Source organism: Melozone crissalis, unplaced genomic scaffold (assembly GCF_028551555.1).
Source record: "Melozone crissalis strain CALT ecotype California unplaced genomic scaffold, PUWL_Pcris_2 ptg000106l_1, whole genome shotgun sequence".
Taxonomy (NCBI): domain Eukaryota; kingdom Metazoa; phylum Chordata; class Aves; order Passeriformes; family Passerellidae; genus Melozone; species Melozone crissalis.
The window spans coordinates 5,109,726-5,231,621 of record NW_026535883.1 but is presented as its reverse complement, the minus strand read 5'-3'; the positions used below and the strand labels follow the sequence as shown (position 1 = coordinate 5,231,621).

Here is a 121,896-nt window from a genome sequence, read left to right as displayed (position 1 = left end):
TCCCTCTGAAGATGTGTCTATGAGATTCATTGTAGCACTATGATAAATGGGCAAGAAGAAGCTAAAAATGAGACGGTATAACCTGAATTGTCTGAAGGGCTTAAGAGAAACCTTCCAGTAAGCTCCTCATACCTTCCTCTTGAGCACCTTTAAACTGAGCTCAGTGCACATGTGGCTCCCAGCAAAGTTACTGGGAAACACAGCAGGAACAGCATCCCACAGTCCCCTTTACTGCTGGGATCATTCCTGCCTCTCCCTGCACGTTCACGGCACCTGCAGCATCCCTAGAGCAGCCCCTGAGGGAAGGGAAGGGAAGGGAAGGGAAGGGAAGGGAAGGGAAGGGAAGGGAAGGGAAGGGAAGGGAAGGGAAGGGAAGGGAAGGGCTCAGCTGCCCTGGGGACGCTGGTGGCTCCTGCCCCTCTCCTGCTGTGCCACTGTGGGCCAGGCTTTGCTTCCTGAACAATGGAAACGACGAAGGAGGCTGAAACCCACAATTTCTCACTACTGTTTCAGACTTGCCCTCGAGGATCAGGGTTTTCCCTGCTGCCTCTGTCTGAGACTGTCAGAAAAAGAGAAACCAAAGCACACAGAAAGGGGAAAAAAAGCCCATTCACTGGGCAGAAGCATTTATAGATGAGACTTAAAACACGGCAAAATCTTGCTCCCAAATAGGGATTTAGGAATACTAGAATGTAACTGCTACAAATCCAACTGAGGACACATGGGGAAGTCTCTCCATCCAGCAGAACTGTCACTGCAGTTAAAGTAATGAGCAAGAGGTCATTGATTTTGGATCAAGGCTGAGAAATAATCCCCCAAGTGCTGTTTAGAACTGGCAAGGATTTGGCAGGAGGCACTGATTAATGCTATTGTACTCTAGCTCCTGTTGAGAGCTTACATGTTTTCAGCAACAATCTGGCAGGAAAAACCAGAGGAGCAGCAGCAGATCCATTCTTTGAAGAAACCTTATAAAAATAAGGGTGGAGCCACACTAAAAATCTCTCCCAGGCATATAACTGCTTTGGAGTAATGTAGGATTATTTACAGCATGAAGGACAGTGAACAACAATATGCTCAAACAGGGCTCCATAATTTAGGACCACACAGTGATGTGTTCATGACACATTCAGTGGAGTGTTGGAAAAGAGTCTCACAAAATGTGGGTAAAATCAAGTAATTTCATTTTCTAATTTCCTCCCTTTTGTAATAGATGTGCTTTTTTGCCTTTTTCTTTCTTCCTGGACAAATGACAATTTTTCTGGAATTAAATAAGAATTTTAGGACATGTGTTTCAGTGAGAAAAAAAACCAAATAGCAAGACATTGAACCCATTTTATGTGAGTTTGACCAGAAAACTGAAAGGGACATTTGCACAAATAGCAGAGGTGGAAAATGGAAGTGAAAAGGCAGAGACTGCTGGCATCAATATCAGTATCTACAGCAGAGTCAGTTAAGTTAGAAGAGAGAAGAAAAAAGAATGAAAGGATCTCAGCTTAATTGCCAGTTGTCAAGCCAGCTTGAAATTGTGTGAGTAGAGCAAAGGATGTGTAGGTATTTAAAGGCATTTCTAGTAACAAGCTGGCACAAGAAGTTTGGTTTTGTTTTCATTAGGAAGCAAAGAGCTCAGGAAACTCCTTGATAGCCCTTGCATGACTCCAAGTAGTAAGGGAGTAGTAGTAATGAGCAGGTACACACATATTCCTTTGCATAAAACCACCTCTGAGCATTTTACCTGTGTCTCTCTTTCAAACACTGCTGCTCAACCTTCCCATGGGCAGCAAAGTCCCCTCAGATCATCAAGGGGATGAAGACACAAGGCCTGAGCACAGAAGGGCATTCCCTTGGCTGAAAAATCCCAGCAGTGGTAGGGTGTCACATTCAGAGAACATGTGAACTTAGTCTTTATAATCTTATTCATTTTTAAATCTTAAATGGCTTCAGACTGCAAGAGCTGGAAAGAGTTTAAGAATGAAGGGAAATATTTCCTTTTTGCAACCATTTCCTCACTTGTCTCCCACCATCTTTCTAGTGTGAACAATCCTCAGGATGTGTCATGGAGACCTGAGAACCATGATGTTTGGAGGCTATTTTCCCTTTGATTTAAACAGTAAATTGTACGTAAAAGTGATTTGCTCCAGTTCAGAGAGGATTGTCCACACCTTTGTGGTAAGGCTCAGACTTCCCAGGACTGGAAGTGAGCAGGTGCAGCAGGGTCTCAGGCTGCCACCTCTCTGCTGCTCTCAGACGCTGTCAGGGATGCCTGCAGGGCGCCCTGGGGGGGGCTGCTGGCTTGGAGCCAGGCGGGGCCTTCCTGGGGATGGGGCACAGCAGCTCCCTGGCCTCGTCCCTTTGCCACATCCCTGTGTTCTCACCCGCCCTGTCACTGAGCGTGGCTCTGATAATGAATGACCTGCAGCTCCCACACTGCTCAAGCACTCAGTTAAATATAGGCACAAAATTAGCAGTGGCAGAACTACCCAAGTGAGGTATACTGAAATATCTCAACAGGTGTTTGAGGGCTCTTTCGTACCATCTATGCTGCAACTTCACAATTACACCAGTGTGAAAATTTCCCTGCTGTTTTTGGATCTGATCTGAAAGTTCATTGCCAAAATGGGAAGATTCACACGGATTGTTGTGCTTTGGATGAGGACTGCCTTCTGCTGCCAGTCATTTTTCAGTTGTGTTGGGGGGGATGGTGTTTCACTCTGAGGAATCCCCAGACTCCTCCGTTCTGTTGGATTTTGTTTGATTTAGATCTTGCTGGCTGTGTTTTCCTGAAATGAGAATAGGGATATGCCAGACATACTATTTGTGTGCCTGCAGGAGATGCTGAAATGAAAACAGCATGAAATTTGCAGGAGGAGAAGCCCACATTGGGGGCCCTGTGTCTCTGAGACAATTACTGGGACAAGTGACTGCTGTAGAGGTGAAATCACCATCAGGGCTGAAAACTCTGCAAACTTCCCATCTTCCAGTGTGGAAAGCATGCACAGGCAGCATCTTTTCATTAGCAATTTCAAGGAATGAGATGGAGGAGATGCACAAGAGGTGGCAGCAGTCTGTGGGGACAGCTTGCCCTGGAGAAAAAATGAGAGAAAGGAAAAAACAACAGAAGCTAAACCACAGCTAGTTCCAGCTAGAACAGCTGATTAAACAGACCAGGAGGAAGTTCAGAGCAGCAGAATGTCTTGGGCATTACTTGTTTGTTAAGTAAGGACATCAAATTATCACAGAAGCAACTGGAGAGAAGGTTTTTTCAGAGCCACAACTTGTGTTCCAAAAGCGTTTCTTTAAAAATCAACAGCTGGAGTTTGCAACAGATGGTCAAAGCACAGTGAAAGCAGGGATTACAACCAGAGGGCAAAATGGGAATTTTAATGCTAGCACCAAACATTCCTGATGGGGGAGATTCAGTGGTCTGTGGATAATAAGCATGCTGTCACAATCCCAGAACTGCCATTTGAGTGAAACAGTCCTTAGGAGGGCCACGTTTGTGGCAACCATATGTCACCCAAGGAGAACAGCTAGTCCTCAGAAACTGGCCCAAGGGATTTCTGAATTTCTAAAAAGCATCTGGGACAGAAAGAAGAGAGAAAATGAAGCAAAACCCCAAGGAAAGGTCTCTCTCTGTGTATGTGTGTGTGTTAGCCTGCAGCTTGTTTGTTTTGCCATAAGCTTTGTAGACATTCTCAGATGCTGAAGCTCTGGGTAATTCAGAGTCGACAAAGTTAAAAAGCAAGAAGGTGGAAAAATGAAAAATTATCAGGTGTAATGTGATTAGAAAATATGAGAACACCTTTTGGAGCTCAAAGGTAAAGAAAATTAGGTATTTTCATGCAAAAGAGTGTAGAGAGAATGGGATGGGAGAATGAGAAGGACAAAGCTGCTGCTGTAAGATATGGGCTCAGAGTCAACAGGAGGATCTGTGTCAGATAGGCTTTAGGTTTTTAAGTCTAAAGCTGTCATTCAGAAAACCCTGTCAGTTCATTGCTTCCCTCCAAAAATATCTCTCCTGCAGGCCAGAAATCTCTCTTGGTAGCCAGAGATCTCTGCTCTGGCAAAGGCCTGACCTGAGCAGGACTTCTTCCCTGCACTCAATGACAGGCCAGGCTGTTTCCTGCCAGCCTCAGGCTTTACAGGCCAGCAGGACACTGAAACAAATGAGCCGGTGGCAGAATTTTGGTAATTCTGTAGAAACTGGGGCTCCCCACCTTTCCTTGCCTTGGCTGCTCTTGCTGGTCCAAGGGGTCTCCTTGCTAGGGGCATCTCCCTTATTTACAGGTCTGTGTGGTCCTGGGCTGGCAAGGCAGGGAGATGAGCTCCATGCTTCTCTTGCAGGGAGGAAAACCCCTGGGAAGCTGGCTTCTAAGCTAAACTGGTATTTGCATCAAAATCTGTGCAGGAGGTAAAGATGACATGTTCTCCCAAAAGGCTTGTGCAGCCTTTGAGGGCTTGACAGAAGAGTAATTAGCTTCCCTAGATGTCTGCTGTCATCCTGAACAGTGGAGAAAACCCACAAATGAGATGAGCAGGCTAAAAATCTTGGGAAAAAATAGCTTTGAGTGCAGATGTTTAAAGGAGGAGAAAGGTAGCCTCTGTAATTTGGCAGCATTCAGGCCCTCTGCTGAGGCAGGGCAGGTGGTCCTGGACACCTCAAATTCCAAATTTATTTCCAGGGTTCCTATGTAAGCCCATTTTTCTCCACAGACAAGACCCAGGTCACAGAACCAAGCATCCAGAATCACTAAGGTTGGAAAAGACCTCAAACCTTTGACTGTTCACTACCTTGTCAACTACACCATAGCACTGAGTCCAGCTGTTTCCTGAACACCTCCAGGGATGGTGACTCCAGCACTCCCCTGGGCAGTCCATTCCAATGCTTAACAACCCTTTCTGTGAAAAAATTATTTCCCATGTCCAATTTGAACCTCCCCTGGCACAGACTGAGGTAACAACCTCTGAGTTTTACCATGGCCCCCATGGTAAAATGATTAAGACTTCTTTCTTGAACCTTAATTCAGGAGAGGAGTCTCCCACTAATCAGAACCTAACAGGGAACAAGTATCAAAAATAAATGAAAACAATCCAAATTTTCTAATGAAATATTCTAAATAACTGTCTAACTCATTAGCTGGAAGCAATTCTGTAAATTTGGTACCCTTCCCCCTCATTTGACTTCCTCTGGCAATCACAGTGCCTGGAAGGCTCCACCAGGCAGGAGGATTGGGCAGCAGGCCCATGGCAGCAAATGCTTTAATGACTGGGTTGTTGTGTGAGTGACTGTCATCTGTGAGAGGAGGATGTTTTCCAGTTTGTCCTTGGCAGCTGAAGCTTTGCTGAAGGATTACCACATTACAAAGATGGGGAATTTAAAGAATTGCTTTTGCTTTTTGGCATTTTGAGTGATGTGTGCTCTTATGAAGTTCAGATTTGGAGCCAGACTTCCTTGAAGCTCAAGGAGAGCTGAGCATCTCTAATTAGGAAAAGTAATCCCTTTAATTTCAAATAACAGCTGGAGGCTTGTTTACATACAGTCAACCACAGAGGTTTCTCAAGATCTTCAGTCTACAGGCAGTGATCATCTACTTTCACTCATTTCACTGTTTTACTGTTATGTGAAGTTTTTCTAGTTCAGTCTGGAAAAAAGCAGCTTTGGGCTGACCTAACTGTGGCTTTCAGTACAGGTAGGAAGCCTACAAGAAAGATGGAGAGAGACTTTTTACAAGGGCATGTAGTGAGAGGACAAGGGGGGATGGCTTCAAACCAAAAGAGGGTAGGTTTAGATTAGATATGAGGAATAAACTCTTCATATGAGGGTGGTGAGGAACTGGAACAGGTCATCCAGAGAAGCTGTGAATGCCTCTTTCTTTAAGTGTTCAAGACCATGTTGGATGGGATCCTGAGCACCCTGGTCTAGAGTGGAAAGTGTCCCTGCCCAGAGCACGGTAGCTGGACCTGGATGATCCTTAAGGTCCCTTCCAAACAAAACCGTTTTATGATTCTACCTGTGCCTACTCAGTGAAACACAAAATGAAAGGTAACCCATTCAGGAGCTGAAGCTTGGGTCCCCTATCAGTGGTCTTAGGTCTACAGCTTTATGCCACTTATGATGAAAACATGGTTTTAATGCTGAGAAACTGTTGGAGAATTTTGCTCAGAAATGGCTTATAGAGTTTTGTTCAGACATGCCATAATCATATACAGCTGATGGAAAAGTAAAAGGCAGCTGTGAGGAGCAAATTATCAAAGCCTGTTTCTGTAAACAACTAAGTTCTCAGGCACATTTCTATAAACAGCAGAGTTCTCAGGCTGTTTTTTCATAACAGGTAAGCATTCTGTCCTTGGCTGTTTTGGGAAAGTAAAAGTGACAGACATGGAGGCCTTGAGAACCATTCATATCAGGGTGAGAAAACAAATCTTGGTTTCAATAACAAACCACAGGTATTGAAAACAAAAGGAGGGATTGATGTGTAATCTGCAGCCTATGATGAGCTCGGGTTTTGCAATATGTATGAGCTTAATTAACACTGTTATAAAATGTGCCTGCTGGATCAATAAATCGGAGTTCGATGCTGATCAAAGGATGGGTCATCTCCCTTCGCCTCCACAAGACACTTAAAACTAAACCAAAGTTTCAGCAGCAAAATGTTAATTATGGACACTAAATATATGAAGTAGGAAGTATTTAACAACCTGGCCCAGTATTTATTTTTACTGAAAGAAATATCTGCACACACCTAGATCACAAAGCTTGTTCTACAGCAGAGCTTCCTCTGAAACAGCAGTACCACCAGAAAACAACACATTTTGTTGTTTTGAAATGACACTGTTTCATTTGAAACAATCAGAAGACAATAAGTATTGTTTATCTGCTTCTGTTACTGTTCCAAAGGATTCTGAAGAGTCAAATGCCCAAGCTCTTTATTCAGTTTCTTCCTCAGGAAGGAAACAACAGTCCAAGTCACAGCATTTTGTCACTTGGTGCCACAATGACATGCTCTTGTTGCACACTAGAAATGGCCTAAAATAATAAATCAGCATGGGTAACAGTTTTTCACCAGCTAAGCACTCCCCAAACTTGTAAAAAATTGCCTTAACTGGTGTAAAACTAACTAATGAATAAACTCCTCTGTTATTTAGTATGTTCATGGTAGTTAGCACTATAAATACCTACCTAGGACACATCTTGCTTAAAACAGCATGTGTTCTCCCACCTTAGGGGCTTCAAGAATCGTAGCTCCTTCCTTTTTGCACACAGAAGGCCTGGGAGGCATTGAAAGCAGTGCACAAACACAAATAAGAGTTTTCTGAGCAGCATGTGGCCAGCTGGAAATGTTTAGTGAAGTCACCACACTCTGACTCTTGCTATTCAGACTTTCAGCATTAAACTTCCACTGCAATGGGTAAGAGCATGAGCACCAAGTTTGTTCCTTGCCTCCCTTACTCCTGGTAACAAGGCAGAGGGATGTCAACAGAAAAGAGATTCTCACTAATACACTGTTGCTTAGCTTTGGCTTTAAATGTTGAGTTTTCAGTATTCTTATTGAAAATTAGGAGAAACAGTCAAACCACAGTCCTCCTAGTCCAGAATTTCATTAAATTTCTGTGCCAGTAGCTAGTCCAGCTTGCACTGAGGGACTCTGTCACTAGGATTGCCCTCCTGTGAATAAACTGAAGACATGAGCCTATTCAGAATTTTCTATTCATGGATAATGCTATCTTGAGGACACACTATAGTTATCTTCAGGGACATGAGAACTGGAAGGCTACCCCACATCACTCTTCTGCAAGGGCAAGCTAAAAAAAGCCTGAGCAATGCCTTTTTTTTTTTCCTTCTCTCCTGGCATATCTGAAGGCAGAAGTAATTAACACAAGGAAAAATGAACAAAGATGCCAAACCTGGCTGTTCAAACCTATCCAAATTCTGAGAGGTCTGTACAAAGAGACAATTGCCCAAAAGTGGTCTACTAAAGATTTTCGAAGTAGAAGAGCTTGGCAGAAAATTGTCTGGTTGTTTATTAGGCTGGAGTCCAAGTCCTTCCCTTGGCCTTCCCCCTAAATCCTACTCAGTTTGGAAAACCCCTTTCACAGGAGAGACTGTCAGGAAGTCTATAAGCAGATCTTTAGGCAATCCTGAGGGGCAACCTCCGGCTAAAAATAAATAAATGACCTGGCAACACTGATCACTGAAAGCTGCTGCTGGCTGTGCTGAGTCCAGAAGTGCTGCTGCTCATCTTTCTGCCTCCCTACAGACAGATGGCAAAGCAGAGCCAAGTCAGGAAAATCCTGCTCCAGAAGCTCTAGGTGCCAGGGACAGGTATCTATCTCCAAACTCCCTCTTGAGCACCCTCTATTCTTACATACCCACTGCCAGCTGCCCTCTTCCATCCCTAGATTAGAGAGTGCAGCTCCCAGCTGAAATCAGTGCATACATACTCATAAATATATCTATACATACACATCTATCTTTTTTTCCAGCTACCAAAATGTAAATCAATTCCAATGCAAAGGAATTAAAATCTCTCTCTCTGTAAAGAATATGAAGACTCTCAGCTTTTAAAAAGACTTCTGACCTTTTTCACATAAATCGACTCTAATGCAAATGTACATTCATGGGAGGAAAGACAACTAAGATATCTTTACATCAGTTGTGAAGACTATTAAGATAATTATGTAAAAAGTTCATTTATTTCTACATAAAGCCAGATTTTTTTCATGCAACATAAGCCTCTTACAGGGCTTTTTTTGGGAGGTTGGATCTTGGTGCAAAACATCAGTATTTCTTTTTCTAAGGTGGTTTTGAAAAAGCAGATATCTGGGAGGTTACCTTGCCCAGCTTGTGAATTTTGCTTCACATACTGGAAATATTGACCATAAAACAAGATAAAAGAGTGTCTTCATAAAACAGAGTTTCCACTATAGAGAAAATAACCTTGAAACTAGATTAATAGAAATTTCATTATGTTTTATACAGCAGGAATGGTTTGACTCCAGGTCTATTTAATCAAAACCCCAAAGGTTTAAATCCCACTATATTACAAGAGCATTACTCTCTCAGAGTTAATTACAGATTCCAGTTGGAGTATGACCCTGTCTGCCTCAAATCAGCAACTCAGGTAACAGGACAGCTTTGCAACATCACTTTTTGGGCACCTGAATCCTGAATGTGGCACAGCTGATTAAGATCAAATAAATGTTGACGTGGTGACCCTGTTAGAAAAACACAATGCCTTTCCAGTGCTCTGGAACATTTACTTTGTGAGTGGTGTCTCCAGCAAGCAGCTCCACCTTCAGTACTTCTGACTGCCACTCAGAAATGTTTGTTTCCAAAGTGCCCAGATTATGGGTCATCTGTCATGACACTGAGTCATTCAGGGAACTCAGCCTAAACAGAAAGCTTCACAAGGAAAAGGAGTTACTTTTAACCTGTGCCAGAAGTTTTGTGCTTGAGCAACTGAAAAACAAGGAAAAGCATTTTTAGGAACAGGCCTAGAGATGACTGAGCTGGCTGTACTCAGGTATTTGCAATTCAATGCATGGACACAGTTCAGCTCTATTTCTTGAATGTCTGAGGACCATGTTTCCACACACCTATCCTGCAAAGGTGAACTGGGTACTGCCCTCTTGACAGAAACCACACATTCAATAGAAGGCTACATGCCACAGCTATGAATATTTCAAATGGAGATGGCACAGCTTTATGTGCTTTGTTTCTGCCACGTGGGAAAGCTGTTGAAAATTTCTAGATGATCAAAGAAAGCAATTCATACACCTCTGGGAAAAGAGGGATGCTGAATCTGTACCCTGTTTTCACAGCCTGGAAGGAAAAAAAAAATCAACCCTCCCTCAACTCTCTACTCTGACTGTTTAATTCAATGCTGTGATCAGAGTGCAAAAGTTTACAGAGTATCTTGTAAACAACTCTAATGCCCATGGATCCCAAATAAACCCCAGATCACATACAGATATTAGGTGTGGTATTTCATTTGAAAACAGAAATAAATTTTTATTTTCTCCTAAAATCAAATTAGCCATACCTAATAAGGCCTGGAGAGGATAATCTTTCCTGGACTCCAGAGAGAATCAAAAGAAGTCCAGATCATGAGGGAAACACAGAGTGACTCTGGTACAAATTTATTTTAATTTTGCTGCTCTTTAGAGCATTGCCCTCTCTTTAAATACCACTCCTTCCTCTTCCTGCATCAAGACACTGTTTGTTTAGAGATAAAACTCCTGAGCCCAGAGTAAAAATATTATCCTTAGGGTCTAAAAATATGAATGCAATGACAAGCATGACTCTGGAAGATTACATCAGTTCATCCAAAAATGAGAAACACTGATGTTTTGTGGAGGAGCAGCAAGACTAATAATAGTTGATAGAATATTTTTTTCTGTGCAAAATCAAACTGTAATTCCTGCAGTGCATCAGAGATTAAACAGGAAGCAAATGCTCACATCTACTTTACAGCTCTACACCTAGATGGGAAAAATGACAGTTCAAATAATGTCCCTGTGTCAAGTCATAGGGGAGTCTGACTATGAGCTCTTGCTGTTTTGCAGCCAAAACTAGGTTATATAGGCATGTTCAGATTCTGCCTTGTTAGAGAATGTCCTGTGAGAAGCATCAGCAAAAAACGGAACCTGAATAATCTGGACAAAGCTGTGGCTTTGGGTTGGAGTGGGGTTTTTTATTTTGTTTTGTGTTAGCTTATATTTTGTTCATTTATTTAAATCAGTGCCTGTTCTACTCTTCAGAAACAGTTAAAGAAATAATTTCATATGGGTTGTTGGAGAGTATCTGTATAGCTTGACTGAGATTACAGTGAGAATCTAAGATTTCATCAAGTTTTTCAGCCTCCACTCTTCTGTGCAGAAATAAATGGCAGAAGAGAAGACTGGTGACATTTTGAAGTCTCTTTGGAAAGAAAGAACAATTTAGCAAAATCATTATTATAGACTGTAACACGTTTATGAACAGAATGTAATATAAGCTTTTTAATAATATTTGACTTAACTGGATTACCATCTCTTCAGTTTTTCATGGTTATCACTGAACACCTTCAATTTACATTCTTAAATAAATTACTGTGTAAATAAAATATGCTCAGAGATCTTGTATGTGAACAGTACTTACATTTAATTACAAATGATCTGGATATGTTTATAGGTGAAATACATTAAAACTGTTTACAGGAAATAAGCTCAAATAGCACTAATTTTGAAATCTAAATTTTCACAACAGTACTGAGAGTAGCTCAGCTATTTTTTTGAACATGCTTTTCAAAATGGAATTTGGAATGCAGTAGAAAAAAAATCAAAGAAATGCCAAAAAGAAGGAAGCACAGAAGATGAAAACTCCATAGCAGGTTGGATCAATAAAATATTAAACTGTAGTTCTTAAATGTAAGTACTACACCATGTTGTAGTGTGGCTGTTCTTTAATGTTAAAGCCCTTGTTTTCTAAAGGAGACAGCAATAAGCACTTTTCCTATTCAATCCACTCAAGATTTAGACATCGTGCTACAAAAGCAAACATATCTGACACTTCTTCTATAACTTTAGCAGTTGGCTTTCCTGCTCCATGGCCAGCCTTGGTGTCAACGTGGATGAGAAGGGGATTGGTTTGTTTGCTGCTCCGGCCCACAATGTACTGCAGGGTGGCGATGAACTTGAGAGAGTGCAGAGGGACCACGCGGTCGTCGTGGTCTGCTGTGAGCAGCAGCGTGGAGGGATACTGGATGCCATCTTCTTCTGGCAGCTTGACATTGTGAAGTGGAGAGTACCTGAGAAAAACACACAGATGTTTTCATATCTCTTTTCTCAAGACCCAACAAGAAGGTCCTTTCCTACTGAAACCATCACAGTGGTGTTTGTTAGCACTCAGAATAGAAAAGTTCTCAGTTACATTAATCAGAATTGTGCTAATGGCAACAGATATGCAATAGGGGCCACAGATCTCTGCTCTGAAATGTAACGCAAGTACATTTCTTTATTTCTAAGAGAGACGTATGTGTACATCTCACAGGAATGCCCAAAATATCAGGAGAAGCCAGCAGGGAAACTGCAGGGAAACCTGTCAAGTCCATAACAGGATCCATCCTGCTGGAAACAGGGAAATTGAGACTCTCAACAGAAGCTGAGAAATTAATTAAGATCCTATTATGGTTTAGTACAAATAAATCCAACCCACATTGTATATACAATTCACAATGGTGACTGTCTCTCCCTCATGGTAAAAAATACAATTGATGTAGTGGTCCACTTGAGAATATTCTGTTGTAATAGCCTAAAAGAGTCATTATTCAGAAAGAAAACCTTACGAGCTGTTAAAAGCTGCTAGGAGCACAAGGTCTTTGAAAACAGGACCACTTGATTCAACAGGACTTTGGTTCAAAACTGACTTGTAAGGGAATGCTGAACTCCCCAAATTCAGTGTGGGAATGGATGAAGGAATCACTAGAACAGATACTGATCATGACAACTGGAAAGGTTTGAGCAGACTGTGTGTTTTAACAGCCACAGACAAGATGTGAAGGCACTCACTTGCGCAGCCATTCGAACTGCTCCTTGCAGTCAGAGCAGCCATAGTCAGTGGTCCAGGCATGGCCGATGGTGTACTTGTGGAATTTCAGCATGTCCATCACTCCCACTTGGGCAATGGCACAGCCAAACAGGTCAGGGCGCTGGTTGGCACAGGCAGCTTCAGCAGGAGAACAATGCCATTAGTATTCAGGTCTTAAAGAATTAAGTTCAACAGTAAAAAGTTCACTACAAGGTCGTACTGGGTGTAGGCTGTCAGTGAATATGAAGTCAAATAGAGTTTCAAGCAAAACTGTAAGCAAATACACAAATGGATAAAAAACATAACTCTGAAAAATGGTACATTCTAAAGAACTTAAGAGCCATTTCTGTGCTCTTCAGACACCAAACATGTCGTTCTGCGAACACTGCCTTTCAAACCACCAAATTAGGACTAAAGGAGAAATCAACTTTTAAAGCACGTGAGATTTTGAACTACTGAACTGAAGGTACCTAAACCATTCGCTGTTTAAACTTTTAATATTAGTTTCAAGAAAGAAAAGGGCATTAAGGATCAAAAGCCCTCCATTTACTGATGAAAGTTGTCTTCCATAATTACTATGTAAACCCATAAGAAAAGTTTTGTTAAAAGCAGACTGTTACAAAAAGGTGGAATAACCTCAAATTAACAAAGTGAATTGCTGCTGTATTTTCTTGTTTTACGATTTTTATCTTCCTACAACTGGAAGGGACAATTTCTTTAAGAATAATGCTTGCCTCTTATGTTTTAAAAACAACTGCAATAGCTCCATCAAGCTGAGTATTCAAGGTATAAAAGTGGCAAGTGGGAGATCTCTCCTGTAAATTATTATCTGATGAACTAGTTATTTCAGTTTTCTCCGAGCTGGAGGTAAGCCATCCTATAAAAAAAGCCATCAAAACACACATCCCCTGTAAATACAACTGTTTCCTCTCTTACTGTTTATTCATTCAGTGTTTATCATAGCCTGTAAGTAAGTTCTTCAATTCCAATTCCTGTTTCTTGATTTAAACCTTTTCCCTGCTGATTTTACAAATTCCTCTGCCTTTTTTGAATTTTAAGAAACAAGATCACTGAAATTTTCACTACTACAGTGGATCCCAGAATTCCTTAATTAATTCAGAACTATTCACTGTGCATCCACATGTAGGTATGATCTTTCCCAGATTATTCTTATTTCGTTTTTGTCCATTGTGAAAATGGATTGATTATCACCACTCTTTGCCTCCTGCTAACCATGACATTGCTATGACACGACTTTGCTTCCAGCTTAGCAAGGACTTTCTTTCACAGCTTTTGAAAATCCAAGAATAGCTCCTCACCTAGATCACTGTTACAAGGCCCATATCCAGCCTGACTCCTTCAGATAGCTCCAATACGTTTGAAAGCTGCAACTTCAGCCTGCAGAATTTTTTCTTTTAGGTCTTATTTATTGGCATTCATTTATTAGCTTGCCCACTAGAGAAATCAGATTTACTCATCTGCAGCTTGTGGATCACCATGAACCATTTAAAACTTGGCATTACACCTGCCCCCTTCTGTTCCTCAGATATTCAGGCTTAGTAGCCTGCAATTTCGTACCAGAGTTCACTTAGGATCCTGCATGTGCACCATCTGGTCCTGGCAACACACTGCTTTTCATGGATTGATGCATTCCAAAGCCTTTCCTGCTGATGCTTCAACTGGAGTCAGCTCCCCAGAATATTCCCCATGAAGACAGATCCGTGCAGGGAACCCCCCACCCTCTCCTCAGGAGGGAACATCAAAACAAACAGACCATTTAGTTGTTCTGCTTTGCAATTAATTTCCTTTAATGCTCCTTTTACATCTCACTAACCTGCAAGTCCCACAGATCATCTGGCCAGCTTCCTGCCTCTGATGAGCACAGAAAAATGTCACTGCTAATCTTAAAATTGGAACCAATTTTCTCATCAGTCTCCTGTGGTCTGTCTGTCTCTGCCAAGAGTTTACACTACACCCTATTTCCTTCATTTAAACTTTCTGAAAAATGAAATTTTACTTCTGGTCATCTCTGATATGTAACTATGCTAGAATTATGAGTAATTTCCATAGGTACATATAGTGCCTTAAAGAGATGCTATGTAAAAGATCTTCAGGTTTTAACCTAAAGATCAGATCCCTCCTCTTCAAGCTATTTTCTTTTATGAACATAAATTGTATTGTGGTAGGAACAAAAGCCAAAACAACTAGCATAACATTTTACTTTAATACTCTTTATTTCAGAGTGTGTCTTGAAGCACTGTCTGTTGCTCAGGATTTTGGAAGAAATTGCTCCTTGCTATTTCCTTACATAGTAACTTCAGTGAGAAATCTGAAGTACGGAGACACTCATCCATGCACATGACACCTTTTCAATTAGCCATAATAATTATATGCATTAATAAAGTGGAATCTGGAACAACAATTAATTTGTGTATTTTATGCCCCTGTACATAACTTTGGGTTTTAAAATTCAGTATGAAAATAAGCCCTCAAAATGTCAGAACTGGTTTTGTCCAGGCAAACATCAGAGGTCCAACACTGCATTTGCAGGGAGGTTTTCAGCTCACAGCTGTGCTGCTCTGCTCAGCTTGGGGATCACACTGCAGGACAGGGAAGTCTTGTTTTGCAGTTGAATGAGGCAAGATGAGCTCAGGGCTCTGCAGTCCTCAGTCACCTCCTGTTAGTCTGACTGAAAGGAAACAGTATTTTGGAAGAGTGACAATACTCCTCCTTGTCAGCTCTTTCTTAACAGGAACAAAGAAAATGTGGCAGTGGGTCTTTGAACCTACAGGATGAGTTATGATCTCTAATGTTGCATCAGTAACTATTGCAAAATTTATTTGTGCTTTGATAAAAAAGATCTTATAAGAATTTCCTGAATTCACCTAATTCTACTCAGTCAAGGAAAATCCCTCCGTGGCTCATCAAGAGCATGGAAATCCTGCTTGACTGTAATCTACCAGTCAATTCAAGGGAAGGATCCTAACAAGATTTTTTAGAGCAGGGAGGTCTAGATTCCTAACACCTGTCTCCTACCAGAATTATGTATTTCCTGTAGTTGTCTCTTACTTCCCCTTACTGACACAGGAGCCCAGCTGAACAGTTCAGCCACTAACCCAGGGAGTTTTATTACTGAAGCTGGGTAGGATGAATCTCATCCTGACTGAAGCTGAAGCCCATATAACAATAAAGAAGTATTTTCAGAAGCTATGCAATATATTCAAAGTTTAACTGCAGTTCTAACTATATATTTAGGCCCAACATAAAACTGACTTGTGCACTGCTTGCATTCCCAAATGGAGTACAAAACCTTTAATCCTTTATCATATTCACCCATTTCTATTTTAAATACACAAATACCTTCTGCCACTTGTTATTGAGAAGCATTTAAGCAAAAACCAAAATACAGCTTTACAAGTACTGGTTAATCAATCTTTAAAACAACTGCTTTTTAAAAATAATAATGCAGGTCTAGCCAAGATGGCTTAGACCAAAGATCCATATAATTCCAAATTCTGTTTCTCATGCTGGATGCTAATTCACTGAAAAATAGAATAAAATCAATAGAGTCAGTATTCAGCAGCTAATAAATACAAAAGAAGAGTAGGCCTAGGAAAACTGCTCATCTTCTATAATTCAGTGGTTTATGAACTTGAGGTGCCTTTTTTACCCCTTTCTCACATAAGTAGCTCAAATCTATCATACTGTCACCTCTCATACTGCTTAAAAAAAGGTAAACAGACCCTGCTACTATTACTGTGTGTCTCATTTTCCTTTCAAAATTGCACAAAAAAATCACCTTCCTTTTTCTTCTGTTACTTTCAGACAAGGATCTTATTAGAAATATAGATTTTGTAGCTCCTAGACTGCTCAGAATATGAGATCTTTCTGTGACAAGACTTCTGTTTAAGAGGAGGCTATTAATTTTCTTGAATTTAAGAACACAGCAGTGAATTTTAAGTGAACAAGATGCATTTGTAACAGACCACACACAGTTTCCCAATGCTACATAAATTAATAGGTCAGTGGTTATTTTGTAATGGTTAACCTGAAGAAAGAAAGATAAAAAACCTCCATGTTTTTACAACCATTCTTACTTTCTGTCTGTGATTCTACCACAGGGTTAGCTCTTACCACACATGTGGGGCTTTTCCAGAGAATTGCAGAATTCCAATGTCCTATGCAAACAGCAAATGAAGTACTACTGTACATATTTAACACCTGGTATACATTAATGCATTGACATTCTGACAACTTTTGGCAGGCAGATCTCATAAATTTTTGTCTGATTACTTTAATAAGCCCAGCACCAAATCTGGGAAATAGACAAGCAGTTCTTACCAACTAAGAGGCCCCCATTTGAGCCTCCATTAATAGTCAGCTTCTCTGGGGATGTGTAGCCTTCCTTGATGAGGTATTTGGCAGCACACTGAAAGTCATCAAAGCAATTTTGTTTGTTGGCCAAGATACCACCTAGCAAGGAAACAAAACAAATCAGTTGATACCATCAAATCCTTTTGATACCATCTCTTCAGAAAAACATGTGTCCAAAAATACCTGGGAACAATTCCAGCTTCATGAACATTTTAATAATTGATGCTGCTCAGAAAAACAGCAAAAATGAAAGATTCTGTCAACACAGAGAGGCTATAAGATTCTGTCAATACCTCTGATGCTTTCAGAAACTCTGAATAATACATACCTATACTGCAGAGTGAGTGCCAGGTAATGTTCCTAACCAGTGAAAGGAAAGCTAAAAGCTTTGCACAGCAAAATATATACAAAATGACCACAATACAACACACTTGAGGTTTAAGCTAATGGGACTTCAACATCATTAAACTCAGTGACAGTTTCTTAGGGGAATAAAGATTCAGCTTATAAAATAGGCTATATAAAATAAGCACTTCTAATTTCCTGGATATATAATATGTGGCTGGTAATTTACTTTTTTTTCCTATTAGTTGTTTTCAAACCAGATGATATAAGGCTATGATCAAAAAGAGACTTCAGAGTTCTATCTTGCTTTGAAAATTTATTAATTAATTTTCAATATGGAAATGCTTAAGATACTGGCATCATGTTGAATGAAATTCCAAATACCATCATATGTATAAGGGAACAATTAATGACAGAAATTGTTGGTTCTGATGACATCATTGATAAGACTTCTAGGTGTGAAAAAAATTTTTGCAGGGTGGAATAGGGAAGGAAAAGGATAGTTTTTCTTTGTATTTTCCAATACAATCTTTGAATTATTTTAATAGAAGAGTATCAGCTTAGAGAATGCACAGTTGTCCAAATCTTGCTTGTTTGGCAAGAGACAAAAACTAGATCCTCCTCAAACATTATCATACCTAAAGCCCATGGTAATCTCAGCCAATTAAAGGCTAGTAAGAAATGGGAACTAGGAAGAAAATCCTTGCATTCCTGTAGCAAAGGCAGTGGCCCTGCCATGCAAGTGGGGCTTATAGGATGCAGAAATGGAAGTCCAGTTTCTTCTACTTTCTTTAAAAGTTGGATGTTTATTCCAAGCTGATTGCCTAAGGTTCCCCCTAAGGTCCAGGAACCTCCAGGACAATTAATTTAACCCTAAATTAACTTAGATGAGCTACAGTCTTAAGATGTCTCTTTATCTCCATTCTCCATCAAGTGATCCTGAAACAACCAGTTTACAATGGTTTTGTAAAACCATTTAAAAAACCAATAGTTTTGTAAAAACTTTGTTTCTGTGTCACAGAAGTTCAGCAATGTAAGTCTGACATTTAGTCATAAAGATCTGGTAGAACTGGAACCAGTACATTTGTAAGTTTTGTTGGGTTTTTTTTTTAACAAATACACATCATTCTTGTATTAACAAGACCATTGAAAACAGACATACTGGGACAACAAAAAAGTCTTTAAGTATGTGGCAATAAAGGAGAAATAAATCTTACTCCTTGCTCAAAACACCAGGCTGGTGTAAGGTCAGAATCCTATTTATAAAATTGAACCTAAGCAAAAAAACCTTCTGTAATTGCTTCTGGAATTAAAAAAGAACAGATACATATTTTATTTCAAACTGCAATAAAAGACTTAGGTCAAAATCAAGCAGGAAATAGGTGCATCAAAGAAGCATTATCATATTAAATTTTATTAAAATCTACTACAAATCAATCTCCAAATTAAAATTAATGAAGGATACTTCATCTTTAGCAATAATATCCTGTATCTGCAAGCACATACAGCTTCTATTTATGAAACTATTACATAATTAACTCAATTGTGAGGAAATGACCCAGACAAATAGTTACCACAGATGAAATAGTAAAATCAAGATGCAATGATCTGGAAATACCATTTTGTCTGATAAAAAGATATTATGGCTTACTGCCATGGCAAATTGCTAGATCATAAGCACATTGTTTTGGTACATTTGCCTTGCTGACAACATTCCCAGCAACTTATGCACCAGATTCTTGGAATATGAGTAAAGTGTCACCTTTAAATAAGGATAGGTATGTTCCTGAAATAAGAAGGACTTTTCCAAGCTTTTTCCCCTGGTAGGAGGAATGTGGACAGTTGTCAACAATAAGGCAAGTGGACAAAGACAATTAAATGATTAAGACGAGATGGGAAAAACATGGACTGAAATACATCAAAAGTGTTCAGAAAAGGGGAAAAGAGATTGACAGCTTTTCAGTGTTTGACTGAGTTTCCCTGTGGCATGACAGTCAGATTTCAGAAAACCCTAAAAGGTCAAATGATTGCCTACAAGTTGGATCCCCCAAGAGTTTGGAGGGGATGATCTGAATGTGCTTCTGGAGCTGACAGTTTTCATATGAAATTCAATCACAGAATCACAGAACCATTTAGGTTGGAAAAGACCTTTAAGATCATCAAGTTCAACTGTTAACTCAGCACTGCCATGTCCCTAAGACACATCTATGTGTCTTTTAAATACCTCCAGGGATGGTGACTCAACCACTTCCATGGGCAGCCTGTTCTGCTTCTTGAAAATCCTTTTGGTGAAGACATTTTTCCAGTCATATTCATCAAATATTTAAAAAAAAAAGGTCTATTCATAAATTATGCAAAAACAATACAGAAGAGTTTATACTCTAAACTCAAGAGTTCACACCTTCCACAAAGTTCTGCAAATTTTTTTGTGTGTGCATGTTTGATAACAAGAGAGTCTAAATAGTCAGTGTTGTTGTTTTGGGGATTTAGAATTGGGAACCTGCAATAATGAAAGGGGTATGTGAAAGCAAACCAGGTCTTTTGCAAAATGCAGACATTTGTTGTAAGATCAGTTCAATATAAATAGCTGCATTTTCCTGTGTTTAACTCCAGGGAACTTGATACTGCTTAAAAAACCCCAATCATTTTGCTGGAAAATATTGTCTTTGTACAAAATTGTTTTTAAGTAGGGTGCAAAAACGAAAATAATCTAATGAAAACCATCAAATTAACACTGGACAATGTACAGATCTAACATGTAAGTATGGAAAAAGATCTACTTTTTAGCAGAATAAGTAAAATGCAAAAGGAGATGTGAGCATGGGAGAAGGAGTGAACAGAAAATGTTGCAATTTGCATTGCTAAGCCTGCAGTTTTGTTCCTGTGCTTTGACTGACTCACCTTTGTGCCAGGTCTCTCCATATTCGCCCCCGCCCCTGATGTTTGCCACTGCCAGAACCCCTCCCAGGTGTTGCACAAAAATAAGTCTTGACACGCTGAAAAAGCAAACACATAAGAGGACTCTTTTTATTTTCCAATTTTTATACACCGACCACTTCTGCAAAAATACTTTGAGGGAAAGATCTCTCCCAAAGTCAATGATGAAATTGTGAATTAAGTCCCTCTTGATGGCGAACCTGAGTAGTCAGGCATTTTTGATGGTTATCCATGGAGATGAAACTCCCAGCAGCTTTAGGAGAGGAAGGAACAGCGCTGCTCTGTTCCTCCTCCCTCAGTTCTGCTCTTCAGAGGAGAGTGGCCAGTGGTCTGGCCTAGTAGATGACCACTCAGAATGTGTCACCATTTACAAAAATTATCTTCAAAGCCTGCAGTCTAGTCCAGTCTAGTCTGCAGACTAGAGTTATGCAGTACCACTGGACCTCCATAGCTTTCTGAATTGTTCCTCCATCATGGGACCTCCACTTCTACAGAGAGGAAAGGAAGATTTAGCCCAAAGGAAGAAATCAAAGAATTCAGACTTAAGATCAGCACTTGGTTTTTTTTATGAGCATGAATTTTCAACCTAACTTCTGCTTAATTTACTTCTTTTGGACCTTTGCAATATTGTGTTTGCAAGGAAAAATTCTGTATCTACCATTCTTTTGTGCCATGGTCAGCAGTCAAGTCAGCAGCTGGCCAATCCCATTCTTACTCATTTTCTTCTTACATTGCTAAATACAAAACAAATAGTATAAACATAAAGTTACAGGTTCTGCCTCCCCACTATCTCCTGAAACTGTCTGAAAGCTAAAATAGCATATTTTTTCAAAATGTCAAGTTGCAAAAGTATCAAATATATTACTATCTTTTTTTTAATGGACTGAAGTAATCAAATTATATTTAACAATTAAAAAATGTTAATTGTTGATTTGTTGAGGCAGTAGCTTAACATAGCCGAAGCTGCAGAAGGCCAACCACACATATGCAAAGGACACAAGTAAAATATTAACATTTAACCTCAACAAGTCTTTTTTTTCCCCTCTAGTAGGTTTAAATTTCTTATTTACTTGAATTCTTTGCTCACCCAGAAACCACTGTCTGCAGAAAATAAATTTGTGCAACCACAAGGGCAAGGGCTGTGTCTTTTTACCTTTAAGTCCCACTGCTGTTTATCAGAAATGGTTTGAAAAATGGCAGTCTTACAGTGTGTCTCCTGTGGATGTAGTATCACAACAGGTGAAGTTTTCACACCTCCCAAAGCAATTACCTGTGTACTGGCACATGTTCTTGAGAGTATATATCAAGGAGTAAGGAAATGAAAAGGAAAGCACAAGGATAACTGGTAAGAGATTTCTGCATTTGCATAACCATCAAAGGAAAAGCTTCCACCTAGGCTGGTTATACAGCCCATCAGACAACTCAGGAGCCATGAACTATCTCAGCTTCTGTAAAATGAATTCTTAAGACCATCACTGTGAATTGCATTTTCCTTAGATTGCTGTGACATGCTGATCAAATGGAAGATTGATATTCTAGAAGCACATTGTGCAAAGGTCAGAGAGTATTACTCTGTCAAACTCCAGGACTCTTAATTTCAGCAGGTTGCTGCACAGCTAATGTGGAGTAACCTGACAGGAGGTTGCCTCATCAGACTGTTGCTTCTTAATTTTTGGTATGTAGAGTCACTAAACCTCCCAAAATATTCTGCACTTCTTTTCCCTGTCTACCTCAAACTTTGGACCTCTTGGTCCAAAGTTATTTGATTCCCTAATAACCAGAAGTAGCAAGTAACAATTAAAGGTAAGATAAGAGCTTGCTTCACAAACATACTGCCTGAAAATACTTTAAAAAAGAAAATATTCCACAATAGAGTCCATCCTCTTCCATCTGCTGAAAGAAACTGTGCCCATCTGAAGGATCATGGTGAGTCAGGATCCTAACTTGACCAATATTTTGAGTATTTGTAACAAATTTTCTCAAAGTTTTTCTCTTGACCTTTACTTTTAAGTTCAGGAATCAGGTTTTACAAATATATAGTCCAAACTCATTAGTTGTTTAAAAAGTGAAAATTCCAAGTAATCAGCACAAAGCTGAAGTTTCACACACAACCGTATTACTGCCTGCTGTGTTTTTCTGGGTGGATTCTTGCTTCCAGATTTGATTTCAAGTCAGCTTGGTGTCTGAGTCACAGCAAACTGCCCAGTCAACCTGCATGGCTATGAAATGTCTCATTCTGCAAAGCAAAGTCTGGCTCCCTGCCCTTCCCAACAGTCTCTGAAGCCTTTTGCTCATTATCCCTGCTCTTCCTTCTTTCCTGGAAGCAGGGTAAAGGAAAGGGCAACAGGGCCAAGATGGAGTCAGTGGAGGGATCAGAAGGCAGTTCCCACCATGGAGAGCTCCTTCCAGACCTTCTAATCGCTCTTAAAGAGCATAAAACAAGAATTAATAAATCAGATATTGTTTTTTACAGTAGAGAACAATGTGAGGAGCAGTGCTTCACAGAACAAGAACACCTCCCCAGAATTACTATCTGCTGTGAGGTATTAGAGCTGACAGAAAGATGCAGGCTAGTGCACAGGTGATGGGGAAGAAGTCCTGAGCCACTGGACTTGGTTGCTTTTTAAGCTTTTGTGGAGCTGAAGAGAGCAGTAACAGAATAAGCAAAAGGAGTAATCCTCCACTCTGCACTGAGGGCTGACCTTTCTCCAGGCTCACAGTCTCTCTTCCCTGCACCACCTCTTTGCTTAAAGGCTGGGAACATCCTGGCAGTGACAAGCAATTTCACAGTCTGCTGCACCACCAGCTGTATTCCAGGATGACTTAGAAATTGCTTCTCCTGTACCCACGCAGGCACACACACAACAGTGAAGGGAAACATGTTGGTTCCTACAATGCAGTTAGCCAAATCTGAGGCATCAGTGGTGGGTTTGTGATGCCATTTCCCCAGCAGCTCTGCCAAGCCACTGGTATCAGCTCCATCAGCCTTCACTTGCACTTCCTCTGTGGGCTGTATAATTAATGACAGTGCTCTAGCAAGCACCATCTCAAAATGCCACCAAATGAAGCTCCCCAGTCCAGAAAAGTCATATGAAAAATGCATGCTTGCATTCAAAAATAAACCACTACTGTAACCGACTTAATGACTTTGGCCTATCATTCCTGCAGTTATTTCTGGATCCTGTAACCTGTTGGTTTGTTTCTATTGCTTTCAGTGAAAAATATTTTTTTCATTTTTGATGTGAAAAGGAACATCAGTTTGTGAATTAAACAGAAATAAGTTCTCCAAACCAGAGAGCTGGCTCATGCTAATGGGTGTGAAATACCAGTAAGAAAATACTGTACAGCCTGGAAGACATACAGGACAGGATTGAACCACTGGAAAGGAGATGATGGAATGCTTTGTGGAAAGTTTTAAGTAAAAATGCTTAGGAGTCTGTAGACAGGAATTTTTTCTTTGTTTTTCTTAAAGGTAAGCTGATTCCTACTGGTTACATTTCCATGGCTACATCTCAGCTCAGAATCAGGTGAGTGATGTAGCCTCAGCCTTGGCCATCCTGTGGCTGCTTTCTAGCACTCAAGCCTGTGGTCATAAAATAAAACAAAAACCAACCAACCAAAAAAAAAAAAAAAAAAAAAAACCAAAAAACCAACAAACCAACCAATTAACCAACCAACCAAAAAAAAAAAAAAAACCCACAAAAAAAAAAAAAACCAAAAAAAAAAACAAAACCAAAACCAACCAAAAAAAACACCAAAAAACCCCACCACCAAATCATGGTGTTGGGCTGTGGATAGAATAGCACTTGGATTTGGGAACTCCTTGTGGAGTACTGAAGAATGTAGTAACAGAGATGGAGTAACACATTATTGGAATCTGCCAGGTAAAGGGTGAACTGGACATCCTGCCTTTCTGACATAAATTCCCTGCCAGAATTTCCTTTCCCTGATTTTGCCTCCCTACTTTTGGAACACATTCCCTCACCAAGTACTCCACTCTCAGGTTATTAGTCATAAACATGTATTTGAAGCCTTTGGCTTTTCTTTTTTTTTTTTTATTTTAGAAAGAGAAAGCTGAGAAATCATATCTTGATATTACAGGGAGAGAGTAAGGAGGGAGGTGTGGCCAATCATGTTTTATTTACATTGGCAGTGGGACAATATATTTTGATCTGGAGGTCACTGATAGTTCTCTGTGCATTTGCTTTTAAGGGACTGCTACAGATTCATATTCTTAATTTATGAACTGTATAATGAAGGTTCCACAGGGTTCAGGAAAATATAGGTCACTGCTCCTACCTCCCATTTTCCTCTCTTCTAAATGTCAGCTGCACCCTTTTGCTGCTGTTTGCTGGACTCCTACGAGAATCAATTTTTAGCTTGCCAAAATGGCAGAAACCCACCCACTCCGTTTTGCTGGGATAGTTTTCTGTCATTCTTGTGAGGTAAATCAGCTTAGCAAAGGCTCCAGCAAGCACCAGGGCCAATGGATGGGAGGTGGAAGTAGGGACTGTGAAATACCTTCTCCTTCTGCCAGCAACCAGCTCTCCAGTATGTGAAATTTTACCTTAAATCAATAGATATGTAATATTCATTTTACATTCTTTAAAAATGAAAACATGGTAAGTTTTATAACAGTTCTCAGCATCTACAATCAACTGTAATAAATCAGTGGTTAAACCTAAGTAAAAAAGAATTTTGAAACTATGCTAGTTATATAATTGTGTCTCTCAAGAACCACAAGAAATTAGAAGTGTAGCTTTATGAGGCAGATAAAAGCTTACAACTAATCACAGAGTACAAGATGGGAGATCCATTGTTAGACAAGGTATTTGCTAAAAAGGACAGGAAACTGTAAATGCTATTCAGAAATACAATCACAGCAAATAAGAAAGGCAAGCACTATAAAGGATTTCTTGAAATGTGCTAACTCTAAAGCAAGACTGGTAGCACCTAAACTTAATAGGATTGTTTTATAATAGATTATTTTTCGGTAGTGAGCTGCTCTTCTGCTTCCTGAAAAGCTGTTCTCTATTCAGCCCTTTCCACTTCTGCTTTCCTCTGCCTCACCTAGGAGCATTTCTTAAGTATTCAAGCACTGCCTCTTGGCAAGTCTATTCAAATTGCCTTGCTTAAGAAATAAGCCTTTTCTTTAAAGAGATCATCTATGCAATAAAGCTTATGGCTTTTGAGAGCTACAAAGCCTGATCTGAACACAGCATTTTTGGTTTACAATGAGTTGCTTTGCATTTGTGAGGACAGTATCATTCGTGTCTCAAGACACAATCCTCTTTCCTGATCATATGGGCCACAGACGGATTTTGTTTCCAATGTAATCTCAAAAGTATAATATGAAAATGCAGCCAAATTTTAATTATTTACATTAAGTTAGTCAAACACTTGATTTTGCATAATATTTAGACATATGTAATTGTTTCACTTGGAATAAAGAAAATTTCCTATGGTATTAATTCAGCAATGGGCTCAAATATTTCCTTTATATATTTGTCCATGTTTTTCTGTGGAGCTCAGTGACAGAGCAAGAAGAGGTTAAAGTGTAATCCTAAGGGCAGGGTGACTGCTGTAAACCTCAGGAGAGCAGAGCACTTCTCTGCTCTGACATAACTTCTTCTGTGAGCCTGGGTAAAACCCTCTAATTCAGAACTAACAAAGCAGACAAATGATGCCTGGGCAGCCCTTATGGCCCTCATCTTGCTTCTTAGGAACCTGAAATGCACCCTGTCAGATTCATGGTGACAGCTGCTAATAGCAGATACTTCAGAAGAAGGTGTGAATCACCCTGCTTACCTGTAGCTTGGTGTAATTGATATGTTGAAGCCTCCATATCCATACAAGAAGGCAGGGTGAGAACCATCTAATTTAATTCCTTTCTTGTGAATAATAAACATTGGGATCTTAGTGCCATCTTTGCTAGGGTAGAAAACCTAAGACAAGAGAAAAAGAAATACAAAATGCTCTTAGTGCTGTAACTCCACAAGTGCTGTTAACAAGAATCAGAGGTGACCATTTCTACGGGGTCTGAGGGTAAAACCCTCAGAGCAACTTGCACCAATTGCCCAGGTCAGGTTCAGTACTGGGCACCACCTGCTTGGTTGCTTAGCAGCTCTGGAAAATGTATCAAAATGAGACAATACCAAGGGTATGATGGTATCACCTTTAGGCATCTTATCCTTCAGTTCTACACACAAGAGGGTTTAAGAAAATGTTGCAAAAAGAATACAGTTCTCTTCAAGGGAAGACTCTCAAAACACAAGGGCTGCATGGTCCATCACGTGTGAAAGGAGCAAAGACTGAGCTGGCACAGAGAACAAACAGAACTAAAACCAGATTTCCTGCACAGATAATTTCACTAAAGCAAGTCTGTATCCAGCAAAGGTGGACTAAGCATTGTCCAGTCTATCAGGTTGTCTCAGGGACACCAACCTCATCAGGGTGGTAACACAAGCCATGACAGAAACTTTTGTAGCACTTTGGTGCATTTTCGGACATTACTTGACAACTAGAACCAGGAGACCCAACCTTGCAGAATCCCCAGTCCATCAAGTAAAATACTGAACTGCTCACTGGCTTTCTTCCTGAAAGGAAACCAGCTCCCAAAACACAAAGTCTCCACATAGCACATGCTTCCATACATCTTTCTGTTGCTGCCACAACACTGTGTGAGGTTGAAAGCTGAACTCCATGTACACAAACATAGACTGTAATTGTTTAACACAGTTCCCACATCTTCTTGTTTTGATGCATATCTCTGCCTGCATACTCTAATTTGGGATCCACTGTGTTATATTTTGCCAATCAAGAAAAACACGTGGCTGTGAATGCAGTTTATTGCTTGTCCTAAAATTCTGGCTGATTCCTTTTCACTACCTTGCTTTAACATCATTGCAGCTTCAACTCTAATTAGAACAAAAATGCAGTAAATGAAGAATGACACATTCTTATAATTTAGTTGCATGTTTACAATCTCTGCTTTTAAAGGAAATAGTCCTACAGTGATTTGTAAAGCACATGATCAACAGGTTCTATTTTTACAGCACATGAACCTCATCAGTAATATGAACCTATGCAATGCATTTATTCTGAGCATTGCCTGTAATGTGAAACATGTAAATCCACATGGCGGAAAACAAAGTAATCACATTTAATTTTAGTTTAATCATTGCTAAGGAAATGTGAGAAATTGCAAATGAAATCACATCTACCTCCAAAGGCTTTACCAAAACCTCTAGACATATTACAGATAAAAATTCAGAATTTCACAGCACCCACAGTGGATGAAAAAAACCCAACAAAACAAAACTAAAAGCCTAAGGGTGTTTCTACACAGATAAAATCACTGTTTCCAACTGCCGTAACTGTATCTCAACTGACAAAGTGCTTGTCAGAACAGTAGAGTATAATGGATTTTTACTTTAAATAGTTACTTGAACACTATAAACAAATAAAATAACTGATGAACAGGAGAACTACTGAGGCTGATGATGAGGATTTCCAGAGACTCTTCCCTAAAACATCATCTGTCAACTCCAGCTGTTGCTGGAAATTCTCAGGAAGCAAGAACCCAGCTTTTCTACATTTCCAGAAACTTAGTGCAGTTGGCCAGTCCTGCCCTGATGATTAAAGTATGCCACTAACCGTACTGCTGGTTTCTGAATGAGGACTTTATCTTTTATATAACAGCTCCCTGAAAACTGACTTCTGTAGGGCTTTTATTGTCATCAGTTAAGATAAAATAACATACCATTAAATAAAATCTCAGCAGAAAAAAAAAGATGCATGTCAAGCTGCATGGCATTGCTTAAATTTGCAATTTAAGGGTTTTCAGTCCTATCTTTGCTAAAATAATTATTACCTCTCCCTCAAAGAACACAAGAGAGAGAGGGTAGAAATCAATTCAGTGAGACACTAAGATATGTGAAGCCATTTAAACTTCTCCAAATAGACTATTTTCAACAACTGATTCAATCTCACCTTTACAATAGCTGTTATCTCTGCAGCAAGTCCAATGGTTTACTCATGTAACCAATAAAGGGATGTGCTTCTATCTCACAGATTAAGGTAAACTGCAAAGGGCAAGCCCTAAAAAGGATTTCCCAAGGTGGTGTTTCATGCCTAACTTTAGATGCTGTCAGCTTTCACAGTGTTAAATGCTCATAAAGGGGGACTACCTTTTCCTGTGTTATCACAGATAGGAGAGATCCACTTGTGCCAGTCACATTATATTACTCATTGTTCATAAAATTTCCAATAAGGTCTTATGTCACTAATGTCAGCATTTATAAGAAGAGGACAAGTTAGGAAAATTAATTTGAAGGGAAAAGGATGGAGAAAAACACTTCAGAAATATTATTATGAATGCTAAAACTCACCATTCAAAGAGGGACATGCTAAAAATAAACACCTTCAGCCTTTAGGAATGCAAGAGCAATGCTGTGCGGCTGACAGGGCACTCTGCTGCGTGCAGCCCTTGGTGCTATTCTAGGAGCACAGTGCTGGAGCAGCGAGCAGCCCTGGGATAGCTATAACTATCAGCCTCACACTAATGTCCCTGTGCCACATGGCAGTGGGGTCTCACTGCCAGAAACACCTTCAAATTCAGATGGCAGAGCCTGAAGTATACATTTATAGCTTCTAGTCTACTTATTGTGCGGGAAGGAGAAAGCAACACTGTTTGCACAGTTACTCATTGCTACAAGTTACATTAAAATTTAGCTATATAAGCGAAATAGAGCCCAATCTTAATAATTCTTCTTTACTGCATACATATGGATTTATAGTGTGTTACTTTTTTTTGATTTTTAAACTTAGCATTTGAAATCAATTTAGACTTCATTTCCACCAGAAAAAGACACTGCATGTTTAGTCAAAGACAGTTTACAGAGTAAGTTTTACAAGCCAACGCAGTTAATAGCTTTGCCCTCTGGCTTGTAAATTTACTTAGGGGTTAAGCAGGATAAAAAAGTTCAATACATTCATTCCTGGGAAGGTCTTTGTCCTCCTAATTATCATCTGCTTTAAATTTGCAATATTTATATTAGGTGAATCTTCACTCAGGGAAGAGGGGAACTACCATCAGGCATTGTAGACACAGACCTGAATTCAGAAAGGCTCTGTATTTATCCACCTCTGCCTGTGCAATGACAAGAAGCATCCTCTCCATCTCAAGTCACCAGGAGGCAAAACAAAGTAATTTAGAAAACCAAAAGGTCTGAAAAACAGATGCTGCAGATGAAGTTTTTCTTTCATTTATCTACAGAGATTACATAGCCAGACATTGATACACACAGAAGCAAAAACAATTTTGGCAATCATCCAATATGCACTTCTCTTGTAAATATGAAATTAGTACCTTAGAATATTAAAGAAATTGACACAACCATCCCAATAAATAAATAAAACTAATCTGCTGCACACTCACATTGTGCCACATAAATAAAAATACCTACAATTACTGACATTGAATAGAAACTTCAATTTTTAAAAATTAAAAACCTCAGCAACTTCTGAGTATTTAGTTTTACTTTTTCTCGCTTTCAGAACTATTTTATCTATTTACATAATGGAGAGATTAAAAGATGTATGTAATTATAATTGTTTGGGTAAGAAAAGTGCACCTGAAATCATCTTGCTTTTACAAAATCTAAAATCCTTCAACACAAAAACCAACCCCAAACCTTCACACATTTAAAATTAACCTTCTAAGGTAAGATTCAACACAGTTTTTGAAATGCAGCTGTAAAACACAAATCCAGAATACTCTTGTCCATTTGGGTCTAATGTATATATTTTTTGAACTGTGAACAGTATCTGAATGTTCACAAATCTTTTATCATTTGCCTGACTTGCTCATTAATGGCAAAGAATTAAAATCCAGTTAAAAAGTGATTAATTTGTCTTGTCAAGAAAGAGCTATGTCCTGTAGATAAAACATGAATTTTATACACGAGTAGAAACTTTAATTTCTGAGACTTGAAAACACCCCCTAAGTCACAGCAGGCTAATTATTCATAGGAAGCCAGTAGTTATTTAAATAATATCTTTCCCAAATTCTCTTTCAAGATCAGGTACTACATACCAGAAACAGCAATTGTTCCCATGTCTGTGTGTGCTTGATTAAGAACAGGTAAGAATCACACTTGTCATTAACTGACATCCATTGTGTGAAATGCCAAAAAATTTTACAAAAAGCAACTAAAATTGCATATAAATCAAGCTGGAGTGCTCCTTATTAAAAATTCATGTTCAGTAATTTAGGTTGATTAACGCCACAACAATGCCTTTAAAATAATTTTTTCCAATAAGTCCTATACAGTTTTTCTGAGATAATTCCTTTTCATTTGAAACAAACACGGGATTTAACAGTTTTGTGGGATTTAGCAATTTTTTTCTACTTCTAGGTAAGAACAACTGCCCTCACACACTGCTGCAGCCACCGCAAAGTTACAGACAGCACTGGGGAGGCAAAACACACTGCTCAGTCCCAGCAACCCCTGCACAGGGGCTACAGGGAATGACTACTTGGGACTGAGTTTCACATAAAGTATTCCCCTTGTTAAGTAAAGGTTTCTCATCACACACACCAACATTTGTGTTTTGAGACTTGGGGAAGAAAAGTGTAAGGAATTCACAGTAAATCATGTAACATTGCTCACATTTTGTCAAATGTCACAAGTGCTTTGTTAAATGTTCACTGTTTTAAAAATCCCACACCAGCATCTTTGAAAGGTGACTGGAACAGTAAACTTAAAGGAACAGTTCCTAGAGAAAGTCTTCCTTCACAGATGGTGGCATCAAAGTTTTCAAACCTATGTTTAGGTACGGAGATAACAGTGCCAGAACAATGCCACAAAGCAACATCTCTCCCTGACAAGTCCTAGCACTGGGTGCTTCAGGAGGGCAAGTCACAAAGACCCTGCCCTCACACAAGTCATGAAGTGCTGGCAGGCAGGGAGAAATCCTCTCTTGAGATGCCAGGGCAGAAAACTCACTGATTCAAGCAGAATCATGTGCTGCCTTCCCCACCACCTGTCCATAGCTGATTCCATCCCTCATCACCTCTGATCTTACAAAACAGACACCAGTCTGGGGTTAAAGATCATAGTACATCACAAGCAAAACTCCCCATTTATTGCACCAGTGGCATGGACCCAAGTGTGAGATCTGCAGTGGCCCCATGGGCAGCTCTGGCAGCCAGCCCATGGCCACACGTAAGAGCAGCTCTTACTAAACACCAGTTTTTGTATTCTTATATAGAACATGAGTCAGAAGTCAGGAAAAATAACAGAGAACTGTTACCACTACAGAGCAAATCTACAGGATCTGAGGTTTCCTTTCTTCAGAGGGGAATCCTCATCAATCTTCTTTAAGCCTCTTAAATTAGCTTCAAAGCAATTCTGTGTGGGTTGCAAAGCTTGCTTAACACTGAGCTGGAGAGGGGCCAAAGTAACTCAGTACAGTGAAAATTCATGCAGGTAAATCCCAGAAAGAAGGACACCCACCACAGACATTTGCAAAAGCACTATGAAAATAATCAAGAAACTGCTCAGAAGGAATTGTTTCACCACCTACCCACCCACTGGCACAAAAAGCAGACTCATGCTGACAGAGGCAAAGTGCCAGGAGATGGTCTTTTAGAGGAAAGGTCTCCTTGCTACTAGGTTCAGCTGCCTAACTAACTGCAGGGAGGTATCTCACAGGGTGGTAAGAGGATGCAGGGGATGACAAGAGAAAAATACAACAGGTGAAAGATGAGAAATCCTGCAAGACTGGCATGGCAGAAACTGCTTTTAAATCACTCCCTTCTATATAAGTTAAAAGGTATCATCCCCCTTACATAAAGCATTAGAGGTAAATGGGATCCAAAGAGATCCCCACACACCCTCTACCTCTGTAGAGAGGCTTCTTGCCTTTTCTGTTTATCCTTTGTCCCTTTCAGTGCAGTCTCAGAGCTTCCTGCAGCAGAATAATTTAAATCTGCCAAGTACAGTTATTCCTCTTCTTTCATCAATTTGTCTTGAAGATGACTTAGTGTACAGTGAAGAGACAGATATGAGACAGATAAATTTACCTTTTCATTTAAATATACACTGCAGTCATGTTAAACAGAAAAATGTCCCAGGGGCCTTCGTAAGTTACAGTCTCTTTTCTGAATTTCCTCTGTGTTTATGCATTCAGGAAATGTACTACTGTGAAGCAGTATAGCATGAGACAAACAAAGGGGTGTCTTGATGGAAGTAGCACACCATTATGAATAAAATCATAAATAACAGCTGCTGGCTAGTGCATTTTCTTTCATTAAATCAAGCTTTACTTCACTCAGTAAACTGCTCTGACAAGAGACAACTCACTGCAGTAGTGTGTAGGCATAAGAAAATAAACACTATTCATTTTTACCATGCTGGAAATCAGTTCAAATTGTAATGAGAAACACTCCAAGAACAAAAACGTAAAGGCAACTTACCATGGGGTGAGCAAGAGGAAGAATTTACTTTTTGCAAGCTGCATCACAATAACTTATTATTTATGGTTTTATGACGTGGTGACACACCTAACCTAACACACTGAGATGAGAGAGATGCATTCACTTAAACTAGCCAGTAACTAGCTAACTAACTAACATTCACTAGTAACTAGTAACTAGAATTGGCAACTAATTCACCTTCCCTGGTTTTGACTCCATCTTGCTTCAAACTTTCTTGGCCATCCCAACATGCCTCACTGCTGAGTGTTTACAAGCTTCAGGAAAACAACACAACTACTGTTGGACTTTCTCCCTAATGTTGGGCATCTACATAGTTCAGGGTGCTTGAATTTCACCTGCAAGCTCATACCCAAAAAATTTTTGCACAGAGAAAATTCAATCTTGACAATGGGGATGTCAAGTGTCAGCTTGTGTCAAAGCCTCGAGAGGACCCATGCATTTGCTTACATGGCCAAGAAGCTTTGTTCAGTACTTTCAATGGCCAGGTAACTTCAGAGGACTCTGCTCTCTCTTCCTTAGAGAACCATACCATGTTTACAGATGTCAACCCAAAATCAGAAGCACTATAAATCACTAAACATCTACAAAAATTCTGCATGTGGCTAGTAGAATATTAAAAAAATCATTAATGCTTTTTGGTTTGAAAGAAAAGAGAGATCTTCTACACCAGACAGTGCATGTTTCAAAATCAGTTCTGAATCACTTTCCTGTGAATACTTATTCTGAAGTACTTATTGAAATAAATAGGTCATTAAAAGTATTGTGAAGCAGTTCCATATCCATTTTCTCACTCAAATTATAGCTACATATAATTTACTTTCTGAGATAAACTTGAATTTAAAGTTACTCATTTTCACCCCTACATGATTAAAAAAAAAACCAAACAAAATGGTAGGAGAAGGGGAAAAAAATCCCTTGAGAATGGTCAAGGAAAAACTAAAGTCCTGTAAAATACCTGGGGTGCTAACTTCGAAAAAATAATTCTAAGGTTCAGATGGTATTGATTTCAAGCTTCCTGTGGAGACAGTACTATTGTTTTCAGATTTGTAGCAGTCATTTGTACAATGAAGAAAAATCACTCAGTGAGCAGCAAGAAACAGAAGAGAAGTATGAGTTTTCATTCATTGTTGAAACAATGCTTAGGGAAAAAAAATATTCCAAGTCTAATACAAAACAACCCAGCAAAAATTCCAACTGATGGTGTAATTTCCAGGCAGATGTCAGAACTAAGACATTGAAGGGACTTTATACCAGAAACACCAAGGACTGTGCTGAAGCACCCTTGTAATACTCTTGGAGCAGGGCAGAGAAAAACACATAACAAAAGAGGAACATTTTTTTTAAGCCCCAAGACTAAGGACAGTTTGCAGCAATCTTTCCTTTCTTAGGTAAAACACGAACAAGAGAGCAAAACCAATAAACTTGTATCATAATCCACAACTAATAATCAACTCTCAATAAATCAACAGATCAAATTTCTAATGACACCAGATTAATGAGTGCTAGAATGAGTGCTATCAGTTCAAAAACCACCACTAAGCAGAAATAAAAAGTCAGGGATGTCCTTACTGGTAAAATATGACTCTGTGATTTCAGGCATTATGCTTTGAAGCCTTTCTGCATCCAGACAATTTTAACTGTTAGCAGGGATCTCTGGACACTGGTTCTTTCAAAATAATTGACAAATTAGATGAAGAGCAAGCAGTTCAGGGAGTTGCCAGGGAGAATTTATGTAGCAATTTTTCCCTGTCTGTGAGAACAGAAGCTGGAACTAAGGAAATCATCTCTTTCTTTATATCATTCATCTACACAGTTGAAACACTGGTTACTGTCAATAATAATAGTTCTTAGAGACTCCCGATGTCCCATAAATCTCCTGTGAGATGACTCAAGGACAGAGAAGAAATAATTAATCTAAGGGAAGATAATATTTTATCAGTACCTCTGAGCAGTGTTGATAAAATCAAATCAACTGCTAAATGAAGATGGAAACTAGCTTATCATTAGTAAAACTGCACACTGATGAATTTGTGCTGCATCATAAGCAGACAAAAGCCCAGAGAAAATGAATTATTTAAATGTTTTTTTGAGTAGAAAGTGAATTGAAAAAGAACTATCTTCCCTTATTTTCCTTCCAAAAAATGTTCTTTCAGAGTTCATCAAGATTTTGTGATTTTTAAGTTTTTACTACTTCAGTTCTTATCCTGAGGACAAATAAGAGAGGTCTGCAGAACGATTCCACTCATGTGTTCCACTTACACAATTTTGCAACTTTGCATCTCTGGATACTTATCAAAGCACTTTATGTTTAGTTTGTCTTTTCAGCAGTGAATCCAATTTAAGAAAAAACAACCCACCAAATCTGTTGACAAAGCATTGACTAAGCTTTTTAAGCTCTGCCATGTTGTTACTAGTGCAATTTTTTTCTGTGTTTGGTATAAATGGAGTAAATTGAGACTCTGCCCTTCACAGTGGTCAGCAACACCAGTGCATTACTAAGAGGTGTGGTTGTGCCATCTAACACTGAATAGAGGTTCTGCAAAATCTCTTCATTGCTATTTAGCAGAAATTATTTTCCCAGTATAAACTGAACTGCTCCCAATATTATATGATTGTCCTGGTTAATATGCATCCTTTTCTAAGGCAATCATGCTCACAGTGAATGCAAGAGCTGTAACTTTAGGTTACCAGACTCACTATAATTTGCTTCCCTTTTCCCCTTCCAACAGCAGAGTCTGCTCCAAGTAGTGGCCACACAGAATCATTTTTCAGAGGTTTTCATCTTCCATATGTCTATGTAAGGTCTCACCAACATCTGAAATTGTTGTTTTCCACTCTCAACTCTGTTAATCTGCTTTCCACCACGATGATGAATGTTAATTAACAACAAGAAAAACCCTAATCCACCAAGCAGTTTTAACCCTGGATGAAGACAGCATGTATAATTTTATTGGGCTGCAGTGATTATGTGTGTGTATATATATCAAGAGTTTATCTGCATTTTTTAGCAGTTCTAATTTGGTTTTGTCTCCTTTAGGTAGTTAATGCATAACTATCATTATCAATCTTCCAAATATAATTTATTTCTCTGTTCTGCTTCAAGCTGTGGTTGGTAAGGTCCAAGCAAATAAAGGAGCAACAACCTTCTCATTTGTTCTCTGCCAGCTGCCCTACCTCCTTCAACCTCTTTGTAACAGTTACATGCCAAACCTAATAAATAATTGCATAAACTAGTTATGAACTTGTGTGTGCCTGGAGGCCTGCAACTCTGACACAAAAACCTCCCAGCTCTGCCACAGCCACTGCTATTCTGAAAATACTCCAGTTCCCCAGCTACCTACAGAGACACTATTCAGAATGAGAGATGCATCCACTGTAAAGTATTTAAATCGGACTATGGAGTTGTGGTGAAGCTTAATTGCTAACAGGAAACACAGAGACACTGCAGAAAAGAGGGGACAAGGGAGCCCTTTTTGGAAGGATCAACAAAGAGAAGCCAAAACTACCTGAAATACTAAAATGCAATCCAGCAAGGCCAGAAATGCAACATACTCTATAACCTGACAGATGCAATCACATAAAGAACAGTGAACAACTCACTAAAAAGTCATTTAGAAAAGTATCTTGGAGATGTAGACATGCCAAACTGAACAATGAATTGTTAGGGAAAAGGCAAACCCTACATGAGGACATAGAAACCAAACTCTCACCCCCAATGTGTAATGAAGTAACCCCTCCTGTTGCATTCACATTTGCAAAGCCTCAGCTGGAGTGCTGTGCTGAGCTGACACCACGGCACACCATATGCTGAGCATCTAAACATATTCCATAAGAGGCTGCAGAGTGAGAGGAGGCCAGGAAACATAATCCACTAGAGAAACTGAACAGAGTGCAGATTTGTCTTTTGTTTTGATTGGTTTTAGTCTAAAGGAAAATAAAATTGAGGGACACACACTGTCAGTGTCTAAATCTGCAGAAGCTGGCTGTAACCTGAAGAGAACCAATTGCCTTCCATGGCAGTGAGGGACACAAAGCAATGCATTCAAGCTCAAGAAGGGAATTCAGGTGAGACCTTCAGGTGGTGTCCCCCTATTCCCTGCAAAAGCTTTTTAACAGGAAACTCAGTGAGAACCTGGGACAGATTGCCTAGGGAATGTGAAGGCCTTTAATTAAACACAAGGCAGACACAAACCAGGCTGGAACTGGGGAATTGGCACAGGCAGAAGTGACCTGCCACAGTGCCCATGACAGCTCAGTCATGCCCATGTCACCACCACATCCAAACACATTCAGGCATGGTTGTTTCTTCTTTTTCCCAGCCTTTTTGCCCCTTGTTTATTACAGCAGCTCTGCTACAGGTTTTTCTGTTCAGCACAGCTGCTGGGCAGTAGAAGTTGGTTCCTCTCTTCTTGCAGGAAAAGCCAGTATCCTACCTCCTGGGACTCCAACAGATGAGTTCTGAGATTGTTCTTACACAGATTCTATGTGATTTCAAGAAGAGAAGCTTCAAAAGCAGAAGTGAAGAAGACAGACTCTAAAACAGAACAAGCGCCTCCCTTCTCACAGCCTTTTGCCTTTTCATAAAACCACGAAACTGAGAAATGTGAAGGCCATCCAGGGAATTTATACACTTAACAAAATTGACAGGAACAGCTGGTGGGAAGAGAGATATATTCAAAAATCCACCACTTGCATTACAGATCTGTATTAGTTAAACTTGAGAAAATGGTTAAAAAATTTAAGTATTAAACATTTACATGTTAAAACCAAAGAAAACATTTTAAAAACTTGCCCATATGTATAACACAGATGTGCAAACACCTATTAACAGAGTGCCCAACATTTTATTTTCAAGTAATATGAGCCTCGCTAACAAATAAATTACTTTAGCTGCTACTCTTCTGGAAATTTGTTGGAATTTAAACACTGTCCTATGGCACAGACAGATATATACCTGGGTATATAACTCTTCCTAAGAGTAAATCCCCTTCCTAGGAAACCTAATGAGTATTAAATGCACTTACATGACACTGCTAGTAGGAAAATACAACCAGAAAAGCCTGGTTTTCTAGGAGGCCCAGTAGAGGCAGCCAGTGTGTCTCCCTGCTAGGGCAGTGGCTCGAATCCTGGCCCATGCCAGTGATGAATGACAACTGCCATCATCTAATCATCTTTTGCCAGCTGAATAAAACTAATGATTGTGGTCCCAGAGCAATCTGTCCTCAATACAGCATTATCATCACAATTAAACCCCACCCCACCAGCCAGGCTCCATGAGGCAAAATGATGGGTGGGCAGATGGATAGAAATATTCCCATTCTGCAGAGGAGCATTCTCATTCTGAACAATGCTGGCATGCCAAAGTCTGACATTTATCTTCTTAGTGAGAAAAGGGGCAGCTATCACTTTTTCTTTCAGTAGAGGACTATGCTGAAATTTCCCATTTTGTTGACTACTTGGTTTAAGCAGGAATTAAACAGCTCTAAAGAGGTTTTAGACCATTTTTTTCTGTGGAACTATTCTGTGTTTGACCCTCTATCATGGATGGTATTGCCCATTCAATCTGCACTATACAAGACACACAAACACTATAATGATCAAAAGACTGTGTGCTGTCAGCCTTTATTACTATTAGACATATCAAGAGGGGGGCTTTTTATTGATCCTGAAGTTCTCTGAACTATTTGTGTAGGATTTTAATAACCACCTTGATTAGGTTTTCAATCCACATCTGAAAAATCAACTCTGAGGATCAGCAAACCACTGCCATTAGAACAGCAAACCACATCCCCAGAGCAACACCTCATCACATGAAGCCATGGACAAATTTCATCCTGAATGTTTCTGTTCCTGTAGAATGAAGTTAATAATATTCACTACCTTTGAGAAATAACACTGATAAGCCTATACAAATGGGAGAAGAAAAGCTGGAAGTAGATTCCCACTGAGGAACATTAAACAGAATTCTTACTTACCCTGTGAGTAAGAGAGTTAATTAAAATAGCAGTGTGTTCATGCTTAATTAGTGGAGGTGAGTTCAATCAGAGAAGTGAATATGAAAGTTTCAGGAAAAATAGAAGGGAAGAAATTCTTCAGTGACTTTTTAGAAGGAAGACAAACCCCAAGTATTTTTACTACAACATTATCATTTTAATATCTCTATATTAGCAAAGAATCTACCTACTGAGCTTCCTGAAGACGTCAACACATGTGTTTATTTAAGGCGTCTGAGTGATTGACTTTCTAAATCTTTTTGATAGCAAAAGGTATTTTCCCATTTACTGTAAAAATCAAAACTATTTTTTATTTACAATCAATAATGCAATCATTTAAGACATGTGAGGCAATCCTTTAAGCTCCACTATAATTCCTTAAGCTCTTGTTTAAAACTCCTGGGTGCAAAGAGGAATTCAATTCACCATAAACACTGTTTAATGCTTACAGGTCTGTCAGTCTGTGCTATTTCACCTCGTGTTTTAAGGAATTCTGAGAGTGTGTGGAATGCAGTTTGGGATTAAGTAAGCCAACTAACATCTCCCTTCACTAGAAAAGTAGAAAACAAACCACTGCAAGTTCAAACAGAAGTTCTACTGAGTAAGGTGCAGGAATAGTCTTTCATAATGAGCTTTAGGTAAACTACTGAGCAATCACTTCTCTTGCATGCTTGAAACAAATGAACATTTTTATAAAGTCTAGAGCATGATGGTTCTACAGACACTTCCATTTTAAGAAGCTCTCCAGCTCCCTACACACTCAACAGAAAAATAAAGAATTTACTATTAAAAGCTTGGAACTATTGAATCTCAAAACCTATATAACAATACAAATGAACACAGAGAGTATTTAAAAAAAATATTTTAGTATTATTTCCACATTGTGTAGTTAGTAGCGTACTAATTCTTCCTAAGAGAAGTTTTGCACTCCCCTGCATCCCAAACTTCATTTCCATTGTTCTGCATTTCGCTGAACAAAAGCTCTCAAATTCCTCACTATGCATCAATCCCCAGGATATATAAGAACAGCCAGAACAAATCCACACATTAGGACCTTAAAATAGGATTTGAACGGCATTGGTGAAGAAAGCAATGCAAAGTCTATCACTTCAGCTTCTTATTTGGAATATAAAGATGTGATTCCTACTCCAGATACCTAAGGAATATCTGAACTGCATTTGATGGGGCTACTTAAATTATAATGGATGTAGAGCCAACTGCTATTCTGCTACTCCAGCATGTGGATTTCAAAGTTCAAGAGCATTTAAGGTCATCATAAGAAATCCATCTCTTGATACTCTATCTAGATGCGAAGTCCTTGATTCTGACAATTTCTTCCCTTAAAAAGGAGTGTAATGTGGCTGCAAATATTTAACATATTTAATATACAATCTCTTGGTTTTCAAGAACTACAAGGGCCTTTAAACTAGAGCACTACATTTTCAGTGTTTCAGTGTTTCTTGACTGACCTCCAATTAGAAGAGGTAATGGCAGACTAATGTGGTGTTTGTAACAATCACATGCCAAGGGTGTAAGATACTGTATTCCACAGGCAACTTGCCAGTGCTGTCACAGTTGTCACTGTGATTTTGTTGATGTCCTCCAGAGCGAGACTGGTGCCTTGGTGCCAAAGCACTAGGTGAGATCAGAGCCAAAGCCTTCAATCTCCTTCCTGGGAGCTCTGAAAGAAGTGGCTCAAAGCTTATTTTCCCCCCCGCCATACTGGGGCAAGCACTAAAACTGTGGTGTTTGTCACATTCCTTCTTCCCACCAATATTTCACAGAATCACAGAATCTGCTCAGTTGGAAGGGACCCACAAGCATCACTGAGTCCAGCTCCTAGCCCTGCAGAGGACCATTCCCAAGAGTCACACCACGCGCCTGAAGTATTGTCCAAAGCTTCTTGAACTCATTTTCTTCCTTACTACAATACAAAACCTCAAGGAAATAAAAGGAATAAAATAGAAACAAACAACAATAAGCAACTTGTTTTCCCCAAGCATTAATGCTATCCTCCCATCCCATGAGATCAAGGCAGGATTCAAACCCCAAATGCTGAGAGAAGAAAGAAAGTCCAACTCTTCAAAAATCAACCCCTTTTTGGTTGTGATGGATTCTTAGGAGAGGGATGAAAATTATGCCAAAATTACTTATTCCTCTGTAGAAAAGGGGAAAATTATTTGTCTCTGCTCAGAATCAGTTGCAAGTACATGCCTTCAGTTCTCTGGTATGAGAGTGCTTTGCCTCAGCAGATAGATTTAAATGATCTTATAACTTACAATGATCTATTAATACAGAAAATCACACGAGTTCTGGTCAGTGGGGCAGTTCTGGGGCATTTGGGCTGGTGCTGCCTAACACCTTTGTCTGCAAAATGGATTGAGAGTATCCTCAGCAAGTCTGCTGGCACCAAGCTGTTGACATGCTGGAGGGAAGGGATGTTAACTAGAGGGACCATGGCAGGCTTGAGAGGTGGGACTGTGTGAACCTCATGAAGTTCAACAAGACCAAGGGCAAACTCCTGCATTTGAATCAACACAATCCCGAGCACAAATACAGGCTGGGGGGAAGTGGACAGAGAGCAGCCCTGAGGAGAAATACTTGGGGTGTTTGCAGACCAGACACTCAGTGTGTCCCAGCAAAGTGCACTCACAGCTCAGAAAGCCAACTGTGTCCAGATGCATCCACAGGAGCATGGCCAGCAGGTCACCCCTCTGGTGAGGCCCCACCTGGAGCACTGCATCCAGCTCTGGGGTGCCCAGCACAGGGACACTGACATGTCAGAGCAGGCCCAGAGGGGACACACGAAGATGATCAGAGGGCTGGAGCACCCCGCCTATGAAGACAGGCTGAGAAAGTTAGGGGTGCTCAGGAGAAGGCTCTGGGGTAGCCTCATTGTGGCTTTCCAGTACCTAAGAGGGACCTATAAAAAAACTGCAGAGGAACTTTTTACAAGGGCGTACTGAAACAGAAAGAAGGAAATGGGCTTAAAGTGCAGGAGGGAAAGTGTAGATGAGAAATTATGAATAAATTTTTACTGTGAGGGTGGTGAGACACTGGAACAGGATGCCCAGAGAAGATGTGGATTCATGATCCTTGGGGCCAGGATGGATGGGACTCTGAGCAATCTGGTCTAGCAGAATATGTCTCTGCTCATGGCAGTGGGGTTAGAACTAGATGATCTTTGAAATCCCTTCCAACTCAAACCATGCTTTAATTCTATGATATATATGTAAGGGGAAAAAAAAAACCTATGTTAAGACCATCTCTATAACCACACTGAAAAAACCAAAGATAATTATAGTATCAGCTCTTGCATTGCTTAGCAGGTTGAGCTTACTACAGTTTTCAGAGGACACTGCTTTCCTCTGTTATTTTTATATTAATGAGGGAATCTAATGCTCATGGAATGTTACCACCAGCAACAGCAAGATCCAGGAATAGCATGGGCAGGTGCTGTGCACAAGTTTCTCTGCCAGTCAATCTCAAGCCTGACTCATCTCTCAGTGTTGTATTTTCCTGAAGCAGAGATTAATCACTGTGCCAAACTGTATGGTGTAAAGTTCCACTTGGAATGAGAATGACTGTAGACGAATTTTCCCTATCAATGCCTTGTAACTTGAAATCAGTACTGCAATGGCTTGGGGATGGGAGTGAAAGTGAGCAAGAAAAGAAGAAAATTCTCATGAAAATGACTTCACCTGCAAAAGTAATTTCTGCAAAAGAAAGGTGGAAATTCCTTCCAGCACAAACAGAAATATATTTTTTTAAGGCCTGTGCTTCTTGCATCTGTGCTGCAATATCTAAACAGCAGCTGCTTTTTTAATCAAACTAAGTTGTAAAACCAAGCTGTGTTATGAATTTCACCTTCTGCAAGAGCTAATCCAAAGTGCATCTGTCAATAGCAACATCTATTTTTGGTTCATCTCAAAGTATTTTAAGTACTGGAGGGTATTCAAAGAATGGTAAAAGGAGCCAATCAACATTTTTATTGCTGCAATTTTAACACTTAAAAGCCTACACATCAGCCTAAAAGTAGGTGTGCTGTGAGCCACACCAGAAGACTGTTTATCCATGATTAAGTGTCACTGTGAGGTGCTAACATGGAGAGGCATATAAGAACATAGTTGGCAACTTTACAGAGATAAAATACTTTTGTTTAAAAAAAATGCTTTTATTTAAAGCAACAGTTGATATTAACACAGTAAATATCTTAGGGCAAGTGCTGTTTTTAAGCTCCTATAAAAGTGTTTTTTCCTTCTGTAAAGCCCATCCCAGGCTATTTCCTGAAAAAGTCTGTCATTGTGATAGATGGAAGTACACAGGGAAGAAAAAACAACTTTAAGAAGTGCTTGGCAGAGGAAGAGTAATTAATACAACTTAATGTGTCATTTAACAAAAGCCGCCAGGATAAATTTTTGATGTGTGGCAAGCATTTTAAACATTTTGACTTTGCCATGAAGGTCACAGAGTCTTTCAAGGTAAGGATATAAATACAAGCTACAGCACAATAAACTAGACTGTACTTGCAGGGTGTCACATGGAGCCAATAACTTACAAACATGCTCCTACCCTGGTGCAAAAGTCAGGTGTGGAAACAGCTCTCCCTTCAGTGCAAGTTGGCTAATTTGTTCTTAGTTTGGGCTGTCAAAGGGTAAGATCTTAGCCCTAGGTACAAAAAACGCAGCAGCTCTACCACAAATTTTCTTAGTGTAGTAAACTTTTACTAGTCTACCCTTGCACTTTGCAACATATACCAAACACTGTAGATTGGATTTGAAAGACCAAAAAACAGGCACTGTGGCAATTTTCCAATTGCCATTAATTCAGGTTTCATATACACATGACACCTTACATTTCAGTTCAAATCTTGACCCTGTTATATTCAAAGACTTTTAAAGAATAACTCATTACAGTTTCATACATGCTACACAGCAAAGCTGGGAAGATTGCTGGTATTAGTAGGCATTTCTTCAGGTATATGAGAATAAAGAAAGAACCTTGGCAGGAGACCTGCCTTTCATTAAGGACATGGATTAGGACAGCCAGCAACATTATCCTTTACTACTTCATAATTCCGATGGAAATTACAATTATTAAATAGATTATGCAGCATTGTTCATTCTCCTTTAATAATCAAGGTTTGCCTACTTTCAGTATATTTCTTGTATTCTTATTTTAGATTTTTTTACAGTTCCCTGCAATGCTGCCTGTGTTTTGAAATGGCTGTGTGTTTATTTAGGTTGACAGCCTTTTATACCCTGCTTGGATACCCTTCCATCCCTTTTCCCTCCTCCAAGCAGAAGCACCATCAAGGCTCTAAGTGGGACCACACAAATGGAAACAAAGGCTGGAGTCCATCTGACCTGAGCAGCACTGACAGGCTCAGTCACTACAAACTTGAGCGGGCAGCCCCAGCCCTGGCCTTGGCAAACAGCCTTTTCCACAGCTCAGCTGAGATTTCTCCATGGATCTGAATGAAACATATCAAAACTAATTTCCAAGAGGTTGCCATACTGAGATAATTTCTTGGTATAAGGCAAAACTGGATGACTGGTGAGCCAAGAGTGCTCTTCATAAGCACTGATCCCAGTGTAACTACACAGGTCACATCTCCCTAAGGCTGGAACTGAGCAGAAGCCAAGGAGAAAACCAGAAACAGTGATACTGACTTCCATCACATTACAGCCTAGCAGTGAATCTCTGCCAGTGCTTTACAAAGTGAAGGTTTCCAAGAGCATAGCAACAGCATGCTTCTTCCTTGAAATAATTTGTAGTACTGTTCTACTTTACCTTAATTTAGCATGCAATTGATTTAAGTGTAAAACGAGATTGTATTTTTCCAGACATTTATTATATAAAATTTGATTTACTAGAAGAATACATTATTTCTAATTTACAGCAACCTCTTCTATATCCTTTTTAATTACATGGGTATTTGTGTTTCATTATTATCCTTCTGGGTTTGATGGCAGCATTAGAATTGTACCAAGTTCTTTCCTAAAGGGAATGCAGTTTTCTTTTTCTGATCCAGCTCACTCTGCCCTAAAGTTATCCTGAGGAAGATACTTAATGAATTTGAGTGAAGCAGCAAAAATGCATTCTCTGTGAGAACATTTCCAGCAAATTGTTCTCTACCACACCGTTATTTCTGTCTGGAGATGTAGAGACAAACAGATGGGGCTGTTTACAACCACCTCATGTACACATACTACTGCCTTTACGCTTTTAGAGAATGTGCCATGGCATGTGTCAGAGGCAAAATTAAAAACAAGATATTAAAAGAAGTGTCTAATCTATTTTCAAAGACTCCAAGCCATGCTGTCACATGCCATTATGTTGCTTACCTTCTACACAATTTCACCTTTTTGCAGGCTAAGCTTATTTAAGTTCCACTTTTGGCACCAGATTTTGTTACACCTTTGTCTATAGAAAGAAAAAGCCCCTATTCCATTCTTACTCTTAGCCAGAAGATGGAAATATCCTACATATATAAAATTGAATCCACCCTCCAAAATTTATTCTAGAAATTGCAAGTCATAAATATGCCAAGCATCCCAATATAATGACTGTTTTTCTAGACCCTTAATGATTTCAGTTCAGTCACTATCCCTGGATGTTTTTAAAAGACAAACAGATGGGCACTTAGTGACACATTTAGTGATGGACTTGGCAATAATAGGTTTGTGGTTGGATTTGCTCTTAAAAGATCTTCTTCAACCTAAATAATTCTATGATTTCAACAAATTTCCATGAACTCTACAAGTTCTATAACTGTCTTAAAAGTCCTGATCTGGGCATAGTACTTTATCAGGGTCTTACTAAAGCTGTGTTTAGTGAAAAGATCATTTACTACTTAAAATGTGTATTTTGTATAATCTTTTTAGTAACAATACTTGTTATGAGGTCAAAGTAGTTGTCTATGAAGAACCCTGTATTCTCCTAAACCTGTTCCATATTATCTGTAGCTTGCAGTGTTTTCCACTAAAGTAATTTCTCTTAACTTCATAAACCTTACATTTAGCTAATTCTTATACACCTTCACTATGTGTAATAGCCACCTCCACAGGAGTCTCCATGCTGCCACACTGAGATACTTGTATTGAATACAATAGTATTTCAATTCAAAACCAAAGCATAGTTCTAAAGCAAGCCTCCTTACCAACAGCTAAGTCCAGCTGTCTTGAGCTCTTGCATAGGTGATTAGAGCAGGACAGCAGGGTTCATGTTTATTACCTGAATTGTCTGGTAAACTGAAGGATCAAATCCTTTAACAGTCACTTCTCGGAAAACTCTTGGCTCCAGTTCCTCTTTGGTCAGATCACAGTGATATATAATACCTAAAATACAGAATACAATGCAAGCTTGTCAGCTTAGTATACATCCATCATTAAAAAGATGCCAGTTTAGGCACTGTGATGGAGTCATGAATGGGAAAGGTAACTCAGCAAGGTGAAAATCAGTAGTTTTGGACACATTTTTTTCATTTATTACACAATTTAACACTTACATATATGCATTATATCTAGGGAGGGTGCAAAGGCTTTTTGTGCAGAAAGAGTAATTCTCACCACTCACACAAAGCCAGGGGGGCTTAAGCAAAGTAGGGGGAAAAAACCATTCACATCAAGTTAGAAAGGACTTATTAAGAACAATAATGTTAGAAGAAAGAGATGTAAAGTCAAATTTAAACCACTCCCTTTTACATCCACCAGACTGAGAATAAATGTATCAAGAATTTCACTCAGGTCAACAATTTTCTCCTTATGGTAAAATATTTGAAATTAAAATTCAAATGGCCCAGATAACAGAAAGAGCTAAACATCCACTTGAAATCGTGGCAGACAGGCACAGGTTACCTATGGAACTGAACAAAATCTGGTCTTGAGTATCTTTTTTACATCTTGATCCTGTAAGTTTGAAGACAACTTCACTTGAGTTGTATGTATGATTTCCAAAGGATTGTGTCCATGAGAAAACTTATGTCTATAAATAGTAAAGAACTTCTAGGTTGCAGCAGAGGCTGAATCACACGGAATGCAGCTATCTAGACACTACACAGATGTGCAATTAACCAAGAATAATTTTGCATTTAAACTATAAAACATATTTCCTGTCATTAAACCCTCATAACATTTGAGTATGTGTCATACAAGGTGACTATCATGTTTGCACACTGGTTAACATACTAAAAAATTCTAATATTCATGCCTGTACTACAGATACATGTGATACATAAACTAACTTGAGTGTTAATTATTCTTTCTTTTTCTCCTTTACAACAAGCTGGTCCCTGCAAAATTTGGAACATATATGAGGGAAAAGAACAGCCAAAGGTATGGGAGTAAGCATTCTACTGGGATTCTCAATGTAATAAAGTTAACCAAGGTGGACAGAACTTGATTGAAATCCTGATGTATTCTCTGTATTATAGATACATTCAGGAAATAGAAGTAATTACTACAGAGATTATAACTATAAAATTCATACAGACTAGAACATGAAATAATGAGGAAACTTATCTGATACTAGGGAATTGCCTCTTTAAGTTAGCTTTACAGACTGGAAAATCAGGAAGATAGAGATTGGTAAACAAATGCCGATGTAAACAAACATTTCTAGCAATGGATAAAGCCTTTTTCCACAACAGTGAATTAGCAGTAGGACCACTCTAGTTTGCTGGGATTTTTTTTTATTTATCACAAAATGATTAGCAAGCCTAATCAGGTTGATAGGTCCAAACCAGCATTAAGGTAGCATTTCCCTTAAAGATCAGGATCCAGAAAATCATATGGAAGTTCAGTGCAAAGCTCTCCAGGCAGCAACAGCAGAGCAGCTGCCCAGGATGGGCAATGTACTGGCAAACACTGCACACAGAGCAGGCACAATTCCCATGTCTTAGCAAACCACATGGTGGTTTGATGATGAAGAATAAGCACAGATGATGAAGAATAAGCACATGATGAAGAATAAGCACAGTCACAGACTGCATTCCAGAGCAAATCAACCTAATGTTACACTAACATGCAATTCAACCCCTGCTACTGCATCTCTTGTTCTGTTGTATTTTTAGTGTCACAGCAGTTAATATAAAAAAACCCATTGTAGTATTTTTAACTGTTTTGCTGGGTACTAAATAAATGTAAAATGCCAGTGGTCACCGAAGCATCAGACCAGAGTGGACAGCAGGGATAGCCATATTTTTCAGGGAATAACAGAAATTATTTTATGGTGTCAGCATATATGGGTTTAGAACTTTACTCATTATTTCATATGTATGGTTATTATTACTTTTGTTGTTGGTATTAAAGAAGAGTATGTTAATTTGTTTCTCATTAGAAAAAAAAAAATAGTCCAACCTAATACAGGTGCAAATTATATTGATAGTAAAGTAGGAATATTTATGTTAACCAAGGATCAGCCCCATACCTTTTGTATGATTATTCCACTGATGGGGTGAACAGAGGTTGCACACAAACTAAAATAAACCGACCTAAAAATTACCTCTCTGATCTGCTTTTCTCATTCTTTCCTTATCCTCATACAGCCTACCCACATTTCTTACCTCCCCTTTTTCTTCCAGATTCCAGGTCACTCTGCCCCAGTTAACAGAGCAATGCCATAGTGAATTCTTTGTAGATGCTAAGGAAATCAATGAAAAGGAGAAAAATAACCTAAGCAACCAGCAGGCAGTGAAAGAAACTATTGCTGGCCAGCTGGAAAGCCACAGGCTAAAACAGGTCTGGGCTCTTCCCCTACACATTTTTAGCAGCTGCAGAGACTCTGTTGGATCAGCTGAGATGAATGGGGCAGACCTGTAAAACTGGCAACTTCTGGCCCACAGTGTGGGCAAGTCAAGCTGGACAAAGTTAGAGATAAACCACTAAGCTGGACAGACAAAGTCAGAGATAAATGCAAGAGTGTCCTCAAGCTACTCTCCAGCTCCAGTGGCTGCAACAATCTGAATGTTGTTTAAAAGAGGAACTGAAAATAGGTAATATTTCTGTTTATGTAAACAGTAAGACAATAGGCAATTCATACACTTCTTATCTGTTAAGATCAAAACATAATTTTGATAATTTGACATAATCCTTTCTAGCAAAACCAGCAAACATCTGAAGTATTTTAGAGTCATTTTGCAATGTAGTGTTGCTGTGCTCTAACTGAAACAAGCAAAAACACAGGTCAAATGCTATAAGCACATTTTTTATCCCTTTTTGATACAAAACCTTGGAAGGAGATAAAGATGCCAAAACCGATCTGCCCCTTCATATTTGAATCCTGTGTTGTATTAGGTATTGATTGTTTGGGCCATAAAGAAAGAAAAAAAGGGTGAATAGTAAATAAAAAAAGGGTGAATATTTTCTTGTCATGTACTAGATTGACAATTGTGTAGAAACTTCCTTCCTATGCAAAATCCTAGAATATTTACTGTTTTGCCACACCTGTATTATGTAATGCTTTGGACAGCTCCAGCTTTGCAGGACTGTACAAAGATGATTCCTACGGCAATCCATCAACACCAAATACGGTAAGAGCAGACAGTAAGGATGCTCAAATAAGGCTGTGCATAAATGAATCAGAAAACTATCAGAGAGCAATTTTTGTGGCTTTTATTAATGTTCTTTAAAATTGTGATTAAAAATCACATTAAACAGAATTATCTTTTACTGAGGTTTTCACCTTCTGTCTTGCTGTATGAAGCAAGAACTGTGAGAATGCTACAATTTTATCTCCAGTACAAGTCAGTCTTTAGTCTTAATGAAGGTTTCTCAAATACTAGCAGGCACATTATTTAGGCTTGATGGAGCAAAGACTGATGCATTTTTATGTGCACAATCACTGCTAATATGGGTGAAAACTACAAAAACTGAGAAAGGCACTGTTCTCGGGAAAAGGAACAATAACATGAGACAAAACAAACCTTACCTGGAGATAAAAAGGAAGTAAACTGGTAGAATATTTCAGTGTCCTTCTTTTGGCCACTATATCCCACAATACTACCAACTTCTAGGGGAAAAGTCTTGAGATGAGCACCAGTAGCTAGATCATGAAGCTGCAGGATATTCTTCACATCATGCAGGTAGCACAACACCAGGTAATTGGACCTCACACAAGCAACCCATTCTGCACAGCATGGAAAAGAAAAACAAAGCCACAGAAAATACAATTTTAAAACGTAAGAAAGAAAACAATCGGATATATTCTGATCCTATGCATTTAGCATACCTAAATGCATGCAGCAAAATTTTTGACACACACTGCCTTTAACTCTTAAATCTTTGTAAATGAACCCAAAGTAAAGCATCATATTCTCTGGAAATGTATTAACCATGCTGCTTAAAGTTAATTTATGCAGACACAGGAATAAAGAATTGCTTAATCAATATGCTTATGCATTTAGGATATTTATAGATCAATACTGCTCTTAAATATCACACATTTTAATGCATAACCCAAGCAAAACATTTATCTTTGCCAGCAATACTTATGGAAAGTAAGGAAAATCAAAACAATCAATATGATTTGTACTCAAACTAAACTCATAAGGAAAAAAGACATGATCCTGTATTGCACATTTTGGTATAGAACCTAGATGTTACTATTTCTCTTGGTTCTAGTGCTGAAGTAATCAGGAGACTGTTCTTGCAAGCAAGTCCCACTGGGTGTAAGAAAAGGGTTATTCTGGGGTGATATTATCATCATGCCATTAAAAAAGTCCATGTGCTTGTTCAAGATGCTAATGTTGCTAAACAGCATTCTTGAGACTGTAAGGTAAGAGGAGCAGGATGCAGCACAGTGAACTGAATCCAGCAAAAGGACCCAGGAACAAATCCCTCTGCAGAGGTTCATTGCCTTCATGTCTCTCCTGGCAGTCCTAGTTCCAGTCCCACTGTGTCTGTGCAGCTGAGCAGGAATGAGAGCTTCTGCTCGGCAGAACTTCTCCCATCCCGAGTTTCTTCCTTGGAATAACTCTAGACAAATGTGAACCTTCATTTCATGGCATGCTAATTTTTCATTTGGACTTAAAAAATTTAAACCAATTAAAATAAAATATCTGGGCTGTCATTTCTAAAAATCTCTGTGGTTCTACTGACTGTCTCACTTCAATCTCCATCTCTATAGCCTGTAAAGTGTAGAAACTCTTTGGAGCTCCAGTTCACCCATGATATATAATGTAACATATTCTCTCCTGTCTCCTGTGTCATTTGCTTTAGATCTCTAGTGACAATTTATTTACTCATACAGACAGGAGGAAGATTAAAACATCTTAATCTTGCTCAATATTTCTATTATTTAAGAAATTATTTTGCAACAAAAGTATTTTAACTTCTCGTTAATTCACAGATTGAATACAAGCAAGACAAAATACAAGCAAAGTTAAAAATCAAAGAAAGTATCCTGAAGGAGGTAATATGGGACATTTTTATTTGTTTGTAAGACTAGATGAGCAGGTGATTCTTATTCTCTTCCAACTACATATACACAACTTCTTCTCTGACAACAAAGACTGGAAATCTATATCATGGGGAAAATATCAGTGTTGGAAAATGGCTTTTTTTTTCTGCTGGAAGCAAAGAATTAGGAGAGGAACTAAATGAACAAGAAATTTTAGATAGGACAGACAGGGGGACTGTAATGCCGAAGTAGCACTGTGAGATGGAGAGTTTAATGTGACAACATTAGAGGAAAAAATATTAGAGCATAAGCATATAAAAATTGATGGAATTTCAATTTTATGCCATTTTTTGTTATTCACATCTTAACAGCTCTTTCTAGTTTCCTCAATGTTCTATAAAACCAAATAATTTGAATTCACAGAGTTCTAAAGAAGACAGTCTAATAAACGCATCTTTGCATATTCAAATTCCAGAATAAAAGTTCTGAGTTGTATGTTGTGCCCCTTCCATTAAGGGTAACAAGTTTTTGGACCTGAAGGTCAAAACTCATTATTCTGAAAGCACCATATATGCCTTCATATGGAGTTCAGGTCTGTCACGAACCCCTAGAGCTCAAAGACTTCCAAATCCTTTTAGCTTGTTTCTGAAGGACCACTGAAGTGTGATACTTGTCTTTCTAGACTTGTGAAATCATGTTTCATAAACACCTAAGTAAAGCTTTACTACTCCCCTCTTCCCAAATGCCACCATTCAGAATTTTTTTTTCCCCTCAAACTTTCCAACTCCGTCATGAGCTTATAATCTAAATTTGGGAGTCTTCTAATCAAAACCCCAGAGAACATTAACTGAAAGTTTAGCCATGGCCTGAAATAATAAGGTACAGCATAACATAACACTGTTTATAAATTAGTAATAGATGTGTAATTTTAGCTCTAGGGTGGCTAAAATTTCTTAAGCGAGGCTGGAGAACATAATAAACATTACAAGTTGATAGTTCTATTCAATTATGTATTTTGAAATAGAGAATCACTCTTGGCTGTATACACAAAGACAATATGTAGTAACTTAAAATATTTTTAATGTTGTCACTGCACAACATTTTTATGTGGTTTATGAAATTCATACAAAATATGAATTTAAAAGTTAGCATCCCAACAGCAACACACCTTTTTTGCATGCAGAACTATTGTCTCTGCAATGAGTAGATCCCATGAACTCCACTGGTATTCTTTACAACATCTATAATTAAAATGTCCAGTTTAACTCTCAAAATTTTTTGGAAAAAAAGTTTCACAAAATGGATTATAAACACTCTCAGATCAACTTCAAATGTATATAATATATAGATTTGCCTCAACAAAAAAAAATTAAGATATTTTTATTTTAAAATTACATTGTGGTGATGCTTTAATTCCTCACTAATTATTTGATTAAATGATTCAGTTTAATGGATTTTTTCTTCAAGAGCTGATGTTCATTATTACTTTGACTTATATATTTATGAAGAGGTAGTACTCTTTTTATTAGAAAGATTCAGTTGCTCAGGAGAAAGGCTGCTGGCTTATGTGGGGATTTCTGCTACTAAGGAACTTGCCTAGGAGGCAGCAATATCAACTCTCCATCACCTCTTTGGTTTACAAATTAGATGCTCTCAGGTGGAGATAACAGATGAGAAGCCAGTGCAAAATGTCTTTAAAACATTCCATGAAATTTAGGAACACACCTTCTGTGTACAGTACCTGCATTATAACTGAGTTTGGAGCATTGCTAACTGCCTCCAAAACTTACAGTAATGGCAGCTACAAAGAAATGCAAAAATCAAAATAGAGCAAAACACTGAAGCAGACATGAAAGACCAGAAGTAAAAGAAGACACTAAGAACCAACACTTATATACACAGCAAGCTAAAAAATGCTGAATTATTAACAAGAGCTATTTTTGGACTGCAAGCTTTGATTCTCTGTTATTCCCATGCTCAGCACTGAGAACCACAGATACTTCTGGGGGTGTTGCATCAGCAGCCAACCTTTTGGTTTTGCTCGTGCAGTGCAGGATGCACCCTGCATGCCTCTGAACTTCCTAGGAACTTTTAAAACTATGTGATTTCAAATCTCCTGACTAAGCCGCTGTAGGCACCCTTTACAGGCAAATGGGGAGAAGAAATGGTTCACTTGACCTTTAGAGTGCAAGTGAACCATTTATTTTGGATGTCCCCTTCTGGGATACTGTGAATTGCTTGCTGAGCACTTTCATATACACAAGTGATGGTTTTTAAAAAGCTGACTATCCAAAACCTCTCCAATGTATGGGTCAATTTATTTTCAGTTAACACCAATGAACAGAGCAGTTACTCTCTGGGATATACCCAAATGTATCAACCTACCTACTTCCATCAGGCACAGGATTTATATTAATACACAATAAACACTAAGAGGTTGCCTTCTCCAACCTGAGCATCTTGCTTCAGGCATCAGAGAGAGATGAACACACTTGGAGGCAGTCCTAAGTAGTGAAAGCAGTTGTAGAGAGTTATCCTTGGTACTGGCCAGTTCTCTCTGAAGAAGTGACCATTTTGGTGATGACAATAGGTTACACACAATTCTTCAACAGCTAAATTTGGGCTAGAGGAGACAGAATTCTTAATAAGGCCTAGAAAACTGAGCTCAACTGTGTTGAGAACTTCTAGTTCAACCTTCCAGAAATTCATATACTGCTACTTTCCAAAAACTCCCTTTTTTTTATTTTGACAGCTGTCATTAGTCACAAAGCTGCTAACTTGGCACCTGCAATGTTGCTATGAACAACTTTTTGAAACAGTTTCAGTGAAAAAAGGGGTTGAATCCTCACACTAAACATGTGTGCCACTAACCCTAATGACTTAAAACAGTTTTGACCTTTCCTTTCTGCAGCACTACTACAGCATGCTAAGTGTCTGAATGTACAAACACACTTTGACAGATGCAGGCTGAAATGCTGATGGAGAACACACCACGCCAGAGGAGCCAAGCAGCCCCAGAGCTTCAGCAGGAATTGCTGAGTTACTCAATGTGGCTGTGCTTATGTATCCACTCAACACATGTATTGCTGGGTGAGAATAATTAATGCATTTCAATGGATGCCAAAGCTGTAGCTGCAAGACAGACCTGGAAGGTCATGGTGGTTTTTTTTGGTCATCACAGACAGTGAGAATGAACTTCAATGTCTCTGCAGATTAACAGGTACCAATGCTGATCTCAACTAGAATGACCTGTAACCATTACTCAAGGCTACTTACAAGTAAATTTGCAGGTAAAGCATGAGCAATTCACAGAATAAAACATGAATAATTCTGAAACGTATGAGTAAATGTTGACAAGCCCTTGCAATATAAAGCATGCATCTTCTCACTGAGACCCCATCCTCAGTGGCAGCCTGCCATGTTAAAGTTAATGGGAGAGCTTCAACCAATTTCAACAAGTCAAGGATTTGGTGCTCCTTCCAGACTTTCCCTCCTGGCTTCACTATGGTGCTAAAACACAAATTTCAGCTGCAGTAACTCACCTCCCCATCTCCCACACATTTATGAATTAGTTAGCAGGTTAAAAGTATAGAGAAAAATACTATTTTCCACTTGGGAATTGTAGCTGAGGGAAGGGAAGCATTTCACATACACTGAGGTGTGTAGATGTGTACAAGGTACAGGGAGCACTTCAAGCTTTGCCTCTGCTTGTTAAATGGCCAACTGAGATTCAAGGAACTGTTCAAGATCCTCTCCTCATCTACAACACATTCAGCAATTTGTCTTATTCCTCAGGTCTCCTTACACAGGAGATCTATTTTGCTTTTCATTGCTACAAGGAAAGGGCTGGATACTGCTGCTCTCCAGCTGCCCTGCTCTACCAGCACTGAGCACCCTGGGTGCAATGGGGGGGTGGAACAGCTCTCAAAATAAATCATTTAACCTTCTAAACCCAGCAGGTCTATCCTGTGCCTTAGAACTAGGGCTGCAGGTCTGTTATGGCCAGTCTGCATTTAGAGTGTCATAGCTGCCTTTCAATTCAGCACACTTCCTGCGGCTATGTGGTCATTTAAAGCACAAGTTCCATGTCAGATGTGAATCTCTCCTGTGGTTTGATTTCAGACTCCCTGAAAATTAAAACTAACGCTTTATAAACAAACTCCAAAGGGAAGGAAATTAGCCTCATCACACTACAATATGCTCTGAGGTGCCCTCTTCAATTTCCTTTTAAAATAGCTGTCATTTATTTCTTCTCCTCAGCTCATACAGTAGAGATCTAAATTTACCTCATCCCTGTGTAAAATCCCTGCTAACAGTTGTAAAATGAAGCGTGTGTACAACTTCACTGCAGCAATATGCTTGATTTTTCCCCTAATTTCCCAAATTATCTCACTTATAAACAGTTCTTGAAAAAGAAAGGGTCAAAGCCAATAGAAAAGTCTATCTTAAAGAATATGTTGAGGAAACCAAATGACATTCACACCATCATGTAGGCATGTGTGTTTATTTCTTGGTTAGATTGTATTAGCTGTAGCATCTTTCTAAGAATACAATAATACTTTGTGGAACATCTCTTTATGCCAGTGATGGATACTGGTAGAGATTCTTAATTCTCAATCATGAATTTATTATTTATTTCTGTAACTGCAGTTTTTATGAAATTGAATCTAAGTTAAGATGCAGAAATGAACAGCCTATGTCTCCTAGGTAGGTCATACCAGAGTAGGATCCATACATCCCAATAAAACAGATTTGTGACCTAGGGTATCACTAATTAAAATGCTTGTGAAGAAATACTAATACAGCTAAATTACATCTTGTTAAAATCACTCCCACACATAAGTAAAAAGCAGTAATACCCATTTGCCCTCTGAATCACTGCTGTCTTAGCTTTTGCAGAAGGAGCTTCATTACACTGTCATCTTTTTATCACCCAAATCAAATTCACTTGACTCCAAGGTTTTCAAGAACGAATTATTAACTGTCATCGCTGTAATTATGTCTTCCTTAACAAAACTTGTAATGATTAAAAAAGCCTGACATGGAGACTGGCTTGCTTGCTGCCTACATCAAGTGAAGGAGCGAAGTTTTTTATTTATTCAGGACTACAACTTCCTGAACATGATAGAACTCCCATATCTTGATGCTACGATACAACATTAATCTGCAAGTGTCTGTAACAAAGAAGCAACTGAAGAATTTAAATTTACTTTTCTGTAAGATCTATAGATTTATTAAGATCTACTTAAAACTCGTCTTCTTATGGAGACTCTTGCATTTGTTGGTTCAATCCAACTTCTTTACATACAATTCCAAAAAACTATAGAGAGAAGTAGACATATGATTGCTTGTTCTGGCTTCACATTCAACTACAGTAAAAGATTAATGACACACAACATATTCCTGAAAGTCACCCTGATGGTTTTGTATGACAGATTATGTTTGCTTTCAACTGTTTAAGAGCTGAATGTCTGTTGGGTTTACAGTCTAAAGGCCAGTGTCCTCAGCAAACCCATTCCTCTGAGCTTTCAGCTTTTTTAGTGCAGTTCTTGTTAAGTCTGTACTGTCAAGGCTGTCATGTATAAGCCATTAAATGAATGCTGCATGCAATAATTTTTTTTTTTGTTTGAGCAGCAAGATGAACTCATCACAACTTTGCCTTCAGAACAAAACCAAAATGGAGCTGAGCTAAATACCACCGTGCAGGAAAGAGCAGATGTGGCATTTATCTTACTGGGAAGGAATAGATAATCAGTGCTTACAGAGCCACTGGTCAAAGCTCCTTTGGCTGCCTAGACCACTCTCCATGTAAATCCACACATGGCAACCACATTTCATGTCAGCCCCAGGTTCCTATCCCATTCTGTTTATACATTCACCACATCAATTCTTCAATTTGGTCCCACTTTATAAACTGCCATCCCTCATAACTTAAGCAGAGCTTAACACACTGCCAGTGAATTTGCACACGACCAAAATTAAGACTTGGAAGCAATTTTCACTTACATCTATTACTAATTCTATGCTTAGGACTTGAAACATACTTCATTTAAGATGTAGGTTGCTCCTGATTCAAATAGTTCCCAATCTTAAGAAAAGATTTGTGCCTCACCAAACTCTAATTTGCTACATTTCCATTCACTAAAATTCTCTCAATATTCTAGACCCCAGTCATTTGCAAAATCACTACAATTCTGGACATGTTTAGAATAAACATTTATGTCACACTGGGGACATCTAGTCTGGGGCAGAAATCACACAGGACACATTGTGAACTGCAGACAGAAATAAAGATTTTTTTAAGTGACAAAAGCGTTAAGATGACTTTGAAATGCAGCAAAATAGGTTTGTCTCAGTGAGGAAAGACAGAAGGTACACTATACGTACATATGAAATCAGATACACAAAGAGAATTCTACTCATTCTACAAAGCAGCTCTTCACTGAAAAAGCAGCAAACATGAAGGAATTAGTACAAAAATTGATTAATAAAAAATTCAGAGTATTTTTGAATAACTAATTATACTAGTCAGATAAATCATAATTATGCCTTGTACTGTATGGAGAGCAAATTACATAAATATAAACAAGGTATCTGTCAAAAAACAGCTCAAAGGTGGTTCTTCTGCATTATCTGAAACTAATTCTAAGCTTTCACAGAACTTTCTGCAAAATTATAGGATTAAAAAATACACCTTTATTTTTATTATCTCAAACCCAAATGTTCATGTTTTGAACTTACTTCTATACTTTAACAATTCCATGCCCTTACACTTTCCTGAGGCTTTTTTTTTCAAGTATTGTTTACTCCTCTTATTCCAGGAACAAAAGAAATCCTGTCTCAAATTCTGACCAATTCTGTTCAAAGCATGCTGCAGTACTGCCAGATTTGCTCTTTCCCCTCTTTCTGCTTACAAAGTCCCTCTTGATATAATCACTGAGTGTCTAGTAAACATTTATTTCACTGACATGGAGCAGGAAAATACTTTCCCCTCATTTCCTAAAAACACCAAATTAAAACAAGGACAGATGAAGCAACTTCACTAGGGCCACACAGGACGTTGGAGAGAGAGAGAAAGAGATGTTCTGAATCACTTGTATCTCAGCAAGTCTTTTAAACTGCAAATCCTAACCAAAGCTTAAACACAGGAAAAAAGCAAGAAGGTCTGTAAAAGATCATTCAACAGACTAATTACTGAATTAATTTGGAAAAAGCAGAACCTAATGTCTTTAACTTGACATGAACTCTTACCTAGAACATCTTTTTCATGTTCAGGGACGAGAACTTTCCATTTGGATTCCTCTGGATCACTGAAGTCAATGTTGATTAACCGATAATTTGGAGAGTGGCGGTTTGTCTTGAAAGTGAACACTGATCCTTCATTGGTGACATACTCGTACTCAGCCTCAAAGTTATCGATCAGCTTCACCCACTGAAGAATTCCTGTAAGATCAAACACAGAATGTCAATTCCTCAAACAAAGCAAAGGCCAGAATGTGTACCAGGTATTAAGAACCTCCAAAGACTGCTCCAGATCAATAGGCTGGAAAAATGGTAGTGGAAGAATGCCAGTTCACAGGCATGTTAAAATGACTGATTTGGAGGAATTTCTAGCAAAATACTGACAGAATTATGGCTTGTGTTTCACCAGCTTTCCTAAGGGGCTTCTGGAGAGCTCAGGTGTTTGCCACAGCAATGCTCCTACCACAGTGGCTGCTGTGAAGCCAATGCCATGGAGCACATCAGGTTCAAGGAGCTCACAAGTGCCCCCTTCTACAGAGTTAGAATGAAGGGCTGCAGCTGAGCTGAAAGACTGCACTAAGCTTTCAAGTGCAATTTTATTTCTAACAGTTTTTCTAAAATAACTATTTAATTATAAAGAAATGTTTGGGGATTTCAGTTCCTGCAAAAAATTTACTTTTAATGGAAAGTTTTCCATTCTCCTTAAAAGCCCAGAACTTCCTGCAGAATAGAAACGATGCTATTGGAATGAGTACAATAAACTTCAACATGAGGAATTTCTCTTTCAACTCAGAAACAACATTCCTGAAATGCTGTTCTGCAGAAATTTGTCACCATCAAAGGACAACTACATTTAGGAAAAACATCTGGGTTTCTGAAGAAAGAAACTGCATTTTGCCTATCAATCTCTTAGAATATCATTCACTAAAAGAAACAGACTTCCCCAAAAATGAATTGCCTCAGTTTCAGACTGTGGTACAGAGTGGGTAGAATTGACTAAACCTGAAGATGGGATTTTAAGACTCCACTGCTTTTCATTCACATTTTCCTGTTTTGCAATAGGTTGTGAGGCTAGTAGAAAGAAAAAGCAGCAAGGCTAGATAAGATATGTGATATATTTGTTATATATACAACCCAGCCTATCATCCAAACTTACTATTGCAAGCATCGTACATTAGCTATGCTGAAAAATCAGAATCCTTATTGACATGCGAAACTAAAGCTCTTATATCTTAAAATAACATTTAGTGCACTGTCTGCTCTTTTCCTAAAGCTACAGGTTGGGTCTTTGTTTTTAAGTATAAACAAATTATTCATAAATCTGTTTGTGAAACTCTGTAATGCAATGTTTGTATCAATAAAAAAAGCATTTCAGCTTATTTTATAGTATTAAAAACTGAGCAAGTAGATCATAGCCAAGCTGTAATTACTGTAAATTCAAAAAAAAAAGAAAAGAATAATTGAGGAAGCAGTGAGATGACTAAGGTCATTTTAAACCCATTAGATGTAATAACAGAGTATAGTCAGGCCTGGTACATTCATAAAGTTTGTATCTCTTAATTGCCACTTTGGTTTAAAGAAAACTTCCCTGTCTCTTCATGCAAAGTGACTAAATTCTACTTTGTGTACTGTTGTAGTATGAACTTTCCACACAATCCAGTCAATTTAGTATCCTCAGTGAATACAATGCCCCTTAAATTTGATTTTTATTGAGATCCAAAGTTTAGCCCTTCTCAAGAGATTTCATGCTGAAGAAAAATCCTGCTAAGTCACTGCAGTTGCTGTGAGTTCCACAGAGAAAACCTGCTTTGATGCCCAGGAAAAACAAAGGACATCCATCCTGCAGTGAACCCTAATAAACACCACAAAACCATTTCAAGATCCCAAGTCACACGGCATTTTATTAAATGAAAACTTTAACTGCAGAGTAACACCATAGCAATACTGGTATCTGACAGAATGAAACCATCATACTGAAATACAAGACTTCATAAGAAGAAATTGCCAGGCTGTTGAAAAAACACACTTTTTTAATGGCAAATGTGCACAATAGTTGTAGTCTCCATGGGTGCAACACAACTTGGATTCCATGAAGAAAAAGGACAATGATGTGACACTAGGGAGTTATATTGCTTCCTTGCAACTCATTCATCCACTCCCAAATGAGCAGATAGTAAGTAAGTGAGAGGGTTGATGTTCTGCAGGGGTACACTTAATTGTTATTATACAAAAACAAGAGCATCCATCTTATTAAAGTGGCTTTTATGTAGTCCTTAGAAGACAAATATTGCAGTTGAATTACCTCTTAACCACTATCTTACTGAAGTGGTTAAATACACCAACATCTAATCCAGGATCAGAGGCATCTAGAAGCAGCCTGTACATCAGACACATCACTGCTGCACAGGGTATGTGCTGCAGTTCTCCAGTGAGAGGAACAAATCCTTTGCAATGACACAGGTATCAGCCAAAGGAGGATGCTTCTTTATGCTTGGTTGCAGGTGACCTAGTTGTGGCTGTGACTGGAAGGGATATTCCAGCATTGCTTCAGATCCTCCTGCTTAGCCTTCTCCTTTGGGCTAGAAATAACCTGATGACAAACCCAGGCAGTTCACTGGGCACTAATATGGCTGAAAAGTGATGGGGACAGACATCATTTCTCCCCAGGCCATGCCAGTGGCAACACAAGGAAGGGACAGGCCCATGGAGCTCACTAGCATAGCACTGCCCCCATGTCAAGCACTCTGGCCTTGCCCTTCAGTAACAAAAGAACAGTATGTCTGTAAGCTATGACTTTACTTGAAGAACAAGGTGAAGGACAGACATTCAGTCCATTCTTCACAAAAAGGAGAGAAAAAGAGTTGAGGAACTGGATTTTGATAAGGCATTCACAGGTTTAACCAGAAGCCCTCTGAGAACATGTGCCTTTGAGAAGAATCACTGAAAAGTGGCATTTGGATAGTATAAGGGTACTCTTAACACCTGAAATGCTGAAGACTTCAGTTTAATCCACATAAGTACACCATGAGACAGATTTATTACATACAGAAAAAGCATGACAGTTTCTGTATACTGCTGCTATACCCTAATCCTTTCCCCTGCCAGTCCTTCTATTAAAATACATTGCTGAAAAGATACAGATGGTTTTGCCTATATGTTTTATACCAATCAGTTATTCATCATCACATAACTGCATTACAATAGGAACTGCAGGTAGAATTAAGTGGACAATAAAGCCATGCCACACAACAGAAAATCATAATCCTACAGAGCTAGGCTTCTGCAAAAAACAAAAGCAACATTCAGTGTTACAGACAGAATTTTTAAACCAAGTTTTTGGATCCACAGAAGATCAGAAGAGGAATTTCTGAAAGCATCACAGAATAAGCCCTAAGTAATATTGTACTGGCCTCTGAAAACAGTAAAATATTCCACGGTCTGCTGAGAGCTCTGGGTGATGAACCAGGTCTGAGAATGACAACAACTACAGGAGAAGGAGAAGGTAATTTGAACAAATTGGTAACAGCATGAATTATCACAAGGTCTTGTTACCAACCCTCTTTATACAGAAAGGACAGAGTAGCTGAGAGTCACTGTCAATCACTTCACAAAATGTTTTTGATAATTCTGTATTTCATTTTTTCATGGAAAGGCCAAACAATCAATTAATGGCAAATAACCTCTTGTCTGTGTACTGGAGAAACAGGGTTCAACAGCAGGGTTATCAGACACTGGGAAAAAAGGTTTCCAAAAGGTAAACACTTGCATTTGGCTTTTTTCAAGTGCTCTAACAGTCAAAATTGTCAGGTGAAGATATAAATGCTCATCTCCATAAATTCCATTCTGTCTTGTCATTTTTTGCAAGACGGCTTTTCTACAAATGGGGCAGTGCTGAGAAAGCTCATGAAGTGAACCAGGAGGCTTGGCTCATAACAACAGGACAGGTTTTCTAACCCAAAGAATGATGCCACATTTTATTACAGCACACACATTAAGTAAATAAATTTCTAAAGAAAGATCATTATTTTTTAACTCCCAGATTTTCATAGAATCACAGAATGATTTGGGTTGGAAGGGATCTTAAAAGCCATCTGGTTCCAACCACCCTGCCATGGGGACGGGGTCATGTTCCACTAGATCAGGTGCTTAAAGCCCTGTCCAACCCAGATTTGAGTATCTCCAGGGATGGGGCATCCACCTCCCTAGGCAGCCTTTTACAGTGTTTCACAGTACTAACCCACAGTAGAGGATTACTTCTTTTACATTCAATAGAAGACAGATAATCTCAGGGTGTACAGCATACATCAGATTGGAAGAGAGTATTTAAGGCCCCTGTGGCATGTTCATTACATATTCTGGGAACTGAATGGCAGAGTCCTTACTCAGACATCTACTTCCACATCAAAATGCAATTTCTTCTTGAATCATGCAATACTCAGCTTGCTCCTAAGCCTCTGCTCTGAGTGAGGCAGCTAGGGAAAAGAACTCAGGGGGTTTTCCCTTCTTTTTTCTTCAAAGACACAAATATTTAATTGTCTCACTCTGATCTCCAAAGGCCAGAGATATTTTCAAACAATTTGGACTTTCTTTAAAAGCAAGATCTCTCTATGTCTTGGGACCTGACTTCACCTATAAACATCTGAGGGAGGAAATACTGTAAAGGAGATATTAAGATGTTCTTAAAGGAATACAACTTTTGTATTTGTATTGAGAGGGTACAACTCATCTTGCAGATGATGGATGACAGCTACTCAATGATCATGGAAAGTTAATGTATTTGCCATCTAAAATATAAATAAATGGAAGGAAGCAATCTTCATTCCTTTGAGTTAAAAAGTTCAGACGTGTCAAGATATATTCAAAGATTCATCCAGAAGAAAGAAATCAAGCACTTTTATGAACAGACATTTCTCAATCACTTTCAAGGCTCCAATTTTACTTCCACTGGGATAATCACTCAAAAGACAGGAGAAGAGAATATAGATGATTCATTTTGAGAGAGTTATAGCTCATGCCCTCAGACAGCAGAACATATCAACTGAAAAGCAGGCATCAAAGCTAATCTCTCTCCCTCACACTACACTTTCTCTAATACAAACAGATGAAAGCACAAATACCTCATCTAAAAAATAACTCCATTATGAATACTATTTACCCTGGTGGTGTTCAAAGCCAGCTTGAATAAGGCATTGATTAACCTGGTCTAAAGGGAGATGCCCCTGCCCATGGCAGGTAGGGTTGGGACTGGATGATCTCTAAGGTCCATTCCAACTCCTCAACATTCAGTGGTTTATAAATGTAATGTTCAGTCAGAGAGTAGCAGCATGAAGATGTCCTTGCTCAAATTAACAGCAAGCTATTTAATTTCATAGAATAGTTTGCATTTGAAAGGACCTTTGAAGGTCATCTATGCTAATCCCCATGCAATGAGCAGAGACATCTTCAACTAGATCCAGTTGCTCAAAGCCCCATCCCACCTAAATTTAAATGTTTTCAGGAATGGGATATCCATCACCTCTTTGTGATGTGGCAACCTGTTCAAATGTTTTAACACATTTCTTGTAAAAATCTCCTTTCTTCTGTCTAACCTAAATCTACCCTTTTTAAAGTTTAAAGCCATTATTGTTTTTTGTATGGGAACAAGCCCTGCTAAAAGTTTGTCCCCACCCTTCTTAGAGACTCCCTTGAAGTTGTGAGGCAGCAGCAAGGTTTCCCTGAAGCCTTCTCTTCTCCAGGCTGAACGACCACAGCTCTTTCAGCCTTTCCTCATAGGAGAGGTGCTCCAGTCTTCTGATCACCATCATGGTCCTCCTCTGGGCCCACTCCAACAGGTCAATGTCCTCTCTGTGCTGGGGTGCCCAGAGCTGGATGCAGTGTTCCACGGGGTCTCATGAGAGCACGGCTGAGCACAGAATCCCCTCCCTCACCCTGCTGCCCATGCTGCTCTGGATGCAGCCTAGCACACAACTGGCTATCTGGGCTGTGAGTGCACATTGCTGGGTCATGTCCAGCCTCTCATCCACCAGTGCAAGTCCTTCTCAGACCCAGCAGGGCTGCTCTCAATCCCTTCATCCTGCAGCCTGCATTGATAAAGGTGGTTACCCCAGCACAGGTGCAGCACCTTGCACTTGGCCCTATGGAACTTCATGAGGGTCCCATGGGTCCATTCCTTGAGCTTGTCCAGGTCCCTCTGTATGGTATCCTGTCCTTCCTGTCCTTCAGGAATGCAGCACCACTCAGCTTGGGGATGTCTGCAGGCTGGCTGAAGGTGCCCTCAGTTCCACTGCCTATCCAGCACTGCTCCCACTCTGGGACCCCCGAGTACCTATGGTCCCATTGGACCACAGACACTCCTCACCCCTGACCATTGGGACACTGAGCTGTGGATCCTTGGGATGTGATCATCCACCAATACCTCATCCACCCAAAAATCCATCCATCAAATTCCTATCTTTCCAATTTAGAGAGATATTGTAGGAGACTACATCAAAGGTCTTACAGAAATTCAAATAGATGACCCTGTAGTGCTTCTTTTGTCACTAATTTTATTTATTTTTACTGCTAATAATTTCCCTCCAAAAATAAATACAGACAAAGTATGTATTTATACTTCTATTTATGCATAATAAATAAAAAAATACAGTGAAAGCAAGACTCTGAAACTGACATTTAAGGGATATGAAACATTTTTCTTAAACACTCTATTGCTGATCCTTCCACATATTTTTCAAGACAACTAATTTTTTTCTCCCCATTTGTTAGGATACAAGAGCCTTGTTTTGATATTCATTTTTGAAATTTTTTAAAAAGTTACTTCAATCACAGAAAAGTTTTTCAAAACATGGAAGAGTATTCTCCCTCTCACCACATTCCACTTTATAGCTGATGTCTACTGTCACCTCACTGTCTCTTGTTCATGCTCATTACAAAGGCTTTGACCCACTATTTCAGGCTACACAGCACATACTGACTCATCCCTTTGATGTTACTGTATATAGCACTGTTCATTGCTTATTTATTTATTAAGAGAGCCTGATAAATTGCAAGACTAAACTAAAATATAAAAGGCCAAACAATCCTATTTTCAACACTGAAGTAGACAAACATTAACTTTTTCCACCTGCCCTCAAGTCACATACATGCTTTTTAGTGTGGGGGAAAAAAACCCCAACATTCTAAACACAGAAAGAAAATTTGAAAAAAATTCTGACTGACAGCCTTGCTCCTAAATTCTTTCTTGCAACCTTTCCCTGCCAGTCTAACACAAAACAATTCCAGCTGACAATGACTAAGCAATTCCAGCTGAAAAATTACTAAGCTATGAACTTCTGTGTTTGCTCCATTTTTATCACATCTTTTCAAGCCAGTGGTTCTCAAGTATTTTCCACTAGCTCCTATTCCTGTGCATGTGTCCTCCCATCACCTCACACTGTTCCCACCAGACACAAACCACCAACCTCCAAGCAGCCCAGTACCCAAGCACAAGAGCCCGCCCTATCACTGTTCTCTCTCCAGAAAGCCCCTGTACCTCCTATTTAAAACAAATCCGTGTTTAGCTTCCTTTCCAATCCAACAACTCAGGTGTGCCTTCCAATTAGCCAACTCTCTCAGCTTTTTGCATTTCAGAAATCACTGCATCTTTTCATTAAGGCTGTGTTTCTACACAGCCAAAGACTATAAGAAGAGCCACCTCTTCTGCTCCCCAGGCTGGTTTATATCCCTTCTTTTTTCCCCTCTGCTCTCATGCTTCAGGTCCCTTAGGAAGAGTAAAGTGGGGCTCTGCCCAGAGCTCTGAGTCAGTAACTCATACACAGTTCTATAGTGCTCACAAGAGGATCCTGATTTTTTCATTAGGATTCCCAGCTGCTACCACAATACAAAATAAAGAAAAAGGTCAATACTAAGGACAACTTCAACAAGACCAATAGACCAGGTCATGCTGGTCTATGTTCATAGCCAAGGGTGATTAAACAGCTTTCATTTACTTCTTGTTGCACATCAACAGATTGGTGCTAAATTCCTTCTTCACAGCACTAAATCACATATTCAAAAGAGTAAACAGTCAAGGCTGACAATCTAATAAAAAAGAAACAAACAATCTCATTTCTCAAGAAAAAGGAAAAACAGAATTATTACCAGGCACAGAAGCATGAAGAGACAAGCTACATAAAAAACTGCACTGTTTTTGTGGTTTGTTTGGTGTTTTTTTTTTTGGTTGGTTGGGTTTTTTGGTTTCTGGTTTGTTTTGTTTTTTAGTAAGGTGTATAACAAGGTTTGCTAATAAATAATTGCTTGATTACTGTGTATCCAGCTGTTTGGCTACTGTGAGGCATTTTCAGGTATACCAAGAACAGTTAAGCAAAGTGATTAATGAAAGAAGTTTTCTTGTTTGACTGGTTCAACAAACAAGTAAACCTGAGTGCTGTCTGTCTTGTGGAAGCCAAGTTTGATAAAATAGCTGCCAAAAACTGTGCCTTACAGTGCTCAGCTACTGGGTAAATATGTGGTTTTTAAAGAAATACTTAGCATTAGATCACTTTTAAACGTTTGTTACAGGAGCCAAGAGTTGAAAAGCCTACGAGCAGCTTAGCAAGATAAGCAGGAAAATCTGGTGTACTGAATGAGGGAATAACATTCTGATCATGAACCCACAGTGCTGTCCCTCCTGAGCCAGCAGGCACTGCACTCCTGCTACTGATTCATAAGGCAAAATTAAACCTTATCAGCTGGCTGACAGAATGGTCAAATCCGGACAAGAATCCCATAACTTTGTCCCTGATCTTTCTAAACCTCACCCCACAAGGAACTAAGAGGAAGAACAAAGCACAAAGGGAAGAGTTATCCATGTCCACAGTTATCTGAAACAGAGTACAACAAGGGAGTTACCCCAAAAGCTTAAAGAGCAGCCAGCTGTGTTCCCAGAGGGTCTTCCCACAGCATTGCCTTGCCACAATACTGTGAACTATGACCTCAGGTCTTGAGAAATAGAGTATTTGTAAAATACTGATATGAGATAAAAATCTTTTTAAAGGTATGTTTGGTTAAGTTAGTTGTAAACGTAAAACTCCAATTGGTAAACCTGGTCATTTCTAACACAAAGAGCTTTGTCACAAAAACTGCTGTGAACTGGGTTACTCTGGTGGGTTTCACAAAACTCCTATGGTAGGAGGGTAGGAAGGGAAACAATATCTCCCCAAATCTCTTATCTTTTCAGACTAATTTAAAATCTCCATTAAAATGAAGCTATTACATATTTGTCATAGCTTACTTAGCACAGTGATTTTCTATTCTAAAAAGGAGCATTCTTGGCACAAGTAACTCACAATGGCCTCCTTAAAAACCTGAACATTTGAAGAGGAAAATGACTCAGTCTGTATTCAGTAGAAACTCTGTGAAGGGGGGGAAGGAAAGCATGAAGAAGGTTTTAGCTAATCTGGGAGGCAGAAAAGATGCTCAGAGGCTTCCTGTACCATTGATGGAAAGAAACAAACACTGCTGTGTAGATTATCTTCTGAGGAAAACAATCTGACAAGGAATACCACAGGAGAACTGCATGGCCAATTTGATTAATCTACAGCTGTTGACAAAAATATCATGACATAGTAAAGGGGGAAGATTATTGATGCACCTAAATTTTCAGATGCAGAAGTAGACAAGTTAAATCCTTTTAAGTCTCCTGAACATTTAGAAATAGCCTACTCTCATTTATGAGATGTGATCTCCATTCAGAGACTAAGATGATTTCCCACTCAACACAGGACAAGTTAACATCTGTTGACTCACAGCCTGAGAAACACATGAACAACCTATGAATGCACAGGACACAACTTCCTTCAGTACAACGGAACTAATACAATGTTCTCTCTTCCAGAGAGTCTTTGATGACATCATTATCATCTCACTTATTATTTAAAATATGCAAAAAGAAGCAACAATTCAATCTGTGCAGGAAGGTAATGAAATGCATTAACTCAAGATTACTAAAGCAATAATTAAGTGGCAAATAATGGACAAACCATGTTTTATAAAAAGATAAATTGTGAGAAAGATAAACCAGAGGTTTCCCCTTCCTCAAAGCAATATACTTCAGTTTGTTAGCAAAATCATTCTGTTCCATTTCTTGATGATCCTTGTAGAACAATCTGGATCATCCCTTTTAGTGTCTCAGATTGAAAAGGTGCAAATTTACTTTTTTATTTGTATTGTCTAGACAGACAGCAAAAATGGGACAGGCATGTAATTGAGCATAAATATAGAAGAAGTTCACAATTTAAGAAGGCAAAAAAGGGTTTTACAGCTTTTTTTTTTCAACTGAATGAGCTTATCTGGTTGGATTAAGATTTTCAAAACAACCACAAACTGTTGAGTTTAATTTGAAATTTAAAAAGGAAATATTTTCTTGCTATAAAAACATGCCATATATATATATAAGAGTAAAAATGGAAGAATACATGCTCCTTTCATCTACTGGGGAAATAAATATCTGAGCTCCTGCAAGCTTGTTATGGGCTATATTGTGTTTCTTGATGATTCCCACAGTAGCTGACTCACCCCTGAATTCACAGTCATATTCCAAATTCTATCAGGCAGATATTTATTACCCATTTTTTATTTCCACACATGAAACACACTTTAATTTTGCACTCCTGTTTCTTCTTTCTTTTCCCAAGATGGATACCCCCTTCTCACTCTGCTTCCCCACTCTACCCTGCAAATTTAAGCAAAATAATTCAACCAGCTAGTGTGCTCTTTGAGGGAAAAGGCCTCTTTTTGTCTCTCAGACAGACAAAATTAACTTTATTCTGAGTAAGAAGATCTGCTAACTTATGCGTAGAAATACTTTTTAAAAATTGTGCCACATCTCTTACCTACAGTAAGTTAGAAGCAAAGCCCACAAATCAGCTAGCCAACCTTAATTCTAGCAATCCCTAAGTAGAGCACATTCACTCATTCTAAACTATGACCTTACAATACAAATAAACTCAGAAGTATGAGAAAGTTGTTGACACCAGAGTTGAAACATTTAATGAGCATATCCAGCTGTGTGCAGTAGTAGACTAGTTCAGCTAAATCAAAGTCCCCAAAAATGAAAATAATGAAAAACTATATCAATAAAGTCTATAGATGAAAGAGAAGACTTAAATTTTTATTTGATCATATGAAATCTGCCACATACTGACCTCTATATATCCAGTGCAATATTGCCAGATTGCATGAAGTTTTCAAAATCTTTTTCTTCAGTCTCAGTGAACTGAGAAAATTATAAAAAACAATCACTGTTTCTAAATAAGCTGTACATCATACTACCAAAAGGATCCAAACTATGAATAACTTCAGGGAAACACAAATGGCTTTCACTGAATCCAAGAGCCTCAACCTAGAAACCACAATATTGCTATCCAGTACAAGAAGAGCTAGTACCAGGTAACTAGCCTATAAAATACCATACAGGAATAGTTTATTATTGTGATTTCTTCATAGTTGAGGGATGTCCTAACCTTTTGCTCCATCCAGACAAGGGAAGTCAGGTCTGCCTATTCATCCTTGCTGCTACAGCCAGGATGCTGCTGCAGAGTGGCACAGTCAGTACATTGAGCACAGGAGCTTCTGTGAGCATTGTGTGGCTTTAGTCCATAAATACACACATGTGCATTTATCTTGACCTGCTGCTCAAACAAGACTTAAATTCTGATGTATCTCATAGAAATTAAACAGTATAAAGGACACTTCTATAACCAGCCTCTGTGGGATTTTCAAGGACAAGTTCAAACAGTGGAAATAATATAAGGAACACGGACATAAGAGGTCTATTACAGAGGGAAGGATAAAAAAGAAGAGGGGGACAGAACCACCTAAGTGCAAAATTACTACAAGATTGTTTGTAATACCAGTTGTGTCCCTTCACTTCTGAGGTACATTCCATATATTAGGTCCTTTCCCTTGATTACTGGCTCTGTTACTTTTTTCCCCTTCATTACAAAACCATAGTCCTGTCTCTTAATAGAAATTTTCCTTGGTCAATTAATTTCAACAATTCAGGAAGCAGTTTAGTCAATATCACTTCAATAAGGTGTTAAAAACAAAAGTAACTAAGAATTCAATGGTCATTTCCAGCTTTCAGTTGCAAAATCAGACTTATTTGCACCTCTGTCTTCAGCAACCGTCTCCAGGATGCAAAAGCATTTTGACTGAATTAAGCAGAGCCTCTCCAATATTATTTCACTACTTCTTTATGGTTACTAAATTGAAGCTTCACTGTAAAATCACTCTATCCTTAAAACAGCATCTATATCAGATGTGTTATCTGCTAGATCCTAGACTACCTACAATAACATCCATTTTCTTTCATTTTTCAGCTTTCCTCATTTCCCCTTTGCCAGTCAGTACAATTTCTGAAATAACCAGTACTCACTCAGGCAGTCCTGAAACTAGTTCTCTTTTTTTTTCTGACAGCTTCTTCACAAACATCTGTGTCTTAATCAGTTCATTTTCTCTCTCCCCTCAACTTCGTACTTTTTTTCATATTTCCTGCTTTAATTTTTTCAAGTTGCTTTCAGTTTTGAGGTATTTCTTTTTTCCTTTTCTCCCTTTAATCTTAGAAGCATGTGAGCTACAAGCCACTTTTTGCAATCAGTACAGGGGCCCAAATCTGTCCAGAGAGATACTTGTATTTCACATGGACTGAATCATCCTGAGGGAGCACAGGAGAGCAGGAGCCTCAGCTAATGGTCTAAACAGGTACATTCAGTCCATCACCTCATCACACCTGCAGTCTGGAGGTGATGCTCACTTTATCTCCAACACAGAATTTGGCAGCAAGCAGCAGAGTCCTTCATTACAGCACAAGGTAAGAAAATTCATTAATTATCTCATCCACTTTGGATCTCAAAGCAGTCAGTGATGTAACAGCTGTTGGATGAACATGTGGCTTAGACTAACTTAGCCTTGTTATTACATACCCAATAGCTCATTCAAGGAGATGGATTTACAAATTTAAAACCTAACAGAATTACTCCACTTGTCCAACCTATGGGTCCTTTAAATCATACACCTCCCTATCAGCCAATATTACTTGCCTACAATATTACAATCCATTTCCCCATTTATTTAACACTCTTCCCTGTCAGACTTTATTTCAACTCTGAGAGCATACTTGTCTAACACACTATGAATTGGTCTATGACTTACAGATGGCACTTCTGAGAAAAATCAATATAAAACCCAGGTTGTTTAAGGAGCTCTACAGAAATGCAGCTATTCTTATAACTGTTCCTTCTAATCCACAGATGGGTTCTGAAACTTCATCATCTCAGGTCACCACAACCTTCCAGTGATGACAAAGCCCTGCTGAACACCATAATGATCCAAATAAACAGATGTACAGGAAGGGTGCATCCTAAAAGTCCTCTTAAGTGAGTACAACACACAGACAGAGTCGTGTATGCAACAAAGAGACACAAGTCTCTGAACACTGGAAACAGCAGAATCTAGTGGTGTATGGGTTTGTATAAAGTCATTTGACATTCCAACTTAATTATATTAAGATTCAGCATAAACAGAGTGTCATCCAAGAATTCACACAGGAGAGAGCTATTATGAATATCAAAGTTGGAAGACAAATCTTCATTGACTTTCATATCTCTGAGAATCCACAGGGGAGAGAACTTTGACTGAAAGTGGCTCAAGTCTAAGATGATAAAAATTTCTTCCAAAGCATTCTCCACATCTCAGGAATCCATAAGGGTGTTCATTTGAGTGAGTCTTCAAGGTATAACAAGATTAAATTTATGCCACAAGCTTATGGTCTCACATCTGCCTGGCCAGCTGACCTTCCACACATTCTTGTGAGGGTTGGACCACTGGAACTTCTGCTTTTCCATTACCACTGATTGCATTTGGGAGCCAACACTTCCAAAAGCAAAGTGGGATTAAGCATCTCTTATTTCCACAGAAAGCAGGCGGTAAATAAGGAACAGGAGACATTTATCCATACACATTCAAGAGAAAAATCGATGATTTGGAAGCAATTCTAGGTTACCCCATTCAGAACTATTGCCACACTGTTGTCCACTGGATTAAGCAAGGCAAAGGGATCCTTGCAGGTTAGATAACCCAGTAAGCAGAGCTTTAAACCAGAAAAAACAGGAGAAAGTGATTCCTCAACAAGTAAGGAAGATGTGGATGGGGTAGGCAAGGCAAGGGCCTGGGTGGTAAGAATGAAAGAGACACAGCAACCCACAAAACAGAGCTGAAGTGGAGTTTCTCCAAGCACAGGCATATGAAGAAGGAAGTGCCTGCAGAACAGCCTCATGGAGAAAGCTCTCAAACCTGTACTGAGCAATCAGCACACTTGGGTGCCTGCCTGAACTGCCTCTACACTGATGCACACAACATGGAAACAAACAGGAGGAGTTAGAGGTCCATGTGCAGTTTCTGGACTATGACCTCAGTGGGAAGATGGAGACATGGTGGGATAGCTCACAGGAATGCTGTGCTACCATGGAGAGGTAAAGGTTGTTTAGTAACGATAGGCTGGCAAGATGAGGAGGTGAGTTGTCTTTTATGTGAAATAACAGCTGGAGTTTGTGGAGTTCTGCCTTGGGACAGTCCAGGAGATGGTCGATAGCTCATAGGTTAAGATTAACAGGCAGACCAGCATGGGTACTACTGTAGTGGTATATACTACTGTGTGCTATAGAGCACATAGTAGCAGTCTACTGTATGTAGTAGCACATGCTATGGACTTCCTAAGTAGGAAGAAGTAGATGATGCCTTCTTCAGACAACTGGAAGATGACTCATGTTCACAGGCCATACTCCTTTGAGTGGGAATTCTAGCCACTGTGATGCCTTCTGTGTGGAAGGACAGTGTAATCTAGGGCTCAAGCAATCTAGAATTCTACAAGGGCTTGATAAGTTCCCAAAGTGATCATGAAGCCAAAGAAAGAAAAGTGCCCTGCCTGACCTGGTATGTACAAATAACAAAGAATTGGCTGTGCATGTGGAAGTTGCTGACAGCCTTGGCTGATGTTTGGCTGTAGACAAGTCAGTAGTAGTGTCCCCTCCTTAGCCTGAAATATGCTGTTAATAAACAAGAGAACAAGCTTCTTGAGATCCAATATTCAACAAAGAGATACTGCAGTATTTATTCTGTTTCTGAAGTTTCACCTGCAAGGACACTGTCCTTGAGCATAGCTGTGTTACCATAACAAAGTGCTGTAGTTGAGAGACTAGAGACATGAGAAAAAGCACATGTAACTCCTTTGGGATGAAGAAGCTGGTATCTGTATATAACCAACAGACTGCTAGCTTACAGAATATGCATGAGCTTATTACTTGTTGTGCATAAAAGTTTGATGCTCTCTTCAATAAACGTCTCTCTTCAAAAGGTCCCAAGTCTTCCCTGCACCGAGACAAATGGCCTGCTGCGACAAACACCTTTCAATAATCCAATACTCTGGAAATACAGAACTACCAATCAGTAAACCAGCTAACTATGCCAACAATTAGCAAGAGCCATATGGTGTAAAGTGCCATCCTTTCAGCTCATGCCATTGTGGCTACAAAGCTTCATACACAAAAGCCAAAGACCACTCCAACTAGAAGGCAAGAAAGGAGCACTTCAGGAGAGTGCATTTGAAATAGGAGTTGATACTTCTACTGTAACAACAATGGTGATACCAAATACCACTGGAGGATTTTTATTTCCTAGCACTATACACAGAAAAAAAATGTTATCTATAAGTTAGTCACTTTTTGTAAAAAAGTGCTATCAGTGCTTGAAGGAAGATAAGTGAAATTTTTAAAATACGAAAAAAGTTTCAATATGGAAAAGTATTAGTGGTGTAGAATGAAATTGAACATACACTGTACAGCTCCTTATACTATATCAACTTTTCCTTGTGACCTTTTAAACAAACTACAGAATGAAGAATGGAGTTTTTAGTCTACTGATACATAACAGAAAATGGAATGCTAGCAGTGCTTATTTTGTCTAATTTCTGCATTAAGGTGGTTAAGCAATACATGCATTTCAAGACATTTTTTTTCATTCAAACATAAAGTATTTCAAATTTTAGATTGCCTTAAAAGGAAGCAAGCTTACAAAGCAACACATACCTGATATACCCTGAGACTCCTTCTGTAGATCACAGTACCACAGTCTGTTCACTGGATCACAGCCTTCCCTGATAGACAGCAAGACATATCGACCATCATCCGACACCTGCAAGCAGTTCCAGAAAAATCAAAGACAATTCACCCTCTGGAAAAGAGAATTCCAACTTGAAAAAGTTCACACATGCAGAAAAATCTAGTGCTGCTGTTAAAAGAACAGCACAAGCTATAACCACATTATAAATTATCTGGTGAAGCTTCTTGGTTTGCTTTTGCACATGCATGTACACACGCAACAGAATTTCTGAAATGGTGTCTGCTAGTACAGAAAGTCATCAATTAATCCTTTGCAAACATACCACATTTCTTGACAAAGCTTTTGAAAGTGCAAATCCAACAAGAAAAGGCAGAAAGTAACAAGAAGTCTTAGTGTTTCCTTCTCCTGACTGAGCTGTTTCGAGCATATTCCCAAATTACCAAATTTTGATGTTTTATTAACAAAGCTGATAGAGAAGGCTGTTTATTGTTCATATTCTTATATGACCTTATCTAATGGGAATTTAAAGTCACAAAATACAAATTTGGGTTCTGGACATTTTCCACTTGGCACTATACACAGCTTCAAAACAATTGTTATATTGTAATTACTTCTTAGATATATTTCAGTTTATATTTGTAACATTTGTTATGCAAAATATCTGTAGAATGAGTTGTGCAAAATAAATTTCAAAATAATTAAGTTTTAATTATACTGCTATTCCAATAGAGCCACAATCTTAAGGACACAAGAAAGGGACCTAGTAGAATAGAAACAAATCTCAGTGTATGAAAGTTAATAAAAAAACCCCAACAACTAAACACTCCTTGAAACAAAAACAATCCCCAAATGGGTGTTTCCAAATCGTATTTTTACAGGCATTTTGTTATGATCTAATTATACCACAAAAAAAGTCCATACAGTAAAAAGCTCACAAGACAAATATAAAAGAACACCTAAGATTCCTACTGTAGCCAAAAAACCACTTCCTTATATGAAACAAAGACATCTTTAACAGGGCACCCTGCACCTAGAAACAAGTATATCCAGAAATGGAAACCAAGATTAGGTGATCTTTCTTGAAAGATACATCTTCAGTGGTCTTAGGTAAGCAATAATTGCAGGAGTAAATTTTAATTAAGAAAATTATTGCAGTATATTGCTTAAACATCTGTCCACACTTGTGAAAGCACCAAGTTCCCTTCATTTCCTCACCAACTGAAAAAACATAACAAATAATTTTAAGTTATATATAAAAATACAGATTTCAGTTACATTCAAGAGTATGACACACAAAACTCTTTTAGTCACAGTCAGAACCCACATAAATTTATTCCTTGATTCTGTGACTAAAACAGTTAAGAGAAGACTGAAACTTTACCCAAGAAAGAACAGAGATGTGCAAATTTCTGATGTTGTTGCAAGGGCAATTCAGGATCTCTGATGACAGCAAATCTGAGTACATCTAATTTTTCCTTCCATATTCCCAGCTGGACTAGTTAAGAGTTGATAGCAGTTTATGTTTAATTTGAAGTAAGAACTCCCAAAGCATCTTGCTGGTGGGATACCAATTAAGTGTGTCTCTATCACTAAAGCTATTCTTATACCAGTGAGTTCTACAACCCAAAGGATTTTGACAGAAACAGGACAAGATGGTTGACTGCAGCATGCTAAAATGTTCAGTATTATACTGCAGATTTAGACATCTACACTGCAAAGTTACAGTTTGATGAGCAATCTTGGCAGCAGCAACACCTTATGCAGTCTCCACCTCTAGCTCTTCCTACTGCTGTCATTGCTTGTGTCCATGTAAATTCATTCCCCATGTCATGCCAGAACAAGCATCCACCATTTGTGAAGTACATCAGTTCAGGGAACTGATCCAACTGATAAAATGGAATGTTCAACAACAACAAAAAAATTTAAACCTCCAAGAACCAGAAAAGAAGAAAGAATCCAGAAACACCCAAACAAGCCAAGCAAAGAATCCAGGAGGGGAAGGAGAAAGAAAAAGAAAAAATACTTAAACAATCCACAATAAAAACCAAAGAAGGATAAAAGAAGCCCCTCTGCCACATTAGTATCTCGATCAGTTCACCGTTCAATTGCACAAATGGTCAAGCTAACACACAGCACCAAACAGCTGGAAACATGAATAACAGGGGTAGAGACTGCTTAAGGCAGCTCAGATTGCAGCACTGATGAATGAGTAATCACAGCCCAAATGCCACTGACCCTACACTGTAAACAGACAAGAGTCTGGGTTTCAGGACAGCAAAAGGAAATATAGGATTTACCAACTACCATTTGAATTATTCTTACACTGCTACATCATCTTCATGAGCTGAGCTGCAATCACTGCTCTTGGCTCACAAATTTATGAACTGAAATTTCATGCTAGTACCTCACTCAAATCTCAGAGTGCATTCATGGTTCAGCATAAGGGGGACAGCTGCAATGTCAGACCCGATTTCCCACATTTAGGATGAAAAGGAAACATCTCAAAAATTTCTGAGAGTGATCTGGAATGCCAGTCAGTGCACATTTCTCTCATTAAAATAATTACTATAATTTCAAAGAACACCCACTGCTAAAAGGTAAGCTGGCTATAAAGCAATTGCACCTCTTAAAACAACATTTAGTATCTGTCAAAACAGGACAGAAGAAATCCTGTAGCCTTTCAAGTGGAGCTTTTGAAAACCTTCAGCATAACCAATGCTTTCACTGGCATAACACAGCACTAATCCCTAACTCAGCACCAGTAAAGGAAGGATTATTTCAAAGAACTGATGTTGGTATGTAGCTTTAGTTTCACTACTACTGTCATTCACTCGATTGGCAATTTTGAGTTTGTCAGACCTACTATTTCTTAAATATTTGTTGTGACCATCATTACACCACACAAACAAACACAACAGTATCACTAAGATAGCTGTACTCCTAAGTAGAGTTTTATCTAGTCTTTCAAGCATCAAAACCTTTAAATTCTCCTTTATAGCAGAGTTCTGGTTTATAGTGGAGTGTTTTCTCTGGGCTGTTTTTCTGCCTAGTGATTTCAATGCTACCTGTTCTCTCCATTTTGATGAACAGTAACCACTGCTAAGACAAACATTAAGAGAAGAACCTGTAACTTCAATATATCAATGATCAGAAAATAAAAAAAAAATATATGAAGTCTCATCAGTAAAAACAATCTAACCACTCAAATCTCATCTTTGTTACAAAATACAACTAATTCATTATACAAGCCACATAAGGAACTGCAAAGGGTCATGAGGATCCACAGCAAAAACAAAGTGAAATATTTTGTCTAGCAGCAGATTTCAGACCAAAAACTCATACATAATTGAACAAACAACAACAAAAAAGAATGAACATGAGAAAGCTGTTGGGTTTTTAGACTTCCTGGCTTTATGTATTACTCAACTAAAATGTCAATATGAGAGATATTAGAGTGCTCTACTTTCAAGTCATGTGCATACCAACAGTGAATATTAATGCAAGTTCTGTGAACACTACCTGGACAGTCACAATTGCCAGGTTCAGGATAAGGAAGAGCTCTCTATATTCAGTTCACAAACAGGGGCCCTTAGAGTATGTTGTATTCTATTAAGGCAACTACATATACACATCATTCCTTAACAGATAATAAATTAAAAGTTTTACTACCTTTGCCCTTTTTTATTATCAAGGCGGAAAAAACCTAATCACTGCATAATTTGTTTCTGCATAACAAGGTACTAAAAATAAAATAAACAAAATTCAATTATTAGATCCTATGCCTGTGTTGAGAAAAAGATAAACTCTCTTCTTAACTGGAGGCATTAACACTATGGTAATCTACAACCTGATCTGCATCAGCAGTGATTTCACAAACTACCACTCCTCATGCACTGGTGCTCTTTGCATATGAAACTGAGCAATCATCACTGCTATCTAATGCATTTCCAATGAAGCACAGCAAATGAATCATGTACAAAAAAAAAAAAAAAGAAAAAGCAAAGTTCAAAAAAATCACAGAGAGAATCAAAGCTTTCCAACAGAGCTAAAAGGTCAAATTACTAACTGTAATGTATCCAGTCATGAAAGATCAGATCATCCAGAAAAAGAAAGATGTGTGGCAATAAAGATGCAACTGTGCAATGCATGGAACTAAAAACTCACTGCATCAATAAGCTGGATTTTAACACTGCTACCATTTTCACTATATGCTATGGATGTAACAGCTTAAAACCACCCAGAGAGAGTGAATAGATTTTTTTTTTAAAATACTTATTTAGCAATGTACCCAGTCACCATAATAAAGCAGATTAATGACAGCAGTTACTTCATCAACTTTAGATATATGCTGCATGAAGACTTTTACATAACACCACTGACCCTGGATATGACTCCACTAAGAATTTACATGCAAGAAACCTTTCACTTGTTGCAGAAACGACCTCTTTTGTTATTTATGAGTATTTTTAAGATTTTTATCAGATGAACAAACGAAAATATTAAGCACAAAAATCCACAAAGCATGTTGCTTCTACAGAGAGAAAAAGAATTACTGTAAAATTTGCTAAAATATTTGGCAAGTAAAGAGCAATTACACTGTCTGAACAGCCTCAAGTGTTCTACAGATGTGCACATGTGCCTGTGCTGCGAAGATCTGCCTGCAGGATGACAAAGAACTCCCACAGTAGTCTCCTAGCCTTTCAAATTCCACTTTTATTATCTCACATTTATTAGAAAAATCAAAGCTATTTTCTTTCCCAGAATAGGAAACTCTTTTGTAAAGAGTTGTGGGTTTTGTGGGGTTTTTATGGGGGTTGTGGGGTGTTGTACTGGTTTGTTGTTTTTTTAATGAAGGGAACATACAGCTATGTTCTGATATTATCTTTGCAGCAGTGCCAGAAAATCACTGAAGCTTGCAAATAGCTCCTATCACATTTATGTTCGTGCAGTCTTTTAAGATGCTGAGGACTGGGGCACAAACTCCCTCTCACAAAGCAACCTCCTGGGACTGCCTGCACAATCCAAGCCACCTGAGGCTGCTACTCTCAGGCTGTAAAGGCGCTGCTTTGTTTTCTGTTTGCAGAGTACCAGGTTCAGAATCAATCACATTTCAGAAGCCCTAACGATGGGTGATCACAGGAATGCAAAAGTTCAGGATGAGGTCCAACAGAATCTCCTTCCTACATTCTGAGGCACAGGCCTGACACTTTATGCAGGACATGGTTATATGCAAACAACATTCTGATGTGGTCTGTCCACCCACTCCCCAGGTTAGAAAACTTGCTCTGGGCATTAATTCCCATCTCTTATTCCAGCTGGGTTTTTATTCTTGGGTTTTAGATATAATGTGCTGGTATAACAAGCACTTCTGTTCTGACCATATTTTGAGCCTCTGTCAGCTTTGGGGTTGAAGGAGCCACACCAAAGCCAGAGAGCAGGGGTTTTGACCCTACATCATCACAGCAATATGCACACACATATTTACATGCATTCTCTTTCCTAAGCCTAGCACAGAACAAAATCAGCAGCCTTTTGGGGTGACAAACATCAAACACATTTTACTGTGGCTCTCAGCTTGCTTTTGAGCAATGAAAGCATCAAAGCATCTGGAACCTGGCTATGTAAGAAATTATCAGCTCCCATAGTCCCACGTGCAGCCACAATTACCTGCCTCCTTCTTATGAGTAAAATTCTCAGGGCCTACTGCCAGGGCTGTAGGAAGACATTCATACTAGTCTACTATTCAAGATTCATCCTTGATTAAGGCAGTGTAAAGCTTTAGAAAAATTCCCAGAGCCCTGTTTTACCCAGCAGTGTGTCTCACTTGAGTGAACTGGCAATGTTTTCAGCCCTCCATGCTGCTCACTCTTCCCCAGTGGATGCTTCTGTGTTCCTGCAGTGAAACCACTATAGCCAGCACACATCTGGCACAGCCTGCTCCTCTGTGCTCTGAATTTCATGTGCAAGATCACCTCCCTGTTTTAGAACCACTGATGTTAAATGACAGCTCTAAATATAAAATGAAGAATTAAAAAAAAATTGTCAATTCAGAGACAGTAGACAGTGTTTGTTAGAAAAGATGAAAAATTGTACTTATTTCACTGCTGGCAGAATTGGGATAGGAGGGTTCCTCTCACCCACTCCTTTCTGTTCTGTTTACTTTCCTGCTGGTACCACAGGGACTTCTTGCACTACCAACTGTGAAAGACTGTTATATAACTTACTGTTTAACTTTGAGAATAACAGTCTGTCTGTGAAAGAGAGATATGTTCAGTCAGTCTGGAGAAAAAGCAAGAAAATGCCACTTAAACAGAAAAGCATGGGAAGCTCCTGTTTTCCCAGAATACCTATGACATTGCCAAGGTTTTAAAAATCTTCATACCAGACTGCCCTCTGCTGGGCTGTTATTCAATTAAATTCCATCCCTGCTCTTCACAACTCTCCCAGAAATGCTTATGCTTTTTCTAGACTAATGAAAAGATTATTTTTTTCAAAACTTACATATCTGACTTAAAAAAACAGAATTTTTTCCCTCAGAAACAATCCATTCAAGTGAAGAGCTGGAAATGCATCTGTATTTCTCTGCCAACACCATTTTCAGCACCACAGATTTTGTTTAAATCAAGCATACTTGGGGTTGGTGTTGAATGCATAAATAAGGAAAAGCACCCTGAAGCTATTTGCTTGCATATTGTCTTGTAAATATATTAAGCCGACAAAATTTTATACAACCCTCTTTGGTCCTTATGAATAACCTAGTTTCCTACCTCCATTGAGAATACACACCACTCTGACTCCCTACAGCACACCTGAGATTATTTTTTCTGAGATATCATGGCAACATTATCAATTCTGCAGTCTCTGAAGAATTTTCTTGTCAGGTGCTTTTCACTTGCAAGTGAGGTATTTCTCTTCCTTGACCCTGGTTGCAAGACCTGCAAATTCTGTTCAAACCTAGGTATGCAAGTTCAACTCTCCCTCCACCATGGAGAAAGGTTTGGTACTAGAACACCTACACTACAAATCAACTGTTTTCATGGAAGCTTATGTAAAACAATGTCTCTAGCTAGTGGGACTACTAAAGTTGGTAAAATAAAAACATTTTTTTATTTATCTGACAAAAACACATGAAAACATGCATTTTATAACATGCTGTGCTGTGCAAAGTTGTATTTTAAAACCTATAGCAGCATCTTAGTACCAAGGAAGTATATTCAGGATAGCACCAAACAGCCCTATAATTTGATTTTGACTAATGATATTTAAATTTTTCCCCCACTACTTTGTGGTCTTCCACTTTCTTAAACACTTAGAAAAAGCTGACCAGAAAACTTATTGAAATGGTCTGCAAAGAAGATTTTTGATCCATTGCACAAGGACGAAACCACATTTTGCAATTGCACTGTTTTGGTTTGGATTTTGTTGTTTGTTTTTTTTTTTAAATTGCAGAATATTTTTCTCTGACTGTTAAAAGTACCTTTGTTTTCTGTCAGCCTACAGTAAAGACAGTCCTAACATTTTCATGGGTAAATGTGTTGAAAAGTGACACAAACTGATGATCACATTTTCCAAAAGAGGTTCTTGCAAAGAAAAGTATTTGCAGGAACTGAGTACACCAAACCAGGCTAAAACCACTTCATATTCATCAGAAGTGTCAGACAAAAAAAGACACCAATATAGAAACAAAAAGTACTGATCAAACACAGTAGGCAGGAGAGTACAGAGTATTACAAGTATTCATCCACAGGGAAAACATCAGTTCCCTGATAAATAGAATGACCATCACTACATTCCAGGAGACTTCAAATAAGGGCACTCAACTGCATATTGCTAAATCTAATATGGGGAATAAAACACATTAATTGCAAAAGGTTTACTGGGATTTTGCACTATATAGTAGTAGTTCAACAAAATAAGCTTAGGAAATCAATTCCTTTTCCATTAACACAGTCTGTACCATAGGTGTGCTGATAAAACTTGTAGGGAAATTTAGAGTTCCCCAATTATACACAGAGTATTAACAGATTTTGACCTGTATATCTCCATTCCTCAATTAAGCAGAACAGATATATTTGTTTTCCAGGGAAAACATTACAAAATTAAATATAACCAAGAAAATATAATGCAGGGAATATCTAGACACTGGATATTAGAATAAACTTTTTGTGCAGGAAGTACAAGCTGGGGCTAAACACTGACCAAGAAACAAGAACAGTGACACATTGTCCATCAAATGATCTACTTTGTCTTGGAATTTGTATCAGGCAGAATGACCTCAGTGAAGAAAGAGGGTGTATGATTGTGTCATTGCAGGCTGGAGGAGTGATTTGAAGTAAATTAGGCAGTCTTATTTTCAGGAATTCTTAATCAACGATTCTTAGTTCAATTTTCAACTCCACAACACTAATAAAAAGTGTTCTTTTAACAAAATGTTTTCAAATTAATACCCACTATCAGTTGCTAGAATCTGAAAAACAGAACATGATAATGATAAGGTGCAAAATATTTACCATACCTCAGCTCCACCCATCCATTTTGGTTCATCAGGAAATTCAGCACACAGGATATCTTCTGACTGGTTAGTTCCTAATACATGATAATACAGCTTTTGATGCAGATTAGTGGAGGTCTCAGTACCTAGTGAAATGCAGATATTTAAACTAGTAAGTTCTCAAAGAAATGCAACAATCATATGAAACCCTTAGAAACTTGTGTATCCCTTTGTATATGAATGAGAAATTCAGAAGAGAGGACTAGGAATGTTCCAAGCTACAACCATTCCCCTCCAAAGAAACACCCTCCTACTAAACAAGATAAAACTTCATGCTGGAAACCTGTTTCAAAAGTAACCCTTTCCTTTTATTGTTGATAACAAATCTTCACATTTGAAGAAGGTATCACTTCAAGCTTTGCTTTCTAGAAATAAAAGTAAGCAAAGCGAAGAAAACCAAGAATCCCTGCCACTCTCTAATTACATTTTCATTTCCATATCACCCAGTGCAATTAAGGGGAGATTTACTGCTAATTTCATTCCTAGAAACCTTCATACCTCCATTTGCTTAAAATATAAAAGTGATGTATTTTAAAGCACTTATGTATGAGGTACCACTTGATTTATTTTTTTAAAAAATTTCATTCTTGTAACATTTTCCAACACTTCAACTTTTGAACTACAAACAAGAGGTAAAAAAAACCTCAACAAAACAAGGCTGGTGTCTATCTTGCCAGTCTGGCAAAATTACAGTCTTCAAAAGAAAATACAGAGGCAAAATTCTGGCTCTCTCCAGTTTAGTGAAGAGCACATCTCCAGAAGAAACTTTTCAGTAGCTCTGCCTTATAGTAAAAGCTGCTAAATTCCTTCCCCCTCGATGCTCCTCCGCAATTTATTCCACTTTGTCCAGTGCTCCTTGGATTTTGCTAGCATAAACATTTTGTTTTGCTTTGCTGTGAACCACACATGAATTAATCTGTTTGAACAAGAGAAACCTTATGCCTCACATTGCTATTCATCAGGTCAATCTCCCAAAGCAGTTTATCTATGCCCACACAAATGCATTAGGGGAAAGATCTAAGTAAGCTTCCAGCAGGCATCAAATTCTAATCAACCCCACCAACACTATGGAACCTAAGTAAATCATCCCAGAGGAAAAGAAAGGGAGCAGCAAACTTTGAGAAAAAGAGGGCCAGGCAGACAAAAAGTGATTCACACTAACTGAACATAGGCTTTTTGGTGATACAAGATAATTTGATCTCTAATTGCACAACCAATACAGCCACTTATTTTAATAAAGATTTGCAGAGCTAATTGTTGCACCAATTCAGGGCAAAAGTGATTCTGCTTCCACATAGCATGCAATTAGAATGGTTATACCTACCATCACTTTTCCCATCTTGTTGTGGGTAGCTGTTATAGAACATGCCTTTTCCATCATGGGTCCATGCCATGCAACTGAATTTAACTCTCTCCAGTATATCTGGGAGATCCTCAGGACCTTCTACTTTAATAAACTTAATAGTTATCCAATCAGAGCCACTAGAACTCAGGCCATATGCAAAGTATTCACCATCTTCACTGAATGCATAACCTAGGAAATCAGAAACAAACAAAATGAAGAGAGATTAAATTGGGATACTAGTTAAAGAAACTGCTCACCAAACAGTAAGAGGAGGTTTATTTTCTAAAAACACTGCAAGACACTACATCTGCTATCACTTAGGAGTCACATCACTTTGTCCAACTCTGTCGAATTCTCAATTAATTTGCAGATCCAAGTTTAGGCACAGATACTCAGTAAGTGTACCCATATTCAGTAACATAAGTTGTGCCAAACCAATTATGGTTTGAATCATATTTCTTCTACTGCCTGCCCTGAGCTTGGCAGGAAGAGCTAGAAAATTAAAATAGGTGGAGAACTTGAGTGAAATTTTAAGAGAAACAGTACCAAAGAAGCTAACAAAGATGCAAGTTGTATATTGAAATAGTGTAAATACCACTTAAAAATGGAGTCACTGAAAACTAGATCCTTTAAAACCCTGAAAACTGAAGTAACTGGGAAACCACTAGCATGCAAATGGTTAATTACCAGTATTCTCAGCTAAGACCTGTGATATATATTTCACTTTATCCAAATAGTGATAAGACAATAAGACAATAAAGAGCTTCCATTTTAGTTGATGAAGATCAAATTCGTGCTTGCAAATCAAGTCAAGCGAAGAGACTGAATTACCACAGCCTGTACAGACCTGAAAGCATCTACCAAAAAACAACCTCAGAAAGAGTTGCATTTCACAGACATGACAGTTTTGAGAGGCACTCAATATATTCTCTCCCAAAAGAATGTAACAGTGGCAATTCTGATTCAGAACACAATTTCATCTAGCTGTCCTCAGGAGTAACCACATAATCATGGAATGGTTTGGTTGGAAGGGATCTTAAAAATCATCTAGATCCTACCCTCCTGCTGTAGACAGGGACACCTTCCACTAGACAAAGGTTGCTCAAAGCTCTCTCTAACCTGGCCTTGAACACTTTCAGGTGTGGGAAATGCACAACTTCTCTGGGCAACCTGTACCAGTGCCTCACCACCTTCACAGTGAATAATGTTTTGATAATATCTAATCTAAACCTCTTTCAGTTAAAACCATTCTCCCTTGTCCTATCACTACATGCCCTTGCAAAAAGTCCCTCTTCAGCTTTCTTGTAGGCCCCCTTTGGATACAGGAAAGCTACCAGAGGGTCATCCCACAGCTTTCTCTTTTCCAGGCTGAATAATCTCAACTCTCTCAGCCCTTCATCATAGGTGAGGTGCTTCAGCCCTGTAATCTTTTCACGGCCCTCTTCTGGACTCCCTCCAACACCTCCTAGAATGGGGCCTACATTTAGACACAGTGCTCCAGGCAGAGTCTCACAGGAGCCCAGTGGAGGGGCAGAATCCCCTCCCTTGCCCTGCCGGCCATGCTGCTTGGGATGCAGCCCAGGATTAAATCTCTTTCTGGGCTGCAAGCTCACATGGCTGACTCACATCCAGCCTCTCACCCACCAGGACCCCCAAGTCCTTGGTAGCAAGGATGCTCTCAATCTCTTCATTCCCCAGCCTGTGCTGACACTGTGCAATGCAAGCACAAGAACAAAATGCAGGAATAAATGCAAGAACAATGCAAGCACATGTAATATTTCCCTCAAATATTCTTATCACCTCCAACCATATTTAGTTTAGCCAACTCCTTTTCCATACAGTAGTTGGCTAATACTCCTGAATGTTTCCCTTCTCCTTGATTATGTCCAGCTTGCTTTCTTCTACCACCACCATCCATTGGTAAGGGTTCTACAGATCTACTTCTTGCAGCATGAACCATCACCTTCTTCTGTTTGCTTGGGACTTTACTCCCACTGCTTTGATTTGATATTCCCTCATTTTTGTAATAGAAAAATGACTAATCAACCCTTATTCCTTGTCTCCATCCTGCAGATGGAGAGAAATGATTCTGCAGACCTCTAATAACCTTGCTAAATTGTCCCTTTTCCAAGCTGATTAATCCAGGCACACTCAGTTTTTTCTTTGATTTTCCTACTGCCCTCCTCCAACCTGTATTTCAGAGCCCCTTTTGAGCTGAGGAGACTGGGACTTGATCTAGTGTTCAGTGGTACAGTATAAACTCCTGGGTTGCTAATGTAACAGTGTCTCCTTGTTTTGTTCTGTTTCATATAATCACAGAATCATGAAGGTTGGAAAAGACCTCCAAGAGTTCAACCTTTGACTGATCACCACCTTGTCAACTAAATCTCAGCACTGAGTGCCACACTGAGTTTTTCTTGAATGCTTCCAGGGAGAAATTTTTCCTGATGAATAAACTGGTATTTGATGTCCTTGTTCAGCTTCTACCAAGAACCAAGTTGACATTTTCATGGAATTATGTGTTATACTGCAAGCACTGCTCCCAAGAGGTCATCATGAGCTCAAGAGTTCACTCCATCCATTCCTCCATAAATGAAGATAGGATTGCTTTTTCCCCTGTGCATCACTTAATTTATCTGCACAAAGACTTTTACCTGTTAATTTATTGCCTACTTAAATTATTATTACGGTCTTCCTGCAACTCTTTAGTCATTCTTCAACCAGGAGTAACTTGGTACTGTCACCAATCTCTGCTCACTCCTTTTTCAATATGCTCAGCAGATGAACACTGCAAATCCTAGCACAGTCCTTGACAGGACTTTACTTGACAGCCATTCAGTTCTTCCTTTCCCTGCCCTTAAATCAATTATTAATCAACACTGGGAGTTTTCCCTCTTGTTACACAGCTGTTGATTTTCTATGTGCATTTGGAAGGAGACTATGCCTTAAGACTTCTAGAAACACTAGAAGAATCTCTAGAAAATTCTAGAGATTATATGCATGCAATATACACAGATAAAGGCAGGACTTCACTATTTTTCATAAAAAAAGCCATATTGATTCTTTTCAGCTAGGTCACTTTAAGAGAAACATTTATTAATTCTGACGGCTGTTTTTATTAACTGTCCTTGAACAGACTTAGAGAACTTCTAGGTCCAAGAGTCTGCTTCTAAAAATGAGCAAGTAGGGAGTGAAAATTGACAGCTAAGAGAAGTTACAGCCTTAGTGAACACAAACAATTTTGTGATTATAGAAGTTAATGCTATGTTCCTTCACAGTCTCTTACTTGTTGGCTTGTGTTAAAGCTGCAAAATACAATTTTAAGATAACTAATCAATATAAAAACAAACTTTTTTTCCTTTCTATGGACAGCCTCAAGAGCTGCTCGTATTTCACTGGAAACCTGTTACTGAGTTGTGAAAAAAAGCATTGGGAAACTGAACCAAGTTAATTGCGGATACAATGTAGATTTAGAAATGTTCTTCTGACACACCATACAAATCCACACAGGGCTATTATAATTACTTAGATTAAATTTTCAGCTTCTGCTGAAGACTGAGACTTACTGAGCAGGAACTGCTGTCTCACTAACCTCGTAAGGCCACTGTGCCATCATCAGAAAGCTTATTTGGATCAAGAAAAACTTTGGCATCGGCATCCAAGGAATCTTGTACATATAAAACTCGCTGATTCTGGAGCCCGGTATTGTAGAAGTGAAAATATCTAAAAAGAACACAAGAGGGAAAAATTAAGTAGGAAGAACTCTGATTTTCAGTTAGGCAAGCACAAAAAAACTTGTATGAAGTTCTCATGAAGTGAATAAAAGACAAATGAACAGGTTAGGGAAACACAAGTTTCACAGCAGAGTAGGAATCATGGCTAGGATGGATCCAAAATATCATTTAAAAATAAAAGTTGCATTGCCACAGTGCATTTCAAAGAATTCTAAGTATACTATAAACTCCATATAACTGTCTATGTTAAACAACTCTGGCAGCTGCAGCACTTCTCTGTTACAAGCATTGGCACAGGTTCCCATCCCTTATGTTCTCAGCTTTGTCATTCATACAGCTGCTTTCAATCCATGCTAGGTGACAGACTTATGCTCAAATCAAATGGAACCAAAACTGTTTCAATGTCCTTACAAATGTGTGTTTGAAAAAGTTGTAGGAACAGACAATTACAGAGCTGTCTTTAGTGAGTGATGCTCTTCATCATCCTAAGACACATCCTAAGACACCACAGAGCTCACAGAAATTAACACCCATCTTCACAGTACTTTACTATAAAAACACATGTCTTAAAAAAACAGGCAGCAGCTTGGGGGAGCAGGAGAATTTGCCTGGGGGAACAGGAGAATTTACAGAGCAACATTCAAATCTAAATATAAGTTCATCTATTCCCTAAGACTGACAAGTACATGGGTACAAACATGGGAACTTGGTAAAGCCAGAAGAGGAAAATATACTCACAAGGCTTGGTTAACAATATCAACTAGTAATACGTTCAAGTAATAACAGTAATGTTCAGCAAGTGCAAAACTGAAAGATTCAAATAAATAGAAGAAAAAGAAAAGTAATTTTCTATTTGATCAGCCATTTTCTTGATAATTCCATTTCTGCAATGCTGGGCAACAAGCTGGGAAGCAAAGGTCAAGCAATGAGACAGACACAGCACCTCCCTGGGCACCTTTCCTTTCTGCAGACTCCATAGAACAACTCCTCAGACACTGCCCTTCAGCAGCTATCCTTCATCAGAAAACCAGAGTGGTTAAATTTAAGGATTTTTAAGCGTCATGAGCAGTTCAGAAAATTCTTCAAATAGAATAGTTACTTTCCCCACACCTTACTGACTGTTATTTAAATTGGTAGAGACCTCTTGATCACCTCAAACACCACAACATAGGGATTTTCTATTATATTTGAACTGCTCTGATTTAAATCCAGCACATTCCAAGAAGAAGAGTATCACTCAGAAACACTAAAATTATATCTATTAAAGTCGAAGTAGTGTCATGAATTACAAGCACACCAAGCTCTTGGCACAAATGTTCCTCCTGGAGGACGGTCAGCTGCATTAAATTAAGACTTTGTATCTGTTAGCAGAGACTGCATTTATCACTGCCAGCCCTTCTGCAACATTAAGCCTTAATAGCACTGAAGGTAACAACACCCAGACAAGTTTGCATGCACAGGGAGAATGGGTCAGAGAATTCAGAGCAGACACTGACCACACCTGGTCACCTGCTACATCTGCATGAGCATCACATACAAACTAATAAGCTTTGCCTGACTCAGTAAGGCAAACTTCCCCAGATGCAGCACTGTCCTAAACAGCTCCACTGCCTCTGGGCTTAAACCTCACACCTCTATACACTGACACGTTGTGCCACATCCAATTAAAATTCACATTAAATCCACCAACAGCCTGGGTTTACTCCCCACCATATACCTTCAACAAACCCCACAAAGAACAGAATTTCCCTCCCTTAGAAGTAAGTATCAGTGCCTTCCTCACAGCACAGATCACTAAAACAAACCCCTCTCAATATCTGTGTAGAAATCTTAAGGCAACAAGATATCCTCTCTTTCTCATCATCTGTGGTTCATGGTGAACACATATATGACATACCTGGGTGCCCACTCAACAAAGACAAAACAAATTGAAAATATTGAAAAATATTATCTGTGTTTCCCATTATTAAGAGTGGCTGGTTGTTTGCACTACCTCTTTTTTAACTGCTAAAACAATCTTAGATGTAGTTAAGTCCCTTTACTCCCTTTCTCTAGAAGCTTGCTAATGTTTCTAAAAGAAGTCACATTAAATTCAGTAGCAGCTGCAGCCTCCAGATCTTGGGTAAGACACAGAAACACCATTTCTTCACCTGGCCACAGAATTAAAGCAGGGATATGAGTAGGTAAGGCACTGGAATATAGCGGGATTTCTTTGTTTCTAAGAAAACAGATCTTTTTCCATCAGTTGCCTTAAGTCCTCCAAGTGATTTTTCCTATATACCCTGCAGCTACAGGAACAACTTTTCACAAGGGAATTCCTACTGCTTTTCACTGGCCACGACTAAACAAAAAAAGCCTATCAGCTGCTCAATGAATGACCAGTGTAAGAGCAGGGTTCTAGCAAATATCACACATGATGGGCTTATTCTGTTTTCAGAGAACACACCTTTAACTATACTGACAGTGACCAAGCCTTTCTGAAAGGAACTCCTCGAAGCTTTACTTTTACAATAATTATTGTACAAAATCGTCTAAGTTCTGATAAACTCACAAATTCTTCTTATAAAAGAAAAGACAATAAAAGAAGAAGATAACATGACTGGGAATTGGAGAGAGTGAAGCACCTTTTGCGCTGCATCATGCAACCACACATGTTAACATTGGCTTAGTTTTCTTACTTAGCAACTATAAAAAAATAAATACAAATATAGTTTGTTTTCCAAATTAATAGTTGCTTCTGACTTGCTTCACATTCATCACCACCTCCAAAGACATTCCTCACATACCTTTTTCCTTTCTTGAAGTGGCAGCTGTACTTAGGATAATCATAGAGTTCAGTCATTCGTTCCTTGAACAGCCCTCTAACAGGACACTGCTCGAGAAAGGGAACTGTGAGCTTGTTCTGAGCCTCCACAAAGGCCTGAAAGAAAACAATCAAAAAATATAAACTCAAGCAGAAATGCCTATTTTTTACAGAAAACATTTTCAGAAGCAATGCATCACAGACATCTTTACCCCTTATAGATTATGCAGTGTCACACCTGAAGAATCCTACATGCTTATTTGCATTATGCCACAATTCTTTAATAGGACTCAATTTATATCTTGAATAATGACTCTCAAGGGCATACACTGGAGTAATCAGCCAGGAGACAAGACAGTCCTGCCTTTCCCCTTAAAAAACCCCAAACAACTACCAAAGAAATCTTTAGCAAACAAAAACCCAAACAAATACACAAAAAATACCCAAAACTTAAGGTAACAAACTCCAAAAGCACCATGCATTTAAAAACTCTCATATTTGCCTAAATGACAAATATTGCCCACAGATTGCACTATTATTTTAGGAGGTGGGAAGAGCTTTAAGATGACACAAAATGCCATGCGCATCATCTGTTCATATTATTAACATAACACACAGAATTAGTCCCAGCCAGTATTTCATAAGCCCAAAGTACTGCTCAAAGATCAGTTCTTAGGAAAAAAATACTAATCTCTGAAAACTTTGGGAAGTCTGGTTTCTTTAGAACACTCCAGCTCCCATCACAAACACTTATGGACAGTGATTAAAACCATTACCACTCCAGCTGTTTGTTGCATGCATGGAAAACCTGGTGCTCTGTTGGTGTTTCATCATCTCTGTTTATAGCACGGTACATTAACCTAAAATTAATACCTAAGCATCTTAAGGTGAATCACAGCTGCCAACAAGCAGACATGCAGGCTTTTCTGTCTCTAACATGAAAGCTTTTCTGTCTCTAACATGCAAGCTTTTCTGCCTCTAACATGAAGGTAGGAGAGGACACTGTGTGTGGCTGTAACTCACAGCCAATTGTCGCAGTGGCAGTGTCACCCTCGACCTCCAGCTCCTCACCTCCAGCACAAAATCCTGTCCACTCATCCCTTGCTTACATGGGGCTCCTTTCCAGGAGAGGGTTTGAAAGAGCCTGTTGTTTCTACCTGTCCTGAATCTGTTACAGGCAATCAGATCAATGCATTCTAACATCTGAGTTACACCTCATTGCAGGGCATGACCCACAGGAACAGCAGTAATCCACATTGCACAACTAGTGCTCCACAGATCTCCAGAAAAGCTGTACAGGAGAATAGCTGGCACACACTTACCAGGTGCTATCAGTGTTTAGTCGTGTATTAATTCTTCAGGTGAAGAATTAATATGTGCACAGCACAGCCCATTGGTAAGTCATGCAGCCTCCACATTGCATTGCTATAATCATTCCCCCATCAGATGGTGAAAGAACTTAATTAAATTTACCCAAAATTATGTGTATCTGAATTGGTTTCTCTAAATGGAAACATGTGAATTTCAAAGACTACATAGACAAAAATACGGACTGTGGATTCTATACAAATAAACAAACTTCTCCCAGTCCTGTGACATTTTCAGAGAAATGGTGGCTTATAAAAACATGTGTAAGACCATCCAGTGTACTGGACAAGATAAGCACTTTCCAGTTACATGCAGGGAACAGAAATTGGCACACATCTTTGTCTCAATCATCAATAACATGACCAAAATGACAACATTGCTGCAAGGGTATACTTGAACTGTGTGTTACCCACTTTTAACTGCACAGACACATCTTACCACATCTGCTTTCATTAGTTATATTTAAAGAAACACAGACTTTTCCTTACAAGCATTTGTTGCCCAAGAGCATGCTTACAGACTAATTATTACACTCACACCTGTATCACTCTTAATTTTGCTTTTACAGGAACTTAATATATTTTTCTCATTTCCAATCAGTATGCATCAAAGATTCTTAGATTATTTGTAAATGGAATGCCACAGCTGCATGAAAAAGGAGGAAGGAATTACAGATTTTTCAAAGAGTTTTGTGGAGAAGAATACAGTCCACTTTGGAAACTTTCTGTTTCCACACTTTTGAGTGTGAAGTTACACTCATGTTTAAAAGCAATACATAATTGAAATATTGCTCTAGATAAAGTACAAGAACATATGTCAGCAGAAACTCTCACAGCAAACAACTTCACTCACCACGCTGAGCTAAACAGATGCCACCAAGCTACAGGTCTAACAGTAACTGTGTGCCTTCATGAATCTAGAGAGAAAGATTTTTATTGTACCTGTGGGTATCTGCATCTGACCATGTATCATAAGCCTTGAACCAGGACAGACTTTGCTAGCAGCAGAAAGGAAAGAGTAAGGGTCCAAGTAAAGCAACTTCTTATGGCTGCTTTGGAAGATAAGGTAATTTGAAAAGCAGAACAATTTTTGAAGCATTGTACTAGCAGTAGAGATGGTCTACTTGAGGCTGAAGTGTCTGGCCATTAAGTAGGCCAACTGTCATTCTAAAATAACAGTCAAACTAAATTTCATCTAAGAAATGCCACAAGTTCTTTTTAACCATGCTTTTCTACAACGTATCACCTTTTAACACTCTACTAAGCCACTCTATCCAGATAATTATTCCACTGACAGTATATACTTTCCATGAAAAAGCCTTAGAATAGAAACTGTTTTAACATGACCAGTCTTTGTTATTACTCTGCACAGCATTTACAGTTCATATATATATTCAGCCAAGGGTAGCTCAGTGAGCACATACCTTTCTAAGTATTACAAAGAAAAATTTATTAGAGTTCTTGTGACTTCCAAGGGCAATTGAAAAATTAATCAAAACGTGAACAAAACACTGGTCTATTATCACATCCATTTAATTGTAGATTGAGAGTTTCAGTTCTAGTCCTAATTCAATTACACACATGTTCAGAATAGTACAAGCCAACCCCATATGATCCCTGCTTTTTCACCACTTGTCCATCCCTCATGTCTGAAACAAGCTCAGCATTACTGCCTACACTGTCAGTGAGTTGAGGTACTGTACATGACTAAAATAGCAGCAAAAGGCTTTGCTGTAGTTTAAAATGACCTTATTTCCCACAAAGTGTTGAAACAAACCAAGAAGTTGGAAGTCCAACTAAGCCAAAGCCAAGACAACAGTGAAAGTGTGGTGTTGCAGCTGTGGCTTATGTCATTACCAGAAGTGTTTCACCAGTGTAGCACATTTCAGCTATGCCAGGGATGTTTCCTCAATCTGTCTTAGAAGTCAACAGTCAAAAAGCAGCATACCATGAACTCACATTCTGCACTCTCCCCAAAGTGAGATAGGAACTTCCCCACCTGACCACGGATTCATTTTTATTACACTATACCTTACATATCTGGAGGAGGGAGTTTGGTTACCTTACATATCTGGAGGAGTTGGTTTGTGTGCTTGGGTGCTCTTGACTGGTCCAACCAAGCACACACAGGGAAAAAAAAGTTAATGTTTCTTTTCAGTATGACACCACCACCTTGAACATTCAAACTGGCCAAGAAAAATGGAGGCAAGATAAGCATGGGTTTAGTTTTAAAAATTCTGTGATCTAAGTTATATCAAGTATTCCAGACCTTCATAGAACCATAGAATGGTTTGGGTAGGAAAGGACATTGAAGATCCTTTAGTTAAATGCCATGGGCTGGGACATTTGCCAGTAAACCAGGTTGCTCAAAGCCCCATTCAACCTTTCCTCCATTAAAACACAGGGAGAAAATAATGGCATTGCTGTTGGTGCCATGAAATACCACATGAACTACACCTTTGTTTACTATGCAAGTTTCCAAAGTGTATTGGCAGCTTCTTCAGAAGCAGAGTACCAGTGCATCTGGTCTATAAAAGAGAAGCATGTGAAAGCAGCTATTCCCATGCAAAGAAGGGCTACCTTCGTCTCCTCACTGTCGGGATCTTCGAGCCAGCAGTATGGATCGCTGATTTTACATCCATGGTAATCCGACACCTGAATTTATAAAAAACAGTCATTTGAAAAAAGACATGCACACAAGCAAATTCTATCCATCAAGGAATGATAAGTCAGCATGAGGAAGGGCATTTGGAATTTCACAAAAGCATACACTGCTAAGGAGCAAAGACAGAACCAACACATTGCTCCCAGGTGAGTTACAAGTATTACCACTCTTTGGTGATAAACCACAGCAGCAGAGTAGTTCTCAGAAAAAAACACAGAGCACCACAAAAATGGTGAAAGGCACATAAATTCCTTCTACAAGATAGATTAGTAAGCAAAAAAGAAACCCCACCAATCAAACCAAGACCCTTAAGGTTTTCCAGCCAAATTATAAACCCCGATTACTGGATGTACCCAAGGTATGGCTTCTGGTTAAACAAACAGTCTCTGGTTTAGCCCTCCAAACTACTGTTGCCCACAAATATGTGCATAATGTGTATATATATATAAATCGTAATTTAAAAAATAAAATGCCCACCCCCAAAACAACAAACAAAACAAGTAAACCACAGAAGATTAATCCACGTGGTTGAATTTACCTGCTTCCTTCCTCCAGTACATAAAAAAGACTAGATACCTGCTACTAAGGCTTGTCAGTTCAGCCTTACAGTCAACTAGGAAAGTAAATACTTCAGGATTTCTTCCAGCTTTGGCTCATATCGGCAAACATTTTGTTTAAATGCAATACACAATGCACAGTGCTTTGAGGAAGGGAAAGAAAATCGATCCCATTTTAGCCAAACTTACACTGTAATCCCTTGTGTATCCAGATGTGGTGGAAACACAAGGAGATGAGACTATGTTACAGATGTGCCATCCTATATAAATAGACTATTTGTTCCTCTGCTGACGCTGCTGCGGCCCGGGCGGAGGCCTGGGTTTGGGTTTCCCTGACACACGCACCGGTACCGAAGCTCCGGGACGCGCCCCGGGGCCGCTGCTCCCGCGCCCCGCTCCCGCCGCCCGCCTCGCACCGGCTCCCGGCTCCCGGCCCCCGGCCCCGCACACGCGGGCCGTGCCCGGAGGCACCGGCGCAAGGGCCCCAATCCCGCCCTAACGAGCCCCCGGCAGCCGCCGCGGCCCGCGGGCGCGACAAACCCGAGGCTCTCTGCACGGAGCACGCCGGGCGTTCCGCGGCCGCCGCCGAACAAAGCCCCGAGAGCCGAGGCGGCACCGCCGCCCCGAGGCGGCCCCGCCGGCAATGGCGAGCCGGGTGCCCCCGCCCGGGCCCGGCGGCCGCCGCACACCGGGTGCTGTCCCAGCCAGCGCCCTACTCACGGCGGTCTCGTCGCGATACACCTCGGGGTACTGGAAAGCCGGCATGGCGGGCTGCGGCGGAGAGGGCCGGGAAGCAAAGGAGGCGGAGGAGGAAGAGGAGGAGGAGGAGGCGAGGCGCGGAGGCGGCCGCGGGGCTGGGGCCGTGTTTTGGGTCGCGGCGGCAGCAGCCGGCAGCAGGCGCACAGCGCGGCACAGGCGCAGCGCCGCTGCCGCCATACGGCCGCCCCCCGCCAGCGCCGTGCGCCGCGCAGCGCCCCCTGCCGGCTCCCGCCGCGCGGGCGGCACGGGCCGGGCGCCATGGCGGCGGCTGAGGAGCCGGCCTTGGCCGTGCGGCCCCGCCGACCTTGGACTCTGCTCCCCGCTCCCGGTGCTCCGGCAGGGTTCGGTACCCGGCTCCACCCGGGTTTCATCCTCCTTATAGTAAACGTTTGCCAAAAAATAAAATCGCAGGTTCTCGAGCGGTCATTCTTTTCCCGCTCGGCTCTCCAGCCTTGGCACACGGTGAGAAAAGAAGAGGTTCGAGTCTGGCTGGCAGAAGTCCCCTCCGCGCTGGCCCGAAATTAGAGCTGATTCCTAGGTGGGGTTGATTATTTGATTCTGATTCTGTGGCTCAGGCAGCTCAAAGCCAGATCATGGAATCACAGAATCGATTAGGTTGGAAAAGACTTAAGAGATCATTAACCTGTGACAGAACTCTACCTTGTCAAGTAAACCGTGGCAGTAAGTGCCATATCCAGTCTTTCCTTAAACACTTTAGAGATGGTGACTCCACCACCTCTCTGGGCACCCCATTCTGATGTCTGATCACCCCTTTTGTGAAGAAATTCCTCCTGATGTCCAACCCCTCGTTCTGTCACTGGTTGCCTGGAAAAAAAGAGATGGACTCTCACCTGGACAGAACCTCCTTTTGGGGCGCTGTAGAGAGCGATAAGGTCACCTCTGAGCCCTCTCTTCTCCAGGCTAAACTTGGCTTGGTCCACTCAAACCTCTAGTGCGCTTCCATTGAACATAACTCAACAAGTTTCCAGTGACTCGCCTTCACCCTAAAAGCAAAGGCCAAGTTGGCCGCTTGGTCCCAGTGGAGATGGCACTCCAGAGCACCAGCCCAGCTGGCTGGTGCTTGTCACCCTCGCCTCAGAGTTATGGTGTGTAGTCCCACACTAGCCCCCACTCTGGCCTGCGCAGCCAGGCTGGATGAAAGGGCACCCAGTAAAGGTGCTTCAAATGAATGCCTTCATGCCATGGGTATTTATTTTGCAAGAGGATTTCCTGGGTCAGAAAACTTGCAAACATTTTTCCTCCAGGGAGAGACCAGGTGTACTCCTTCTGCACAATGGAGGAGACAGGAGGCGGTTTGGCAGCATGGCTGAGCTGCTTTTCTTCTGAATGAAGCTGCTGCCCACAGCCTTTGCCAAGCTGTCCTGTCAGCCTGGGGAGGACTTCACTGCAGCTCTTCATCTAGAGTAAACTCATGTGTATGTGTGGTTAATGGCACCAGCTGGAGACACGGAGGTTTGTGTGTGGCCTTTAATGGTCTGGTAAGCCCAAAGAGTGGTTGTTAGTAAAATAACCACCTGGAATGGCAATCACCTAAAACATTTTGGAAATGGCATCAAACCTTTATAGTTACCACCTCTGACCTGTGTCTTGATTGCCTTCTCTTAATGGAAAGAGTTACCATCTCTAATTGGACGTTCTGTTTAAAGGATGAGGGTTGTGTACATATGAATGAAATTAAATATGCCAGCCCCGCAATGGCCACTGTTGCGAAGTGACATAACCGTGCTCATCATCTTTGCTTACATCCTAAACAACAGCTGTGTGGCTTCTTTTCTCTCATCCCTTCTCTTTTGGTCATTTTTTGTTCTTATCTTGTTTCTTTGTTAATCTTCTCCCTTTGCAAGGCAGCAGGACAGCTGCTGACTACTACTACACCTTTTGTTCTGGGGCTCAAGAACATGCCACCAGCGAGGAAGTTGATGGCAATGCCTTGACATGCCCGATGCTGATAAAAGCTTGCTAATTATCTGAGCAACTTGCTTAGGTAGATACTGGCAAGCCAAGGCTGTTTCTGTCTAAAGCTTCCCAGACAGAATTGTATATGCACACAAATTTGCATCATGGGGAGAATTATTAGCTCAATACCTCTGTCAAGCGTGCTTGCCAGTGTGCAACACAAACAAAGCTGTATGTCCACAGCTTGTCGGGGAGTTTTGGGCAGCTTACTGTAAATTTATTTTGTAGACAGTAGAGGCCGTGCATTTGATTCAGAGCTGCAGTTTGCCTTGTCTTTTTCAGCCAGGATGAATGTATTTACGTTTGTCCAGAATGCCTGACTGTTTAGCAGCTTGGGCACAATTATCTGTCATATATCTGACTGAACAGCCCTACATCTCAATATCCTGGGCATTTCCATGTCTCCGAAGATCAGCTTCATGCTGTAAAAGCAGCCAGCCTGAATTACAGTGGAAGTCTTGGGCAGCTGTGCTTCTTCCGCACAGCTGGAGCTCCCTGAGCTGGCGGGAGAGGGCAGCCTGGGCACACGGCAGCGCCCCAAGTTCCTCAGGCTCCAGCAGGGCTCTGGAGCAGGGCAGGGAAATTCCTGAACGGGCTGGCAAGCATCCAGGAGCACAGCAATCATCCATCACAAGACCTTTCAGTTCATCCTGGATACAGGACGAAGGTGGGAATATACAAAAAAACCCCCAAGTACATAGCGGTCCAGGGTAAGATCTTTGGACCTGTAATTTTACAAGCAGTAATTTTCTTTCAAAGATGAGGTGAATTTCCTCTTTACTGTAAATTTCTCCCTTGTTTTCTGGAGGGAGAAGGAAGTAAACAACAGCAGAAGGAGCAAATCTACACTGTTGGATTATTTCTTATCAGGAAAGCAGTTAATGCAGGTTCACATTGTGTCTGAAGCACTGCACAAAACATATTTTTTTTTTACTGGACACGATGCACGCCCTGTACAAATGAAAGAGAGCGCAGTGTGTAGTCTGATAACAGAAATCCTTACTATGAAAGGGGTAGCACTCTTCTGCCTTTTTTGATATGTTTGGCTAACACAAAGTTAAGTTATTCACAATAGGACTGTGCTGTGACTGAAAATTTGAAGCCTATCTCAATTGTTTGTATTGTAGCAGAAAGTAAATTTTTACTAAAATTTTACCTTTTCTTGGGCCTAACTAACACTGACAGAGTTCATCTTTGATACTTTGCTATGTTTTGAAGATAAATTGCTGAGTAAGCAGAATTTTATCTTCCCATATATAAAATAAAAAGTTTGAAAATCTCTCAATAGTGTTTGTCATCTTATCGCACTCCCGTGTTAGCGTGATTCTGATCATTTGCAAAACAGATACCGGTCTCTGCTGATATTAATTATAATTCTGCTGATCATCCAGTCATTAGCAAATCTCTTTCAGCTTAGTCAGCATCTCCACAATGACTCACTGTAAGTAGTATATTGACTCAGTAGGAAGTGAACTCATCATCTTGGTCAGGGAAGATCTGACAAAAAAATCTAGCAGCAAATTTTGTTTTTACCTTTCCTTGTCGCCCTTTCCCCAACCTCACTCGCATTATGACTTACCAATAACTGGAAACTTTTCTGTTATAGAATGAAGACACGTCTGTGCCTTTACTCCTGTTTTCTATACATGTTTTTTATTTCGTTTACTTAATTGTGTGACATCAGTTCTGCTGTTCAGACGTTTTCCAACAGGTGTCAGCAGAACCTCAGCCTTGCGCTGCGATGAGCGTGTGCTGAGGTGTACGAATAACTCCAGTTTCGGAGGAATGTGACTCTGAAATGGTCTGCCCTGATGGGTTTCTATTTTGGAAGCACTGAGTCAGGAGCCTAAGTCCTGTTGATTTTCAGTGATCCTTTGATTCCTAAATTATGTTCATCTAGCTTACACATTAATTATGATAATTTTGTATTGTTTATAGGTAATTAAAGGATTGCTCGGTTTTGAGCTGAATTATGGAGTGGCTTACATAATAAAATATGGTTTTATTATCTCAGTCACAGAAACTTGTCATAGGACTGGTCAATATTTGAACATACTATCAAGCAAAACAATATTTCATTGTGGCAAACTTCTCTGTACACCATGGGACAGGATGGGTTCATTGAAGTCAGTCACACTGCAGAATCATCCTCTGGCTTGTCCTGGGTATGTGCATTGGTGTGCTTACATGTGCTTACACTGCTGTGAAGTCAGTTCAGTGATGCAGTGATGTCCACAAGGCATTAGTGTGGCATTGCAATTACAAAGTAGTATTAAAAGGTATTTCATCAGGTAGGCAATCTAAACAAACATATCTAAACTGCTGTAGGAGGATGAACACAGAGATCATAGTATAAGTACACCCAATCCAAAATCACTTTTCTGTGAAGGAACTTTTTCAGACAGATGAAAGTTAAGGTGTTTTAGGTTCACCTTTTCCTTGTGCAGTGACCTGAGGTGAAGAATGAACACAATTCTAAGACTGATGACTCTTTAGTATTATTACATTTTAACATGAAGGATTTGCCAAAAACCAGAGATCACATAGTAAAATCTGTGCCCTTGTGTCCTTGGGTAGACAGTCAATAGTCAGGTCTCACTTCATGTGGTGTGCTTGGGTTGTTTAATAAGTTTTCACAGAGACCTTCAGTGTTTGCAAGGTTTGTAGGTCTGGTGCCTACTTATGCACCAATTCAGGAACTGTGTTCCTGATACTTAGATTAAACTTACTTCAGCATTTCTGGAAATTAATCCTAATTTTATACAATTTGACTGGGACTCATGGCTCAGGTATTTTGCCAAATTCTTCTTAAGAAAGCTCTTGCAGAAGAAAAGTTAGAAGGAGTTGAGCTTTTCTTGCTGCACAGTGTTTTATTGCCACACAGGGGGCTAGGGTGTGACACAAAGTCCAACAAAGTCAATAGAAGGTTTTGTGTCTGCTTTTTTCCCCGCACCTATTTCACTGAATCTTGAATCAGCCCTTCCTCTACCTCCTCCCACCAAACATCACTCTGAAAACAAAATTATCTTTACAAATATAATTTTCTATCTAAAGAAATTAAGTTCATTCTTTTGTGTGGAAAGGTAGCAGATCCATATTAGTAAAATGGAAATATAAGTGTTAATTTTCAGTGTTTGCTTTTGCCTTTCCAAAGTATCTTTTATTGTTGTTGTTATTGTATGCTGCAAAAACACCTTATATGCTAACTCCTGACTTCAGTATCAAAAGCAGCTAAGATAATCTTTATATAGAAAAGGATGACAGTGTAAATAATTCTTACATGGCAGTATCTGAAAATGGAGATAAATATGAATTGGAAGAAGGCTTTTCATTCTTTTCCATTCTGAAAATGTAAGGATAACATTTTTCTTGCTTTAGATGAGATCTTCTGCCTATGGAAGTCAAAGGAAGTTTTGTCACTGATTTCAAGAGTGTAGGAATGTCATCCCTAATCTTGGCAGTGAGCAAACCAGTAGGCAGCTTCCTGTTAACAGATTATGACATGATGACAGAATTTGAAATACACTAAACATAGGAATCAGATATATTTTTCTTGGAAAGGAAAACAGTTTTAGCTCTTTTTAAAAGACTCCACATCTAGAAATATCTTCTGCAGTCATCATCTACCCATGTTTAATATGTTTTGAATGTATGTGTTCAAATTACTTAGAAATAAAACTTTCTGTTATGCCTCAGAAAACATTTGGTTTGGGTTATAAAAATATAGAAACTATAGATCCCTGCAGAAAGAATAAACTTTGGAGTCAGAGCACCAGAAATGTGCTTCCAAGAGGGACTTGCACGTGCCTTTGAGAAGAACCTCTCAATACTTTAGAAAGAAAGAAAACTATATGTAATTCAGTGTTCACCAAATCTGAAATTCAAAGTAAATTGAACACAGTGCAAGATTATCCCACAAAGTAGTGCTTTAGCCACCCTGTATAGCAATTTGTTTAAAATATTACTTCTACAATTCCACAGTGAAGGTAAAAATAAGAAGATCCAGTTCCAGAATTGCTTTTTTAAGAAAGGTACCTGATTTCAGTAGATGCTAAATAATCATAATAATTATAATTCACTTTTTAAATATTTAGGGATAAATTTAGACTCCTCTCTGAAGGAGTGTGAGTCAAACCTAGTCCTGAAACTGAATAACACGTTCCAAAGATGCTGAATATCAAATCTCTGTATTTCTAGTACTGCAGACTTTGTGCAATTCAGATGTGGGCTGGGTCATCAGTGTGCCATTTTCCACACAGGGCCAGGTGGTAGAGATGCTCCATGCATTTATGATCTACTACTTTCAGTCAAAGTGAAGAACACAAGACAACAGGTAGCTTGCATTCAGAGACATGGAGGAAAATAATGTGATGTTCTAGGTCACAGTGCATGTAACACTTGCAACATGCCAACAATATGGTGTTTTGTAGACTGTGAAAAAGGAAAGCTCCCTGTCAATGGTTGAAGGTCCATAATAGCAAAGTTCTGTATGTTTTTACAGAGAGCTTCACCTTGACTGGCAGAGCAATGTAGAAATGCAGCATTACTGATGTGAAAGGTTCCTGGGTGTGTGATGACAGATGGTGCCACGGATGGGTTGTCCAAGATGGCAGAGTGGCTGCAGTCTGTACACAAGGGATTTGTGTTGTGCTTGATGTCAGGGGAGTGGATGGGAACATGGGAGGAGAGGGGAAGCCTGCTTACAGCTGTGGGCATGGAGGAATGAGCAGGAAATGGGCTCCATCCAAATCAGGGAGAAGCATCTTGTGGTGAAAGGATGAAAGCTGGACTGGTAATTTTAGTTATGTGGAAGTATTTGGAAGGTCAAAGCTTTGAAGTTTTGTGTATCAAAATTTACAGAGCCTTGAGAGTCCTAGTCTGAAGGTGCTGGACAAACTCAAGGGCCAAGCAACAGAACAGCCAGTGATGTTAACCACAGTGACTGAAAAAGCAGCAGCAAGGAGAGCTTAGAAGGCAGATTAAGAGCTCTGGTGAGCCACACTGAGCTTGAGTTGATGGCGAGACATTCAGAGAGAGGCAGACTGAGCTTTGGGCTTGGACAGGCTGAAGCAGACGGGTGGATCTGAGTCATCAGTGGGAGCAGTTGGGCCTGTGTGTACAGACGACCTTCCCCAGAGAGGAGGTGCCCTCTCCAGTGGGAGGAGGGATGCTGACCAAGGACAGAGCCCTCTGGAGCTCACAGAAAGATGGAGAAAAATGAGGGCATGTTATTCTCCTGCTCCAATATGTGATTTGTTGATAAGAAAAGCTTTTAATAACTAATTTCAAACCATACAACCAAAACTTTTCAAGAGATGCATTCTAAAGTGGTAAGGGGCTGGTACAGAAGCCTGATGGGATTTATTCAGTAAATAGTCACTTTTGTAGAAGAATTAGAAGTTTTTCAAGTTACAATGTTACTGAAAATGAATGTCTTTAATGAATTCTGTTATTTCCTTCTCTTGGAGAATTGTGCAGGAATTTCAATGATCCAGTGTGTATTAGAATATTCTTCTTCAGCTGTAAATTTTAAATCAATTTTTGCAACCCCTTTTTTTTGTTTTTTTTATCCCTATGATTTCAAATTTTAACAAAACGTGAAGGAGGAGAAATTGAGAGAGATTTCATGGATATAAATTCCTCTTCTGAATATTTTTATTAGATGTTCTTCCTTTGCATTCAGTCTAGACAGAGAAGATATTTTTCAGTCCCTGGAACAGGTTCCTGAGTACAGCCAGAAAACATGGAGCAAATCAGAGAAATTGCAGAAATAAGTGTGACACATTTGAGTAGAAAAAAAATCCACAAAAAATTTCTCACAAACTTCTCTCTAATTTATTGTATATAATTAATCTAATTTATTTTTGCCTCTTGGCAGCTCTCTTGTTCTAAACTCTGCACATGCCTGAGAGTCATCAAAATGCACAGGACAGGGCCAAGGTAAAACAAGGCCTCTGCCCTATAATTTCATAGACCAACTATTCCAAAGCACTGCTGAAATTACCCAGGTCAGAAGAGCCCTTTGAATGAATCTTGAGAAAAAAATTTGAACAAGCATTTGTACTAAATAACAGTGGTGTTATTTAGCTCCCCATCTCCCCTGTCCTCTCATATGAAGTGGGATTGTGATGTCAATATTCTTTACCTATTTCTGATGTTTAGCTTCTGTAGAACCAACAGACAACTGCTACAGGTTATCTGATCCTTTACAAAAATTATTTAATTATCTACAGTTAAATATTCTAGAGGAAATAAAAGTACTTGGGAAAGAAACCTAAATTAGAGAAAAGCAAGAATTAAAGACTAAGACACATCTTCTGCAAGAAGGGTCTTGCTTGCCTGCTAGACTTTCTTTGATCTCTAATTATGTTAGATGTTATGTTGTTGATGTTAGTGCTGTAAATAATCCCTCTGAATTCACTAATTAAATCTTTTAATATTATTCATTCCCTCCTACCAAAACTTACTTTAGTAATTAAAAACATCATGGTAATTTATTCTGACCATATGACTACTTTGTCAGTTATTTATTTAAATAATTTTATTTTATTACAACCTCACAAAAAATTCATCCTCATCATTTAATTAAATGATGTATGTGAAAAGCCAAGAGGTATTTGGAGTTAGGCTGTGTTTGTTCACTTTATTTATGCGCTTACTCTTGCGAACTTCAGGGTATTTACAAAGGTATAAAGGGTAACAGTTGTTACCACACCAAGTAAAACTTGCAAAATATCTCCGTTTGCTTCATGATAAGCATGTTATCTAAATCTTGTAAGCACTAAAGGGATCAGAGAAAGAAATGTACCTTTCTCTTGTGTAATGCTACCTGGATTTTCTTTTTGTCTCGTGGGAGACTGGCATGTTGCTGTAAACCAGCCTTCTTAATCACTTGTGCACTCACTGCCCTTTTACTGATACCACTCACATGGAGAAAGACACATTTCTACACAGCTCTTAGAATTTCTCTTTTACCAGAGCTAACTGAAGGTGGCTGCCTATGTCAGACCTTTGCTCAGACTGGCAGCTCTGAGCTGGGGGATTTCAGCCAGAGACACATTGGAGCATCTGACAGACTTGCTCCAAGACTCAAACCTTTGGAAAAAGCACAGTAAATTTAGTAACCATGCCCCTACACCTACTAAAGAAACTGAATTTGTCTTCTAGTTTCAGGTTAATAAACCTAACAGCCTCATTTCCTGAAGAGTGCTGAAAATAAATTCAGCCAGACCCCTTGTTCCAGGGTGTGGAAAAGTTGGCAAGCAGTGTTCTCCAAGGAAAATCACACAGAACATGTCCCTTGGTTGGAAATCCAGGGCAGTCTTCCTTTTTCTTTTTGCAGAGCACAGACCTGAAATCATGGTTGTCTGAGTTAACCCTTTTTTATTCCCTGGAGGCAGCCTGATATACAAAAAAGACACTGTGCCAACCACCAGCCTGGAGAGGGTGCCTTGCCTGCTGAGCCATCCACTTCCTACAGCCACCATAGCCAGGGGAGGTCAACTCCCACTGATTTGCTCTTCTCAACTTCTCCATTTTAGGATTATTTGCTCATCAGTGAGGAGAGGCACTCAGTGATAAGACAGAGCATTACATCTGAGCCTGACACTTCACAAATCACGTTAAAATAATATTTATCCGTGTCTTGCCCACTGCCATTCAACTCCTCCAGTCCTCCTCATAATCTGTCCCTGAATGGGCAAAATCAGGTTTGGAATAAAAGCAAGGAAATGAGGAGAGCATTGATTGCCCAGCTCCTTGAGAGTCTGCCTTAGAAACCACTCAACCAGCTCATGGCTCATAGCTGCCCTAGTGAAATTGCTGGGATCATGGCTATAGGCAGGTCTTCCATGGAACCTCACACTTCTGTCATTCCACAACATCCTTGCCTTTCCTCAAGTACATCAAAGGACATCTTCACCATATGTGAGCAGAAATCTTATGTTACCTTATGCTGTGTTGATTAAACTACTTGAAGACCCTTCTGGAGTGACTCAGGGAGGACCCCACCTGGTCTAGGAAAATGGAATTCTGGAATGGCAGCACTGGAGGACCATCAGCAGGTCTGTGGTCCAGCTTGCACCTACAAAGCAGGTGATGAGTAACTAGCAGGACTGAACACATAACCATGTTTCCAGCCCATATACCTAAACCTTTCTGCTAACATCCAACTTAACTGTGAAGTGGAGACATCTTGCATTGTTTTTCTACAAATCTTGCAGAATCCAAAGCTGTCCAAAAAGTGTGCTCTGAAAGCTCATTTACCAGTACATACAATGCTGTCTGGTACTATAAAAAATGCCCAGTCCAATGAAGTCAGGTCCCCTCCTCCTTTCCCCTGCCCTTGCATACCTGCACACTCAGCACTTCCCTCACATAAAGCATGATCTGCCTCTAGGTTTGCTTATCACAGTCTCAAGAGTAAGTACTATGCAAAGTTAAAATCTGTTGAGCACAAGGGCATTTGACCCTGACCACAACCTGCTGTTCCTTTAACAAACAATTAAGACATTCCATGTGTGACTAAATTTGAAAGCAAACCCAAGAATTAACCAGCTTGTTTTAAATAGGGATATAAATAAGAATCAGCCCAGCCATTGCCTAAGAGATAAGCCAAAACTTTGGGGTTCAATAAAAGTTCAGTCACTTCTGAAGGCTGAATATTTATTTAGGGAACGGGGTCATATTTAGGGAAAGGGTCTTTATTTAGGGATTCTAGGGAACACAATGTCCCCCTGAATCTCAATTCTATTTGAGTAAGTTTCCTCTGAGTATGAATGATGCTAAAGGAAAATAACAAAGCCAAATCCATTCTTGCCTAGCACAAAAAGTATTTCTGTAGGACTTCTAATTCTAGTGGGAAGTAGCAACAAACAAAATAGTCACAAAGGTATCTGCATAATGCTGCATTTATGTCTATCTCATGGCTTGTGAGAAGAGAATGTAGTAAAAAAAATCTGCATTTAAATCAGGTTTGTCATAGAAGCTTGGCTGGCATAATACAGATTATGCCAGACAGCTTTTAAAAAGATGCTAACAAAAAATATTCAAATCTTAAAATTAGTGGCACTATGCTTGCTCAATTTCATTAGAATGGCAAATACCATTTCTTATATGAAGTGGTGTATCAAATCCTTGAATAAGCTAATTGAAGTACATCTAACTGTTAATATAGTTATGTGTTACATATGTGTTATATGGATCACATAACTTAGGAAAACCTACAATAGTTTTCATGATCTATCTAGGTAAAAAATTGTAGAATAAAACTGCATGTATCAGGAGAATTTGAAAGTAGCTTTTGTAGCTTTTTAGCATTAAAGTTTTCTCTGTGGCAGAAAAATAGATGTAAGAGAACTTTGGTTCTGTTAATAGTGTGAAGTTAAGAAAATCAGTAATTAAGTTATGACATCATGGAAAGTGACTATATGCACACATTTTTTGAGGTGATATGGAGTGCAGAGGGTTCGTTTTTCAGGGTTTGTAGATTGAAGATTACACATTAACCACTGACCTAACTGATAACTCTATGGACAGAGTCCGTTCTTCTGTGTAACATGGCCTCACTTGTCCCATGCATGATGTTTTATGAGAGCTCTAAAACTTATGCTTGCACTGTTTTCTTGCAAATTGTTTTCCATGCAGGTCAAAAGAGCCTTTCCTAAAGGATTCAGCAAAATATCTGAGGATTTTCATGTAGATAAAATGAAACCTTACATGAAAACTATTACTTCAGAATATGAAAGTGATCAATTGTTCCTATTCCTGTTGAATTTGGAAGAGCACTGCTGTTTGTCTAAGAATTGCACACTACAGCCTATCACTGCAGTGTAAAGCTTAAATGCTTGAAAGTATTTCAGTACCTAACAAGTACAGTGATTTCAAAGAGACTGGCTACATGAGCATCTTTGATATCTTAGTACCTTCTACATAAAATCAAGGGCAGTAGCAAGGTCAAGGGGGTTTTGTGATGCTTCTGACGCTTCTTTTTGTGAGAAATTTTCTCTGAGTAGCAGAGAAATTGTTAATATGTCTGAAGTTGCTGGTTTAATATTCTGTTTTAACAGCAGAGAAAGGTAAGCACATTGTTACAGCGGTTAGTACAATGTTAAGATTTGTTTTGAAAAGAAGGAAATTTCCATGAAATATTTTAAAGAAATGTTTCAAGGCAGTGTCAGGGGTCAGATGAAAATCAGAAGATCCATTTGTTCTGTTAAACACAGGAAAATATAAAAGCACAGCTACAAGTGAACTAAAATTGTGCAGCCATTATGGTAAGTTAACACTCAGATACAACACAGTGGTATCAATATTGAATTTTATCACCCTGTAGATCCTTTGTGATAGTTTTTTTTTCCAACCATACGTAAACAAAGTGAACACATACCATTCATTATCTAGTACATATTTTTCTGTATGCATTTATAGCTTTAGCAAAACATTAATTTTCAACCACATAATTTTTTATGTCTCTTTTTTCACAGACATGCTACGAAAGTGTTTCAGTCACCGTGATGTTGAGGTTTTCTATTATTGGTAAAAAGAAATTATAGGTATTTTGATGAAATCAAAAGGATTCAGAGCATTTCAATGTCCATATTTCCAACATGAAAGTTTTACTGAATATTTGGACTCACCCATTTGCTCCCATTTCACCATCCTAATCCACTTTCATTCTGGCACATTTTATTAATCATACATTTAATATGTGCCTACTATTTCAAATCTACTAATACTATGATATTTCAGCAGGATTTTCAAAACAAATCAGCCCAAATAGTTTGGTTTCTTTCCCCCAAATTTCCACTTTTCCAAGAAATTTCAAATTAACAGCTTTTCAATCATAAAAAACCGAATATCAAAATGTAAAGGAAAACTTGTCTTTAAAAAGTTTTCTTTTAAAACTAGTAATGGTAATTTTCATTCTGAGTAATTTAAAATGCATTTCTTCTCTATAACATACAACAAATAGATTAAGTTTTCACTCAGCTGTAGCAATAATTGCCTTTTTGAAAGGCTTCAAAGCCAAAAATTTTTAGAATGTTTTCATTAACTTCAGAGAAATCATAGATTTTTGATTTCCTGAAAACTCACGTTAAAAGGCAGATAGTACTTTCTTTTTGATTTATGCCTCCTTTGAGGAGCTTCTTAAAGATCAGAAAGTTTAGAGGTCAATGAGATGATCTGACCCTTAGTAAGTGAACCCCTAATTATTCCAAAAGACTGAGGCACAGGGGATCTGGGATCTTCATTATTCTCCAAAATGCTGTGTTTCCACTGAGCTCTGTTGAGAGATCCCTTTCCTCAATCAGCTCCTTGCCTGCCCAGCAATTCTATACTTTACATTCTTCTTTTGCAGATAACACAAAATCTGTCAAATGAGATATATAATTGATCTTTCTTATCATATTGTTTTACCACAAAGGATGCGGTGCATGGTATACAATTCTAAAATAGCACCAGAAACTATTATATTCTGCTTCCAAAAGTGAGGCTGTGCACAGATGCTGGCAATGTCTTTGAAAAACCTTCAGGAGCTTGATCCAAAGCCAGCTCAAGCTAATGAGACATTTTCCACTGGCTTAAAAATGTCAGAGTGCAATACGTGTTATGAGTTACGAAGAAATAGGTGCATTTTACTTTCAGGCTTTTTAGGATGTTGTGGTGTGGAGTATTTTTAAACAATCAGTTTAAAGGCTAGTTCCCAAGTCCACTGGACTCAGAAGGCTGAATCAAGCTGAAAATTCTGTTCTGTGAGTATTAATATTTCACTAAGGCAGAATTCAGTTCATAAATGCACCCATCACTTACCCAGCTGACTAGATACTTCCTCATCCTGCTTTGCCCTTCTATTGAATATAAGTTGACTGTTGCCCATGTTTGCAAAGAAACACCCTTGTACTGGGGCAGTTTATTCATAGTTAGATTTAGTGACCTGTGCTCCTAAGCTGGAACAGTAAATGATACAATAATGCAAATGTTTCAGGCTCTAGATCCTCTTTTCCTTGAGTCTTATATGAACAAAATGACAAAGTATTTTCAGACTCTGAGAGATGCCCATTTTTTTAAAGGAATTTTATATAACACACATGAATCTAATTAAAAGGAATGGCAACTGGGGAATTCATTCAGTAAAAATAGTGACTGGCCAGGAGTGAGCTCCAGTTAGGAGTTCTCCAGTGTGAGTTAAATATGATATTTTACTTCTTCACCCCTCTACACCTCAGTGAAATGGGTTAGGTTTATTTTAAAGAAACAGCCAGATTTTTGTCTTTCACCTGTTTTTTACTGCAGGTTCCTGTCTTTTAACTTTGATTTGTATAGCTGCACTGTCTGCTGTGTGCTGGTGTCCCCACAGGACCCTTTGTTTCCTACCCTTGAAAACATTCAAAACAAACAAGACCCTTTCTCTTCCCATAGACAGTACACATAATATTAATGGTTATCTCCCTGTGATAAGCAGAGCAGTATCATTTTACATGACTTGAAAGGGTCATCCATATCGTCAAGCACAATTAACTTGTCTTACTCTCACAAAATGGGCTGGGGGAAGAAACTAAGAGGCCATACTTCTTCACATACCTGGAAAACAGTTCCAGGTCAAGGAGATACCCAAGGGACACAAAAAAAGATCCTAAACAACAAGCACAACAGGCTTTTTATTGAGAAAAGAAGCTGTATTGCACCTTTTTGATGTGATATTCTCAATTTGTGGTGCCTGTGTGTGTATTTACTGAGGTGAACAGTTGCATACAAGTCTGAACAAACCGAGCTGCAGAATTTAACTTCCTGCTGTCACCTGCTTATCCCACTTTTAAAGAGAGCAAACTCTTTGAAATATTTCTGGAAAATGGAGTGAAAGTTGTTTTAAGGCTATATCCTGATTTCAATAAAAAGTGTTCTGAAATGTCACAGAACTTGCACTGTTTCCCTATTCAGGTTTTGGTTTGCAGCCTACCTAGATCAGAAGAGCAAACTAAGAATGAGTGGTAATTCCAGCTCTCTGAAGGAGGCTTTCACACCCTGCAGTACCTTTCAATTCTCAAAACTGATGTGAAACAAAGATTTTGCTTAGAGGAGAAAACGTCCAAGTAACCACTGTGTGGAGAACAGTGTTCGTAATTCAGCATGTGAGCATGTCCCCTGTGAGTCAGCACTGAATCAGTGTCCCAGCTGATGTTTAGGGTAGTGCCATCCTGTTTAATTCAGATGTAATGGTGTTGACCACTTGGGCTGTGGAGAATGGCACAGCAGTTGACACAATAACACAGCTATTAAATGCGTGACGTGACCAAATGCCATATCAAAGTACTGTTCTAGCCACATACATTATTCCTGCAATTAAATTGAGTGTATTTCACTTCCTGTCTCAAATAACTGGGTAGTACTGCTGCCAACAAGGTGCTGACTTTCAGCAGAAGAATGATTGACTGTCAATAGCACATCCTTTATCCTTTAGAGTTTTTCCTACAATGCATTAGGATCCTTTAGGAGAAAGTGACCTGGTTAATCCAATTTTTTTTCTTTATTAATAAAATCACCAGTTTGAATCTGCCATTTTCTTTTTACTACTAATGAAAAAAATCTTTACAATGCCAATCATGTTGTGTCTTTTCTCCATTTAATATGCCTGTATAAGGAGAGGTGGTCAGAATAAAGCTAACCTTCCTTGCTCAGATGGAATTTAAAATAGAAAAATAATTGAACAATGCCCATTTCCCGTGCTTTTATTTTAAAAAAAAAATCTGTAGATTTCTTTTTTCAGCAGAAAAAAAATGGTCTTGAAAAGAAAGCAACAGCATTCCCAAATAATTCTTGTCAATTTTAAATTATTCTGTGATTCTGTGAATCATTTCTATGTGTGTTTTCACCTTGATAAGAAAAGGAAAGTTGGAAATGCTTCAGACATCCATTTTTATTTCTTTGACAATGGGGAAAAGACACAACATGATGAAATTTAAAATAGAGAAGTAATTGAACAATGCTCATTTCTCGTGCTTTTATATATTAAAAAAAACCCTGTAGATTTCTTTTTTTCAGCAGAAAAAGGTCTTGAAAAAAAGCAACAATATTCCCAAGTAATTCTTGTCAATTTAAAATTATTCTGTAAATAATTTCTACGAGTGTTTTCACCTTGATAAGAAAAGGAAAGTTGGAAATGCTTCAGATATCCATTTTTATTTCTTTGACAATGATTAAAGCGAAACTAGTATGTTTTGGTAAAGAAATCGCCTTTTACCCTGTAGCGTCAAATTTTTTGCGAGCCCTGTGTTGGGCGAGCGCAGCCTGCATGAAAGCCGGGAAGTGCCCAGGGGTTTGGGACGGGCTGGATGGAAAGGGCGGGTTTGGAGCTGCAGGGAGAGCGGAGCCCCCGGCAGGCAGCGAGGGCCGGGCATGGAGGGGCTCTGAGTCCCCAGTGAGGGCCGGGCACGGAGCAGCTCTGAGTCCCCGGCAGGCAGCGAGGGCCGGGCATGGAGGGGCTCTGAGTCCCCAGTGAGGGCCGGGCACGGAGCAGCTCTGAGTCCCCGGCAGGCAGCGAGGGCTGGGCACGGAGCGAGGGCCGGGCTCGGAGCAGCTCTGAGTCCTCAGCGAGGGCCAGGCTCGGAGCAGCTCTGAGCCCCCGGCAGGCAGCGAGGGCCGGGCATGGAGGGGCTCTGAGCTCCCGGCAGGCAGCGAGCGCCGGGCATGGAGGGGCTCTGAGCTCCCGGCAGGCAGCGAGGGCCGGGCATGGAGGGGCTCTGAGTCCCCAGTGAGGGCCGGGCACGGAGCAGCTCTGAGCTCCCGGCAGGCAGCGAGGGCCGGGCATGGAGGGGCTCTGAGCTCCCGGCAGGCAGCGAGGGCCGGGCATGGAGGGGCTCTGAGCTCCCGGCAGGCAGCGAGGGCCGGGCATGGAGGGGCTCTGAGCCCCCGGCAGGCAGCGAGGGCTGGGCACGGAGCGAGGGCCGGGCTCGGAGCAGCTCTGAGCCCCCAGCAGGCAGCGGGGGCCGGGCATGGAGGGGCTCTGAGCTCCCGGCAGGCAGCGAGGGCCGAGCACAGAGCAGCTCTGTCGGTGCTGCTGTAACACGAAGCTGGGGAAAGGTCAGCGGCCGCGCTCTGCAGTCGGCTCTTTGCCTATCTGTGCCATCTCTTGAAATAACAGCGACTTCCAGGACTCCTTCACCTTCTTCCCTCTCGGGCCCCGGCATCCCTTCCCTCCGCGGTCCTTCTCTGGCACACATCCTTCAGCGCCACTCTCTTTTCTTCCTGGAGCTTTTCCTGTTGTCATCACCAAGACCTCTATGTCCTTTATTGTACTCTGTCCTCTCAGGCCCAAAGGCTATCTCTGGCTCTGGAGATAAAGTCTCCACTAAGAAGGATGAACGTTTAATTTGGAAAAAAAACACCATAAAGGGTTAAGAAAAAGAAACATGCTGGTGCCCTGTTTTGGGAAGGAATCTACTCTGTCTGTTATTTACTCACATAGGTAAAATGAAAATTTGCTCTTAATTATCTACTCTCTCCTTATCATACCCAAACTTTGTGAATTTCCTGAAAAATCTATTTATGATCTGTACCCTTGAAAACTTGGAAGCAGTTCATTGGAGAAAAGCTTCCATATTACTCTGCCAAGTGGATTACCAAAATAGACCTGCATTGTTATTTTTGAGTATTCGTGACCCTTCATTCATTTGTTTGTTTTAAGGGGATTTTTTTGATTGAAGCTGTTTTGCCTTGGTGACAATGAAAGTTGAAAAGGATGTTTTAAGCAATAAAAAAGTAATTGTTTAAGTTTGCAGTGCAAATTTTTTCAGAGGGATCTGTGTATTTGAAAGAAGGAGAGTGCTTCTGTAACACGCTGTGTTATGTGGTAGATCAGGTACTAAGAAATTTCACTAACCTGAAACAGAAACTTTGGTTTCAGTACTTTAGAAAGTACTTTTAGGTAGAAAAGCAATTTCTTATGTACTTTTAGGTCATAAAAAGTCTTGATGAAATTTTCTTCTGAAATGAAGAAACCATCCTTGCTGCAATAGCTGTGCTTGGGGCTACGGAGCCACCTGTGTCTCCTTTTCCCACGTGCTTCTCACAGATGTGCCAGCAGTGGGTCTGTTGCTGCTGGCAGTGTTTGTCACTAGCAGGTTGTCACTAAACACCTGCTCAGGTGGGCACCAGCCTGGTGACTGGCAGGGGAGGGGGAGACAGGCTTTGCTGTTCACAGACACCAATCCTGTGCAAATTAAGTGCCTGTCTGCAGAGGTACATAGGTGAGTAGCTGAGTCCCTTCTCTCGATGGTACACGTGGCAGAGAAAGCACCCTGTGCACTGTCACACCACAGCACTGATGGCACTGAGGAGTAATAGCAACCTCTTCTCTCCCTTGCATTGCTAAATTGTTTTGCTGCAATACAGCATAAACACAAGGAAAAATCTGTGGCATCCAAATCATGTTCCTACCTGAAGAATGTTTCACATTAGGAAAAAAGCAAGCAAGCAAAGTGGAAATTCTTAACCTAGTAGAAATATGATGAGCAGTGCACAGAATTTAACAGACTTTGTAATTAACTGTTCCCCAGTGTCTGCTGAAATATTTGACCAGACTCTCCAAGGAAATTCAGTTATGATTAAGTAAAAAAGAGAGTAGGGCCTATTTTAAAGGAAGGCATTTGTACTAAAATACCTTAAAAATGTTCCTAGGACAGACAGATAATCTCTAAAAACTTCCATGCACTTTGCAACAATGCTGTACCTGGTTTCAAAAAGACATCTCAGCTTGTACAGACAGAGGTATCAAAACTCTGATTGCTGAAGCTATGTGACAATTTAGGAGCATCCTTGTATCCCCTCTACTGGAGATAAAATCTCTTCCTCAGCCCCGGGTACCTGCAGCCTTTCAGGACTGGGCACTGAAGTAGTGCTCTGAACACATACATAAGCTTATTTGTAAATAATACTGTACATATACATGTGGCCTTCTCAAACATCGTGGTACCTCTGTCAGTGGTTTGTCTGCATTGCTGCTCTTTAATTTGCTTTTGAAGCTCCTAATACCCAAGGCAGATCTGAGCTCAAGAGTTACAGACATGATGTGTCCTTCCTGAAAGTTTCACTAGGAGACCTCTGAAAGGAAATTGTCAATTTTCACACATTGAAAAAGTATTCCTTGCCCTTAAATAATGCATAGATGTCTGACTCTACCATTTTCAAATGCCATTAGATAAACATTAGATGCCCTCTCCTAAATATGGTGGAAGAATATGCCATATGCAAGAAAACCTACTGAAAAACAATATTTTAGGTCCAGAAAGAACTGCTTTTTCAAATGGTAATTTCTTTAAGAAAATTCTTTAAGTAATGGATTATTCCATAACTTCATTGAATAGACATACTTATAGGAATATGCATGCATTTCTGTGCCCCAAATCCTGTGTTTATCTTCTAAAAATGATGACCAAGACATTGTTGTCTCCATTAAGATAAATGGTAGGATTTCAGGCCAATAAATTAAACTAATATTTCACTGGAGGAAGTCCAAATCTTTACATCTCTTCCACTTTTCTTTTACACTATTTCTATCAGAATAGTCCATTTATTTGATAGATAAAATTACAGTAAAGAGTGATTGATTTGACATAAAGTCATGCCTAAAAATGTGTAAGCAAATTGTAGAAAGAATTTAATGGCTTTGTGGCCATAGTGAATAATTCTCCTGGCTTTGATAGCTTGATACAACCTAGAAATATTGTTATAAGTTCAGCTCATCATACATGGCATCACAGCTGCCACTTTTCTGTCATCTCTTTCCAGTGAAGAGTATCCATCTGATCTCAGTAGATGATGGCCCAGCTTTGCTTATCTATGTCCTTCTGCTGAGATACAGCAATGTGATGTCCACAGGATTTTGAAGCATCAGATGACATGGGACACTACAGGATATAAATTATCTAAAGCTATTGGAAAACTTTTATTTTTCAGCTTCTACAAACCATTACATGCACAAACCAAGAGATTCCTATGTCATGTAAAAAATATGGGCAGCGAAGCCCCTCCCCTGCTCTAATGAAACTAAGTGTAATAAGGATGATGGTCTTTGAGGAAGACAAATTATCAGATCCATGAGTGAACTCCTTTCTAAAGAGTTCCACCAACTTCTCTTCCAAAGGCCTAGCACCTTGGGGCCCATTTTTTTGACTTGCTTTACATAAACATATTTGGAACAAATATTAGAACATATTTTTCAACCATTGAAACAACAGGTTTTGAAATAGCTGCCAGAGTTGATGGAGAAAGAATACAAAATTACTTATAAATTAAATATATGAATGGGATTAAACAGCAAGAGAACATCAGGATGATCTCCAAGCATGGACATTAATATTTAAGCCATCAGGCTTTGTTAGTTTCTGGATATCTGGACCTTCTGATCAGCACTAAATAAATGTGATCTCTGTTCATTAAATGAATTGTGTCACATTAAGGAAAGGCTTTACTTTTCTGATGGCCACTAGTAGAAACCAAAGATTTTTTTTCCTCTTGATGTTAAACTTGACTGCAAATTTATTTTGTGTTTGAAGACAATTTCTTCCTGCTCCTTTCTGTGGCAATAAACTACCTAGGGTAAGAAAGAATATAACATAGGATGTGCTGGGGGTGCATAAAGTAGCCATCAGATTTGGGATCAGGAACTCATTTTCCCTCATGCCCAATTGGTGAGGCCTATAGGTGTCTGGAGAGAATGAGGGCTTCTCTACAGAGTACACATAAATAAATTCCTGCAGCCCTGTGAGCAAACCAAACAGTAAACATAAACAGGACATTGCCAGTGATCTTGATTTCCCTTGCTCCCTTCTTGTGGCACTACACGGTCCTGCAAGGATCTTCACAAATCTTTTTTCTGTGGTATGCTGGGAATTACATGGCTTGTTGTAGATGGGGACATGTGGAATACATGTGCTCAGCATCCTTTTAGGCCTTTTGTCCAGACCCCAGTCTGTGTGATAGTCTTAGATTCCACAGTATATTAAAAAGAAAAAGGTCCCAGATTCTGTAAACAGAAAATCTGAACAATGCACTGTGTGCCTCTCCTCTCAGGAAGAGGACAAGAAAACATTTTGTGCAAATATGAATAACACTACCTGTGCTACTTAATGCATTAATGACAATTACTTGCTAACTTCTGGTGATTGAGCTGTAAGACTAGAAAGCACAGACTAGAATAAAGTATGGGGAAGTAGCACAGAGAAACAGATTTCACTGTATGACACCGTAAGTATTTTTAGCATGCTAAGCATAAATTTCCTTCAATTACATAGATAGAGGGACTCAAAGGTAAATGATTTATTTTATAAATTTTTTATTTTTATATTTTATATTATTTATAATATATTTATAATATATTTTATATTATTTATAATAGTGTTACTATTCCCAGCATGTGTATCTAAATTATGTAATTTATTGACCATTTGTACTATGAATAAGTGTACTTAAAGACACTTTAGTGTAACGTGTTACTGTCTGCTAAAGATCTCTTCACTAAATGTTTGTAGAGTCCTGAGTGGTTTGCAAGTCAATTAAACCACTGATGGAACAGAGATAAACACTTCCTATTGAGAACTGTCACATCAGTCTTTCTGCTCCATTTCATTGTGTCATTTAATGCACTGAATGGCATTCGAGTGACACAGCACCAGCTATGATATCATGGCATGGGCTGTATAACGTGCTGAGGCACGTGCAGATGCATAAACAGTACTGTGGTTGTACCAGCTGGCACAGACACTAGAGACAAGCTGTCATGTATTTTTTCTTAGGGCACTCTAACCTGCAACTGAAGTTTTGATAAATGGATTTTCTCTCATGCATTGCTCTCTAAGGAGCAGTATGCAGGCATGTGCAATTTAACACCTGCTAGCTCTCCCTTCCTTGAAAATTAAGAAGTGTGGCAACCAGTGTAGTAAGGATCTTTTTAGGATTAGGTTTCCTCTTGCTTTCTACAAATGGGAATGTCAGCAAACACTGTCGCTCTGTTCTACCTGATACATCACTCACATTGTTCAGGTTAATAGGTAAGGCACTGGAGTTTCAGGAGTGCTAACAAGTTGCAGTTCAGTTAGTGCTTACAATTTTTCAAACAGATGAAGTACCCACCTATTATAAACTATGTTTATGAAGAGCTTAAGAGGTTCATGATTTCTTCAGAGCTATGTAGTTACAAGGAAGGTAAAAGCATTCTTGGTGAGCAGAGAAACCATATGTCCCTATTTTAATATAAGGCCTCATGAATTCAGTTTTAAAATACTTGAAAGCTTCCAGATTTTTATTTCATTGTTTAGATGTCTGATATGGTGGATAGCAATTTGTTTAATAACAGCAAAATATATGTTAGAGTTGACTTAGAATTCATTGTTAAATTCAGTACTATGTTTCATTCAAATCTAAATTGTGGAGGAAGTATACAGTAGTATTTAGAAATATTTGGTGAGATAAACACAGGAGAAAGAGAAGATAGCTCAATGCACTTGGGAGCTATTAGATTTGTTCTTGTACTTCAAATTAATGTTGGTGTCATATGATTCATATTTAATGATAAACTAATGTAGCACCCTGAAATAGAAATAAACAAGGCTCCATTTCTCAGAAATGTGCTTGCATTGCTGTTGAATCAGAGCTTGGCATCAATACCAATGGAACACATGAAAGAAGTGTCCCTTTTTCTCCTACAGGAATATTTTTGGAACTGTGTTTTGAAAATACTGAAGTGCTTGTATCTGCAGCAAACCAAAGTGAGCTAGGTAGCCAAGATAACCAGGAATGAAACTTGCTGCATTTCCTAATCAGAGCAGTGACACAATATTTTCTCTGCTCCTCTTGCCAGCTAACGGTGCTCAGCCTCCTTTCCACTGCTCCTGAACCATGCTTCCAGCACTGGGTGTGTCACATGGAAGAGAGACCTGTCCCTCTTTTCCATCCATGCCTTTGCTCACAGAGTGCACCTCAATTTGACCTTGATTATTTTTATACATTCCTGGTCCTTTTTTTGCAATGCGTTTTAAAAACAAAATTAGAAATTAAATTGGAATCAGGAAAATGGGATGGAAAAGACCTGGAGGCTTCACTTTCTGGTTTTGGGAAAGCAAAAACACATGAAATTATAGAAGTAGAAATCTGCATAGAAAACCGAAGTCAGGGGTTTGTGTATATTTCTTGTCACCCTACTGTATACAAAAGGAAAGTCATTAAGGTTACGAGTCATGAGAGTTCTTCTTGATGGTAAAATTGCTTTGTCAACAAAAGGGCTAAGTATGTTAATGTATCATATTTCATCTCCTGCTCTTTCTGTCTATATATTATATGCTTGCTCATTTGTGTATAATAAACCCCTAAAATTTACAGCTTCTTCTAGGACTTTTATGTGAAGTTAACTGAAAACAGATTTTACTCAGGGAAAGAAAACAAAACCCACTACAGTATTTGCAACTGAAATGCTTCTGCTTTGGAATCAGTCCTCTGAACAGAGAAGGTTCTCAGTGAGCCACTGCTTCTGGGTCTCTGTGCTGTGGGACCCTGTACACAAGGCTCTTTGGCAGGTGGGAACACCCCCTCTCACCTGTGTGTCCTCCTCAGGAGAGCACAGCATCAGGTGTTTGCTTATTTGCTCTCCTTTGGACCTTTGGCTTGACCTGTCATTGCTCATCTCCAGTGGGAAGGGTGAAGGTTTATCTGTCCCAGAAGAAACTGATCTGGTGGTTGCAGGGCTCTTCTGGGATGTGGGAATTTTGGAGTCAAACTCTCAGAGCTGAAGACACTAGCCAGATTTCCTGCTTCCTGGATGAAGGGGCTATGGCATCATGCACAATGTAAGCACAGGTGCTTTCTTCTTCATTCAAGCTTAAGGAAAGAGAGGCCATAACATTTCTTCCCTGAGCACAGAAAATCATTTGAAGCTCTGAAGCTGTTTCAAAGGGGTGCAATACGCAAGCAAGAGAAAAATATTATTGATACCTCTTTTTTTCAGTGCTCATTGTAGTTTGTTTAGAAAGTCCTGTCATGCTGAGCAGAGCACTCAGACAGGAATTTTTGGGTACTTACCTCTCTCCAGTCAGCCTGCTGATACCTCACCCAGAAATCCCCCTCCACAGCCAGGTGTTCCAGCCTGTAGTGTGGGTTATTAAAAGGCTGAAATTCCTTCTGGTGCCTTGGCCTCAACAAGGTTCTTCTTAAGTAATAGACACTCAGCATTGGTGTGAGCCAGCTGCTTCAGTGCATTCCCGTTGTGTCATGGACAACATGTGCCATCAAGTGCTGAAGGTCACCACGAGGTCACCTAGATGTGTGGATGATTCCAGGTATGGATGCAGCTGGACACAGAGCTCTTGCAAGAAAAAAACCTCAGATCTGCACTAACTAGAATCCAACCCAGAGCCTGTAGGGGTCAAAGCAGATATTGCTGTCTTCAGTGTGAAGGAGCCACTTCATTAGCTGCAGGAAAAAAGCTCTTCAGCACAGGCTTGCTATGCTAAAGCATCATTAAGCCACTTCACAGTTAGAACTTTAGAACAGACTAACATGAAGATTATTGGGAAATCAAAAGAAAATATTTTAAATTGGCTACACTACATTAGAGGTAAGAATACATCTTAAAGGAAATTTTCAGAGAGCTTGAATAAAGTATTAAATATTGTAACATTTTAAAATAGGCAGCATCTTCCAAGAATTTCACCAGATGCCTGAATTTTTTTGTCCTGGGGAAAAGGAGAGTGTGAAATAAAACCAGAGCAGATTGATAAATCTGTAGTATAATGCTGCAGCAAGCCAGTCTTTGGGCAGCATCTCAAACTGCAGCTACTGAGACCACATGGAGTGCCCCACAGAATGTGTGACAGAAATCAACAACACGTAGTGAGCTGCCCTTTCATACCTTAAATCCTGCCTGTCTTAACCTTCTAAACTGCCACAGTGGTCATGTCACAGCTTAAAATATATCTTTCCTGGTTCCTTATGTTTGTACCCTGAGAGTTACTCTTGAGGCTAGTGGAAGGCAGGAAGTTAGGTGCTGTTATTTTTTTCCATGTGTATGTAAAGCTTAATAGACTAAACTAGGAGGGTCAACAATAGGCGAAATTAAAACAGTTCTAAAAATGAACTAGACAAGAGGAAACAATTATAGGGCTGTTATTTGGAGGAAACAAGCACTGGGTGGTTCAGCCGCTAACACAATGAGGGAGACAGCCCATGATGGTGCTTCTAAACCCTTCCTGGTCTGATACTCCCAAACTGTCCAGTGTTGTTTAGTTGCCTGGAACACTGCCACAGACACATCCTGATAGGTCAGGGGCAATCCTAGCCAATTGCTGTGAGAAATAGGAAGCAGGCAGAGAGGGCAGCAGTAAGTGACATCTGCTCCTTTGAGGAGCAGCGAGCACTTTCCTCTCTCTGGGTTGTCTGAGGCAACGCCTTTGGTCAAAAAATAACTCCAGGAGGCATCATAGATTTCAGAAAACATTGTCAGATAACATTTACTGTTGCCCAGGTCTGCTTGTAGGATGTCAAAGAGCTTGGTAATATTCTTGCTGCCATAACCCCAAATCACTAAAGCAATATTAGTCGGTGGAGATCAGAAGAGACGTGACCTTAACCCAAACATACTGAC

The 121,896-nt window shown here is 39.4% G+C and overlaps 1 protein-coding gene across 1 annotated transcript; it reads right to left on the bottom strand.

Annotated features, from left to right (window-relative positions):
- Positions 1-8,654: 8,654 nt before the first annotated feature.
- Positions 8,655-96,442, bottom strand: PREP (prolyl endopeptidase). The gene is made up of 15 exons (XM_054291784.1): positions 96,252-96,442; positions 94,890-94,964; positions 90,926-91,059; positions 87,998-88,128; positions 84,385-84,594; positions 83,025-83,146; positions 74,476-74,581; positions 58,367-58,558; positions 49,646-49,843; positions 45,953-46,056; positions 26,030-26,166; positions 20,186-20,280; positions 16,907-17,038; positions 12,547-12,703; positions 8,655-11,786 (listed from the first exon to the last, which is right to left on the bottom strand). The coding sequence occupies exons 1-15, from the start codon at positions 96,294-96,296 to the stop codon at positions 11,492-11,494; spliced, it is 2,133 nt and encodes a 710-aa protein (XP_054147759.1). The 5' UTR covers positions 96,297-96,442; the 3' UTR covers positions 8,655-11,491.
- Between the last annotated feature and the right edge of the window lie 25,454 nt (positions 96,443-121,896).

Bases quoted from the DNA above. Each gene is read 5' to 3' on its own strand.
- PREP (XM_054291784.1), bottom strand. From the start codon at position 96,296: ATGCCGGCTTTCCAGTACCCCGAGGTGTATCGCGACGAGACCGCC. The intron at 91,060-94,889 runs GTAGCCCTTCTT...GTTTTCTTTCAG, and splicing joins CCGACAGTGAGGAGACGAAG to GCCTTTGTGGAGGCTCAGAA. The intron at 11,787-12,546 runs GTGAGTGCCTTC...TGTTTTTCTCAG, and splicing joins CAGTTCGAATGGCTGCGCAA to GTACTCTCCACTTCACAATG.